General features: G+C 41.7%; 1 protein-coding gene across 2 annotated transcripts; it reads left to right on the top strand.

Moving 5' to 3' along the window:
* Nucleotides 1-11,544: 11,544 nt before the first annotated feature.
* On the top strand, nucleotides 11,545-80,920 carry FAM53A (family with sequence similarity 53 member A). 2 transcript variants are annotated; one of them, XM_014895222.2, is made up of 5 exons: nucleotides 11,545-11,641; nucleotides 32,006-32,250; nucleotides 38,973-39,027; nucleotides 42,770-43,569; nucleotides 79,724-80,920. In XM_014895222.2, the coding sequence occupies exons 2-5, from the start codon at nucleotides 32,173-32,175 to the stop codon at nucleotides 80,045-80,047; spliced, it is 1,257 nt and encodes a 418-aa protein (XP_014750708.2). In that variant the 5' UTR covers nucleotides 11,545-11,641; nucleotides 32,006-32,172; the 3' UTR covers nucleotides 80,048-80,920. The 2 variants fall into 2 exon arrangements, with proteins under 2 accessions (XP_014750708.2, XP_014750707.2); XM_014895221.2 differs by having other exon boundaries at nucleotides 42,767-43,569.
* The last annotated feature ends 51,743 nt before the right edge of the window (nucleotides 80,921-132,663 follow it).

The raw sequence follows: 132,663 nt of genomic DNA, 5'->3' as shown, positions 1-132,663 counted from the left end.
AAATGCAGCAGGTCAGCCATCATCGCTGCAAAGTGTTCTTCAAACCTCCTTTCCCGTCCCAAAATGACATCCTGTAAAAGCTGGTGAAAGCACTGACAGCGGGACTCCCATTGTACCCGGCGAGACTCGGCCCATAAATTAAGCAAACTGAGAACCTAGCCTTGCTCCCTCCAGGTATTCGTTTTCCTCAGTGTGTCGATAACCTGGCAGGAGCGGCTCCTGAACCAAAAGTTATCTGGGCGCTGCCAGGACTTGCCGCAGCTGGAGGGGGCAGGCAGCGCTCTGACTGCAGGAGATAACAGGTGGAATGCAGCAGGCGCTGCTTTTGTCTGCCACAACTTGCACTTCAAGCTCTCGGATGCTGCCGGGCCCTTTGCTGTCCCAGCCTGCAGACTTTCCTGCCAGCCTGGACAAACGCATGCAAAAGAAACCCGAGGCATTTCACAACTTCCAGGTTCTGACAGCACTGAAAAAAATTAGTAACCCCCCCTATAAAACCCCTTCCTCAATGCGTTTGTTGTGCTAAGGAGGCACTTTGCTGCTTCTTGGGTATAGAACATTGGCTGAGAAATTAACTGTAATTGTTGGTTCCCATTCTGTGTGTGCACAACATTTGGCATTGAAAAGTGTCTGCATCTTCTGTAAATCACTCTTCAATTATGTGGAAGTGTTGGGTTTAATTTAAACCATGGCTGCTCCCACCAAGCTTAAAAATAAAATAACATAAAAACAGAACCACCCAAATCAGTCATAGTATCTTGGTCATGTTTATGTTATATATATATATACATACATATATATATATATATATATATACTGTTAAATTTGCTCCTGTATAAATGGAAACCTGAAGCCCACTCTCAGAGCTACCTAGTTTGTAAAGTTTCAAGAGGCTGTTGGATCCATGTGTAGTTGGTTCTTCTGAGAAATTATTTTTCTGTCTCAACCTAAATTCTTCTATTTGCAAGAAGCCAGAAGGTAATGCAACCTTCAGACCGATTCCACAACCACAAAAAGCCAGTACCTTGGTTCATGGCAGTAAGGATGCCCAGGCACAGTATTTTTAGAGGCAGTATTACATAGCTCTTGCTAGGTAAAATGGATTTTTCAGAAGTGAAAGAGCAGTGCATTAAAAATGTGCCCAAATTAAATGCAGTCTTATTGACGTAGTTTTAAACACAAAGCTGGTCAATATAAAGATCACAGGATCTGGCTTACAGTCATCAGAGATGGAAAAATACCTATCAGACAAAGCTCTACAAGGGCAGAATCTGGTTCCTCCTAAAAGAGCACTGGCTCTCATCTTTCATTGTTTTTTCTTCCATTAACTTCATCTTTGATCTCAGTTCCTGTTAGAAATATCTGTAAACAGTGATGAAGTCCTAGGCCATTAACCAGATGTTTAACATAGCAAGAAGATCCCTGCCTCTAACAGACCACCTGATCAAGAAGACAGATACAAGAGCAATTAATAATAATATTAATAATATTCAGGAAAGAAGACACAGCATTTTCATTTCCTGAAAGATCTGTCTGAAGCAAATCAGGCTGCTGGAAATATGGTTCACACTGCAGAATCATCCCTTTCAGAATCATCAGGATCAAGCATCCAAAGCCAACCTAATATTTTAGTTTAACAAACACGAGAGTTCAACTGTATTAATTTGGTACTCAATCGACCACCAAGTTCTTGACCAAAAAGATACTTGAAGAACAGCTATTACAGAAACTGACCTTGTAATGGGGTGATGCAATTATTTTAGTTTAGCCTTGGTCGACACAGGGCTCAAATCCTTGAAGCTTCCAACCCCACACAGGTGACATGCTGGGGGCTCCTGGAGCATGGCTAGTGCTGTGGAAAGATTGTGTTTTCAGGGAGAGCTGTCTGGAAAGCCTTCCCAGAAAAGATCCGGCTTAGCCCAGGCTGATGGCATTCAGGGAAAGCTGCAAAGTGCATTTTTAAATTCATAAAATCTTCCCCTGACCTAACCAATACATAAACCTACACTGGCAGTACTCTTCTCTGAGGAAGGAAGCAAGGAATAAAGCCAACAGTTTTACTTGAAGCTTTTATAACCCAGTAATTTTGTACAGCATGGTAGGCAATACATAAAGGAAAGGTGTGTGGAACCATCAGGTTAGAGAATTAAATTCTATGTATTATATAGCCATGATTTATAAGTTATGGCTAAGGCATTATTTAGTCTCATTCACAATCCTGAGCATTTAAAAATTAAAGCCTATCACTGCAAAGATAAGGCAGAGAAGGAGATCTGCTTTAAATGTACTCCTAATTACTACTAGAGAACTTTTATGAAGAACAGACCACAGCACTTCCTATTGCTTTATATTTTGTCCTGTTTTAGAGCCTCAAGAGTGATGTCATAACAGAGGGAAACTTGTCATAGACACACATTAAACCTTGGACACAAGGAGAAGACCTTTGATAGCAGATATTCAGATACATAGATGTGTAATTCAATACGGGGAGAAAATGCTGAATTAAAGACATTTTTAGAGTTACTTATATGCATGTCTCAGAAATTCTACCTCTGTTCAGAGAGGCACATGCTGAACTGCAATCAAAATACTATGTCCAGCTCTGCAATTTCAATCATTTATCCCATTTATAGGGGTCTTTTTGTCTTGAATTAGGCAAAATGTGAGCCCAACAGGAAATTAAGCAACTAAGCAAAATCAGGAAATCCACTCAAGTGGCTTAGTCAGTGGAATGCCACTGCTATCTTCAAACTAAAACTCCAAAGAGGTTGAACTGCAGTTGGATTTATTTTCAAAGTGGCTAATGTGCTTTTAATTTGTACAAGGTTGGTAACCAGGAAAAAAAATATATTGCTCTCATGAAGCTTGCCTTTAATTTTTTTCACAGAAGGCCTCAGCATACAGACATACATAATGAGTTTAAAAATATAAAAAAATCAGAACAGCTATTTTAATGACAAAGTTTGAGATGCTTATTTTAAATAAGTACCCGCTGTCTTTAGAACATTAAAAAAGAACTGAAACAGAAAAATGCACTCAAAGATAACACTTCTTCCTCAAAACATATATTTGATGGTAGCTCTTGGGGTGGGGAGAGAGGAATTATTTTAGCTGTTAATAGTGCCTCCCTGCATTTGGGATCTACAGATCTGTATGTAGAGTATGCAAAGTGATTTTTCTAGGAGGACAAGCAATATTCTTTGCTTCATAGAAAACACTCCACTGTCCTGAACCCTCAAAATAATTTCTTGCTTGCGGATTACCATTATTATTTATCTACCCAAAGAACCTAGGAACTCTTGTGATAGTCCAAGTCCCTGTTTTGCTGGGCAGTGCACCAACACAGAATAAGTGTATAATCTTTGCCAAGAGGCCCACAGAAGCCAAGAGATGTCTTTTTGTAGTTTAAAAATAAGGCAGAGGTACCATGGCTGATCTTTATTATAATTCTGGTGGTCTTCATTGTGTTGATCTATTGCAGTTTGAAATCAGACATTTTCTTGTGTTTTTAAATAATTATTGCTGCTCACACAGCAATGCACTGCACTTGCCTTTGATTTAAACAAAGCATGAGATGCTTCATTAGCTTCAAGAGGAAACCATGGAGCCTCACCCTGTGGGTCACAGGTTTGGAGCTGGAGGGTTTCACTGCTGCTTTCTGAGCCAGTACCTGGGTCACACTCTTCCTGCTCAGTTCTTTCTTTCTGGGAGTAAGTTTTTGCTGGACTTGTAACAACTCCTGTTTGGTATTCAAATAACAGCTATAATTAAATCTTCTGCCTTTAACCAACAATATTAGAGATGAGGGAGGAAAAAAGAGGAGATTTATACTAGATATAAGGAAGAAATTTTTTATGATGAAGCTGCTGAAGAACTGGCACAGGTTACTCAGAGGGGGATGCCCCATCCCTGGACACATTCAAGGCCAGGTGGGCTGGAGCTCTGAGCAACCTGACCATATTGAAGACATCCCTGATCATTGCAGGGGGGTTGAACTAGAGGGCTTTTAGAGGTCCCTTCCAACCCAAGCCATTCTGTGCTTCTGTGATAACACACAGCCACTGTTGCATGTCATCTGTGCCTGTCTGTGCATATCTGTACATGATGTAACAGATTTAAAACCAGTTGGGCAACTTCAACTGAATTTGGTAGAGTTTTAGAGACCTTTTGGAGATTGCACAAAATTCATGGAAGTACCCAACTGAATAGAAAACACCCCACAAATATTTCTACTGAAGACAAGGCCTCTTAATCAGCTCCTGTAATCTCAGACAACAGAGAACACAAGAAAAAAAAAAATTTGTGAGGCTTTCTCCTACCCCAAGTGCAGAAAAAGTTCAGCCAGGGCTTGCATCTTAGTCAGTCAGCCTTGAAACACATTCAAAAGACACCAAGTTTCATTAAAACAGATTTTAAGATGTACTAGTTCCAATATTATCCCCTCCCTTCTTCAGAAACATCCTAGATGTCTCATAGTTCAAAACACAGAACAGTTCATGTGGGTGCTTGAAGGTGATGAGGAAACCCCTCTTTCTACAGGGCTGATGGATGGCTCTGGCTCCCTTGCACAGGGTTGATTGGGGGTCAGGAAGACATTTCCCTCCCAGTCAGGGAAGAAGGGACATGAAGATTCATTTGTCTTTTTTTATCCCTTTCCTCTACAGCCAGTGGCCTGGCTGACCCCCTGAATCTTTCAGGTCATCATAAAAAAGCCTCAGGCCATGGTGATCACTCTTGTTTTCTGCTTGTGAAACACAGGTTACTCTCCGGAGAATGAAAATGTTTTAGTTTAATTGAAACCTTTGGGCTTAATATATGAGTACCTTTGTTAAATGTAAAGGCCTGAGGTGAGCAGAGGTCACAGTGGTGCAGTTCAGAGTGTCTGGGGGGCTCGAGAGGCAGAACAGCCTCTGCTTTAGTGCACAACAGGCTGTGAAGGGCTTTGAATGAAAAGATGGGGAGTTTGTGGCTGATACAACTAAAATAGAGCACAGAAACAGAGCCACCAGAGTTAGGAGGAGGAGGAGAAGGCTCGTGTGGCTAAAGGACATGGCTGGACAGCCGCTGCAGCAGCAGTGAGGGGGTTGGGATGGGATTGTGCTTATTGAGGGGAAAAACAAGAGAAAAGGAAAGTTCTGTCACAGTGGGCTCGATCTCTCACTTATGTGTCAGGGACAGGATTTCTGACAGGCTGTGATTTCAGCTGGAGCAGAGCAGGCAGGTCTGGGAGCATGAGTAGAAATGTGATGTTTGAACTGCTTTCTGCATGGGAAATTTTCCAGAAATATGAGATGTAAGAGAAAACCCTTCGATACTTGAATGTCCCCTATGATTAGTATGCACAAATTTATGTGAAGAATTCATGGTTAAAATCTTGGGTACACATCTCTCTGCTTGGCTGAAACACAAGGAAAATTCATCCTTATATTCCTGTTTTGATTTGAGGATTAAAATAGTCCCTGCTTTATCTAACCACAGTCAATTTAGGAATGAGATGAAGTGACATACAGATATTATTGGCTTTCAATCACTTTGTTCTCCAGTGAAGTTTCACATTTAAAAGATCTTTGTTTCCTGAGAGATGGATAAAGATATTTAGGCCTGACACTGTGACACTGCCCACTGCACATCGAGCACTTCACAGCCAAGTTTGAGGCAGAATAAAAGAAAATAATACCTATGCAGGTATAAACAATTCTAGCACTAACAAAATATTTATTCAGTGTTTTTCCTCAGGAAAATTAATTTGCTAATTGTTCTATCAGATTCCTGGGTAAGTAAAAGCAGAAAAGTACCAGAGCAGTGCTAACTGTCATCTCCTTGAAACAAAAACCAAAATGAAACAAAACAAACAATAACTAAAATGAAACAAACCAAACAAAAAAATGGCACAACAACAAAACCACACATAAAAACGCCACACAAAAACAAAACAAAAAAACCCCACAAACAAACAAAAAACCCAACAATAACAAAATCCAACCCCAAAATTAAGCAAAACCAACCAAAGCCAGCCCAAACCAAACAAAAAAACCCCAACCTCAACGCATAAAAAATGAGAAGCAGATGAAATGGCTCATACAGAAATTCTCTATTAAAGATAGTGAACCATAACAAGTGTGATGTGTTGTGCAAAGTAAGCTTTAAGTAACGGGGCTTATTAATCAAATTTATTTGTTAGTTATATGACTTCCCTATGCCTTGTATTGGAAATCACTAGAGGAGTTTGCAGGAGCTCTGCAAGCCCTGTCCTGGCAGAAAAACTGCAAACCTGAGAACTCCAGCAGCAGGATGCACATACCTGATGCACCTGTGCTGCCCCTGGCTTTTTCAAGGAGAAACAAACTGGGGAAAATTTTGGGCTGAGAAAAAGCTCAGTCAAGAGATGAACAAGCCTTTTGGAAAAGCAGACAAGTGTTGGAAAGTCTAGGAAGGAAATGCTGCATATAGCAAAAAGAACAAGGCACTTGGAAATGTATGTAGGAAGGACTAGAAACTTGAGTAGGCAGAAGATGCTTTGGCTGAACTCTTAGTGCTTTAGAGTTCTCAGGAGTGGAGCTGTTCCTCAGGGACTGCAGTGAAAAGCTGAACAATGCTGTCTTGGCTCAGCACATGGAGCTTGATTGGCCCTTTTTGAAATCCGGTGGCTAATTCATACCCTGAAAAAGGAAGTATATCCTGGCCAGTTGGCTCAATGTAAGAAGAAACAGGCAAGTGTGTAGCTGGAATAACAGGTAGTGGAGGTGAAAGGCTAGGTGTAGGAAAAGTCAGCTGTGTGCAGGGGGCACGGGATGGAGTCACCCTTCCATGAAATCCAATAAAAACTGATCTGGTCATGATTAACTCAACATTTTTAAAATCTTTTAAATAGTTAACAAGGAACATAATATCTAGCCAGCCCGTAGTGGTATGTGAGAGACCCCTGACTCTAATATCCCTAGATGTCAGCTCTCTGCTTGTTTCAGATTTTGATGCTGAACATTGCTCTGCTTTTCAGTTCCAGCTTATTTATTTAGCATTCTTATTGCTTTATCTCATTTATAGCAAGCTTGTGAATATGAGTAAGGAAAAGTACCTTATACAATAACTTCAACTATTTGAGCAGTCTGAGCAAGGTCTACATTAAACCCACCAACTGATACATATAATCAGTGGCAGAACTTCCTGTTGTGCCCAGGAGCTGTGAAACCACTCAACAGAGAGAATGGAGAAGTGTGAAAAGCAGCTTTGATGGGCTCAGCCATGCTCGAACATCCCCTCAAAACAGGAAGAACATCACAGTGAACTCAATCCCCAAGCAGTGTTTCCTGTACCTGCTCTGTGTCAGACTCCAGAGTCAGTCCAGTGTCTTTCTTCATCCCTTGTGTGGGCACTCCCTGGGCTGGGAGATGGAATCCACATTGCCCTCTTGCTCCTCAGAGGGAGTGCAAAGTGACCCTGAGGGAAACAGATCAGTGAAGGATTTTATTGGATCTGGACTCTATCTGACAGCCTTCATAAATGTGTCTTTTAAAACAGAGCCCCCTTTGCCACTATATATATATTTTATGGGGAAGCAGATGAATGGCCAACAGTGATTGCTACGAGAAGTAGCATGATTTGGGGCAAATTTACCTGAGACTTGTTATCCCAACTGAGACCTGCTATCCCAACCTGCTTGTCTTGCTTCTGTAATTCACTGTTAAAAGAACACTGTATGCAGTAAATACACAAAGTTTGGGGGTACTAATGTTGACCTAAGCAAAACTGCAACCAGTTTGAAATAGTGTTGGAAATGCTCATCTGACCTTTACGAGCAGTTGTGCACGTTACAGAGCATCTGAACTATTTTTGCACTTCATGACCTTACATCAAAGACCTGCTGAGCTCCTTGTCTACAAACAATATGAAAATAATATCACAAAAAAAGAACTGAGTTGCACAGTCTCCTCTGCTTCCCTTCCTGATCTTAGGTGGTAATTTGCTTAGATAGGCAGCAGCTTAGTTGTAACACACATCCTGTAGAGTTCAGGTCTGTCTGCTGTTTTTGCTTGAGAGGCAACACCAGAGTGTCACTCATGTCTATGTGCCATGCTGTAAGGAGGGGAAAACATTCTCTTTCTGGAATACCTGGATCCATGACCTGGATGTGGAGACAGGAGGTTAGAGGAGCTGCTATTTCTTCATGGAACATCGGGGTCAAGATGGACCAAACTCATCCTATAGTGAAGACTTCCATATTCTTAATGCAGCAGTTTAGGTGCATAAAATAATGCTCAGAAGGACATCTTAGAGAAGCCATGCCACCCATTGGTTCCCTAGGTGAAAACTGTCTCCTGAGGTTCATTCTGATTGCACCTATTTCAGCTTGTGCTTTATTTTAAAGACAGCTTTGTGTCTCTTTTTAGTTTGTTTTCTTCCCCTCTCTGTTTTTTTTTCTTTTTTAATTTAGAAACCTGCCTACATTCGTGTCTCACTGTTTTGTTGGAAACAGATGGCCCTTCCTGAAGACACACAGTTGAGTGAACAGACATGGACCACTTTACCATGTGGTAGCATGTTTGTAATTAGATATTTAAAGTGCTAGACAATTACTATCGAACCTTGTCATGAGAGAAATTTAGGTCTGTGTTTACCAAGATCTGAATTATAAACTGGATCCCTGCCAGGGCTTTACTCTTGGGTATAAAACGAAAGACTCTGGTTGAATACTGAGTGACATTGATTAGAGCTACCACCTGCCCTGTCTCAGACATGATCACTCACTCCTCTCTCCCACCCTGTCTTGTAGTTTTTGTTGACCATTGTACGTGGTTTCCCCATCTGATAAGTTTTGGGATCATAGGAGGTACCACCTCTGTAACATCTCTAGTTAAAGGCTCATCTTCCCATGCAGTCTTAAACAACAGAGAGGTAAAAGCAGTTCCATCCCCAAAGAAGCCAGTAGAGAGCCATTGTCACACTGGGAAAAAAACACATAAAGTTGGAGAAGAGAATGGAAAGTGATAGATCAGGGGAGAAATTACAGGGGAGCATTACAGAAGAAGAGAAACAAGTTCAGGGATTTATCTAATGCATAAGATAGTGTAATTCCTGCAAAGTTTTGCCCTAGATGGAAATGTTGAGCCTCTGGAAGCTGAGAGCAGCAGCTCTGGCTGCTGGGGAAGTGCAGCTGTGCCCCTTTCACATGCCTCCCCCAACGCTGCAGCCACGGCTGTGACTGAACAGTTGCAACCAAGAAACTTCAATTTCAGATACACAGAATTCTCTCTGGTTTTACCCTGCTTGAAGCAGAAACAATATAGGAGTCTGGAGGAAAGTATCATGGAAACACAAATGTTTGCAAACTATGGAAATGGTTAAAGTCATAGGTAAAGGAAAAACACTTTTATGTCAAAATCTCGCACCCCAGCCTCTCTGCTCCAGTGGAATACTTATAATGGTTGTGAAAGACAAATTATATCATGATTTCATAAAAAAAAACCAACAAAACCAAAAAATTTGTTAATTCTAAATTTGGATAAGGATTTAGCAACTAAATGCTTCAGGGATAACTTGTTTTCAATGGGGAATTCTGCGAACAAAAACTGATTACAGGATGGAGCCAAATTCCTGCCAAGGATCATGGAAGCAGATGAACTAAAATTTCCCATGCAGCAGAATCCACAATAAGGCCAGAAGCAAAATGAGCACAATCACATAGCATTTCAAGAGCCAGGACTGAGCAATGGGAGAAAGTTGTGTACTTTCTTCTGTGTACCTGTAATCGCTTGCAAGATCTTTCTGAAGAGAGGTATGTGTTGTTGATCTTAGAGAGAACTAGAACATTGATTTAAATATTCATTGTATAATCAGGGGAAGGAATCTTGGAAAACTATGTGAAAAAAGTACCGTGGGGTTGTACAGAGTGCAAAAGATGGGAGGACAGTGATGAAGACCAGCAGTAGAACCTGGTAATGTTGTGTAAAATAAAACTGGGTTTAATTTATTGGTCTCTTAAGGTTCAAATTTGAAAGTAAGCTAGCCAAAGTAAACATTTCCCAGGAATACAATTTTGGTTTGGACTCTGCATTGCGACGTTAACTGAGGTATGTCTTTGCAGCACTGTCCTGTAGTTCAGTAGAATCTCACAGAGAAATAAGGTAAATTCAGCTGAAAAACTCGTGGGTCGAAGGAAAGGTGAGTGAAATATCACTCCATGTGCAAACACAGAAGAACAGGTCGCAGAAGGCTGAAACAACAGATGGTTGTCACAGGGACCAGAAGAGCTTGGTAACAGTTACCGTGAATAAGAAATACCTGCACCGCAGTAATGTTAGGCCTGTGGGCAGCAGTAAATCAGGGTTTGGTTTCTCATGACGTTAAGGATTATGCACCCACATAAAGCAGCCTCTGCCCTGACAAGTGCACGGTGTAATTGTTGTCCAAACACATCCCACTTCCTCGCTCGGGCTGACTCACGGCCGCCTCTGAGAAACTCCCATAGGAAAGGCTCTTGTGGGGCGAGCAGCAGATGCCGGGGCCTCTCTGCGCTGCGTTTCGGGGGCCATGAGGAGTTCCCCGCGGTGTGAGTGGGAGCAGGGAGCGGGCAAGCAGAGGGCAGTGTAAGCACACGGACACAGCGCCAGGAGCGCCGGCTCCAGCGGAGCCAGCAGGGGCAGCGGGAGCGCCTCGGCCCGGGGGGCTCCGGCATCGCCTCAGCCCGGGGGGCTCCGGGAGCGCCTTAGCCCGGGGGGCTCCGGGAGCGCCTCGGCCCGGGGGGCTCCGGGAGCGCCTTAGCCCGGGGGCTCCGGGAACGCCTTAGCCCAGGGGGCTCCAGGAAGGCCTCGGCCCTGGGGGTTCCGGGGTGTCCCGCCGCGCCTCGGCCTGCTTGTGAGCACATCATCATGACTTCATTCTTATTAAAAATAAAATCATTAATTCTAAGTTTGGATAGGATTTAGCGATGAAATGCTTCAGAGGATAACTTGTTTACAATGGGGGATTCTGCGAACAAAAAGCTGATTACAAGGATGGAGCCAAATTTCTGCCAAGGATCGTGGAAGCAGATGAACTACAATTTCCCATGCACCAGAGTCCACAACTGGGCCCGGAGCAAAATGAGCACAGGCAGAAAAGGTGCCAAGAGTCAGGAGAAGGAGGAAGAGAAATCGGAAGAGGAAGAGAAGGAGGAAGAGGAAAAGGAGGAAGAAGAGGAAGAAGACCAGAAGGAAGATGAGGAAAAGGAAAAGGATGAGGAAGATGCGCATTCCCCTTGCGGCTCCATCCGAGCACGGGATGACGTCATCATCCCCGCGCGCGAAGCGCGTCTTCTCCTCCGCGCGCCCCTCACTCCTCCGCACGCGCACTGCCCAGCCAATGACAGCTGCGCGCAGCCGCAAGGCCTCCTGGGGGCTGTAGTCCAGGGCGCGCTCGCCACCCCACCCGGCACCACAGCTGCGCGTCCCTGCCGCGACCGGGACAGCGCCCGCCCCCCACCCCCTTGTGGGCGGGGTCGAACCGCGGCACCGGCCAATAGCAGAGCGGGTCAAGGTTCGGCGGGCGGGCGGCGCGGCCAATGGGAGCGGGCGGGCGGTGGAGGGGGCGTGGCCAGCGGTGTTTTGTTCGGTTGCCATTCAGCAGCCCGGTCCATACGCGCGGGGGAGGCGGCACGGCCGCGCAGGTACCGGCGGCTGCTGTGCGGGGTGGGGGGGCACGGGGTGGGAGGCAACGAGCGCGGCCGGCAGGTAACAACAGTCGGGCGAGTAACAGGTGACAGCCGTGCAGGCAACAGCCGGAGAGGTAATAACAGCCCTGCAGGCAGCAGCCGGACAGGCAGCAGCCCCGCTGTCGGCCCGCAGGCAGTGTGGGGCAGAGGGGAGGCGGCCCGGCCATCCTCGGACCCCTTCGCGGAGCCCAGGAGGCCGTGCACACCGCGCAGCTCCGGGCGGGCGGGGCAGCGAGCGCGGCCCGGGGGACCCTGCGGGGCGGGGGTGTCACCCCGAGGCTGCGCTTCCCCGCAGCGGCACCTTCTGCTGCCGCAGGGCTGCAGGCTGCTCATCCCTCCGGTTAGCTCGACAGATAGGTAAAGCGGTGTGGATATTGTGCGTTTTGTTGTTATTGTCCGTGCTCGGTCCGGGCCGCACTCCCCCCGCACCGCCGGTGCTGCTGCTGTGCGCCGCTGGGAGCTGGAGGTGGCCGCCCCGCCGGGAGGCAGAAAACCCGTAACCCCCAAAAATTGAGTTATTAGCGTTAACAGGCGCTGCTGGGGCCGGATCCGGGCCGGCTGCGCGGCGCTGCCGTGTGTCCCAGGGGCCTGGCCTGGCCCGGCCGTGCGGGGAAGGGAAGGTGCCCGGCCCGGCGGGGCTCGGACATTCCTTTGTGCCGCTGCCCTGGAAACACATGTCTGCAGGCACGTACCCCGGCGATTTTGAGGCGATTCCCCCCTGTCTGGCTCAAGGATAGAGTTACCTCTGTGGAAGTGCTTGTTTTTCCACAATAGCTGCCTTCCATAGTGATTTCTGGCTGGAAACGGTGGTTATTTTCTTCCTTCATCTCCCCTCAGTAATAGGGAAGTTGATTTCTAGTTTATGGCCCCGAAGTGTAAGGACCAGTTGGACTTAGGGGCGAGTGAATGGGCTCTTTGTATTAGCCCTGCTTTTCTCAAGGCAATAACATGGCTTTGTTCTGGTTATTTGGCTTCTTAAATGTCTTCTGGCCTGCTGGAAGGCTGGGTAGAAACGTGTGGTTGAAATTCTGGGTGCTGTATCAGGAGGTCGCTTCAGGTCCTATGAGACAGAGCAGGCACCCGCTGTGGAGGCTTCTCAGGGTTGGTGTTCAGGGATCTGAACTCCTGGGGTTGGGATGGAAAAGTTCAGGCTTTTTTCCCTTTAGGGAAGGACATCCCCATCCCAGCACTGAGAATCTTTGGGGTTGCAGGGTTGAGAGGGGCTGGCCCTGGCTTTCACCATGAGCACCAAGTCCTCTGCCTGGGGCTGAGTTGAGCCAGCTGGTCAAATCCATTTTCTGGTTCACTGTGCCTACATTGAAATTAGCTCCTGAGAGCAGTTCTTAGAGCCTTTACTCTTGCATTGCTTCCCGTTCATTTGCCTGACTGATAGCAAACATTTTTTTCAGAAAAATTTGCCATTTTTGGCAAGGACCAGTAAGTTTGTATCTCTTGTGGCAAGCTGAAACGTTTCTGGGTGTGTTCTAATTGTGAATGGTCTGCTTGCATCTAGTCGGGCTCATGAAATGTGGAGCACAACGTTTGCTGAATAGCAGAAACTTTCCTGATGAAGCATGTTACTTGATCTGGTTTTATTGGAGGTGCAGTGTACTTGTTCAAGCCCAAAGAGCTTGTATCCTTACAGTTACTGAGCTTCAAAAAATGCCTGGAAGAATTGTGCTCAGAGACAGGAGACTAAAATATACATTTTAAGTAGCTCTACATAAGCTGGTGGAACTCTGAACTAAAAAATGGGTTCACTACTCACTCATTCTGAATTTCCTTGAAATACTGTTCATATTAATGTCTGCTGTTTTGAATGAGCTCTGGTTTTTTGCATCGGTAGCAAGATGCTGCTCTTCATCGTATGGAAGTAAATGCTGCCTATTAGACACAAACTCAAAATAGTGATCTGCAAGATCAGCCCCCTAATGAGATGATACCGTTTTGGGATGTTCCTGTGGAAATCTAGCAGTCCTCTAGCGGCCTTTACCTGCCAGTGCGGAACCCAGACTTATTGTCCTTTTAACTGAGGAATTAAAGTTGGTTATGTAGTTGTAAAGGGATATTTTAAATTCAGGCTGTTTAAACTTCCCTACTTTCTTTCAAACAGCTGATTTTCTGCAGGGTACTATGATTCAGAAGAATGAGGAGGCTGAGAGAAGAAATATAAATATTTGCAACCATTGTGTTAAGCTTTGGAAGTTTAGTAGAGATGTAAAACTATATTTATGGAAATATGGTGGGTAGATAAACTGAAAGCCTGACTGTACTGAGAGGACTGCAATTTATTGCATGGATTGCTTTATTTAAAACAAAACCCTGAAGGATTTATTCTTTCCTTTAGGAATTCCTTGAGAGTCTGGTAGCCATTACTGTGGCTCTCTTTTTCAGTTCCTTCTTTTCCCTTCTCTGTGCTTTCTCCCCCTTCCTCTGTTGCCTCCCCCCAATCTACATTCCTTTGTGTTAGCAGTGATGATGGCAGTTCTAGTCACCTCCTGTGGTTTGATAGATTATTCCCTTTAGAATCATGGTGTACTTAAAACTTTCCAAACACAATTCTTGCTTTGCTCCTCCACTTTTTTGATGCTGGCTTTGAGTTTTGTTCTAAAAAATTGTCCTCTGTGGCTCTGCTTTGAGTTGTCTTAAAAACTAGTATGAAGTCTCCTTAAGCCTTGAGTGGAAAATATTAGTATTTATGTTATGATTTGCATTTCTTTTTGTGTATGTTGATGGTCATAATATAAACAGAAATTTTGTATTTTGGCAACAGGGAGCTGCTCTCTCTCCCCTGCAAGCTCACAAGTTCTGTGCTTTCTTTTTAGACAAAACTTGCTTTAAACTGTAATTTTTATTTTTGTGAAATAAACTTCTTGGACTTTTTTGGTTACTGCATTCTTGATATCTGGTAGTCAGATAAGAACGGTCTTGCAGGTATTCTATTTCAAAATGCAAGAGATTCCTGTCCATTGTGGAATTACCTGTAACTTTTACTTTAGATATTGTAAGTAACATAACCTTACTGGTGGGAGGGAGGGTGAAACTGCTCACAAAAAATGGTGGAGGGCTTTATGAGCAGCCCTGAAGGAAGGGTTAATCAGCACAAGGAAGCCCTGTTCAATTCTAGGGAAGAAGTTCATGGCTAGAAAGGCAGACACTTGAAGTCAGTGCAGTGTCTGATACTTTCTTAGGAGGTAAGCTTTAATCTCTGTACACCTGTGAAGGAGCCTTACATGGACAATGTGCTTTTTGGTTATCATAAAGTTGCTGCCCTTAACAAGATCTTAGCACTGAAGTACTGCAATCCAGTGATCAGTCTTAGCAATAAAATGAAGGTTGTTTTTTTTTTTTCTCTTAACACTTAAACACTCTGTTAAGGGAGTTGAGACAGTCATATTTTCAGAAAATGGTTTTCTCTAAGGATTTTCTTCTCACTCAAGAGGAGGCCTGTAAGAAAAAAGAGGGGGTGTGGCATATTTTTAACTCCTTTCAAGGCTGCTCTACATTTTTTTGTTATGATCCAGCTGGATATTTTGGTACTGTTAAATATAGAGAAACCTGAAATCAAGGTAACTGACAACTCTCAACATAATTCTTTCTACATTTGGTGCTGTTTTGGCTTTTTTGGTTGTTTTGGGGAATAATATCATTAGCAAGCTGGCAAGAAGCTGCTCAGCTAACTGCTAATGCTTTGTAGTGGGTGTAAATAACTTCTGAAGGCCATGTTGCTGCTAATTTTTAGGTTGAGGAGAGGAAGTAGGCAGGGTTGTTACTAAATACATTATCTGGGTTATGGCTCTCAGTTTACTGACAGCACTGGGGTTTTTTTAAGCAAGCAGTTGAGTATTATGCTTTAAGGTAATATGAAATGTTTCTATTAGGATATTTACTGAGTTATAAAAACAAAACTAATATTATTTGCTTTCTTCTGTTTGAACTTGAGTGTATTCTGGTAAAATACAGCTGCCATGTTTTGCAGGTTGGGTGTTAACAGTAAGATCAAGGATTGTGATCACCTGATGTTCACATCATTGCTCTAAACCTGATATGACAACATTGTTTTAAGTTCCTGTGAGAATTAAACTGTAGGAAAGCACTGGGGAGAATTGTCAGTGATGTATCAGGCCCAGAGCTTGGGACATGCAGTGCCAGTGATGGCCACTGCTCATCAGTGTCTGTGGGTCTGTCTGTGCAGAGAGAGCCAAGGGTGTGAAATCAAACTGTATTTTGCCTGGAGCCTTCATTAGAAGTGTCATTTGCAAAGCTGACTCTGTGTACCAAAGCCTACCCGTCGTTGTGGGGAGGGCATTTGAGCTGCAAGAAAGATGTTTCTGCATTTGCTGAGCTTCAAAATTGGAACATCAGCTGGTACAGGAAATTGTTGAAGAAATAAGTGCAACACCACTGTCTGTACCTTTGCTTTTGTGCTTTAGCCTGAGATCTATGATGCTGGAAGACAGGATCCGAATTCCATTTTTTTAAAGGAATGCCTTTTTCTCCTTATGACTCCGCTCATTCAGCCAGCCTTGACAACCAGCTTGCTGTTCATTTGTTAATTCACTCCCATTTTCTTGGGTTATGAAAGATCACATTTTTAACTTGCCCAGTTCTACATTAAAGTGAAGGTATTAAAAATGAAGGGAGACGTGTACTGTCCTAATGAGACCTCATGTAACAGGGCTGTGGCTTTTCTTTTACTGTCACCTCCCCTTGAGCCATTAATAGGAATAATAGAAACTTCTGTTGGTGTTATATTAACTTTAGGTCCCTAATTTGCATCTCAAATAACACTGTGAACAGCATTAATGCCTTCGAGGGGTTTAGGAGGTTTTTTAATTTGTAGAGTAAATGTATTTTTTAACCTAATTGGGCAGTTCAGATTATTATTGCAGCACGTTTAATTTTTGCACTGCACAGCTTGTGTTGGTGTCAGTAGCTCTAAATCATTCCTTCAGTGCTGTGCACATGTGTTATGTTTCACCTTCTTAATTGTGGTTTTAGATTTTTGTCTTGGTAAAGTATTCATCCATCTCATACAGTTACTACTAGATGCTGTATGATAATTTTGTTCTTTATTCTATCCTCAAAAGTTTTAGAATGAAAATTCTTTTAAAAGTTTTTTTTTTTCCTTTAACTCTTCCTGCTTTCCAATGAAAAATGCACTTCTCTCTCTTCCTTCAAGGTTTCTGTTGATCTGACCTCCTTTGGTTTTAGAGGGATGAAATTTTATTGTGTTTAAGGAAGGGGGCAATTGATAAAAGCTGTGTGTCATTGGGTTCTGTCAAACCCTGTGGCCTTATCAGTTTCCACTGTCCAAAAGTCGTATGCAGCATGTGGAAGAGGTTAAAGTTTGGAGGTGTGATGTAGGCTATGAAATAGAATTGTGGGAACATAGTTGAGGCAGCATGATGGGTCTGGATCTGGGGTTCTGCTTTCTGCAGCTCAGCATCTCCTAGTCAATATGAAAATGACCACTGAGGTTGCAGGTGGTTTTTGTATCATGTTATGTTTTCATAATGTAGGAAACTTCTGATTTATGGACTGTTTGAGGATGTGATTTATTGTTTTTTTTTAAAGTGCCAGTCTGATTAGATACCTGAGACCTATTTGTATGTTTGTACAGTGTTTTTGATAAACTGACAGCTAAAATTAAAATCCTAGTTTAAAAAAGAATTTCTTTGCCCCATTATGTCATTGTGATAGTAATGGCAAATAATTCATTACTATCTGTTGGCCTGGAGGGTAGTGGTGTGTGAGCATGCCTCAAGACTACTGCTGTGCTTCAGAGCATAATTTGATGTAGTATTTAGTAAATGAGAGGAGAGAGGAATAATGAAAACAGCATTCAAGAACTACTTACTTGAATTGACTAAAGTACAGCATGTATTTCTTGTAGTGGGAAGGGGGAAAGGAACAAGTACCCAGCACTTCATCTTTTCATTTCTTAAAAACGATGAAATGAAACAACAGAGTTGAACCTTGATGAATTTGAGAAGTGTGAGTAGCTTGGAGGCTAAACTGAAGTGCTGCTGCCCGTTAAAAGGTTAAGAGACAGCAGGGATGTTGCTGGTTTGGAGATTGTGCTGGAACGTGAGCCAGCATGTGCCAGTGCCAGCCTGGTACTTGGCCTGTTCCCTTCTCAGGATGCACAGCAGTCCCCTTGAGCTTGGCTGCATATGTGCCTGCTGACTTCATCCTTTTCTTCCATTAGCACTCCATCCTGACCAGACCTTTCTGGTTCAATATTTGGATAAGAAATTGCTGAACTGTGGGAGGGTAGGGTAGACTGCTGCTGCTCTTCTGTTTTCATGCTTCACAAATCAGAAGAATGTCATTTAATAAAGCAGGAAAGTACCTGGATAGCTTGTAGTACCAAACTATTACAGAGGATGAAAAAAGACAGTACTTTGTCTTGTTTTATGCTTTTTACATGGCCTATTTAGGCTTGAGCTCTTAAGAGTTAATTCCTCTGTGCTTTGGTGACTTTGGATTTTGCAGTTTAAATGTGAATTCTGGCTGTAACTAATGCTATTTACTTCAACTCCCCATATGTAATATGCTGCATATCTTAATTTTTGTTTTGGAGTGTTTGGCTGCTGCGTGCAGCATTTGCCATCCTCAGGAACTCCTAACCCAGCCTGAGGCGCTGGGTGTAAAAGGTGCACGCACATGTTTGTGTGACAGTGCCTTGACACCACATCAGTGAAAGCCATTACATCACCCTGCTGGGTTGTTAGAAGGCAAAGCACGCCTGTCTTTCTGAAGTAATAGGCTTCTGGCTTCTCTTGGTCAGGAGAAAGATGCAGCAGGATAGTGCAATATTGCTGAAACTTGCATGCTGCCACAGGAGGGGATTTATTTCTGCATGAACAAAGTATAGGGTGGGTGTCACTTTTTTTGATAATAACCTGGTTGTGCAAATCCTGAAGTATAAATTTGAAAAATCAGAAAAGTAATTTCTAGTTCGTTGAGACTCAAAAAACATTGTAGGAGGAAAAGCAGAAACATTACAGGGGCTTGAAACTGTGTTTATCATTAAAAAAAAAAAAGTAGGGCTGTGAAAGATGTAGGCTGGTTGTGAGTCTCCTGCCCCATACTGGTATTGCACATCTAATAGGATTCATATCAGAAGCCTGAGCAGCTCTTCTTTCTACTTAGTACTGAGGACAGCAAAGCACTGGACTAAAACTTGTTCTGAATATGGAACCATCTTCCTTACTGCAGATCAAGCTTATTGCCTAATTCTCTGGACATAAGGGACAGCTATTCCTTCCCCTGTAGTAAGTAATCTTTAAAAGATAGTCGAGCTGTTCTCTGCAATGTTCCTGTTCCCTTGTGTCTTGCCCTCCACCCTTGTGATACTTTTGTCCTAAATAAAACCGGTGTATTCAGGTCTTCCTGAGAGATCATGTTTTTTTTCAGTTCTGATTGTTCCTGTTGTTCTCTCAACTTAGTTCACATTGGGCTTCAAGTGTGGTGCTCAAAACCCAAGTCTGTACTGCAGCTGAGACTTTCTGTGCTGAGTGGAGTGAAAAAATGGCTTCATGTGCCCTGGAGCTGGTATTCCTGTTTATGCATCCCCATATGTTGGACACACAAGACAAAGCTTAGCACTCATGTCAAGGTCAGCCTGTTGATCCCACCTAGCTCACAGCTTTCTTCTGAAAAACTTGCCTTCCTGCTCATTTAATCTTGCCTGAGTGTGCCTTTCAGAACTCACTTGTATCCTATTACTTGCAGAACAGTTTTCCAAGTTGTCGAAGTTATGCAGGATTTTAAGGCTGTCTTGCAGTACTTCCTGCTGTTCTCCTACATATAAGAAGCCTCCTCTGCCAGCAGCAGATCATGGCAAGCACAGAAATGGAACTGAGCTGGGTTCCTGCTCCGTGTGTTTTCCCACACACCACTGGCAGCTGCTCTCTGGCTGTGCTTGTCCCCCAAGGACTGCCTTTGCTTAGCTCCCAGCAGCACAAGTCTGTAAAATTCAGGTGTGTGAGCTCACAGGTTCCTCCCTGTCCCTAAACCCAGTTACACTCATGTCCCAGTGAACCAGGTGGGTGCTGCACACTTCTAGTGCTCACAAAAGGTTCCCACTCTTCCCAGAGGTTCTGCTTAAATATTGGGAAATTGGAGACTGGGTGCATGAATCTTGGCCTTTTTCTTAACATAGGCATGGAATGAAGACAGGCCTAACTTCAAACTGATGTCCAAACCTATTTTTGTTTGTTTTGTTCTGTGAAAGCCCCAACCATGTTGTTTCTGTCTATTTAAGTACCTCACATAACAGCCTAAATCTAGTACCTTGCAAATAATTCCAGGTGTTACAGAGTGACTGAAGTCATCTGTAGTTAGAGTTCTTTGAAGCTGTCCATTCTTGAGATGAAATTGCTCTTTCATTGCAAGCTGTGTGTCAAAGGATAAGCTCCACTGCTTGGAACAGCTTTTCTCTAGAGTATTTTTCTTGGATTTGTATTTGTAAGTATTTTTTGACATCTCCATAGGTGCAATTTTCTCTGTTTGAAATCTTAGTTCTCATATTATCTCCCCTGTCGAACTCAATGCACATAATAAATCTTGTGCTGCATAGAAACAGATTTCTCTGAGCCCTGTCTCTGTTGGGGTTGTTTGACACAATTCTGTAAGTGCTATTTGTTGTTTTGTCTCTAGTACCTCTTCCTCTAAACTTTCTTTACATCTCTGCCCTTCAGTAATTCCCTTAGACTTACTTTATCATTGCCTTATCTACAGTCCCTGCATGTGTAGCAGTTTATTCTCATCATAGAGATGTATTTGAGTGTAGTTAAAAGTTTTATTGTGCCTCACTGCAAGCTGGAATAATTAATCTTCCAACCTTTCTTTCCACTGGATGCTCTGAGAAGGTAGACAGATATGCTTTAAAACCATGCTGCAGTGTTAAATTGAGCAGAGATTTAGAAAGTTTGATGGTCCTTTGCTAAAGATATTGAATGTTTGTTAGGGAGATTACTGAGATTACCTCAGTGACCACTCTGAACTCACAAGATCTTACTAGAACAGTAAGGCAGCATCACCTGGTGTTGGGAAGTTAAAGGCAATGTGGATGGTGAAATTTGTGCTGAATATAGTTTAGGTTAATAGTTGTTTAAGTATTACAGATCTTAAACAGGATTAGGGGGGTGTTCATGCTTGTGGCAGATTTTTCTGTGTAAATTATAGTACTCCAGTTTTACTAACCGAGTTGACTACAAAATGCCATGTATCCTTGAGATTCAACTTTATAGTGCCATTAAATATAGAGTCTTAAACTTTGGACCTAGTCCGGAGAGACCTTTCCTTTATCATTTTCTCACTGGAGCACAAGCTGGTCAAATAATACTAAACCTGTTTCTGAGTTCTAAACTGGCTGTTGAACTGAGTTAAACTGCAGTGAAGTAAATGCCTGTTGCACCTGCAGAAAAGGCTGCAGCTGTCAGAAGCTTGTTTATCACTTCAGTACTTCTTGGGTCCAGGTGCTCAGCCAGTGACTTCCCCTCACACAGTCGTTTGTTTTAGATCTTCAGCAGAAAAGATGTTACTGCTTTATGCAGATTATAATGTGCTTAACCTTTGCATGTGTGAAGATGCCAGGAACCCAGATGTGATTTCATAGGTTTATTTTGAAGGAAGCTTAGATGGAGTACATGTTTTGTCAGCATTGAAAGATCGTTTGAAAGACTGCATCTCTTATGTTAGCTTTATCACTTAAATCTTTACTGTTTTGTGCTTCATCTCAGTTACCAAAGTTGATCTTGTTGGAATGCTGTCATCTGTAAAGGTAACTGTCCATGTGGGAGGTCACATTTCCCTTCCAAACACTCTTGGTTTTGTCCTCCTTTGCACAATTGCTGTCTGCAAATGTTGTGTGCTGGACTTGCCCAGCAACTTACCTGCTGCCATTCAAAGCTGCTGAATTTCTGTCCCAGTCAGGGAAGGTTAAAAGTGAAGGCCTTCCTCAACGCTCGTTTTTCTACTGGCATTTCTGTGCTCAAATAAAATAGTTATTTTAGTTTATACTGACCGAAGTATGGTCTATAGTATTTGTGTACTAATTGGCACCTTGTGCCTGTTTGCTTCCTGTACCGGCACATGGTTTTACATTAAGGCTTCATAGCCCATCCTCTGTGAGTAAACTTTGTAATTTGGAGTTCTAGTGACTTCTATGAGTCCCCTTTGACAAGTTAATCTTTCAGTAGAATTTTCTTGTAGAAGTAATGAGTCGTTCGTTGAACATCAGGTAACGTTGAGGTAGTACACAGAAAATACTGAGCTTTGCCAGCAAGCAAAGGTGGTGATCTAGTGTTTAAAGGAAAAACAATCATACTGATGTAGCTAAAATAGTTCACTTTTTCCCTTTCACTGATGTGGTGTAACTTTGTCTCATGAATTTCATTAGTTGATGTAATTGTTGCAAATGCCTTTTCTAAATACCTACTGCAATGTGTACCCCTTGGTTTGTCTTGACCTCTAACACAGCATTTCCTGAATCCAGCTGTTCAGTGTGCTGCTCAAGGCTGACTGCATAGAAACAAAGTAGTTATCTGGCTTTTCAAACAGTCTGTGAACTAGTAAGAGCTGCATAGCTCAACTGAACTAATTTTTATTGAAGTACCTTTAATAGGTCTGGCAAGAGGGATGTCCCTGGTGACACTTGAAGTAATGTCTGAATTGAATGCTGAAAGCACACACAGTATTGATGTGTACTGCCTTTGTATTTGTATTTCATTCCATTATTTTAATGGGCTTTAATTTGTGGTCTGCTCATACTTGAGTTATTTGTGGACTGAGAGCTCACATATAGAGCAGATTATATGTAGTGCAGGTCCCTTCAGAGACTTCACCATTCAAAAGCTCATGGTATGTGCAAAACATACATCTATTATTAAGTTGATAGGAACCATAGTTTAGCAAAGTAAAAGCAACAAGAAGAAATTTTTCAAACTACCACTCAGTTTTGCTATTTGTAGTGTGACACCAAGACCTCTTTATTTAAAATAAAGTATTTGAAAGCTGTGTGGTACTTGGGTTTTATTGCCCGGATTCTGGTGGATCTGGTAACTAGATGGGTGTTGTAGAACTTGGGATCTTTGTGTGCCACCTTTCGAGGTGGTATCTCTTGCCACATGAATTAGGGTTTCTTCAGTGATAAATTGCAGATGGTGAGCCATGATAGAGAACAAGTTTGGGCCATGAGATGGAACTTAGTTGTCAGCTACACACCATGTTTCATATCTGTTCAATGCATTTCCATGCTCTTTCCACACAGATAATGTAGCAGCAAGCTTTAACTCCTTAATGCATGCCTGCATAGAATTTTACTGTTGTGTAAACTCTTCCTGTAATTTGCTTTCTTTATATTTTAGGGTTTTATACGAAAATATGTAAACTGTGTACTTGTGAACTGCTGAAATAAGAGTACACACATTCATATGCTCAGTTTAGTTGCACAGTGATCTTCTGGAGTGTTCCAGTTTTAAGACAAAGACACTTTCCTTAAACTGCTAAATTGGGCATAATACTTTGTCATGAGAAGGAAATGTTACTCATAGGATGAAAAATAAGTACAGTGAGGCTTGGAGAAATGTGCTTCATCTTGCTGTAAGCATTGAGATTTATGGATATTTACAGAATACTGCTCAGAACTTGAGTTCTAAATTTAGTACTATCTGCAGTTCACCAGCTGTACTATTTAGTGAAAAATATTTGGACTACCATAGGTTCCTCATTTTTAATTTCCATAGTTGTATGCAAGCTAATGAAGGGAGATGTCCCTGTGTGCAGATTATATAGCTCATTAGATCCCTGAAATGCCATGAAGTAGCATCTTAGCATGAGTGTTTTTCACCTGGCCTGAGGCCTCCAGCAAGAACATTTCACACTTGGGATCATAAAAACAAACCTACTAGTTGGGCTTTTTATTTTAAACAAGCCAACCAGATGTCTGAAACTCCTCAGAATGAACCTGAAGGCAAACAGGAGGAGGTTTATTAGCTGTGTGTGTTTTGGGAGCAGGATGTATGGAAGAGATTTGTATAATCCCTCAGCTCCCAGCCCATAGGCTTTGGTAATAGAACAGTACTTCAGTGCTGGTATTATTCCATTCTATCACAGGGAAGCAGGATGTGTGTGGGGTAATCATTGTCACTGCCATACAAGTTAAAGGTCAGTACTATTTTCTTTTTCAGCTCTGGATATTTTTAAGGTATGCATATGTGCCTGTTTTAGTTCTCAGTTTTAAGGGCAAACACTAAGAGAAAGTAGGTGATAGTATTCATTATTATTTTTTCCCTCTGGCTCTTCTAACAAGTGGAGTGAAGCAAATATCTTGGTAGTAGGGCCAGTTTATTTTTTTTTTTTCATTCTTCAAGCCTTAGAGTAAAAAACCAAACCTCTTGGGTCTGGTACAGTCTGGATCACTTGCTTTAGTGAAAATCTGGTAGATTTCTCCAAACACTAATATTATCAGTATAAGTTACTATTTTGAGTCTGAATTTTGTATCGTACTGGAGGCTAAGTCTACAAAGTAAATACTTCCATTGGTTTTAAATAGCATTTTTATAAAAGCAGTATATGGAGATGAAGTAATTTGTGTAGGACCTGAGCTTTTAGTAATATACACTGTGAAAGTTACAGTAAAAAAGTGGTGATTGCCCACTAGATTCTGAATTGCTTAAATAGGCAATACCTCTTGGTTTGAGTAGTGTAGTCTTGAAATAATGACTGTTAGCTCATTTAGTTCATAATTACAGCAAAAGCCAAGGGCTTAGTGTTCATGTGTTCAAGCCTCAGTAGATCAGACTTCTGTTCCTCAACATTATATTGTAGCCTTGGGCTTTCTGAAGTAGGGCTGAGTAGGAGGAGTCCAAATCTCACATTGCAGGGAGATGACTGGTCATGGGCCAGTGCTGATGGCTCAGTCAAATGGAATTCCAAACAGAGTAGATGTAAATATTTTTCAGCAAAATTAATAAATTCCTTGCCTGTCATTGTGGTGCATTATTTTAGGAAAGAGCATAAGTAACATAAGCATCTTGGAACAGCATCTTTGTACAGCCTCAGACACAAGGCACAGCTCATCTGTTGTCCTGCCTGGCAAAGATACTTTAAAAGATGCAGGATGACTTGTCTGTGATATTGGGCCTTCATCAGGTCTGAAAGAAAGGTTTAAACCTGAGAGACTGACATCCATCTCTGATATGAGTTGGCAATAAAAAAATGCTTTAACCTCTGGCTGAGTTGGGTTCTTAGCCCTAGTTTTCTGTAGTGATATATTCCCTGCTTTAATTAGGTATGACCTGGAAAAAGTCTCTTGAGCTTACTTCACCACTTGTGTTGCTTTGAGAAGTGTACTTCATAAACTTTTAAACAAAGGTTTAATATTGCTTATCTCCACCCTTTTTCCTTTCTGGAAGGAGACTCATCTTGTTTTAAAACCAAACCTAAACAACTGACAGTAACTTGAGAAGTAAAAGGGGGTATATTTATTTATATTTATTACAGACAGCAGTTCATGCAAAATATTTTGGTTCTAATTCAAAATGTATTAAATTATTTTGGGTTTTTGGTTTGTATTTGTTCCTCAGCCAAGCTGGGTGAATTGTACAGCTAAGGGTGGGAAACCATACCATCCAAGGTAATACCAACGTATTGCCTTTAACCTCTTTCTAGCATATTCCTTGTCTTTAAGTCAAGTGGAATCCAAAGGCTGTGTGTGTGTTGGTTGAGGCTTCCCATCCTTCTCTTAGGAGCTCTTGGATCTGAAGTGTGGGAGATGGAGTAGAAGTGAGTGTGCAGGATACAGCTTTATTTCAGTAGTAGTTTATATTTGGTCTCAGCTGCCACGTTGACCAGTTGGTCTTAGTGGTGATGCTTTAGGGTCAAAACAGTGAAATTCTGGGCTCAGTAGTGATTTTCTACATTTGAGGTAAGTGAACCTAATATTTATTCTCATCTATCTCTGGAGGCATTAACAAGGTAATCCTAATTTTTAACCTTAGAGTGGTGATATGTAGTTCTGCCTTGCACAGTAGGTGATGTACGTTCTTCAGCAGATGGTTTTGAGCTCTTGATAGTCCTTGTGCTTCCAGAGCCTATGGAATATCTCAAATTCGTCTCCAGTGGCCATAAGTTGATGTAAAGGATGTCTTCTAGCCTATTTTTCTTGTTCCTTTTTGGAGTTTTGTGCTGGAGTTGTCAACCTGAATCCAAGCTTGAACTTCTCTTAATATTGAAGTTTTCTTCTTATAAAAACTGGTTTGTGCAAACACTGCATGGAGAGAGTGGAGAGATTCTGTAACTCGTGAAATCTATCTTCAGTCCTTTTGGAGAAACTCAAAATTGCAAATATTGAAATGGAGTTCTTTGATTTGTTTGTTCAGAGTTCTAGAATGTGGTGTTAAGGCTTTTTTTTGTCACATCTGAGCGCTTCAGGGAGAACAACTACAATTTAAACAGCATTTTTAGATGGTTGTGGAACAGTTTCTACAGAATACAAACTAGGATTATAAACTCTTTGTTGTCCCTTTTGGTCAGAGACTTATTCTAATGCTCTATTAAAAACTTCTTTGTAAAGAACCTCAGAAAATAAAGGGGTGCTAGTTAATGGCATTGAGAGGACTCCTGAAGTACAATATGTTGGAAATTGAGGTGTCCCCTTTTAGAACAAATCCCCCAAAATATTGATAACCTTATAGCTGTAGGAAACTTTCTAATTAAAACTGATTTTTTTTTTTCAACTTGGTGTGGAATTTTGGAAGGTTTGCAGAGTAGCCACACTGCAGATTAGTGCTGGAAAGGATAGAGTCCAAATAATTCTCTTTTAAGTGCCCGCTATCAACAACTTTTCTGGGCTAAAAGCTATTAATAATAGACTTATGTTGTAAGGAATGCTTAGCCTCTCTGTGAACTTCTTAGCACTGTAGTAAATAATACCTATATTTAGAATTAGAATGTTCTCTTCCCTTTTGGAAGTTGATATTTTGCATTTCAGGAATTTTGTGGCTTTTTCTCAGATGGCATGAAGTATTACCTTAGCAGTTTCTGAAAAGCTGGTGTTCCAGCTTAGTGTTGCTTCAAGCATAAGCGGGATGGGACAGACAAAGACTTGATCAGTTTTGTGTGATGTTTCAATTTTGAAGTGCTTCTTGGATGCTGCAGAAAGTGCCAGGAGGCAAAAATTCACATCACCTTTCATCTGGAGTCTAGTAGTGAAATCATCTAGATCTGCAGTTAGTACTGCTGGAGTGATTAGCTCCTTTGGCTTGCTGAAGCAGAGATAATAATTTAAAGGACCTGCTTATCCGAACTGGAATTTTGACTCCAGCTAATCCTTTTCTTCTGCTGGGAGCAAGTTAAGTGCATGTATGGGATTGTTGGTAATCAAGGTTCCAAGTAGCCCGTGGAGCAAAGAGTAGGGAATAATATGAAGTAACAGAGGAAACAATCCTCTGTGTTCTCACAGGTCATTTTAATGCCATAGGCATAAAAATAATGGAATAGTCATCACCAAGAAACACCTACATTTGTGTTATGGGGAATTCATATAAAAATCTTGTGATCTCCTCTTTATCCAAGATAGAACTTCTAGAAACAGAAAAGAAATTGTTAGAAGTGTTTCAAACAAATGTAAATTTTCCCATTGAGATGAGCTGTTGCTGGAACATTTTGTCCTGCGGGATGCAGAGGAGGAGAAGTGGGTTGGGAAATGAGTCTGGCTGCCTTACTTTCTTAGAGCCAAGGAGAGATTTTTGTGTTGGCTTTGTGTTCTTCATCAGGACTCTTCATCTCTTTGAAAGTAGCTTGTCAAATTGAATGACATCCTTTAATTGACTGGGAGGTTGGATAATCTGTATTTTTAGTAGTCTTCCCCAAAAAAGACACTAGTGATGTCACTGAGAAGATACAGAATTCGTGACATGAGCACTTCTGTTCTAATTCCACTGTTAATTTTGGCAGATATTTTACAAGTCATTACTACTTGTAGCTAATCTTTTAAAGAAATAAGCCCTCTCTCCTTTAGTAGTACTATAGAGATATAATAATGAATCTTTACTTTTCTCAGCCTTCGGAATGAATAGAAAAGAACTCTAAATCAGAGACACTGGTGATACTGATTCCATCACAGCTCATTCTCCAGTTTTGAGGAATGTTAGCTTTGGCTTGCATTTGGAGTTTGATTTTTATATTCCATTTATTCCTTTTGATTAGCTTACCTTTCAACAACAACAAAAAAAAAATAGCTTCTCTTCCTCCCCACCTCTCACCTCTACCCCTCAGCTCAAGGAGATCGTAGGAAGATTAAGTCTCTCCCAGGACAGAGACTGAGTAACATCTTTTGTTGTGTGTGTTTATCTTGGAGGTCTCAGCTTGCTCGCTATCCTGACTAATCAGGCTCCACAAAGGATGGTGTGCTAAGGGAAGGATGGCCATAATCTTGTAGGACTTCATCCAACTTGGAGCTCCAAGGCCTATTGTTATTAGCTCAAGGCTTGGAAGATATTCCTGTTTGAACTGGCAGTGCCTGGCTCTGCTGCTGCCTGTGGAGACTTGGTGACAGCAGAGGTGTGTTACCTGTGGGCTCTGCTTCCAGGCTCTGTGCAGACTGGGGCACGACTGGATTGTGCCAGGATCTCTGCCATGAGGCAGCTGGAAATGTGCAAATTCAGCAGCATCCTCATTGCCCTAACAAGGATGGTCAAATGGTTCATGTTACTGAAAATGAATTTGTATGAAGTGCTGAGCTGTTTGAGAGGGATTCAGCTTAATAAGGAGGGACTGAAAAATAAAGTTGGCTATCTTTAACCAGCTCTAGAAAAACAGCATGGTGAAAAAAGTACATAAAGTAAACACCTTACTCTGTTCTCTCTGTGGATCAATTAAATACATACAATAGCAGAGAGTCTTAAAATAAACTAAACCCTCAAAAATAGGAAAGCTAAGTGAGGCACTTTCCTCTAGGAGGTACTGAGGGGCAAAAAGCTTATAAATGCAGAATAAGAAAGATTTTAAATGAACACAGCTAAGTGAGGTCATTCTGAAGAATCTCTTGTCTCCTGGCAGCCAAATTATTAATTAGCAAAGATGAGGGAAACAATTCCTTGTAGAGTATACATAGCTCAGCCAGAGTGAACTGGGAGTTTGGTCACTGAGTTAAGGTGCTGAGGCTGCGGGGAGGATTTCAGATCCCTTTGAGCTGCTGGTAAGTTTGACCAGTCAAAGGAGTACAAATTGGGAAAGGAAGATGGGAGCAGAACATGTTCAAACCATGCTTCAGGAGGAGATGCCTAATTTCTAATTAAAGAAGAATCTGTATGGCTCAACATAGGAAATGCTGATGTCAACTGGCATTCTTGTGTGAATTTCCTTTTTTTCTGATGCTTTAGTTGGACAGGTACTTGGACAAGCAGTGTCAGCATCCCACAGTGCACCCACACAAGCATTTGTGTCCAGTTCGTGGTGATCCAGCTGGAAAACATTTCCCAGAAACAAAAGGAAGTGTTTTGGTTTTATCCAGCTATAAAAATTCCTTGATCTAGTTCTCTGTGATGAGCAGAAACACTTGTGCTGGCACACGGCTGTGGGCCACAAATAGCCAGAGAAGAGAATGTGTTGGCAGTTGTGATGGCAGCTGAGGTACATCAAACTGCAGCCTAGAATGGCTGTCAGTGGTAGGAGTGTGATGGTGACACTTTGGCCACTTAAACATTCATTGTTTCATCCTTAACAAGGACTGCCCAGTAAGAACGGATTTCTAGTGTAAAACAGTTAATAACACTGTACTGATCAAGCACATTTAAAAAGGTGAGAGGGCAATTCACTTGTGAACTGTACTTCTAATCTGAACTACAACCCCTGCTATCAGAGTTGTGCTTCATATTGAGCAATGGAATTTACTTGTGATGGGGAGCAGGAGAAAGTGGGAGCAGATAGATGAAGGCTTTTCAGCGTCTTTTTGTCCCTGCCCCATAATTAGAAACAAAATCTTAGTCAGTGGAGCATGTCTCCATATGAAAAATTGTGTGAGCTGTTATAATGAAACTTTTTGGGGGGGTTTTCCACATTGCCTGTGTTTCAGAACTGATTGGGTTCCATGCTGTCAGAAAGGGCCTGAATGGTTGCAGTGCCTGAATATTCCTGTCAGGAGCTGGTAGGATTTGTGAATGTGGATAACTATAATTCAGCATGATTCTGAAAGTGCTATGCTTCTGTGATTTCGTTTGCTTTCCCTTTATCTTTTGATTCAGTTGCTTCATTAACTAAAGTCTAATGTCATTCTGTCTAGTCTCTCGTTTTAGCTTGTATTAAGCTGACTTAAAATTTCAGTGGAACATTTGAAGTACTAAGCAATATATTTCTGTAATTAACTGATTACAGAACAGTTTTATCAGGTTTTGATTTTTTTCCTTGTGAGAGATAACCCATGAATTCTTCTATGGCCCTTCTAAACAGAAGTAACTAAACATGTGCTGAACGTTCCAGCTGGTTCTTAGCCTCTTCCTAGTGGAAGTATTCATTCTGAACATGGGTCTGAAAGTCTTTGCACCAGTTATGAAGCATTTCAGGATGTTTTCAATCTGTAAAGAAACAACTTCTGACCTCTAGTCAGCCTTTCTTGTGACTTCTATTCCGGATTTACAGATTTACTTTGAACTTCACCAGACTTAAAAGGGACACAGCAATGTGTGATTGTGCTGCTCTAGATACTGCTGTGTTCACATGCTTGCCCTCAAACTTGTTTTCAGTATTTCATGAACCACACTTTGTTTTAACTGCTCACATTGAACAATATAAGTGCCACCTTTACCATTGACTGTATGAACTTGAGGGTTTTTTAATATTTGATCTGATGTAATTTCAGAAAAGGGTGTAAATATTTGAAGTTGTGTGCCTTCCTGAAAGATAGGACACATGAAGTAAAAGCAGACCAGTTGAATTTCCAGCTCTCTAGATAGCACTGTTTGTGGTAGAAGCACATTTCTAAGCATTCTATCTTACAGGAAAAAAGTAGATATAAGAACAAGGCCAAAAGTTGGGCAGAAGTTGCATTTATGGGACAGCTCTCAGGCTCAGGGAGACTGGTGTAGCAGACTGCTGTGAAGGTGAAATAGTGCATGGCCAGCATATGAAAGTCATATTTGAGGATGTACTTAAAGGCAGCAAGTTTAAAAGATAGTCTAACATCACCATTACTACTATTAATATCTTAGTTTTAAGTGGGTTTATCTTGACTCATAGCCTCAAGTTACTTTTTTTCTTGCTACTACTGGTTATTTAAACAGCTAATTAGTAGTGTAGAAGAGGCAATGGAACATTGTTTATGGAAACATAATTTGAAAATAATTTTCTGCTTTTTTTTAAACTGTAGATGTTAAAACTAGAAAATGCAAGTCAACTTATGGTCTTAGTAGCATCAGTGTTCCTCCCCAGAGCCTCATGTTTAAATTTGGAAATATCTCTATGATGATCTCTTCCCACATTATATTCCATAAGTTGTCCCTGAACGTGCTTGGCCAACTTAAATCCTCAGGAATAGTTAATGCAGGTCACTAGAGAGAAAGAAAATATGTAGAGGATGTTGAGGATAAAAAGAGGTAGCTGATGAACCTAGTGCTTTTGATGTAGATGACTGCTCAAAGAATAAAGATATCAAAGCTGTTGTCTGTGATACTTTTATGTAAATGGGAATCTGTCCTGGTTACCAGATCTGGTGTTGGCTGACAGGTAACAGTTATGTAACCTTTAAAGAAAAAGCTGAAGAAAACACAGGGCAAGACATTAAAAGTAGCTGAGGGTTTGGGAAGTGGGTATAGTGTTTGCTGCCACTGGTTCACTTTTCTTTTATAAGAAGGGATTAGTGATGAAAAAATGTGGTGGAATGCTTTAACATGCCAAATAGTGTTAAACATGCAGAGCAGTATGGTGGGTAAGTGCCTGTGTCATATGCTGTGCTAATATACCTGGCTTAGGCTTCAGTAGTTTAAATGAGGGAAAGTTTTCCCTCTGCCTTGGATTAAACTCCTAGGTAGAAGCAGTTCAGTAGCAGGAAACAGCCATATAGTATTCTGATCCTCACCATTAATGAGTCTCATCTCCTTTCTGAAGTTTTAATCAGTGAAACCTCAAATAGGAGTATTCTTTCATGAGTAGAGATGGGTAATTGAAATGCCAGGCCTTCAGCATTGGTCACCGAGTGATATATTTGCATGAAGGAATAATCCAAATAAGAGTTGTGTTATTACAATACTAATTATGATATATACAATAATTTTTCTGACTTTTTCCTTTTTTTCTAATCCAATTTTACAGGAAACCAGACATGATACACTGACAGCATTTGGAAATAAACTTTGGCAGTAAGATGGAAGCATAAATCTCAAGATTCTAGACCAAAACAGAAATGGCTCATGAGTATTGAAAGAAGAGACTGAAGAGCCTCCAACACGTGTGTGAGCAGTGGAAAAGGAACAACTACCATGGTAACACTAATAACAGAAAAGCTGCAGAACCAGAGCTTGGATGATCTGACCTGTAAAACATACAATATTAATCTGGTAAGGATCCAACAAAACAACATTAAATAAATGTGAAATGCCAAGTAACTCAAGACTGCATAACAAATTCAAGAATGCAGATCAGCCAGAATTTAGCTGTTTAAGTTAGGACTGGTTTGCAAGGTTGTGTGAGAGTTGTAAGGGAAAGAAAAAGTGGATCTCCAGTGTTTAGTCCCTTTTTGAAGTGATGTGTTTTTATTTTAATGTAAAAAATCACTTTTTAACTTGGCTGCTTCATTTTACATAGCAAAAGCCAGTTCTCTTCATGAAATAGTGTTCTAATGTCTGAAAAGGATTATCCAAGGGTCTCAGGATTCCTTTTTTGCTAGAAAATGCATATGTCATTGTATGGGTTGAAGTTTTCTTCACTCCATGTAGATTGAGTGATTGATATCTTTATATTTGACAAGAGTTTTACTAAGAAAAATCCGTGACTACCATGTAGGTAACTATCAGCACTGGGCACAAGGAGAACAGGTCATCAAGTAAATACAGTTAAAGTAAAAGTCGGGTTACTGCCAGACTGTTGATGCTAGTAGAGTGGATCCTTGCTTTTTCAGTGTCTTAAATACCTGGTGCTCTGCAAAATTTTGTAGTTTATGGTATTATTCTTGCTGGTTTCATCTCTGGATACATTGTGTGGTTCAGGCATTAAGGAATCTATTCTCTTCAGATCTCTTGTAAATAAAATATCTACTCCAAAGTGAATGATGCAGAACAGTCCTTTGTCAGTTTTAGGTGCCTACTTGAGAACCCCAAAACCACTTTCTGTATGGAATGCACTAATTTTCATTTACTGACTTTACAGTGGCACCCTTCTGTTAGTCAAACTTTAATATACCAGTGGGACACAAAAAAAACTTCATTTAACTAAACGTCAAAGTGTTGTTCAACTCTTGTTGTTACTTTTAAAAATCAAATATTGGCCCTGAAGTGTCAGTTAATTTAAAATTCTGTGCTGTGACTTTCTTAAACAACTGTACTGCTTCCTTATTTCATAAGTCCCAAGCAGGTGAAGCATACCGTGAATGTGGAGGAGGTTGTGCACAAGCACCTGCAATTTTCATGTATGCTGTTCCTTGTCCAGTAAGGATATCTAACAGTAGACATTAATCAAGCAGTTTTATTTTCAAAACTGTAGCAGGTCCATTTGATTTTACTTTTATTTCACCTTCCCCTTAAATATTGTGCTGTTCTTGAAAGGCAGATTTAAGGTGTTGAAATGATGTTAATTCTCAGGACAAGTGCATACTTAACTTGCATTTATTTTGTCTGGTTTGATGAAGTACTTGGGACATCCAGTTTGTAGGAGAATCTGCTGTATCTGTGAACTGGCAAAGTCATCATTTGAACTAAACTCTGGGCCTAATTTTGAGCCAATGACCAGTAGCAGTGTTGAGTTACAAACATGTAGCAGTATCTTGTAATTTCTAGTCTTTTTATCAATAGTCACTGTAAGTGTTGGACCACAGACCTCTAATAGCAGAGAAGGACATATTACTGCTTTTACACTGTGTGGAGTCTGTACAGGAGTGTGTTGGCTTGCTGTAATGTGTTGTAGGTTGGTTGTTTTTTATTCCTGTCCTTATCTGGACTTACAATAAAGCATGAAAAAGAACAAGTGGAGCGGAAAATGGTGTGTGATGTCTCATCAGTTGTTTCATCCTCACCCTTCTCCTGTTCCTCTCCTCCTTTTATCTGTCAAGTAATTGGTTTTGTAAGTGCTTTAGTTCTTATAGAAAATAGGTTCTGAGGACAGGAACAGGTTCTGTTTGTACACAATGGCACCCTGAAAAAGTGTGGAAATTGCGTAGTGAGGTGTGGAAATAAAGAAGCAAGTGTGAATAAAAGTGTGCAAGTAGGTTGCTCCCTCCTAAAAAGGATTCATGCAAGCAAATTACTTCCTGGCTAAAATATGAACCTAAAATGATAAGTGTGCTTTTTGCACTGGTGAAGACCATTGCTGAATTTCACTAAGAGAAAAAGGCTGCTGGTGATGGTCTGGTATCACTGCTAGCACATTTAAGCTTTTTGGCAGGAAGTTCAGGTTAATGCTGTAGTTTTTTCTAATAGCAGCAGCAGTTTGGAGCAATTCTGAAGTGATCTTGCCTGCACCTTTTGTTACTTGTGCTGGCACAAAGTTCTGTGACACCATGTGTTGAAACCTCATTGGGAGCTGATTAAGGATTAAGACCAACTTTTCTTGCCTGGGTTAATATAGTTAAACCTTATCAGTTTTGTGATACCTTTTGCAGTGCATCTGCACAAGTGTCTTGGCACAAGTAAATAAAATAGCTGGGGGAAAGCTATTCTGTAATACAGCTCATGAATGAGGGTTATAAAAGAAAAAAGAATAGCTCTTTCAAAGCTATTTACTGTGCAGCCGAACTGGGCAGAAAGACAACGTGTATAGGACATAGTACACTTTTTCATTTGTGTAAGCTGTGTGGTGACCAAGTACCTCTCTTTTATGTTGTAAAATACTGGCTGCAGCTTTTTACTGCTCTGTTAAATGACATGCTAATTTTCCAAGCTGGTGTAATTCAGCCAGTGCATGCTCAGTTGTGTTGTACAGCCTTGTCCTGCACCTGCCTTCAGGAAAATGACTGAGTGACCTGCTGTAGAAGCAGGAAGGTTGTGCCAAGCTTTTTTCCTCAATTTGGGTATTGTAGCTCACAAGGTAGTGTCTCTGGTTGCTCAACTCTACCTTGAAAAAGGGATGAGAAGTTCTGTGAGCACATTGTGGCTTTCATGGGTTGACAGCAGCACTAAATCAAATAGTTGGTCTCTATTCCCTTGAGCTCTCAGAACTTTCATAGAGCTCAAAAGTCTTGTATTTTTCAGTGTATTCTGACTAAACTTGTACCTTTTCCTATTCCAGTATAGAATCTCATGTTGGTTTGTGAAGTAACAGCATGTGGGCTGTAAGACTTCTCTAGGTGTGGTATTAAGAAGGAAACAAGAGCACTGCCCGTCAAGGATTTGTGAAAGGAACAAGTTTTACTGTAAAACCCCTTTCAGGCATGTGGGGCTCAATTATTTTTAATTTTTGAGGCTTATTTATATTGAAAGATGTAGAATTAGACTGACTTCCTCAGAGGAAAAGCCACTGGTCAGACTACTTGACTTAATCACTTCTTTGCATCCTGAGAAAAGGTCAAAGTGTTCCTCCTCACTATTTCATATCCAGTCATATTTGGAGGTTATTTGGTAGAGAAAGGGAGGTCTGGCATGGCCAATTCAAACTGAGTCACATCTGTATGGTGGTGGCTAAATTAGTATTTGAATAATAAACAATGGCTTCCCTGTGGTTTGGAAAGGATGCTGATAAATTGGAGGGACTCAAATATACTTGGAAACTGGAAAAAATGCCTTGAAATTAAAGCCATTAATTTTAAAAGTATGAAGATGAAGTTGTCATTCTGAGAATAATGAGGAGGGATAGCACAGGCTGTGAAGTCCTTAATGCAGTACATTAGAGTGTAGAAGAATAGCCAGAATTATTTTTGTTACAGTTGGCTTCTGCTAGCAAAGAACACTTAAAATTAGTGATGTAAATTATAATTCAGCCTCACTTGCATGACTCTTCCACTTACTCAGTTCAGACTAGGTGTCTTTTTGAGTGACTATTTTAACAAAAGAACAGCTGTTAAGATTCAGAAAACCAACTGAAACTTGCAGCACTGTCCTAAATGTTGTACCACATGTTTCCTTTCCTTTTGAACATAGTCTCTCCAGCTGCACAAAAGAGAATCTATTTGTGAACAAGTGTTTCAAAGTAGATCCACTTCTTGGCATGAAGCAAAAAATTCTAACCTCAGGTGAAACTTGTAATTTTCATTGTTTTGTGTCTATATTAAAATATCCCATTATTTCCCTAATAAATTCTCCAGAGGCATGAGATCTTGGTGGATGTTTTAACATCTATTCAAAAAGCAGTAGTTGCAAGATGGATGTTTCCTCTTCAGTAAAGTGACCTTGTTGCATAATTTGGCCTTATTCGAAGGAAGATTTCCTTCACACAGAGGGTAGCAGACTTCCCTGTCAAGGTTCTTAGCAATTGCATGATCTTTTCAAGCATAATCACAAAGTATTAATTGAGGAAGCTTCAGGTAGATTATAGCACAAGGGGAATGAGTGGGGGAGGTGGAGTGTGGCCAGCCCAGGAGAGCTGATAAACTGGTTCAGTGCCCTGTTACAGTAATATCTAGTGGGATTTGTGCCATGTGCTGTATAGATAAAATCCTCCCTCCTATAAAAATTTACAGCCTGATGGGTCTTCTCAAGTTTAGACTTCCAGATGTGGTGAAAATACACCAGCAGACACTGTTTCCAAGTATCTTCATTTCAGTTACAGAAAACCAAGCATATATTGTAAAGGAGATTTGTTACTTACTGTCCTCTTAGTCACTCAACCCTTATTTCAGTGCCTTGAGCTTTTGCTGGAAATAGTGCAGCTTACTTTCTCTTTCAGCATGTGATGTCACATGTCATGCTCTTATGGTTTTTGGTCTGAATCTCCAAAGAATTAGCAAAGAGGTTTTTTTGTGACTTAGCAGGATTCTGTATAAACGATCCCAAGTTGTAGAGGAAATATCTGCTTTGTCATGGCACTGGCTTCTCCAGAAGCTGGTCAGAAATAGCTGTAAGGACAAGGTTACAGTTTGAGTTAGAGAACATTGTAGTTCTCTGGAGGACAAAGTCTGTGTGTATGTGATCCAGCTGTTTCCATGGTCCCCCTGAAAAATGGTTTCAGTGCTCTGCAGTTGTCAAAGATAAAGTAGTTTAGTCTCCCCGTGATGGATAAGGCTTTTTAAGGTGGTAAAAGTACAGGTAATCAAATAACTTGGATATTCATAAAGAGAACCTACTCAAAGATTCATTTGGCTGAAAACTGTAAAAACTAAGTGTCAGCTGCCATGTAGGATTGTCCTTGAGGTTCTTTTCCTTCTAAACAGTGAATGTCTTGGCATGTGTGAATAAAGTCTTTTAAACATCCCTAACTATTAGGCTCATATTGACTTGCTCCCTTTTCATCTAGCTCAGGATAAAACAGCTGTAAGACTTTGACATGGAAAATACATGTTCTGTAGCTACTGTCTGATAGTTGAGTAGGTTGGTATTGCCTTTCATTTGGGGAATGCTGGAAAGGAAGAATTTGTTGGAAGACCTTATCTTTAAGTCTTTAATTTGTCCATTTCCCCTTCAGGGACAGCTGAAATATAACTACTGTTACCTTAATGTGCTCCTGTGCTTCACGTGAAGCTGGAATCTGGTTAAAGTAAACGATGGATACTGGCTTTTTAAATGTGAATTCTATAGAACTGGCAGGTTGCAGACTTCAAATGGTTTGAATTTCACTAATTAACAGCAGATCCAATGGAGATTTAAACTTGAGGTTCTGCTGTTTACTTAAAGTAGCTTCTTTAAAATGAGGTTATAAATGCATCTACAAATGCATTTACAAATTAAAAATGAAATGGTTTGTCTCATATGCAGATGCTGATAAAAAATAAGATTAAAAATCCCCTTGCTGTCCTATCCTTTCATCTGTTCTCTTATTTCCTACCTGTGAAACAATAACACCGAGGGAATATTACCACAGCGCAGTGTTTGTCTCTGTGGGGCTCAAGGATATAACGTTGTCACTAGCACCGTGTGCTGCTGCACAGAAAAAAAAAAAAGAAAAAGCTTTGTAGCCCAAGGATGTTTGTTTAAAAATTGACTTTGTATCTGGAAAGGAAGTGTATGTACAATGCTATCTTCTTTGGCTATACACAAAGAACAATGTTCACATAAAGTGTGTTGCTGTTTTTTAAAGCTATCTTCCTCTCCATCCTGAGGTGGTGGTGGGGGAGTGAATAATGGCCCTTGGGCTGATGGAGCTATGAGCCACTTATTTATAGCTCCTTTATAGGAGGCTGGATTGCAAGCTCTGTGCTTTGTCTGAGAAATCTAGACCATTAAGAATGCCTTCGTAGTAATATTTTTTAGGTAAATTAGTTGTCTTGCTGTGCAGATGCTACTGATGAGGCTTAATTGTGAAGGCCTTTACACACAAACCTTGTTTTAAGCATGGCTATTATGTTGTTTCCCACCAATAAGATGAGATTTAAAAAGTAGTCTGCTGAAGATATTTCAATGATAGGAAAGGTTTTCTTTTTCACTGGGTTTTCTACTTTAAAGAAAAAAATCACTGCATTGATTATAAGAAAAAGTAAAATACTAATAAAGCCTGACTGGAATGGTGTTCATGGTGGTGAACTTCAAGACCTTGTATATTTAATTTAGATAAAGCTATTCTTGTCTCTTAGTTGAAGATGAAGTGTTTTGCCTTCTAGCCTTAAGATTGAAAATGGAAACCCAACTGCCAGATTGTAATTTCCTCTCTATTGAAATGAGAATTGGATCAAAGCTTTTTCATTAAGGATGAATTATCACTTTTAATTTTCCAGTTTATTCACATGGGCTAATGTTGTAACTCTTGAAACAGTTTGATACTTAGCACTGTATCAGAAAACATTACAAATAATTAGGTGTCAGAGGCTTATTTATAAAGATCAGCTGTTCAGGAATTTCTTCAAGTTACATTGGAAAACCCCATCTTTTTAAAGGCATTGTTAAGTGCACATATAGGAAAATTAAAAACTGCATGTGGTTTCCTTGAAGTGAATGCTGACTCTTTCCACAGTTAAAACTTTTTTTTTTCTGATTGATTTCAGTACTCATCTGAGAAGCTGAACAAAAGTGGCAGCTTGTTCCCTTTCGAAATCAATGGTAAGTTCTTCAGAAACCTTAGCTGTGTTTTACTGAGGTAATTGGTATAGCAAGCAGCCTTTCTTTTGTAAATAAGGTGAGGGGGATGGAGCATGCTGCTGTAGAGCCTGCTGGTTTAAGCTGGTCTTTGAACAATACTGGGAATAGCTGGTTGTTAGTTTTGTACTTGTGATCTGCTTTGCATAGTAAAAAGCCCTTGTAATACTTTTTTTTGTTCAATATCTGCCTTGGTGTACAGAAGCACACTAATGCTGTTTTTCATGCTAAACATCAGATTCCTCAGCTAGTAGAAATCTTTGTACACTTTATTAGATTCTTTGCCACATAGACCATCCAGCATGGTGCAAACCATAAGTTGAAGTCCAGTGCCCTCATAGAATCATGGGAAGTGTTATTTGCTTTTATTCCCCCTTAGTCCTATTAGAATAAGTTTTACCTAGCAAAAACAATAGTTCCAGTTATTGATATATAAACTTTGTACTGCCTTATTAAGGGGTAGACCTGAAATTTTGCACGTTATGTTTTCTGTGAGCATGGAGGACTTTTATTTGCTCAGTGGGATTCCTCATAAAATGTGAATCTTGGTTTGTAAGAGATTTCAAAGGCAAATGGTGCTTTGTCTTAAATAGCATTACCAACTAGGCAGGTATCCTGGTGGGGGTCTGTTATAGACCACCCAACCAGGATGAGGAGAGGCAGACAAAATATTCTGTAAGCAGCTGAGAGAAACCTCACAATTGCTAGTCTTTGTCATGAGGGACTTCAACTTACCAGCTGTCTGCTGGAAATACAATACAGCAGAGAGGAAGCAGACCAGGAGGTTCCTGGATTGTGTAGAAGAAAACTCTCTGTAGCTGATGAGTGAGCTGGTTTTCAACAGGGAAGGACTGGTGGAGATGTGGTGGTCAGAGGCTGCCTTGGGTAAAGTGACTGGGGTGTTTGTTCCTTGGAGAAGGAAAGAGGCAGGGATTAGGAGGACTGCCACCTTGAACTTCTGGAGGGCAGGCTTCAGCCTGTGTAGGAGGCTGGATGGCAGAATCCCTTGGGAGGCAGTCCTGAATGACAAAGGAGTCCAGGAAGGCTGGATGTGCTTTATGAAGGAAATGTTCAAGGTGCAGGAGCAGGTTATCCGTGTGCTGGAAGATGAGCCCCTGGGGAAGAAGATTGGTCTGATTGAACAGAGAGCTTTGGCTGGAGCTCAAGGCTAAAAGAAAAAAGCCAGGAGAGTTGACCTTTGGAGGGAGGGGAAGGCGACTCAGGAGGACTAGGAGGATGTTGTCAGGTTATGCAGGGAGAAAATTAGAAGGGCCAGAGTCCAGCAAGAGCCTAATCTTGCTACTGCCATAAAACACAAAAAATGCTTCTATAAATGCTTCAGCAACAAAAGGAGGGCTAAGGAGAATCTCCATCCTTTACTGGATGCAAGGAGGAATACAGGGACAAAGGATGATGAAAAGCTGAGCTGCATAATGCCTTCTTTGCCTCAGTCTTTAACAGTAAGACCAGTTGTTCTCTGGGTACTCAGCCCCCTGAGGTGGAAGACAGGGATGGGGAGCAGACTGAAGCCCCCATAATCCAAGGGGGAATGGTCAGAGATCTGCTACATCACTTAGACCCACAGAGGTCTGTGGGGCTGGATGGGATCCACCCAAGAGGACTGAGGGAGTTCATGGCTGGGCTCACTGAGCCACTCTCCATCACTTACCAGCAGCCCTGGCTCCCTGGCCAGGTCCCAGGGGACTGGAGGTCACCAAATGTGACACCCAGCTACCAGAAGGGCCTGAGGGAGGGTCTGCAAACTACAGACCTGTCAGTCTGGACTTTGTGAAAGGCAGGTCCTGCATGACCAACCTGATCTTCTCTAACAAGGTGACATTCTTGTGCATGAGGGAAAGGCTTCTCTCAAATAATAGGTGATAGGACAAGAGGAAACAACTTCAAATTGCACCGGGGGGCCTAGATTGGATGTTAGGAAACATTTCTTCACTGGAAGGCTTGTCAAGTATTGAAACTGGCTGCTCAGGGCAGTGGTGGAGTCACCATCCTTGCAGGAATTTAAAAGACATGTAAATGTGGCACCTGGGACATGGTTTAGTGGTGGACTTGGTGGAGTTAAGTTAATGGTTGGACTCTGATCTTAGAACTGTTTTCCAGACTAAATAATTAAGTGCTCCTGCCGTGGAAAGAATTAAAACACAGGTTCAACTCTTGAATTTTTTTTTTAACATTAAACTTTTAAATAAGCCTCCTAGCCTGGAAGAAAGCTTCCTAAGGATTTAAAAAAATCAGGTGAGTCCCAGCTAGAAAATTGTCCTACAGTAGATGCTAGGAGTTTCAAACATTAGCTGGATCCCATTGTGTTGGCTCTTTTACTTGCATTGAATTATGGATGGTCCCTGCCTCGAAGAGCTTGCATGCTTAAGGCAAAGCACAGTATGTGGTTGTACCCATCTGAAAGAATGGAGGAGGAAGGACAGAGGAATTCTAATAAAACATGTTTGAATAGGCCAGCTGTCTGCACAGTTAAATGATTTTGAGACAATAGGGTGTTCTTTAAATAAGATCCAAATAAACAGGATAATCCATGACATACTTTGGGCATGGAACATGTACAACTATTTGGGTTTGCAACTTTTAAAGCTACTCAGCAAATCTTTTAGCTGTTGATTCCTCTAAAACTTAGTTTAGAAAGTCAACCATAAGAATATATTAGTATTCAGTGTTTAGGTTCTATCTAGGTTCCTAAAATAGGTGTATGGGAAAAAAATGGGTATTTTAAATGTTCTTTCTTTAAAGCCAGAATAAGTGAAACTTATTTGGCTAATTGGTTTAAATTAGCAAATTTTCTAACCAAGCATGAAGCACTGTTAGCTGGCCAACAGTTTTGCTGCTTTTCAATTTGCAAATCTAAAGTCTGCTGTAGTTCTTCTTACACTTCATTGTATAATGTGGAGGAACAGCTGTAAAATGTGCAGAATGTTCTCAAAGAAACGCTTCACAAAAGAGTGAGAGGCTGCACTGGCAGACTGCTTTTAACCCAGCATTGCCACTTCAGATGAGGAGTTGTGCACTATGTCTGCATTCACAGTAAAACTTGCAGGAGGTTCTTAAGGGATACTTTATTTTATGCATTAAATTAAGATTTGGGTTTTTTCTTGTATTCAGAGTGCAAGGAAGGAAAGCAATAGTCTTCAGTCTGATTTAACTTTTTACTGTTTCTAATTTAGAGTAAAGCTTTTTATACCAGAGAATGTGAACACCCTTTGCAAATTTTCTTTAATAAGATATTCTTAATAGAAAAGCATGCAAAATAACATAAATGAAGAACAGCGGTCTGAAGAGATTATTCTGCTTTTGCACTAAAAAAAAATTCCCTGATGCCTTCTCACATTGTTAATTTTTGTTTGTACCTGAGGTTGTTCACTGTTACATGATTTAATTGTGATATGTGCTGTGCACTCGGAAACTTCCTGCTGCTCGCTGAAAGACACATACTGCAATTCTTCAGTATAAAGGGAAAAGTATTAACGGAGTACCTCTGTATTGAAATGCCTGGACTGGTTCCTGAAATGCTTTGGTCTTGGTGTTTTTTAAGTTTCTACTTTTTTTTGTGTGAAATTTTGAGTAAGAGCTGGCTCATCCTTCTAAAGATGATTTTGATGGCTTTACATTAACCCAGGTTTAAAACAAACTGTTCTCTCGCTTTTCATCTTTAACCCGTATCTTTTTTTGCTTTCAGAAGACAGTCCTTGGAAAGCTTTAAATGGGGGTTACCCAATCCAGCCTGACACAACCAGGAATTCAGCCTACCCTTTCCCGGTGTGCGCGTTCAGCACCAGCGCTGCCAGCAATGGCAGCCTGCCGTGGCAGCACGAATCCTCCAGCACGTCCATGGTGTCGGGATGGATAAGCGAGTTAAACCTCAACGAGAACTCGGGCCAGCCGCTGGCACCGCCCACCAAGCGCCACTGCCGCTCCCTGTCGGAGCCCGACGAGCTGGCTCGCTGCCGCTCGCCCTGGAAGCCCGGCAGCTCCAAGGTTTGGACTCCCGTGTCAAAGAGACGCTGTAACAGCGGCGGCAGCGCGACCTTGCAGCGCTGCAACAGCCATGGAAGTGCCACCTTGCAGAGAAGCACAAGCATCAGCCTGCCACAAAACATCCTGTCCCTAAACAACGTCTTCACCATCACCAGCTTCAACACCTCTCCGGTACCCAGACCTTCCTCTGCCAGCAGCGGGTTTGTGGACAGCAGCGAGGGCAGCACGAGCTCCAGCACCCGCTGGAATTCCGGAGGCCCTTGTGACTTTAACCCAAGGCGCCGCCTCTCCCTGTCCCAGGAGCACATCACCGAGACGGGAAATCTCTTGCCTTCAGCCAACAGCACTCCCACCTCCACACCCGAGCTCAGCCGGCGGCAGGGCCTGCTCAGGTGCCGCTCGCAGCCCTGCGTGCTGAACGAAAAGAAAAGCCGGCTGAAGCGCAGACGGGAGGAGGACGTACGATGGAACAGGCCATCGTTAGACTTTTTTAAAATGACACGGGTGAGATTTTGTTTTCCTCAGTGTGGGAAGGGAGCTCTTGCAGAAGGGCTGTTTCTAGATCAGTGGCACTAACCTGTAGTTGTTGCAGATTTGCTTGTGCCCCGTTTCACCTTTGGCAGGAGGGCAGGTTGCTTGCACTATACCTTAAAGCAACTTAGATCTTGCCTGTGAAACCCAGATCTTGAAGTCCATACTACTTGATAGAGAGTGCTTAAAGCAGAGGCCACAGAAAAATGGCTTGCTTTTTGAAAAGCAAGGAAGCCATGGGGAATAGACACAGTAGCAAAGAATTTATACCACTGTGTTCCCAAATGCAATGATTTGAGTAATCTTAGTGTAAATCTGTTTGATTAAGCTTTCCCTTAGTTTGAGTAATTCCATAAAGCTAAATAAGAGCAAGCAAACTCCTGTATAAATGGATTAACTAAAGCAGCTGCTAACAAGCAGTTGGAAAGAGATAGTATTGTAATATGCAACTACAGATGCTCTAGCCCAATGGTGAGGTGTTTTATTCCAGAATGCTACTTAAAATTCTACTTCTCTCCTCATGAGAGTAGAGTTGCCGATTCAAGAACTAGAAAAGTTCAGTTCATGCCTATACTTTACGTGCAATACAAATGCATATAACACAGCTCATTTTTTTGGAGCTTCTTTGTTCAGAGTTCAGAGCTACAGTTCAAAATGTAAAACTGAATCTAACATTATGGTCAGAGAACACTTTGTGCTTGTGAATATAACTCTACTGCCTTCAGTAGACACCAGACTTGGAAGGCTTGTGTGATAGATGTGTTATGACTAGTGATGAGGAGGCAGTTTGCACAAGTAGCAGTAAAATTGTAAGGAAGGGACATAGTTGTGCACCAGTGTCCCTGTATGTGATGTACTGTACAAAAGAAAAGCTGGATAGGACAGTGTTAGGTAAAACATGCAGTTTGTGGTACCTCAGTACAGGCTTTACATCAAAATACATGGGAAAAATACCAGTAAGATAGATATTGGAATGCTAGCTAATTTATATCCACTTGGCTAAAAGTCTGCATGATTACAACTGTCCTTCCCTTGTACTTTTGTGAAACAACTTTTTTATATCTTAAAGGATTTTCCTCTTGAAAAATGCAACATTTTTGGTGAAGCTGTGGGGGTAGAACAATCTGTTTAGTTACTGACAAGGTTGGTAACCAGTTCTGCTCTAGGTATGGCTAGACAGTGTTCTGAGTTTTGGCTAAGATGTAAGTTTACTAGTTAGCTAATCAGATCTTACCTGTTTCTCTGTGTTAATCACTACTGGGATTAGTTTGCTAATCTAGACCAGAAGTATTATTGGATTTGCCTTTCAACTGCCTGTGTGGTCTAATGCAGGTTTCTTTATGTAAAATTTAAAACCTGCTTTTTTTTTTTTTTTTGCTACACTCAATGCTTGCATTCTTCAAGCTCTGGAGGTGAGGTGCAATATTTCAGGCTACTGAATAGCTTCAGTTGCTCAGATCTTACTTTTAAATAATCCATACAGCAGAGTGTATGGAGGAAACCTGTTATATCCCATGTCTATAGGAAGTTGTTTTGGCTGTTTAGATTTGCTGCAGAATTTTATATGACACTAATATTTAGCCAGTCTTGACTAGTTGTTCCTGTAAGACTCTTTTGGAGGGATGATTTCAAGATGAGTAGTTTATTCTGCAGTGTCAAGGCCTGATGTTTTCTTTTCAGCTATTTCAGTAGAATCTTCCTATTAAGATACTACTGTGTATTTAATCAAAGGCACAAATTATAGCTTGGAAATACTTCTATTTCTAAACATGCTAAACTTTAATGAAAACATCTGTTTAAAAACTCGGCAAGTACTGGAAACATTTGAGGTAAAAACTGAATTAAGTTTCCAAGAAAGATCAAGGTTTTTTCGAATGTCAGCTTGCTTACCCTTTTTTTTTTTTTTTTGGTTAGAAGTCTTCATATCTTTTCTGCATACCCCAAATCCTGGTAGATGTATATGGTTTGAACTTAAGCAAAATTACTGTTGTACAAAATACCATGAGCTAATACTACAGGAGGCTTATTTTGAAGTGTCCTATATCTATGTAGAGCTCAGTGAAGATGAGGGCTACCATTAGGGAAAGTTCAGTAAGACCTTCCTTTCATGTATCTTGATGGCTCCTCATTGTTTCCAAAAATACTTTTTCTGTGATTTCAAATTCACTTCCAAGTCAGTTTATGCAATACCTCTGTTGAAAAGAAGTGCTTTTAAGGATTTTTGTTTTAAGCTTTACTGCAAGTATTTTGATGTTCTCAAATCTTCCTAAAAAGCTCGACTTACCAAGTGGTTGCTCAAAAGCAGGTCAGCAGTTAGATAATAGTGCTTGTGGAGAAATCAACATGGGTCAAATGGAGGCACAACTGCTTGAAGATGAAAATTTTGGGGCTGCAGACATTTCTGCAATGCTCTTGTGTTCTGAGAGGTTGACACAAACACCTGCTAAAGTTGAAGGCTTCTCAGCAAGGAATTCTCTCAAATCCGTATTTATCAGCACTAAATGGTGCATTTACTTTAGCTTGAAGCAAGGGCTGTTAGATCTGAATGAAAATCTTGAATAGCTGTGGTTTGGTGAAACTTTAGAGGCAGATGGGGATGAAAAGTGGTTTTGGTTTGATGTGTTTTATCTTTTTGTTTTTGTTTTGGTGTTGGTTGTTTTTGGCTTTTTTTCATTACTGAACTGGTTTTTTTTTTTTTTTTGCTAGTTGAATTCTGAAAACATACTTGTTGGTTGCTGCTTCAGTCCCTAATAATTTGATAAATATTAGTGCTAGAAAATCAAAAGTCTAATTCTGAAAGAAAGTTTTCCTTTGTCATTGCTTTTTAAGTTCAGAATTCATTGATGAGAAAATTCAGGTTATTAATTTATCCATGCCTGTTCTTAATTTGTCCTTGTTCATGGATAGTGGCTTGCTCCTTCCACTGTTGCATCTTTAATATTCTGATTTTTGCCTTTATTTAGAGAGGTAAAGAAATTGGGCTGCTCTGAATACCATAAACTGTTTATTTCTATGTACTTCGACTTTATTTTATTCTTCCACAGACCTTCACACTTCACTGCACTCCCCCTCTGGTTTAGGTTTTCATGGCCTCTTGGGAAGGAATATGCCATATCTTCAATTCTCATGGAAAATGCTATATTAGTATCCAGTAAAGCGAGTGATTCATGTATATAGAAAGATTCAAGTGTTCAGGCAGATTGCTGTACACCCCTGCTTAGCTCTCACAGTGCTAAATTCTGGAAGGATCTTCTTCTGGACTAGAAGCTGAAAATACAAACTTGTGAAACATCAGACCTTTAGGACATGAAGACAGCTGTAAAAACAAGTGGAAGAGACTAGAAAAAGATAACAGAATACGAGAGCTGTTTTCAGCCCCTGACGGCTCAAAATTACTTTCTCCATTCAGTTTTGTGCACGAGAAGAGCTGTAGGAGTTGCAGCACAGCAGAACACGGTGTCTGTGCCTGCTGAGCATTTGTTCACAGCCACCCCAATGAGAAGCTGGCTGCAGTGGCAGTGTTAGCCCTTCCTCCATGGCAGCACACATCCCATCACCCTGGCGTTTGGAGATGCCTGCGTGTGGCCAAGAGCCTCTCCGGGCTTGTGCTCTCCTGCAGCAAATGCACTCTGTCTCAGAGGCTGCCACAGAATGAGTCAAGGTGGTGTTTAGACTGCTAACTGCAGTATGGGGAGAGAAATGTTTCTTTACTGAAGTGGAAAGTGCTGAGTTTTTTCCAGTGTTCTGCTTCATGAGTTATGTCAGTTGATCCTGAGGTGCGACAAGGGAAGAGCAGCCAAGAGGTTGCACATGTTTTTTGGTGTGTAAGCAAGTTTTACTGTGACAGTGAGATTTCATTCTCTTTTAGATCAAACAACACACTGAAATTTGAAGTCTTTCTGCTGTTCAACATTCTTGTGTTACTCCTCCCCCAGTGTGGTGGCATGAAGTTCCAGAATGTAATAATCCTGGTATCATACTTAAAAATCCCAAACTATTTGTGTTTTCTGTGAAGTGGTGCTTGGTCTGTTTAAATGGTTAATACCCAATACCTGACTTTATCCACATAAGTAATAGTTTCAGCTATTGAATCCTGAGGCATCTCATGCATTAATTAACACTAGACTTGGTAAGACAACACAATGAAGAGTTTTAAGGGTCTCTAGACAGTCAAATAACTCGGGCTCAAGTTGTAATTTCCTAGTACAGAGTGCTACTTTTCTTAGAAATATTTTAAAGTCATCTGGATTTTATACTACTGTATTTTCTTGGTACTGAGAGAGATCCTAAGTGCCACACCAGGTCAGGCCAAAGCTGCAGCTGGCACCCTGCCCAGCCAGAACAGCTGCTCTGAGGGATGCAGGAACAATGAATGTGCAATGTGATACTTCCTCCAGCGTGGCCTGCCTCCTGCCAGTGTGCATCTCAGGGCCTTCAGAGTGTGCATCAGTGGTTCAAACTCTGACAACTACTGGTAGAGTTATTTTCTGTTAATCGGCTTTTTAAACCCCATATCTTGGCTCTCCACAGTGTTACACAACAGGTTAATTTTTGTGAACAGTTCATCCCCTGCAACACCTGAATGCTCAATTTAGTCTTTCTTGAAGTTTCAGCAGGCAAAACCTTTGGATAACTTTGATCCTTAAAGTGAATTGAGCTAAAATTGCTTTATGACTATTGCCTTTATGCTGCAGATAGCAGTGATGTAATGGCTCTATATAGTAACGAGGGCTTCTCACAGGGTGAGTGTGAACAAATGAGTCAAGTATGTCGACTTGGATCAAAACAGCAAAATCACTATCACTTACACATGAGAATAAGCAGCAAGACTAGTTAGTAGTGATTTCCACAGCAGTTTAAAAACATGTACAAAGCAGAGGTGAATGTTGGGGGTGGATCTATGTCCCTGAAGGGTGGGAGGAGGAGGCAGTACTTAAAGGGCAGAGCACATCAGCAGTGTTGCAACTGTACTTGGGTCAGGTGGCTGCTGCTTTTATTACAGAGACTTTCCTGGTAACTCCTGGTCTCTCTTGTGCAATGTCTGCATCCACATACTCGTTTCACTTTGTGTGGGCCAGTTTGTAGAAGCCAGTGTGAATAGATACAAGGGTGAACTGTAATGCTAATTATTTAATTTAAGTATATAGGCCAGGGTAACAATGTATGGTTGCAGTGTGAGAACTACCAGACAGTGGCTGATTTTTGCCCTTTGAAGTTACTGTAATGGTTAGTATGGGGACAGGCTTATGAATTAGCCATACTGTGACCTCACTAAGTTTAAGCAAAGTAAATGTAGAAGCATTCTTCTTGATTCTTTGAATTCTTGTTGTGATTAGTGTAGTGAAGGAGCTGCTCCCTTTTATTAAGCCCTCTCCCAGGTTGCTGTTTTAGCATGTGCAAGATAAAGAAGTGATATCACAAGTCCCTCACTAAGCTCCCAGGGTGCCTGCCCTGTGAGTCAGGGCTGCACTGGCTAAAGTAGGTTAAGTGCTGGCTCATGAAGTTCATTCAGATTGTGTTCTGGAAATAGTAAACATGTTGCTTTAAATAGCTTGAGATGCTTATGTAAAGCTTGTCTCTCGTAGCCTCCTGTCTAAATGGGAACAAACAGGTTATTTGGGGTAGATGTAATTTCTGCTTGTGGAGGCAGCAAAGGCTGTTGTGTGCCCTGCACACAGTGCAGTGTGATTTGGAGAAGGTCTTTAATAGCACTGCGGCACGTAATCACTGAAGCTCTTGTGATTCACTTGCAAGATGTACTACAGCACCTCTCAGTCTGAATGTAGGTCTGGTTTTTCTACCTGTGTAAGACATGGTGCAATTCAGGGGTGCATTGGTGGTGCAACAGTGCTCAGATAAAATAGGTGGTAGATGTCCTTGCACTATATGTGAGTATCTTGTGCTGCAGGGCGCCCTCAATGCCCTTGGGTTTTGGAATATGGTTTGTGGAAAACACAATGCAGATGAGTAATATGTATGGCAGGATTAGACTGGGGCTGATTGGGATCAATAAAAATGGTAACAAATACAGATCTGTAACACTAGTAGTTTCCCTTTGTATAAGATTAAGACCAAAAAGGACAGCTATGAATGAAGCAATTGAGCCAGGCAGAGAATTTTAGTTATTTAAAATTCAATTCAACAGTTGAGTCTTTAACTTAACATTTGAAAAACAGAACTAATCCTGGCCTACCTTTACTTTGAAAAACACTTTGGGGACTTGTTGGGCTTTTATTTTTTTCTTCCTGTGGTGATAATTTCTGTAAGTAACCATAAACCAAGAAAGCAAAAGATAACATGACTTGTATTTTGAATATCAACACTGTATCAAAATTGCCCAGCTAAGTAAAACAGTGGTTTAAATCCATTTTATGTAATAAACCTAATTTATAGGTGGAAATAAATTGTGAGCAATGGACCTCAAGGAAAATTTTTCTAGTCTTTGCCTGTGTAGTGTCCCCTGTGTGCAAGAGGCTAAAGACTTCAATATTTCAGTGTGGTTTTTCTTTAAGAGTGATCTTGCCTTGGAGGACAAATGTCTGACTGAAAATGAGTATAGTAAGATACTTGCAGGTTTTCTAAGCTTCAGCAGAGTTAAGATAAACTCCTGCTATGCCTGCAGGATTTTGGACAATGCAGTGCAAGTTGGCCTCAATCTGCCAGACGTTGGTCAAGCTATATTTGTTCGATGTAAATCAATTAAAAGGCCAAAGAATTGCTAAGATCAGGAAGAAATTCTCTTTGGAGAGGAACAGTTATGTGGAAGATGGGAGCAGTTTCTTGAGATGCTTCTTCCTGTGGTGCTTGCTTCTTGAGCAAACTTCAGTGATGGCTAGTGGCAGTCCCAGCTCCAGTGTCACTGCTGGAAGAGCACAGGTATTCCTGAGCTCTGATAACAGATGTCTAATAAATGTCCAAGTATTTTGGCTTAGACTGTATGTTGAATTTGCCTCTCTGAAGTTAAGCAATATGCATCTGCTGTGTAGTGTGATTAAACCTCCCATATTCTCAAATTTAATAAATAGTGTACAGCAGTTTGAATCAGATTTTGTATAAGTAGCTATTTATGTTTGGCTATCAATCTGTAAAAAACAATTGTGGAAATCATGACTGAGGAAAGACTGGCTGAGGAAACGTGTCCTAAATCATCCTGTCTCATTCTCTGTTGATGTATGATTACTTTCCACAATATATATTTTTCTAGTATTTGGTCCACTGTAGCCTTTTAAATGCCTCCAGGGATGTGGTTTCCTTAGCAGATAAAAGAGTCTTTTGTGGGAAGCAGAGGCAGTTTTGCCTAAGCTATAAAAGTTATTCAGACTCACTTAAAATAGTGTCATGAATTTTTTTGATTTTTTTCCAACTGTCATGACAATGTTTAATGGAAATAGAACTTTATTCTTCCTGGTCCTCTAGCTAATAAAAACATGTGAGATGTCAGTCTCCATTTGAAAGCAACTTCTGCAGGAGCAAGAGGAGGAATAGCAGATATTAAATGTGGTACTTAGAGCCTGGGAGCCTGTATCCAGCTACACTTCTTTGCTTTTGAAAAAATTATGAATGACTTTGCTTTTTTGGCCTGGAAATTTTTTTTGTTCATGAGTTAGAGAATTACAAGTGAGCAGGGTTTTTGCTGTTAGAAATAATAGCCAGGGATGAGAGCTTCTTGCAGAGCTTCAAGGACTTGAGTAACACCAGCTGAGGTGTTCAGCTACATCTCCATTTCCAGTCAAACATTTAGACTATTCCTTTCCCTAATAGTTAGGTCTCTTAGTTTAAGCCTCTTCAAAGTACTTCAGTAAAATAGGTTAATGAAATGAATATTTTGTAGAAAGTGATGAACCTTTCTCAATCATCTTAAGCTTTATTTACCCTACTTTATAAGGTGTTAATACAGATGCTACTTCCTATGTTGAAGTTAGAAATACTCACTGCTGGTTGCAAAACTAAAAAAAAAAATTCTTTAAGATGTATTGCATCAGAATAAAAGCTGGGCTTAAGCTCCAGATATGTAAAAGAAACCTCAAACAACTAAAACAACAACCCCCTCCCCCGACTTTATTTTATGCTCTTATAAATCAGTATAACATTCTCCTAAACTTCTTAATCATATTTAGCCAGCTAGTGCTTGTCTCTTGCTGTGTCCATTGTTTGAGCAGGAACTTGTTTAAATAACAGTGGTATTTTCAGAGGGGTATGAAACTATTTTTAGAGTATGCATTTGTGACATAAGTAGTTGACTTAAGCTTAAAGACAGCTTTTTAACCTTGTCAAAAATCTGTATTTTCCACTGTGTGTTGTTACTATCTGACAATCAGTTTTGAGTTGGATTTTGTCATTTCAGGCATAGTTATATGGCTCTTTCATCCTCCTAATCCCAAATAGATGAACTGCACATCTGTTGTGTGAAAGTAATGTAGGAGGTCTCTAAATTTTTCTATTTCAAGAGTGACTTTGTTAACATCAGTTAAAAGGCTTATCTATAATTACACAGTTCCTATTAACACTGTGGTGTTGCAAAACTGATGTTCATTTTCCATCCCTTCCCAGATGGTTTTTAATGTGAAGCGTGTGAAAATCTTTATTTTTAAAACTGGGTATTATGCTTAATAACTAGCAAAGCAACATAGCAAAATTGAGCTTTGATTTTTTTACATAATTTCAGGCACTGTACCAGGTGAAAATAGCAGTACTCTTGTACAAAGAGCTGAGAATTTTTACTAAAATGTGTGTAGCAGCAGTGCCTAAGGACAGCACTTGTGCCATGACTGACTTTAAAAAGGGCCTTTGGGGAGCAAACTTTAGGAGCTTTCTCTGCTACTGGGGTGGTGCAGAGACTCAAGTGTGGTTTTTAGTTCTTTAATGTATTGTCACGAAATTTTTTGTGGAAGTGAGAACAGTTCCTTAAAATGAAGAATGATATCTAATACACTTTTTTTTTCAGAAGGAGGTAAACACTCTATAAACCTTCCAATATCTGCCTATAGGAAAGGCCAGACTTAATCATAAGTCTTAACTTAAACTTGGTCATTGGTCATAACTTAATTTAACAATTAATCTTGTAGGGCTTAAGATCCCAGATAATGTCAATGGTGTGTAGCTACTGAACTGACTTGTCTGAGCTTTTCATGTAAAACTTGTGGGCTCTATCCAAGTAACATAAAACTCAGCTCCAAGTGGATTTAATTGTCAGACACTGCCCTGTGGAATTCACTTTCCTTTTGAACACTGTGTGAAACTTTATGGCTGCAGTTTTTTTACTCAAGTAGAAACATCTCTGATAGCAATTTGTTTGCTCTATCAATTTCTTGAACTGAACAGTTCAGATACTTCTACAATTGAATGAAACTAGAGAAAAGGGAATGTGTAATTATGAAATGAGATGTTGAAAGTACTGCTTCTCAGCTTCCTCACAATTTTTTGAGTCTGGAATCCAATAAAGTATTTATTTGGAACTTGAATTAATTTCTCCCAGTAAATTCTATAGGTGGAAAAAAGTAACTTAAACTGTATCCTTTTTTTGTTCTGAATTACAGACCCTCCTTCATCACTTGCTACTTTAGTTTCCTTGTGTTTTATTTTATGTAGATAAAGATGTACTAACTGTGAAACACTTCTTTTCACAACTTCTATTGTGTAATTTTCGGTTTGGACTCTTCCAACTACTTGAATTTTGTTTAAGGATGTCCTTAAGCTAATGGCAGTGTGCAAGGCACTGGTATAAAGCATTATCTTCCCTGAAGCTGTGCTTTCCTGTGGTCACTTTGCAGCATGTTAATGTCATACATGCTTTGAAATTATGGAGGATTTGGTTATAGAAATCACTTTAGCATTTGTTTTTCCCTTCCTCACTCCCCTCCCCTTGCCACCCCTGTGGTTTGAGTTTTGTATGAGGAGGACTCAGAGGAAGGGAAGCTGAATTCCTTTTCCTTGTTTTCATCTCTCAAATACAATGGTGATTACAATGTCTGTATGAAACAGGCATTATATTTTGCTAATAATGTTTTGTCTCAAAGTGAGTGACTCATCTTCTGACTGCCAGGCTTCAGAATATGACAGTCCTAAAGAACTTTCCATGTGAGGAAGCAATAACGGATTTGTGGGATGGCTAATGAATAATGGATAATTAGTGTCCTGGTCCTGCTGAGCTTTAGCATCTGACAGGTATTTTTACAGGTATGTGGGATGGTTTAGAGAAATATTCTCTACCCAGTTTATAATTTGATCTAATATGTGAAACATTTAATGCCAACTCTTTATGTTGTGGTACAAAACCAATATGAATTGATCTTACACGGTTACCTTCTGAACTTTTTTTTGCTTAATTCTTGAGTATATTTTAGGGCATCACAGATTAAGCTATAATCTATTAAAAATGAAACTAAGTCTATTAAAATGTAATTATTGTTATAGTGAGGGAGACAACTATTATATTTTGCCTGTATTGGTGTGCATGTAGTGCTAGCCTCATACTGATTTAGATGAGCTATATCAAAGACTATGTATTTTTAGCTTAGTTCAAAGCACTACAAATAATTACTTCAGTAAGCTTCAAGTTTCCAGTTGCCAGTAGCCTGGAGCACTTAATCATCAGAGCTCTCACTGGGAGAGTCCTGCCCATAGCATTTGGTATCTGCTGAGCATGAGTGGTCTCCAAATCCCTGCTATTTCAGTGTATCTGATGTTGTTCATATAGAGCTCTGTGCCTGGTACAAAACTCGTGAAATTCCTTTGGTTATTGATGATTTTTTGTAACTAGACTGTTAGTCTTTGTACCTTGTCCAAGGTACATTTTTGAGAAGGAAGGCCTTTCAAACTAGGTGTTGTAGAACAGGAAAGCTTTTCCTAAGACTTCCAGGGCACATCTGAGGCTTCTTGTATAGTCTCAGACTTACAGGAGCAACTGTTCATATTGATGACAGATCCCTCAGGCAGGGCCACCTGATCTTGTCCCAATACCTTCAGCTTCTACCAGGCTTGAATTCAAACATATTTTAAAATTTTCCAATCCTGTTTTAGTAAATAGGCCCAGTTAACTGAGACTTGATTTACTCTGGTACCAATGTAAGTACCTGAGGGTTAATCTGCAGTTTACCAAGTTGTTGGAGATAATGTCAGACCTGAAATTTGATGCTTTTACTTCTTCCTACCACGGATAAGATTAATATCTAGGTAGCTTAAAAAAGGGGTGGGAAGGGGGTTGGGAATTGCTATCCATCTAGGCTCCATTTCAGATGCATCTGAGTTTGGCTAATCCAGATCTTGTATAATTCCCCCTTTCATTGTGATGGAAAAGGTCTTTTGCTTATAACTGTAATTTCCAATTAATGAAGCCCTTAATTTGTTAGAAAAAACTTTTTAGGTTGAGCAGTGTTAGAGGGAAGCATTTTTTTTTTCCAGTCTTGCTCCTTAAAATGATCTTGCTGTCACAAACAGATTTAAGTTTTCTGGGCTGAAACATAACTGATATCTACATTCCAAAGCGGAGTTATACGGGTCATAAAGTTTGTCAAGAAGTGCCCTTGTGGGTTTTTTCTAACCACAGCAGAGTATTTTCTTGACCTAGTTATTTTTCAAAGACAAATGACTGTTTTTCTTACCTTGAACATTGTTGCCTGGAGGGGTTAGTCTGATGGTTTGACACAGGGTTTGGAGAACCTCTAGTCTCTGCCTCTGATACTGTTGAATTTGGATGCTATTCTGCCCAGCTGTGTTCTTAAAAAAAATGTAAGATTCTTAAACTTGAAAAGCTCCTTCAGTAACAGGCCTTGAAAAAGGAAACCTTTGTATGTAAGGCCTTTTCCTCTAGGATGAATCTTACATGGTACAAACCTAAAGTATGGAACTGTTCTACTGGGAGTTGGTATTTTTTTCAGATGGCATTTAAGCATCATTACAAAATGCATGTCTGTGTTTACTGGGAATTGGCAACTCAGCGTGATGTCTGCTGGCTAATTTCACATGATCTAAAAACTTTTTTCTTCCTAAGTGTTGCCAGCTTCTTTTCCTATTACTGTATCTGTGTGTTCCTGCATGTGCTTATGTTTCATAAGGATATTATAGACTATTACTTGCTGCTGTAAGCTCTTTATTTTGGAGGGAGGACAGCAGAACTGAATGTTGGAAGCAGGAGTGATTCTTTAATACTGTGTGAGAACAGGACATGTGCAGAATTAAGTAGTTTATGCAGCTTGCCACTCCTCAAGTTCTGCCTCATGTACATTGCTGTTCTGCAAGTCCCTTTGCTTTGCTCTGAGTTATTTTTGCAGCTCTGCTCTGCTGCTTTCTGTTTAGGGATTTTTTTCAATTTCTTTGGTCTGGTGTTGAAATCCTGTTTAGATCCTTGTAGAGAATTAACTGTCCAGAAAAACAGCTGTCCTTCCTGGTGCTGAGCATCACTAAGTCCTGCTCCACTTCCATTTTGGCAGTAAGGAATATTCTATGACTTCTAGCAGCAAGATCCAATAGAACTGAGTACTCTGATCCTCTTGTGTGCTGGCATGACCCACGGTTAGTCCTATATAAATACACTGAGCTATTCTTAGGCTGCTGTAAGAAGCTGCTTTATATAAAACATTCCCTGACTAGGTAGGCTTGGGATCTAGTGACCCTGATGTTTGCTGCATGTTGGAGCCAAGGCTGAGAGTATCCAGCATCTGGATACTGAAGCCATATGAACTCACTCAAACATCGCTCTGTCCACTCTTTGCTCCCAGACACACACAGGACATCCTGCTAATGTGATCAAATATTTTTATGGCTTGTACTTTTATTTTTTTAAGTGAATCTGCTTCTGCAATCAATAACTGTGGTTTTGAATCTTTAACATTACCATATTAAATTGAAATCCACTTAGCATAGTTCTGGCTTTTTCTGTCTTAATACATATTCTGAAAAATATGAAGATCTCTAGGGAATCATGAGACAAGTTGCAGTCAGCAGCAAGAGGATAGTGGCAAAAGGGTGCAAACTGCCCAAAAGGTCTGTTCCCAAGCAGAATTTGGAGGTATCTTTCTTTTTTTTTTTTTTTCATTGCCACTGTCAGCAGTTTGATAATCTGGAAGTTAGTGCCTTAAAGCTATGGGTTAAAAAAAGCATGCTAGTATACTTCAGGAGGGGATGCCAGAGTTTGAGGGGGAAGGAAGGAATGTCCTCTGCAACCTTTTTAGTGTATGTTCTAAGTCTATAAATAGCTCTCAGTGCCTGTCTCTTCCAATTATTAATTCCCTGAGCAGCAGTATTTGTAAAACCGATGTTCTTGAGACAGCCTTTGGTTTCAAATGTCTGTTTAGGCATAAATGCTATTTTTTTCTTCAGGTATGAGTCTGATACATGTTGGATCCTCTACTTGAGGAGTTCCTCATGCACCTGTGAAATAACTTCAGTTAAGATTCTTGTTCTCCTGAGTAGTGATGAAACCAACTGCCAGTTAAACAAAGCAAAATCAATATACTATGTTCACTACAAGTAGTAGCAGCAATGTGAGGTGTTTCTGTGTCCTGCAGTAACTTGTGGGAGTAGCAGGAACTGTGACCTAAATAGGAAGGACATTCAAACTAGTGCCACAACATATTGTCTGCAGAGTGTAACAAGTGACAGGTTTGGGACACTTTGAGTTTCTCCTCTGTTTACCTAAAAACAAAACAACCTTTTTTTGCTTTGATATCTTACAGGAGATATTGCAAGCAGTACTGCTTGGTTGATTTAGCTGCTGTCATACTGGGGTGGTTTTTCCTTCTGTTGTGGTGAAGTCTTTTCCTTGCTGTGAAATAAACTTCATCATGTCTTCCATGGGGGATTGTTTGCTCTATAGTCATTCAGACCGAGGGTCAAGTGGAGTTTTGTAACGATAATATGGTTTGTAATGCATATTAGTGGTTTTACCTTTGGGTTACAGCAGAAAAAACTTGGTCCTTGAAGTTCATGTTTGGAAACTGTAAACCAAAGGATTACAGAGAGGAAATGAAGGAGGGGCAGGATGTTGAAATGCATTTTTAGCGAACAGTCGTATTTGTAATAACCTCTAATCTGTAAGAACAAACCTCAGTGGAACTGTTATTGAACTATGAGTGCTGCTGTTAACTCCCTCTGCTTCAAACCTCCTTCCCTTTCTACACATCAATTCCAAAGCAGTCATTTTTAAATTCGTTAATGTGACTCATACCTACTTCAAGCTTTTTTTCTTCTCACCATCTGAAAAGGTTTTGTGTGCACAGAGTAAGGCTACTTTCACCCTTCATTGGCCAGCTTGTGGTCAAAATATTTTTGTGATCTATTTAAATATGTCCTGAGATTTATGATAAGTTTGTTCTTGTGTAACACTCCCCACCCTGCTAGTTTCTCTTCCTTAACCTTCTTCATTAGACTTACATACTGTGGAGGCATCAATTTTCAAGAAGCACTAACCATCAGAAGTATAGCCAAGCTGAAGTCTCATGTTGGAAGAGACTGCACAGGTTCCTGGGCTTCAATATCCTGTAAAAATCAAGTGAATATCATAGAAGCTGCTGTGCTTTCTTTTGTTTTACTTTTAGGATTGGCAAGTTAGCATCATCTAACATGAATTTTAATTGGAATGGGATTTTCTTGTCCATTCCCAACATGGTTTGTTAGAAAATTGCACTGAAGGAGCTTGTGACTGATTTCCTAAATTTACTCATGGCTGATCATATCAGGTGTCCTTATCAAGTGTGTCTGTGCCCTGGCTGGTTCTTCAGCTCTTCCTTCCAGCTGATCCCTCTGCAGTGTGCCTGCGTAGAGAAAGTTCTTGCTGATTGTCTCCTTAGCCATGCTAAGTGAACCAGGCTCTGCTGCAGACTGTGAACATTGCCTACCTCTATTTCTTTCTGTTTGCTTTTATTCTCTCTCCTTTTATGGCTATTTTGCGTTGGTGGCTGCAGTCACTTGTTTTTCTTGTCCTGCTTTGACCCTTCCAACTGATTAATTCCTCGTGATGCAGTTTGATGGTGTGACCTTGTGCTTCTCTATAAATGTGCCCATGATATCATTTCAATCAAGTTCATGAATATTCCAGCCTTCCCTTATGTGGCTGATGTCACTCAGCTTTTACTCATGAAGTATGTGAATATAATGTACACTTTAGGGCATTTTTTCCCATTCTTAAGCAGTCTTCAGATGTATTGCCACCTCCATCTTTGAGCAGTTGTTTTGTGTGTTGATTAGATTTCTGCTCCATATGAGGGTCTCAGTATTGCTGCACTGTGCCTTGGAAAGCTCATAAATGATGATTTAGCTGGTCATGGAGGACAGCATTAGAGTTGGGAGCAGGTTTGCCTGTCACACTTAAGATGAACATAGCAGTACTCTAAAGTGCGTGAAACTAGAAGAGATGCAGTTCTTAGAAAATTTTGTGATCAGAATGAAGGAACCATTTTTTGCTTCTGGACTTGTCTTTCTGTGTACTTTCCTGGAGTAAGAAATTGAGGTTCAATGCTTAGTTTAATTTTTTCTGTAGGCAGTTTGTTGCTGTTAGGGTCTCTAGTACAGACTGTAACTTGACTTTTTATTCCAAGTGCTGTGTCATAGCATGGTTTTGAATAACTCACCCTTTTCCTTTTGGTGCAAGGTGTAACTTCCAAGACTAGTTGTGTCATGCTGCTGTTCTGGGCTCCCTTGGACTGAAGTCACTCAGCTCCCTTGCCTGTCTTATGGAAAAGTCTTTTAACCTGCTTTGATTATGGCAGTAAGGGTAAATAGAATATGATATCAATTGCTCTGCTGAGTAGGGTGTGTGATCTCCTCAGCTCTAAGGGCATGAAGATATGCCAGGGCAGAGGTTTTTCTCTGGAACTATATTCTGGCTTAAGATCTGTTTGGATTGTAGAAAGTGGGAATGTGCAATAAAACCAGACTAGTAATTCAGATACAGTTCAGAGCCTTTTGAAAACTTTCTCAAGTCTCCACCCAAGAAACTTCCTGTAAGATCAGTGCACACAAGAAGATAAGAAACTATTAGGTTTAAACTGGATTAGTGGAGAAGACTCATCTTCAGTGGGGTTTTTGATGTTTAAAAAGACTTTTTAAATTCAGTGTGGTGTATGAACATATTAGGGAAAATAACTTGCCTCAGACTTGTATCTGTAAGACTATTTGAGTGTAATGACTGCTGGGGATTTTTGGTGAAGGAAGAAAATTGGCTTACAACAAATGCAGCTGCAGTCCTGGTGTGAAATGAGCTTTTGTTGCAAGAATTACAAGGGTGAGGACTTGTGTGTAGGGGAGAATTTCCATTTTGAAATGAAAATGGTTTAAGTTTGTAAAAAGCAAGAGGAATCTTGTCTGTTTTAGAATCATTACCCAGGAATACAGTGCCAAGAAGCCTCGAAAGTCTGGGAGCTTTTTTGGTATGGTTGAAGGGAGAGAGCAACAGGAAGGTCTCTCAGTGCTGGTGGGCAGTCCTCTGGTGTGGATTTGGAGTGTTTCTGGAATCTCTGTGGGGACTTCCCAGGATTCAAGTGGTCAGATGTATGAGGTTTTTACTGTGCATTTTGAAGCAAAGGATTAAAGAATTTTTGTTAAATGAAAAAAATTGTGGCAGAAGTTTGTACAGTTACTTTCAGGTGAGTCTAAAGAAAATCAGGACTAAATGAAACTAAATTTCTTTCAAATCTTGCTAGTTTCTTCATATCCAGATGTTTGGAGTTTTCCAACTTTCTATGCAAGCAGAGATGAAAAAATGGCTTATTTAACATGCTTTTCTTTAGGTCTTGGAGTCTTTGGTTTTCTTAGTTTTGGAATAATTCTCTAAATTGATTCCCTTTTATTTATTTAAATTATTCACGTATGTGTAGCAGAAGGAGCTGATTTCACATTTGCTCTTGATATAAAGATTGAAAGCGTCAGTTTGGAGTGAAAAACACTGCTTGTATTTGGGCAATGCAGGATGAAGTTAGGACTTGTGTTTGATACCAGGAGGTGCTGCAGCCTTTTTTTGTAGGCTAGTTGCTGTTGTCATGGTTATAGTATCTCTTCACTGTTCCCAGTGTTGGAGATCCCACCATAGATTTTGAGGTTGCTTCGCCACGTGAACACATCTGCTGTGTTGTGTATCTGACTTTCAGGAAAATACTTTGATCAGACATCACCTGTCTAGTTTAAAAATGCAATTAAATAGTTCAAGTAAATATTTGCGTTAGCTGGGAAATGAGGTGGTACCTTGGAGATTAGGTCTGATGTAATAATGAAGTGATGGAGAGCAAAATGCAGCTCCTGAACAGGAGTTGTTAACTCTGAAGTGCAATAGAAGGTGATCAGGGATCAAATAATCTTTCTAGTGCAAGTCATCAACTGGATAAGTACTAGATAGGTGCCTTTGTGCTGAGTTTAATTTTGCTATGTCAAAAGATGGATCTTGCTGACAGGATGTTTTTGATAAACCTGCAGTGGCTGAAATGCTCTGACTTCAACAAGAAAATGACAGAAATGTAAAGAGCTTGTCTTAGCCCAAGCCTTTTGGAGTCTGAGCTGCAGCACCCTGTGTGAAACAATCCTGGGTAGTTTTCCATTAGTTGTTCTTGTTGCAATACTGGTGTGACACACTTCATCCGCCCAACAGCCTTTTTTAAGAATCTTGAACTTGCTGTAGTTATTTTTTAACTTGGTTCATTCAGTGCTCTGTGAAATGACTGTTCCATCGATCTGGATGTTTGCTTAACAGCAAGCACTTGCATTTTAACTGTCTTCCTATGCTTTTGAGAAAATAGCAAATGCATCCTCAGTTCCTAAATGCAACTGTTTTTGTTTGCTTCCAGTACTGCTGAGCAGCCAATAGTGTGCTGATAACTCAGTTATTAATGTGGCTACCTTGTAAACTTCAACCAAGTGACTAAGTACTCGAGTATTCAAATTAGATATAGAAACTGATCAACTGATATAAACTAAAACAATTTCAACTACTAATTTGTCAAGTGTAACCTTGGCAGTTTTTTGGGGTTTTTTTGACCTAAAAGAATATCCTTTCTTATAGGCATCATAAAGAAGGATGATAGGGGAAGCAAAAATTCAGAGTACTTGGGAAACTGGGGAAGGAGACAGGATCAACTCATAGAGCTTTTTTGCAGATATTTGTACAAACTTGTCTTTCTCTGACCTAGGACCATTGCTTCCAGCTGCACAAAATGCAGTTTACTTGTCTGAACTGTACTTATGTTAAATTGAACTTGCTTTATTAATGCAAGGTATACAGGATGATTTGACAAGGGTTATCTTCAGTCTGTCAAACATGTTTCCCCTCTAGTAGGGAAACACCCTCTGATTTTAATTTCAAGACAGCACTAACATATTTTCACGTGAATTATTTTGCAGTATTACCAAAGGAAGCTTGGACATTTTTTTCCTAATCATACCACTAATTTGACAACTCATTACTTTGAGGGGACAAGTTGTAGGAAGGCCCCACGTATGAGTGAGTTGAGGCTTGCCTATGTGCAGTTACCAAGTGAGAAGGGTGTGAGGTGTGAAGGACAATGTCTGTTGTAGAACAGCTGAATGCAGACACCCTTCTCTTAGTGTAGTGCCTATTCCCAGTTCATTCTTTGTGAATGCAAACCCTCAATTTCAGTTTTCCCCTAAAAAAGTAGGGGCATATCTTAGTAATATCTTGGTATTTTGGGGGTTGCAAAAATGTGCCCTCTTAGTCAGTAGAATGTTTTGAGCATGAAGTATCTCCAGAACAAAAGTGTCTTCATTATGTGTTTCAGTGGGATAAAATATTATGTTTTGGGGGCCTATTGAAAATTTTTAACATTCAGTGTTTGCAATACCCTTGTGTTCCACGTATCATTGCACAGTCTGCCTTGATCAGAAATATCAAAGTGTTGAAATTCTACTTGCAGATTTTTGTGCATGTAACTATTTCGTTTTCAAAAGGACACGATGTTCTGGTGCAATAGGAGAACAACATCCTGTGCCTGTGAGTGGAAGGGGAAGAAGTGGTAGATCTGTGTCTGCATTAGAGCCAAGGCTTGGCTCAGTGTGTCCCTTCTGGGGTCACTGGTGCCTGCTCTAGGTAGTCTCTCCTTGCTCCTTACCCAGGAAGGATGCCTGTAGCAGGAGGCTGCCATGCCACACTTTATAACATTTCTAGGTCCCTGCTAAAGCAGCTGCCTTCCCTCAGCCAAGCCTGAACAGTAAAAAGCCAGAAGGCACATAGTCTATGTGGTCCTTTTTCTCATGCAAGAGGTAGGCTAGTTTGTCACGACTGAAAAATTGTGTATGATTGCTTGGGCCTCTAAGGCTCTTTTAAACTCTGCACTTGTAAAACCTTCAAAGACCAGAGGTTGAGCAATTTAAGTTCTGCAAAGATTCTGTCCTTCTGGGAAAGGGTTTTGCATATTCCCTGTCTTCTTCAGGTGTGGCTTTTGATACTGTATGAGACTTTTTTCCCTTGTCTAGTTATATTTTAACTATCTCAGTTTTCAGTTCTGTTTTACGTTGATCAGCATGTGCTTTGCTTGTCTCCTCGACTAATTCACATTACCAGTAAAGAGCAGGTGAACTTTGTGGTCTTAGCAGTATTGGAACAGGAATACTGTGGTGTAAATAGCTTAGCAGAACTGAAGGTTTTCTGAACTTCAGCTAATGCTGGGTAACTCCATTTCAGTCAGTGTGTTGAAAATTGTCCTTTTTAAAAGATGTACGTTACAAGGATATTTAAGTTGGAACTAGTAGGTTGAAATAAGTGATATGAAGTAGTGTTATGATGTACAAACAGTATGAAAGATCTTAAAACACATATGACAGGTGCTTGTGGCTTAACTGTCATGTCCTATTTTGCAGAGCTTCAAGGTTACTTGTAACTGCTGTAGTGTGTGCTGAGAGTGGCAGAAAAAAGATGTACTTGAAGGTAGCCAAAATAGAGCCTCACTGAGATTCTTCATAAGTGCACAAAACCAAAATTGATTCAGAGACTGAGATTCTTGATGTGCTCCAAACCCCTCAAATATAAACTTAGTGTGGGGGTTTTTTTTCGCTTCTCTCCTTTCAGCATCTAATTAGAGTTTACTTTTGCATAATAGTTTGCCTATCAGGTTTTTTTCTTTTGAGAATGTTACTCATCATACTTGTTTTGAGGATACTTTCCTGAATCAAAATATGGACTTGAAGGTTTTGGGGGTTTCAGAGTGATTATACTGTCCTGAAGTGCTCAATGCACAGGCCATTGTGTTAAGCATTTAATATTTTGGTTGTATAACTCTTGTAATTTGAGCCTGTGTTACTGTAGAACCAAAATTTTTTTTAAAGTTGAATTTCCAAGGCTTGTTAAAATTGCATGTCCCAGAGCAATAAACTTGCTTTTTTCAATTTTGCAAAGCTCACATAGTTGGCACAGTAAGGTGTGTTTTCAGGGCATGCAAGTGTGCAGTTGGGTTGGTAAATGGCCCTTAAGCTTGTTAAATAGAAGTACTTTGTCAGGAGAGTAGGAATGTAATAATGGAATTTAATATGAACAGAAATACTTAACTTTGCAGTGGAGTGGGTTTCACTTCCAGGCTCACTTCAGACTTGCAACTAAAGTGTGTATATATGCTCCATGTTGAAAAATACTATTCTCTGGTACTCATATTCAAAAAGAACTGAATTCTTTCTCCTAGGGAGAGGACACCTCGTTGAGAGTTAAAATAACTCTCTCAAGAAGAAATGAGAATTTTCTGTCCTTTCTGTTACTGAGCCTAAGGTCCTTTAACAGCAGAAAACACAGAACCTGAGTGGTTAGGTAGTAATTAATAATCTTGAATGGCTTCAGTATGCTAGAAAGAACTTAAATCCATTCCCATCTTTTGAGGCACCAATAAACTCTTTGAGATCTGAACTGTCTGGTTGTTTTCATCTCCTTTGGACAGGACCCTAGTTTAAATTCAGTTTCTTTTACCTCTATTCTGTGCTGGTTGAGCTCTGCAGGAGGTGTCCTCTCCCTGCAAGAGTGGGCAGCAGAAAGAATTCAGTTTTAAGGGAAATGGGTTCTCAAGTCAATGGGGTGCCTGCATGTCAAGCATAGTGTTTTTGTTGCATCTTGTAGTGATACAGTCTGATTCAAAAACAGATTAAACTTTAGGGTGTGGTTAGTCTGGTAAATACACTGGTTATTCTCTGATGGGGGTAGGAAGAATCCTTTATAAAGCATACTTGCAATACCTGAAGTGTGTATCCACTTCTTCAATCTTAACAACTAAAGAAAGAGTTGGATTCCCACCTATAGCTTGAGTCAAGTGTAACACAGACTCGTTCAGATGGCTTCCAGACGTTTGTAGTGGACATAAGCCAGCATGTGCTTATGTAAATACAGCAATTGTAGAAAAATGGTGAACTGTTGGATGCTGTCAGGGAATTCTGTGTACATGTCACGATAAAATGTTTCTGCTAGGAGGAACAAGGGTGATACCAGTCCAAATCAGGAGGTGTTAACACTGAATAAGTTAATGTTAGTGACTTTGTAGGCTAATATTGATATATTTATTCTGAGTAGTGTCAGGAGACAAAGATTTATTTGTGGCTACTTACAGAGCACATGCACAATTCATTTCTATATTAAAAGGCCTTCCGGTACTTTTTTCACTGTGCTCTGCTACTGGAGGCCTTGACATGGAAACATGTTGCTGAATAATGATCATCATGAGGCCTGAAGTAATACTGTTCAAAATACTGAGTAGTGGTAACAAACTTACTGAGGTTTAAAAAAATACATTTATTGTATGACTTTTTTTAAAAAAGTAATATTTTTGTCCAAACTACCTCAATACTTTTGGAGCATTTTTTTAAAGTTGGAGGCTCAAGATAGGTGAGATCAGACTTCATTTATGGATAATTAGCTACTTAAGTAGGATAAAATACCGATTTCCTAATGTTTCCTGTTGTTTGCCAATATATAATTTGATCCAGTTAGAACCAGCTGTAGATCAGTTTCACATAGGCTTGCTATGTAAGAATATTGACTGAGAGAGGGTTTCAGTATTGGCATTTTGGATCCCAGTTGCTCAGATCCCTTAGTTACTGAGGTGGAGGGGAAAGATCCCTGAATGGACTGGGATATAAATGGAGTTTGTACAGGTTCTTCTGACTTGCCACAGTTCCTTTCACTGGCACCCGGCCACCCCTCAAATGGGTATGGACTTGAGAGTTAATCAAGAAGTCCTTGCTTTGTGATCACTGATTTTTAAGGACAGATAACTGTTGTCTTCCCAGAGCCATCTGGTGTGTAAGGGAAGGGTGGATGGGCAGATCCTAGCGAGCCTGATCCTGAATCTTCTTGCCATCATCCTCGCCAGCTGCTTTCTGAGACTGTGATTCATCTGTCCCTATAGTCATATCTAATGCAGAATCATACTAAATATGCATCTGTACTAGCTAGTAAGGTGTCAGCTTTGTAAAAGTAATCAGGTAGGTTATACCTTCCAAATTCTTACAAAAGTGTATGTTTATGTGCAACCAAATGAGCATCCTTGACCCCTGAAAGTCAGATACATTCCTATAAGGCTTGCAACAAGCTGCATTTTTTGAGGATTTCCAGATCCTCTGATTATATTCCTGGTTAATCACCAGTATTAGTTTGCTCTCATGTTGTAATATATTTGCAGGTTATGCAACAGCCTTAGGGAATTGAACTACAAGTTGTAATCTTAGTTTTTACTCTTAAACATACTTGGCAATAAATCTTAAATTTATTGCGACAGTTACTGTATGTGCTGGCTTTTGTCCATGTGCTTTGTGTGGCCACTCTAAGTACTGCAGACTGATTCTGTGCTTTGAACAGCTTTTATTGAGCTCTCTCAGTTGAGGCAGACTGTCCTTTGAGAGGTATCCTCTCCAAGCAGCACAGATTTGGAGATTTCTTTCCCTGGAGAGGGACAGACCACTTGTCACATCAGTGGAGAGCTTTGGCAGATGGGACACAGTGGTGGAGATGCCTCTCACCAGGAGCAGACTTCACCATCCTGGCTCTGATCCTGGGAATGGCCTGTCCATGTATTGTGCTGCCAAGGATGTACCTGGCAGTTTGTTGTGCTGTTGGTGCTGTGTCCTGTATCTTCCACTGAAAAAAACAACAAAAAGGAAAAGCAGTCAAGTGGAAGGAAACATCCCAGGGGTGTCTGGGTGGGCAGCACTGTTATATTTCCTTCACACTGCAATGATGGTTGCATAATGCCAGTGCCAAATGAATGTTCTATTAATAATATTGATTGCTTGAAAGTTTCAAAGCCTTCAAGACTTTGTTGGAACCCATTATAATGGCTGTATGTTTCTGCTGTGCATTTGTAGAATTTAATTTCGACCCATGTGCTACATGCTGGGAATTATTTTGGTTTTCTGCTGCACGCAGTCTGCTTCCTAGGAATGCTTGACCTGTGCTGCAAGGCCTAGGAAACCAGCTTGCTGCCCTTTGTAACAAGTAAGAACTCCATGAGCTCATATCTTACATGAGTTTTCTGCCTTGCTCTACAGTAAAATTTCTTAATTTGACACGGTTAACAGTGAAACTTTTGAATATTTGTGCTACTGTTTGGGTAAAAACAAAACTTCTGTGAGCTGGGAGGGTCAGATGAATATATTGCTGCTATCAAAAGCATTTCTGAGAACTTAATCAGCATGAAGTACCCAAAGCCTTGTTTCTCTCAGAGTTCAAGGAACCAGCAAACCCTTCATTCTGTCCCTTGTCATGCTGCAGAGGCCACCAGTGTTGTGTCACATACTAAAAGCAGAACATCAGTGTAAACTCAAAGAAGTAATTTGAGGTTTGGGGGGGCTTTTGAGTGGGTAACAGCTGCAGCTTGAAACTAAACTCATCTCTGAAACAAGGTGCTTCTAGCAGCTGCTTATGATTTGTCTCCCCCTCTAACAGCAGCCTGGCCTGGCAGAATGTACTTGTGACAAAAAAAAAAAAATCTATGTGTTTAATGAGGGTGAAACTTGGCAACTATGTCCCAGAAAAGCACTGCCAGGAGTTGTGAACCATTTTTCAGATGGCTTAATGCAGTTAATGATCAGTTGTTTCTTTCCAGATAGTAACTTCCTTTGTGTGAAACACATTGCCCCTTACATCAAAAAAATCTGCTCGGTTCTGTGAAGACAAGATATAGTGTTACATCAGTCCAAGACTGTCCTTAGTTAGCAGGTTTGATTTCCAGAACATGATTAGGAGGATTGCTGCACAATAAATATTCTGAGTGATCCTAACTTGTGCTTTGGTTTAGACTCTGTGGATTCTTTTAAATGGGCAAGGAAGGGGGAGCTGGATAAAAGTATGCTCTTGCCTAAGCAAGGGAACAAACTAGAAAAACAGATGGTGCTAAAAATAGTTTATTACCAAGGTCTAAATATGGCTCTGTGATTCCCCCCCTTATAAATAATGCAGCTATAAATCCTGCTAGGTATCAATAAGTATTGAATTAACTCCAAACTGCTGAGTGTTACAGAACCTTTTGGCAGCATTCCAAGCCTGGTGTTGCCCTTCATTCACAGGATCAACATTTAATTCCTTAACGGGGGAAACCTGAAGAATTCATCCTCTTTGAATGGAAACATAGACGCAGGGAGCTTGAATGAGTAGCTACAGGCTCAGGCATCCCCTTGCAATGGAAGGGGAGCTGTGCTTGATGAGTTTCTGCTAGGTCGCAGCCAGGATGAATCTCCTCCTTTCTTTTCTGCAACGCATGAACAATCAAAGGCTCCTTTTTTATCTATTGTTGCCATGGAGGGCGTCCATTTAAAGTTCAAATTCCAGCAGGCTTGGGAAGAAGGAAAGGAGATAGGAGTAGGCTGGGCTGGGAGATGATAGGCAAGCATCAAAAGTGAGCTGAAGACAAGCCAGCACTTTGTCCTGTGACAGGACAGACCAGGCTGGGGGTACTTGGTTTTGAATGGATGCCTGGAAGTTTTTTGGAGCAGTGAATGAAACGCTGCTGAGGTAGCAGGCACAGAGAGCATCTGGCGTTTTGCTTTCTTTGCCTCGGCAGAGTGGGTCACAATGTGACATTAGGCCCGAAATGGCATTTAATGAAGTGAGCCCTTGTGCTGGAGGTTCCCTGTGCTCTGACAGTGAGGGAGTATAAGCCCTGAGGAGAGTGAAGAAAAGGAAATCTCATTAAGGATGGAGGTTTGTCCCCTCTTTTGTGAATGGATTCTGTAACAAATGTCTTGCAGATAGCCAGAGCTGCTCATTGCTGTGCTGCTTTGCCATACCTGCAGTCAGCTCTGTGTGTATGCTTGTGCTGTTTTCCTGTAAGCAGTGTGCTGAGAAGAAAAGGAGGCAGCGAAATATCTGCTGCAGAGTTGCTTTTCCTTTCTTGCAAGTTTCTGTATGTACAATAAGTTTCATTGCTGAAAGAGCTAATGAGTACCAGACCAGCTGCATTTGACATTATGAGAAAAGAAAGGGGCCATCTATTGACTCACATGCCAGATTTCAGCCAGCTGTGGATATTTTTTTAATTATTACTTATCCCATCAGAAAATTGGATTATGCTAAAATTATTGATGTTGTTTTGAAAACAATACAATACTGAGTTGAGCTATGGTTCAGTGTTAAATATAGGGTACTTATAGTTAATGTGCCTAAGCTGCATCAGAGGGTTTAAAGAGAGGTGAGAGCACTTTTCTCAGGTTCTACCATCTGGGTTTTGGCAGGTGGCAGGGGATTAAGTTATTTTTTCCCGTGCTCTAAATTGCAAGATATGATGGCTAGCAGAAGTGTCGAGTAGTGTTTCATCACTGATGTGGGAAATTTTCCAGATTTTTTTGGCAAAAAATAAAATGCCAGTGTAATCTTCCAAAATTTATTAAAAAAAAAGAGGTGTACATCTTTGAGTTTGTCAGGGTAATTCAGGGAGGGCATTCTTTAAATATTCAGTATTTTTGTAATAACATGTTAATCAAATTAATAGACTAGTGCATTTTTGTGGTGCCTGAATGTGAGGACTTAACTCTGAAACCAGACTTTGTTCGTACAAAGTCTCTTATCTGTTGTGAAACTTCACTTGCTTTCTGACAGTCACTTTCTGATTTGATGCATCATCATCTAAAAGAGACCTTAAACTAAGTTGATTCATCTGAGGCTTTTCTGTGCAGAGAAAGGTTTATTAAAATCACTTGGAAAAGTCTTAAATTTAACTGTCACTTGGTCTTTTGTTAGTCTTGCATTGCATTGATCAATGCCTGCTGCATGTATGCACTGGTGCATAGCTGTGATAAAAGCAGAACAGATATCTCGAGCCTGTGAAAGTGAACTGATGGGAATTTCTCTACATCACTTAGTGATGTCAATTTTTCCATTAGGATGAGAAATATTGACTTGTTTACATGTTTTTTCAAGTATGTACAAATTGAAGAGATGTTTGTCCCCTTCTTAAGTTGCTATTAGATGCAACTTCTAATGGAAAATAGTTAGCCAGGAGAGGTTTTCTGCATAAGTGATCTGGGAGGTGATAGCTTAGTGTGAAGGTGAGCTGCAGATAATCAAATAGCTCATCTGTTTCTATATTTGAAAGCACTGATTTATTTTTATTCTGATGTCATGTGTTTTGCCATAAAATTTAAGTATTAGCAGAAAACGAATTTTAAATAAATGGGGCTTCTGATGAGTTTCCTGATTTCAGCTTTCATTATATTAGTAACCATGTGACTAAAACTCAAAAGGAAGTTTGCAAGCTGGGGTAGAATAAACAGATCCTCGTCTTTAGAACAAAGCACATGTAGTAATTGAATGGACAATTTTTTTGACTGTTGCAGCTTTTTCATGCGAACTGGATTTACTACACAATGGAAGAAAACTGAGGCCATACAGTGAGAGGTCGAGCTTGGTTTTAGGGTTACCTACCTCAGTGTTTTAGGAATATGAGTGTTGGCTCTGCCTTACACAAGTTATACTTTGCTTCTCCTCTGACTTGGTTTGATGTGTTTTAAAACATCTATTGCACTGAAGGGTAAAGGATCACATATATGGTTTCCTGACTTTTTAAAAAAACATACTGAGCATCAGCTGCTGACATGTTGTCAGCTTTGGTATTTGAACCAATAAACGAACCTGTCTGAATTTAATTTATCAAATAGAAGTTTGGGTACAAGTTGACTTAGTATTAAAAATATATAGCAGTCTTATAACCACATTATTTCTAAAATGTTCAAATAATCCAAAATCAGATACGGAGCTAGAAAAATGCAGTCCTTCCACCATTCACTTTCAATCTCTGGTACTAATTCTCTTCTTAAACAAATGCATTGTGTTCAATTTAACTTGTCCCTGGAAATAATTAGTGGTGCAAGTCCACCTACAGTTTGAATTAATGCTCCTGGAAGAATTTACTGTTAAATTGTGGGTTTTGCATTGAGCTGAGCCAAAGCAGTACTTGTGCTTTGGCTGTGTGTGACTCTGCCCATGTGTCCCTCTGTGCACTTTGCATAGCAAGATCTTAGGGCTTTGTTTTTGATGGGTATTTCTGTAGTGGAGAATTGGTTTGAAGAAGGGGGAACTGTTCCCAAGCTGATGGGGAAGTTTTTCCTTTTTTTCCCCATCCCCCTTCTCTGGCAGAAGTGAACTTTATGGCCCAATTATAGAATCCCTTAAAATGCTAGTTATGATGGAGTTCCAGCATAACCCAATAATATAGGTGAGTCTGACATCTGTCAGTAACTAATGAGGGCAGCACTGGAATTGGGATTTGGAGTTTACTTCTCTAATTTCTCCCAAGTTTGACCCATCATATCAACTTAATATTGGACCTGAGGATAAACATAAAATGAAAAGAGAACATGCAGGAATTTTAAGAGAAGTTGGTACATGGATGTACACTGCAGCAATCGGTGCATATGTGAGTCAGTTGTTAAAGTAATTGTTTGCAGCTCATAGCAAAGTCATGAAGGAATAAGACCTTGGCTAAACTTCTCAGGAATAGAACTTCTCTATAAAAATAGATGACACATAAATGGCAGGAAATGAAGCCAATATGGTCATGTTTTGAAGCCACAAGGGTCAAATCCTGTCCTGTGTTACTCCAGTGCATAATCAGTCAACTTAAACAGTGTTACTTGAGAGCAGAGTATGGCATGGCAAGGCAAAACTTTGAAATGTCACTTTTTATTTGGAGTTTTGTGGAAGCACAGGTACAGCTTTTTCTCTTCTTGTTTAAATGTATCTAGTTAGAAACTGAGAAACTTATTAAAACTGAGGTTGGCGGTAACCTTTTTGTTTATGTTATTTCAGAGCTGATTGTAGTCTGTTAATTCCTCTGTCAGAGGAATAATGCATCAGAAGGCTTTGGCTACCCAGGGTGGTCTTTGTTTTTGGATCCTGAATGCTGAACACTGAGTGATGGTACTGCAAGCAATCATAGTCTTGTTAAGCAGTTTTCTTGTGCTGCTCCTTTTGTGCCTGTGTTTCTGTTCAGGGATGTGTGTGTAGCTCATGTTAATGATGTGTGCGTGCCTTCTTATTTCCCAGTCTAAAATGTGGAAAAATAGACGCTTCTTTTATCTGTATTAACTAGATTTGATTTAAACTAAGTCTTGATAAAATTATTTTGTCATGTTACTAAGTAATACAGTTTAAGTTGTTTCTTGTTTCTGCAGCCTGTTTTCTTTCTGAAAGGAAAGGTAATAGTTCTTGAATAGGAAAATAGGGAACGACCCTGGCAAAGCATGAATCAGTTCTGCTGGGAGAGAGCTTGTGCTTACATTGTTTCCCTCTGTGTCCTTCTACTACAAAACCAGATGTGTTTATCATCCCTGTATGCACACAAGTGGTGCAGCTGTTTGTTCATCACACCACTGCTCATTAGTGCTGTTGGCTGATTGGATTTGCCAGACCAAAGCCTCTTGAGCTTACGCAGCTCAAGCACAGTAGAGGCCCAATTCTGTATTGTCCAGCTCTTCAGCCTATCTGTAAGGTGAATAAATTCACTAGCCATAAGAGATGTACTTAGGGTCAAGCAATGAGTAGAAAAATAATCTGGATGAAGGTGTGCAAAGACAGTTTTTTACCTTAAGGCAGAAGAATTTCTGTGGTACTGCAGTTGTTGCTGAAGCCAGGCAAGAGCAAGAACTCATCATCCAGGCCCTTTCCCTGCTCTTTCAGCGTCCCTTGGAATAATTCTTTTCTGTGGCACTTCTTTGCCTTTGTAGAAACCTGTTTTAATGCATGGGTGCATTTCAGATGAACACTGCTACTGTGTCTAGGAATTGTCCTATTTGCCTTAAACCTCCTTCTCCCTGGCTCAAGCCTTGCACTGTATTATGCAGCTGAACAAAACAATGTCACTGTTCCACTTGGGCACTGTATTGATTATTAGTCACTTCAGAAGAGTTAAATCCTCTGTGTGAGCCCCCTCTGTTGTAGCTAATGGCATAATTCAGAGCATCTGTAGGTGCCTGCTGGACTGGTCCTAAGGATAGCTGAAACTTTCTCTGCTTAATTACATGCAGGTGAAATAGGTAGGCCTGATGTTTGTAGAGTGTAATTCCACATTCTTACAATAAAAGCTTCCATGATTTATACTTACTCAGACAGTGAAGGTAAAAGGTTACAGTTCACAAATCCACTGAATTAGAAAATCTAAGGAGCTAACATTGTGATTAAAATTCCATAGTGTAAACTTTTAAAAATGTGGTTTAATGTTGATCTGGGCTTTATAAAGAGGAAAATTGCTATATATATTCACCTTCTCTATGTTAGCACTAGTGTTGAATCATATTCTTGACTGTATTGCATTAAGTACTGCATTAACTTGCTTAGCTTTCAGTTTGTCTTTAAAAGCAAACAAAAGTTAACCCCTGAGATGGTCTTTACCTGTAGAAGCTGCTAAACTCCAGCACTGAGTTTCCTGCACTAAATTGCCCCATCAGACCAAAATGTAATTGTTAAAGGAATAACTACAAAATTACAGTAGTAGTTTAGGTGCTGAAATCCAGTTTAAACACTTTTAGGCTGACAAACTTTTCTTTAATCTGCTTAAATTCCTTAGTTTGTTACTTAATGTTGGAACTTCACTGAGTGCATGTACTCTGTAAGCAGAAGAGGGGTGAGCTGATGGTTCTGAGAGGGGCTGGGGATGTTCTCAGTTGTTCAGATCATCTTTGCAAAGCACTAGAAGGAAAAAGTTCTTTGTTTGAGAGGATATTTAGTTTAAGTATGCAATTGGCTATCTTATGTGCAGTGCCCATGATGGATGATTAAGTCTGAGTTTGGAGCAAGGGGGAGTAGGTTTTTGGGTATTGGTATTTTTAAGCCCTGATGTGTTTGGGATCTGCCATGCCACCAGCTTGGCTGTTTGGATTGTGGTGTGATAGAAGTGATGTTAATTGGGTCCTACAAGTTCCCTGGGTCAATAGGCTGCTTTACAGCTCTGAAATCTGCAGTGCCTGAGTTCTGAAATCCCCTCACCAGTGCTGGGGACCCCATGTGGGTGCAGTGATGTTCAGTCAGGGAACTGGACTCAGATTTCCCCTCATGTCCCCCAGTCTTTGTGCATTTTATTATTTTCACTTGGAGACTTTAACTGTTCCAGTGGTTTCTCTCAGTTACTTCACATAATGAGCAGCCTTGTATTCCAGCTTATATGAGCATAATGAAATAAATTCGACATTTCACCTGAATATTTCTTTAAGTCATATTACTTTTTTCAACGAATAGCACTAAATAGAAAGCCGAATTAAATCACAAGTTCTTTCAGCTTATAAACAAAACTTATAAGGATACTGTGGCACAATTTAGAATATAAGCACAAATATCTAGGCCAATAAATAGATCAACTTTCATGGTAGACTACACCAGAAAACTGCACTCTTAAATCTAGAACAGTCTGGCTAGTGGGAGATGAAAGCCTGTTACATCATGATGCTGTTTAGCATCTGATGTGAAATGAGTTGATGGCAGTTTCCTTCCCTTCCTGGGCACCTACATCTAAAAAATTGAAATAATCTTTGAAGATACAGCAGAGACAAAGCACTGAACAATTGTCATTTCAAGTTGTAGCCATATTGCTGTGTATTGCTGTCAGCTTGTATTGATTCTTACCTGGGTCTTTGGCATTGAAAATAGAGTTTTACCTTATTTGACTACAAGAATTGCAGCAGTAATTCTTTATCTGCTGGAAGGAATGGTTATTATAGTTCAGTGTCTAATTATGTGGCAGAATGTCAGAGGCTGTCAGAGAATGTACATTCATATCCAGTATTCCAGTTCTTCTCTGATTCCAAGCTATAGATGAGGACATAAACATTGCCTTTTTAATATATAAAAGTACATGTTAAATTTCCAGGAAAACGAGGGATAAGTGAAGAGCTAAAAAAAAGACAACAGCATCTTTGATTTGAACAGAGATTTGATTTTGCCCATGAAGGTGTCAGGAATTTTCTTGAGATTTGATGGTTTCCACATAATACATAAATAGAAATGTTTTTGTTCACTACTTGTTTAACCTGGTGCAAGAAAAAGAATCCCTTCTCTTTTGATTTACTTCAAATGCATAACTTGATCTGCAGTGATTTTGGATGTGGAGTATTTTCCTAGACACTTGAATTATAAAATCTAATGTATTTCTACACCTTTTTTCTTGTTTAAACAGGGAGAGATTCTTTCCCACTTAACTTTGACTTTTAACTTCTAATGCATTAGCAAGAATCAAGCACATAACATCATGGAGAATACTATAGTGTTTTCTTCCTGTCAGCACCACTTTGTACCAGTGAAGTAGCATTTCTACTCAGCTGCAAGTTTTTTGAAAGCAAAGGTTATCTGCAAACACTGGAGTGTTCACAAAATTCAATTCAGGACAGAAAAGTCAGAGTCAAATGTCAAGAGATTTAATCTACAGAAAGATTAATAGTTTGTTGCATAAGCACAGTGTTCTTACTATTTTTCACTTCATGCATAGTAGAAGATGCAGGGATTAGGACTGTGATGGGATATTTTTTAATCTATACAACCAGACATTTCTAATAGTTTACAGTAGACACTGTACACATCTCTAACTTGAATTGTCACAGGTAAGTAATTAGATGCATGAAGTGAGAATTCAGTTTGCAGGGAGGGGCACCCTTCACATCTGTGTGGTTGGATGTGATGTCAGCCAGGTGAAGGTTTGTTCTCAGTGTGATTGAGAGCTGCTCAGCACCAGGCTTTTGTGTCAGTTCTTATAAAGAACTTCCTTAAACCTTCCCCTTAATCTCTTCAAGCAATGGATTTGTACCATGGTTGGGTTTTGTTGTTGCTGAGACTCAACTCTGACTTCTTTGGGGACAGGTTGGTGTCTGAGACACAAATGCATTGTGCTTTTTGTGGTGCTTCTGATCTGAAGTTTAACTATGAGTTACCATTAGTAAAGGCATTTTTTTGAGCGAGTCTCACTAATCTACAGGAAACATAATTCAAGGAAGTGAAGACAAGACCTACGAAGCTCTCAAAGACAAGTGCAGCCCATCAAAGTTGCCCCATCTCCATCAGCTGGCTAGATACAGGGAAGGAACAAAAAAGCCACATTGTTGCTCCATGTTTGGGTTCTGCTACTTCAGTGTTTTGATTTTGGATTAGATGCTGATAATTCCAGGAAATTCCACAATGTTCTCTTCATGAGGATCACTGCACCATCCCCGTATTTCATATTACTGGTAGAGAGGCCTTAACAATCAAGCAATCCTGTGTGCCAGTCTTTAAGCAGCATCTCTTGTGCTGGCATAGGCTAAAGTCTCAGGGTGGGACAGGAAGCAAGCCAAGTAACCAGTCTAATTAGTCTGATGAATTCCTTTTCTTCCTAAACCTGTGACTTCAGGGAGCAGCCCATGCCGTGGTGGTAACTGGTGCTGAGAAAGCCATGGATAGGCAGAGGTCTGATGGTGGTTTCAGGCTTCCTCTGCTCCTCAGGGTGTGCCAGCTGCTGCAGCTGCACCTCTTCAGAGCAGCTGGATCTTCAGCCCTGCTCAAAGCAGGGATGGACTTGGAGGATGATGGGGGCTTGGGGGAGAAGCATGAGAACTGCTGCTCCCATTATACACTAGGTTTTCATGCACATAAATGTCTTATTTTTTCCCTTGACTACTGTAGCAAATGCTCTAGTTTTGTTAGTAAAACAAAAACAACCTTCTTATTGCTTCTTATATTTGGAAAGTGATGTATTACGGGCTTCTGAGCTGAAGGTTTAATAAAGAGTACAGACATTAGCTTCCTTTCAAGCTGCTCTGGGCCTTTCTTGTTTGCTTTGTGTGGCAAGGGTCTAGAGAGATTTCTTTTATTTCCTTCCCCACCATTGTTTTTGGTACAAAGTTGGGGTTTTTTTCTTAATATTCAGACATTTTATCGCCTCACTTCTTTTAAAACTCTGAGGTTCTTTATTTTTTTCCTTTTTTTCCATCACACAAAAGAATACTTCTAGCTGATTGAGTTCTATCCATTGCCAACTGTGGACTCTTTTGTCTTGCTAGTCCAGCATCCTTTATAAAATGAGGACCATTGAGCAAGTACTCGCAGGCTCCCCACTGAGCACAATTGTTCTTGAAAGGTGTGGTACTGTACCAGTGTAACATGGAAAGCTGCAGTTCAGAGGGCCTGAATGCATTGCAATTTCTACCTTTTGCTTTGTGAAAGGAGCTGGATTGTGCTGCGAGATAATAAATCCACCTATTTTTAGTTTGGTGAGGTTGTGACAAGTGGGTGAACAAAGAATCAGTTGAATGCACTTGCTGTTGTGTTGAAACCGGCTAAAAGTTCCCATTCAAGTGGTTTCAGCACAGTACAGCTAACAGGCAATTTTCCATTTATGTACACAAACCTTCTAGAAAGACAGCTGTGTGGTTGGATTAATTTCTAGCAGTAAAATGAATAAAAGATATTTTGAAGGGGGACTCAGGAATTCCTTTCTAAAACACTGAAAGCAGAACTTTCAAAGCTTCTCTTTATTCGGTTCCTTTCCCTCCCAGTACCTACTATAAGTTTAAAGAACTGAAAATATTGTCCCCTATATGGAGATAGAACACATCTTGCTGTGTTTTTCAAAGCAATGAGATAGACTTAGCATTAAAATATACTTTAAAGTTTTTTACTTTAAAAATATACTGGTTTGCTTTTAAGTAAATATGAGAGAAGTTTGTACCTGTTAGTCATAGAAACTCAAATATTCTCAAATGTTTTTACTTGAATAAACTCTAAGGGAGCTATACCAAAGCATTTTGAAAACAGGAATGTATATTGTACCAAAGCTGTCTTCACAGGGGAGTGAAATTTGAAAATAGAAGTCTTTTTGATCATGCACGGTTAGTGTTAGTCACATGCAAAACTGGATATGAGCTTTAACCACGGCTGACAAAGATTTTGCATTTCTCCTGACAGAACTATGACCAGGAGTAATTTTTTTGCTGAGAGCTCATCTTTGGATGGAGGCCTTGGAAGTTACGTAAATGAGCTCCTAGATGATGTCTTGTTTGTCTGTTCAAACAAACTAGATTATCCCTTATAGATCTTTCTGGCCAGAAATGTATGACTTGTTAACTAATCATCTAATGTGTGTTGTGAGATATGAAAGCTGTTTGAGCAGAGGAGGAGCCAAACAAGCCTCTGATCAGTAGAGAAATGTGTTGCATTGGTGTGTTAAATGTGGTGCAGGCTCAGGGAATGCTGCTGCAGTGCCTTCCCTATGGAGGGGTACCAGTGATGGGGCCACCAGTGCTGCTGATCGCCCTGATCGCTGCCTGAGCCCCAAACCTGGAGTGCTCTGCTCCTTCCCTTTACCTGAGCTTTCCCTGGAGATGTGATGTGTGTCCAAGGACCTGTATGCCCTTGCAGCATGGCAGTGAGGTTGTCTGCAAGGTGTTCTATATGTAACATCAACCTAAGGGATCAGGTTAATCCCCTCCCCTAGTGAGCTTTCCTCTTTTAACCAGCTGTATACAGACAAGGCTAATTCAAATTTCTTCTGAATTTGTGAAGTTTTGTTTAAAAAATACCCAAAGATACTGGTAAGCCCCCTTCTGTGGATGCTGATGTGCATTGGTCAAGTAGGAGCTGTTACACTCTTTAAGAGCATCTGGAATACAGCATACTAGGAATGTTGCAATGTCCCCATTTCAAATAAACAAATATGAAATACTTAAGAAATGACAAATTGGGGGAGGAAGCTGGAAATGGGTGTGAAAGTCGGTCTTGTTCCCTGTGGATCTCCTTGTAATCCAATGATTGCCGTGTGTGAGACTGGAGTCACTTAACCAGTGAGAGACTGAAAATGAGTGTGCCATTATTCTGTCTTGCACCACCTCTCAGAGGGGTGCTGAGTATTTCACCTTCCTCTCATTGGGTGCTTGCACGAGGCACAATTTCGAAGTTTCTCGCTTGTTAAAATTTAAGTTCTGCTCTTTGTGTATTTGTTTTTTCTTAAATGCTCTCTGGATTCTAGCCAAGGATCCCTTACACTTCATGAGGAGCTTAGGCATTTTTCCTTTATCTCTGGTGCAGAGGTAGCACACTTACTGAGTATTTCTTTTCTTTTGCTATTGTACAAATAAAGATGAATGCCCCTCTAGTTTTAATATCCTTTCAATTTAAGCAGAGTTGCTCCTGAGCTCTTGTTCAGACAGTACCCAGCTGAAAGACAAGCTAAGCTGACTCTGTAGCAAGATGCTCCCAGTAGAGGCTTGGGTTTCTTCTGTTTGAGATTACCCAAATGTGCCAGTTGTCCTGGCAGTCTCACTGAGGTGACGCCTGAGGGCTCATTGTCTGCAGGGGAAATTAATTGTTGACCAGGCTGCAATGCAGCTGTCTGACCTAAATGCTGGTGTCACCAAATGCTCTGCTCTGGATTTGCCAGAAACCCAATACAGCAAACTGGGTGGGTGTCTCTTTCTCTCCTCATGTAGTTGACTAAGGATAGGATTTTGTATCTTCTTGCATAAAGAAGGGGACTGTTTGTCTCACAAATAGACATCTAGGCAAAATATCATGCAAAGCCTGACTGTGCAGTAAGTAAATACCATTCTTCCTCTTTCTTCATGCCTCTCATTTCCAGGATTACTTTAAACACGTGGCACTCTTGAGTTCATACACTCAAACTATTCAAGAATTTCAAGAATTTATTCTGTTTCTCCTGTCCAGTCATGGTTAATATAGTCATGGTTTCTCTCTTTTTTTTTTTTATTGCAGACTTTAAAAAATTCCAAAAGTCTTTGCTCGCTTGACTATGAAGATGATGATGATGACACACAAATGAAGACAATTGTGTCATCCCCATGTGACTCAAATGATCTTATGAACATCATCACCCCTGGCTCCAGCCCGATGAAAGAGCAGCTGGATGAAGGGAGGCACCACGGGTCATGCCAACGTAGCTTCAAAACAAGGGATTATAAGAAAGCAGACGCAGTGTGTGAAAGCGACGAGGACACGAGTGATTGTGAGAGCACTGAAGAAGGAATCTTCCCTCTAGACTGTGGGGACCTGGACCTAGAGCAGATTGAAAACAACTGAGACTCCAAGTTGTGTGCTAGAATCAGAATTGTTCTAAATTAAAGTGATAGAGGATTACCTTTGCCATGCATAATCCATGTCCCTGAATCTCTGTATTGCCTATCTTTGGGCCTGTGTTAGAAGAAATGTTTCAGGTGGGGGAAAAACGTGAACCATTGTTACCTGTTTAGTCTATTGGTCAATATGTGGATGACAACAACAACAACAAAAAAGTAGAAGGTTAAATGTTATTTTGAACATTAAGGAATAATTTTGATTAAAAATTTCCTAACAAATATTTTGCATTTTTATGGCTTTTACAGTTCTGGAGAAAAAGCATCTCTATTTTGAAATGAATTTTCAGAAGGGCATTCTATAAAACTAAATCTGTCTACAGTGATTCTGGTGCGGGTCTATGTTGCTTTTGTTAAAGAGCTTAATGTGAAAAGTGAATTGCATAATGAAATTGGTAATAAACCTTCAGATAGAACTCTTAAATATCTGGTTGACAACTGGTCCAAAATACTTAACTGCCATCTTTGACAGTGTCTGGTTTAAAAACAACTTCATAACATGTACAAATGTTCTTTTCATACATTCAGGACTTTTTGATCAAAATATGGTAGTGACCTTAAAGGTTAACATTTTTCATTATTTTACTACTTGAATTGTTTTCTAGCCTGAAGCAATGCTAATTTAGGTGGGCTAAAACTGCAAGTAGCTGCCCACCTACTTGGTCATTATGTTTTCTGTGTTTCAAAAGAATGTACAACAAGAGCACTTGAACTTTTAGACAGGGACTTTGTAATGATCAATTCCCCAGGAGGTGATCCCTTCAGCAATACTAGAAGGAAAATAGTCCTTGAATTAAATAAAATGACATTTTGCTTTGCACTTGTGTCTGTTGATGGATTTTACTGGTGAAAAATGTGGTAGATTCTGTAGTGTGGTACTTAGGTGTGGAATTTGGTGGAGAGGAAGGGCAGATTTATGGTCATCTGAAACAAAAGTGACATCAGGCTTGTCTGGAGAGCTGCAGAATAACTCATGCTGGATCCCAGAAGTGTCTCAATGATTACATTCACTGGAATCATCTCAAATGTCATACTGCACTCATTACAGACTATTGCAACACATACTTAAATTTTTTAGTTCAGCTACAATAAGGGACTTCCTCAACAAGGGGGAAATTGATCCCAAAATGGTGTTAAATGGGATAGGAAAAGGAAACTTAGGTAATGTCATTTGAGTCCATCATATTAGTGTGCTTATATGAGCCAACTCCTACTGGAACTTGTGACATAAAACCAAAATACAGCCCCCAGTCAGCTAATGAGATATGATTAAAGTATGAAAAAAATAACCTTGAGGGGTGTGCCAAAGGCTGTGGCAAGGTGTGGTACAGGATCCAGCTATGTGGTTAGGGTCAGCCTTTGATCATAAAGGGATTGGCCCTTAATTACTGAACAAGTGCACATAACTCAGAAACTAAACAAAATTTTAAATGAATATTCAGTAAGATGCTCTAAACTTTTTTCTCACTTTTACGGCTCCCACTGTGAGTGGCAATGATCTGTGCCATTGATACTGGCACGTGTGTGTAGTAAGGTGCAAGAACACTGCAGAGACTTGCCAGGTTCTTGCTGTGTTACTGCATATTGTGTGGGAGCAGTGAAGCTGCTCACTGTGGATAAAAATCATTCTCCTTTTTCTAGATGAATAAACAAAGGAGTTGATGTTGGGGCAAAGACTTGAGTTCCTTCAGAAGCTGCTGTTGGGAATGTCTCACCCTGCAGCTGCTTGCTGTGGGGCAGCACAGAGCAGACACCAGACACAGGTGCTGGCACATGCAGCCATTTGGAATAATCTTATATGATGAAGGTTCACTATTGCTGATGCTTCCTCCAGAAACAGTGAGTGAGGTACAGCCAGTTCTCCTCATGGGTGGCTGGGGAAAGTGCTGCAGTGTGCTGATGGAACAACCCAGTTCATTCCTGGACTGCAGTTGCTGGCTGCAGAACTGCTTTTCCTCTCTGTGTATTCTTAACTGAGCAGTAGAGGTAAGTAAAAGTGAATCGGCTTTAATGCTGGATTGTAGCAAAGGCCAATGGTACAATTGGGATCGCTTAAAAGCTAATTTACCTATTTGAAAGCACTAGTTAAAAGTGTAATGGCATGGAATGAGAAAGCTAATGTGGCAATCCATTTAGCTCTTCCTCCCTCAAAGAAGACAAGCTTCTGGAAGAAGTAAAAGAAAAAAATGCCTCAGAGGACACAGATAGGAGGAGGTTAAGATGCACATTGTCAATGAAAAAATAACAAGAACTGAAGTTATCAGTAAGATGGTGATAAAGCAAAGGCAAGGGTAGACAACCAGATAATATTTATTCTGGCTTTGAAATACAGCCTGCCTGTGGTGTTGATGAATTGCTTTTGTAGGTGTGCTATTTCCAGTCAACACAAAGCTGCATTCCTACCCCAATCCTTAGAGTAGGAAGGGGTTTCCCAAGGGAAGTTACAGATACATTTGCTCATGGTAACGCAGGACTTAGCCTCCTGCTAAGCCAGCTGTTAAAACTCTAAATAGCCCTTTCATGGAAACAAACCGAGAGGAGTGGGTTTGGATACTGAAGAATGAATTGCATGACAGTAGGAAGTAGTAATTATCTAGTTTAGGCTCGTGTTAGTCGGTGACAGGAAAATAAGCAGTTGAACAGCTGTGCAGTGACACTGGTGAATGAAGAAATCTGCTTGAAGGAATCTGTGCACTTTGTCTGCAGATTCCAGTGTGTAATTCCCCATGAGAACCAACAGCAAAAGGAATTGTTGGTTGAAACTTTGTTCAGATGGGGCAGGCTTAGGCTTTGCATCCACCCCATGAGATCTGAAGTCCCCTCAAACAAAATCACAGATGATGAACATTCCACCTTTGCACTTGCTTATGGCATGGTGGTGTGGCTGTTGGGGTTTGCAAGAAGGGAAAGTGGTTTCAGAGACCGAATTGTGCTTGGAAGCAGTGGAGTGGGCTGTGAGCAGCTCTGCTCTGGGAGTGGTTTCCTTCCACCTTGCACCCAGTGTCAGAACGGAAGGCCGTGTTGCGTGGGGCTGAGGGAGTTGCTCTAGGTCACTTATCTTTCATTTTTATTGCAACCTGGATAACAAAGTAGTATGCACGTTAAATCTACAGTCAACAGGAAGCTCGACAGATGTGAAAGATAAGATAGCATTAAAATTCAAAATAATCTTGGCAACTTGTAGAAATGGTTGCAGCAGGGAGGAGATGGTGGGGAAAGACAAGATCCTTTTCAGCAAGGCACTAAATTTAGGTAGGGTAAAACAACTGCACAAATTCAGAGTTGTGACAGCTTGTAAGCACTGTTTCAGATAAAGCTGGTCTTGCTGGTGGTAGAAAAGCTTCAGGCTGAGGTTCAGAAATGGTAGTGCATTTGGTGAGATTCAAGATCATCCTGTACTTTAGAGGTGCAACTTGAGACACTGCACATGGGGCAGGAAAGTGCAGTGGAGAGTGGTGTGACTGATACCTTGAAAATGTGGGAAAAGGCACTTGTGAGGATGCAGTGGAAGGACTGAGCTTGAAATCATATGGTTGATGTGGCTTAAATTGTAACTAGGATGAGTGGGAGTTTCTTCTAAGGCCAAATATTAAAAAAAAAGGGTATGGAGTCACTGAACTGATGTGCAGGGGGCCAGTAGTAGCAGTTCTACAAATGGAGATCTGTTAAGAGCAAGCATCTGTCAGCAGCAGTAGCTGTGTTGCAGCTTGCTTTGGGGCAGGGGACATGCCTGGCTGACTTTCTACAGTGTTTTTCCTCTGGATCCTATCCCATTTTCCTCTGGATCTGTACAGCTTGCATCTCCAAGCAAGCCTTGATGTTCCAAGGTAAGTAAATGCTGGAGGAAAAGAATCTGAAAATAAGGTGGCAAGGAGAGCACTCGTGCAGAAAGGAAGGAGCTCCCATGCATGGTTCAGCTGGGATCTGTGGATCCTGCTCAGAGCTGACACTGTTAGAATATAGACCTCTATGGTGTAATGTTGGGCTAAATCATCTCTGAGAAAAACATAAATATGTATTTTTGTGTATGCAAGTCCATTCTGAGGGGTGATGCCTAGTAAATTTACCTTTGCTTTCAAATCACAGGTGAAGTTGCTGCTTTACCTGTTGGTGTAAAGATGGCCTCTGCAGTTCGTCTGAAAACCCCCAGATTTGTTGGAAAGCCCTCAGTGGAGGTCGGCAGATGCCAGAATAATTTTTCTCAATCTGTTCACTGTGTTTATTTTGCAAATGACACATTGTTTGTTTTTAAAAGTACCCGAGCCTAGATCTGTGTGCTTGCACAGTGGGCTCTCACAGCAAGGCTCATCCTTTCATTAGGAATCATCCAGTGCTGCTCAGCAGATCACCTGGAATGTTTCATTCTTGTCATTAGAAGAGGTGACACAGCTGTGCTGGTGGCATGTGTTACACATGCTCACCTTACCTGGACCTGGTCCAGGAGCTTCAGGCTGACACTTCCACCACATCTCTGCACCTTTTTACCACCATTATAAAGGGATGAGCATCAAATAGTTGGGATCTGGGGCCCTGCTTGCTGTAGCTGCTCGTCCTTGGACCCCTTGGTGGAGCTTGTTAGTTGTTTAAAGGACACCAATTGCAGTTTCAGTGGAGCGTTGCTGCCATATGCTGAGCAATCCATTCGGGTGTGTTTTCAAAGTGGGTTTGGACATCAGTTGTTTTGGAGTTTGTGTGCAGTTAACATAATCCAACTTACTGCTCCCACCACCATCTGGTCATCACAATAGTCACTGGCATGCTGAAATGCTGGGTATTTACTAGGAGAAAATGAGGCTGCTTTCACTATCTGCAGCTTCTTGGACCCATCAGCAGCACTGCCTTCATGGATTTTTGCTGTTGTAAAACGCCTTTGAGATCTACACTGTGAGTGCATTGAGCCAGGAAAGTATGGCATGAGCTCCACGGAAACAAGTTAAAACTTCCTTAGAGCAGCATTTCATTTCTTAAACTCTGTAAAACCCAAGCCATAAGTTTAAATGTTTCATGATGCCTCAGTTTGGATGAAGAGCTGTGGTCTCCTCATTCAGGTAAGCTTGTGTGATGTGAGGGATGATGTGAATTGGAAGTGAGGGCTATCCTGTAGAGTGCTCAAAACTCGGCTCCCACTTCCCCAAATAGACTTGGCTGAACTCCTCCCTGAGTGGAGTGAGGATGTCCTCTCACAGCACTCAGGTACAGGCTGGGATGATGTTCAGCTGCTCCAGCTCCATTTTTTTTCTTTTTTTTTTTTTTCTCTTCCTTGCTTCATCTCACAGCTACTCTGCATCAGGTGAGGGTTTGGGATACTGAACAGGTTTCTGGAAGTGTCAGAGCTCATGATGGCATGGCTACAGCAAGGGAAAGGTCAGTGCTGTAGCCCTTGTTTGTGATTTTGCTGCATGGCTCTACTTCATTCTCCCAAAGCTCTTTCCATGCACTGAGATGTGTTGCCATGGAAAATGGAGCATGTTGTTACATGAGTGGTCAATCTTGCATAATGCAGAAAGGTGTACGAGAGCAAACTGTGAGTCTGCAGGCAGCCTCGACTCTGCTGTTTGCTAATTCTGAGGGACTTTTTCATGTTCATCTACCCTAGCACAGTCTTGAAAACATTATGTCATATAAATCCTCCACTGAAACAAGATAGGAAAATATGCTAATTGTCCAGATTTGATCATCAGCATTGTCATGACCTTTGTAAGTCCTATGAGGAGCAGCTGAGGGGGCTGGAGAGAAAAAGCCTGGAGAGAAAGAGGCTGAAGAGAGACCTTGTCTCTCTACAACTCCCTGTAGGAGGTTGGAGCCAGGTGGGGACCACCCTCTCCTCCCAGACAACCAGTGAGAGGATGAGAGGACAGAGCCTCAAGCTGCTCCAGGGGAGGTTCAGTTTGGACATCAGGAAAAATTTATTCATAAAAAGAGTCGTTAAGCTTTGGAACAGACTGCCCAGGGAGGTGGTGGAGTCACTGTCCCTGGGGGTGTCCAAGACATGATTGAATGTGGCAGTCAGGGCTGTGGTCCAGCTCACAAAGGGGTGGTTGGTCAGAAGGTTGGACTCAATGATCTTGGAGTTTCTTTCCAACCCAAATGGCTCTGTGTCATTCTGTGTGGCCCACATCAGAGCCAGTCTCTATGCAAGCATACAGCCTAAGACTACTGCATTTATTGTGTGATAGAATGGATCCACCAGAGAGGAAATAAGATACATGTTTTGCAGATGTCTTCATAGTTTTTTACTTGCCAAGAAAGCAATGTCCAAGCCTAGGGAACATAGGATTTACTCTGGAATTTAGTCTATTACAAGATGATCTAGTTGTGGTTTTCCCCTCTGACTCATAAGCATCCCTAATGTCTACCCATCCCCATCATTCTGTTCTGTCCTCTGTACTGCTCAGTTACATCCATTATCCTCTCTCAGTTTGGAAAATTATGTCCAGAGCTGGTTTGCTGGATGGATTTGGGTGGTGTGTGGGCTACCTGGGCAGTGAGAGAGAGCTGGGACAGCAGGTGTGTGCCCATCCCATGTGAAATATTTCGAGAGCTGAGATGCTGAAATTTCCAGTCTCAAATAAGAGTTTACAAAGTGCTGTGTTTCTCCACCTTAAAGGAAAGGTCAAAATTGGATGAAAATTTATAAGAATCACAAATGCTGATTTGTGATATGAGTGTTGTGATGATCACAGGAATGTGAATACCTATAGATGCTAAGGCTCCTTATCTAGATGGTTGGTGGTTTGGTTGGTTTTGGTGTTGAACCTATTTAGCTTTTTTTCAAAAAAAAGGAAGGAATTAATAAAAAAAATACCTGTCATGGGAGAACTTCAGCCTGAACACCTTTAAGTCATTGGAAACAGTTCTAAAATCAAGATTTTGTAGTAAAAATGTTGATCTGGGAGCTCCTCTCCATCATTTAGGGCAGGGTGAGTGTCTCTGACTTGCCTGTCTGATGTGGATGTTCTGCTTTCAAATGTCATTATATTGTCTAGGCAGATGAGAAAATGGTGACAGAAACAAAGAGGGAAAACAGAATTCAAAAGAAATAGCAAAATTTGAATAGGAAAAAAAGTCCAATATAGGCAATCTTAATTTAAACCAAAAGGGTTGTGGCACAATGTTTGAACTGTAGCAATGCAAGTTGTTCTACCCAGCATATTTTTGGTGTGAAACAAACATTAATTCTAAAGGAAGGAATTTCTTTAAGTCAGCCTTACTCAGGACTAGTGGGAATGGCTGGGATAGTCTTTCGGCACCAATCTCTTTGAGTTCTTGCCAAGAGAAGTTTCCTAAAACTGTTGCCCTTCAGGAAAAGTGTGTGAATTTATCCCATAGGCAGGAAAGCACTGGGTCTGTTCATCTTATTTATGCATACACAAAGCTTGGACCTTGAACTCCTGAAGACACAAGTATTGTGAACAGCAAGAGCTGTTCAGAATGGTAGCAGTGACTCTCAGACAGGAAAAGAGCAACTTTAAAATGTATGTTGGGGTTTTGTTAAAATTTGTGTAGTGCTGCCATTTCACAGATCCCAGTGTTCAGAGTCACACCTGTCCCTAAATCCACTTGCAAATGGCAGCATCCAACCTCATTTCCATGCTCCCAACTTCCCGCACAGTGGGGGCTCTGTCCCAGTGGATCTGTTTCCATTTTTCTCAGTACCCTCACGGGATATTTGTATACCCGAACAAACTGAATTGCCGGCGAGGGGCTGAGCCGGGAGCACCTCGAGTTCCCAGCACAGGAGATGCCCTGTTGGGGAAAAAGCTTGAATATGCAGAGGGAGCGAGCCAGACACGGGGACAAAAGGGTGATATAATCCATTTCGGCAATGGCCAGCTGTTGAGCTGCGGGGCTGCCCCGCTCCTTCCCGTGGATAGTTATGCAAATGGAGGGGGCACAGGAAGGCAGCTGGACCACGGCTGGGAGCTGGGCTTTGTACCATGAGCCTGCTCCTGTCATGCGTGCCCGCGGTGCTTCGGGATGAGCTTTGCCATTTCCCTGCTGAGAGTTTACCTTCGGCCCCATGGCATGCCCCAAAACTCGTGTTCTTTAGGGGAGGAATGCTGGATTCCCAAGGTGAACTGGCTGAGTGACTCCCTGCCTGCTCCTCCTTCTCACCCTCATCTCTTCCATGCAATGAGAAAAGTTCTGTGTGATGCTCCAGCAAGCATCCAGGCTCTGCCACAGTGAATGGGCTCATCCCGTGCTGTTACCCCTGTTTTAATCCCTCTGACCATGAGCTGGGGCTCCTGGTGTGGTGTGCCCACCTCTCCTCCTTGCCCTGGTGTCAGATCTGTTCTGCAGTGGGGTGGAAAGCTCCAGGTTTGGGGCACAGCCGGGTGGGTCGTGCCAGCTGAGCTCAGCTCCCATGGGATATGTGGGGGTTCCAGCATGGAGCAGCTGCATCCCCCTGCCAGGATATGGGATGGGGTCTCAGGCTTGGAAATCAGTGTTGGGGAGCAAGGGCTGGGTGACCCCAGCCAGGGCGTGGGGCAGCCCTGGCACAGGGCTGGATGGGGCAGGACACCAGCCTGCATGACTGTCCTGGCTCCACGGTGTCCGTGGTGGGGAGCATGGGCTGGCACCCTACAGAATCACTGGGACAGGGACTGGTGGCCTTGGGCTGGGCTGAAACAGGGTTGGGATGTCTCACAGACCTTTTACAAAGAACTGGGCCCCTTCCCTCCTCCTTACCTTGTGGCTCTCTGTCAGTGATTGTGTTTCTTGTCCCTTGGCAAACACACATCAGAGCCTGGGAGCTCTCCCCACTGAAGCCATAAAACAAAATCTCTCCAGAGCTGCCCACTGTGAGTGGATGAGCTGCACCAGCACCTCTCCCTTTGTCATTGCATGTGAGTGGTTGCACAGCTCACACTCCTGTAGAATTGTTCCTGGAAAGCCCTCCATGTGTCCACACTGACATCAAAACCCCCATCACAGCTCAGTGGATGACAAGGGCAGGGATGCTCTGCCCACAGTGCAGCCAGGGCACTGGGCACATGGATGCAGAATTCAGCACCCTCCTTTTAGGCAGAGGTGGGAGAAAGGCTGGGAAAACAGAATTGGCAATTCATCTGGCTGAAAGCCAAGCACCGTTTCAGGTGTTGAAATCCACTCCTGCAAACTTTGAACTGCAATTTGGCATGTAAATTATTGGGCTCTTGAACAATAAATTTCATTGCTTGGAGAGGGGGAATCAGGAGGGACAGACAAGCAGTGGGGGCTCGTGGGGGGCTGGGGCAAAGCTGCTCATCGTGGTGAGATGTCTGTGGGGAAAGAAGGTTGTCTTGGATGGGCAGGTCAGTATACGGGTTTCCAAAGCCAAAGGAAAAGAGTGAATCATAGACAGAAAGAATGGAAGAGTTCCACCTCTAAAGACATTGAGCCAGGTTTGAGCACTGCAACCCACAGAGAAATTTACTGGACTTGGCAGCAGTATTGGCTGTGTGTATCAACTCTTTCAGATGTGCAGTGAACCTTGTTCTCTCACAGTCTTCCTGTCCTAAATATTAACTTGATGCATCTTTCAGATCCTCGCTATGCCATGCTAGGGAGAAACCCAATGAGGTGGTGGCAAAGAATGAAGAAAAATTTCACCATTATCTGTAAAGAGTAGGTGCTTTCCCCAGAAACACCCTTTTTGACTTGTCAAAGTCTTGTTTGAAACCTGACTCATTCTCCATCTCTCACTCTCTCACCAGAAAGTTGATGTTTCTACCAATGACAATCCTTGCAAATAGCTTTTACAGTCTAATTTTAATGCATTTTGTAAGTAGTCCATCTGAAAATGTAACAGATTACTATGAAGATAATCCCAACTACTGGTAAAATAATGTGTCTTTACTGCCTGGTAGATTGTTGAAAGTTTTTAGTAAAATGTCTTTCAGAATCACAATTAGTTCCCTTTTTTAGTCTCCCCTTTGTGAGTGAAATGGAAGGTTTGATTAGTGGAGAAATCTGTAATTTCCTTAATGAGGTTAAGTGATTAGATGAAGGAAATTCATGACCACATTATGTCCTGCTCCATGTAGCAGTTTGTGCTTTCCAGCCTCCTGGCCATCATTTTCTTGAAGCAGGGATAGAAATATCCTTATTTTACTGACCACAGGACTGTCAGGATGATTCTTGGCTGTAAAAACCAAGGGAAGACCTCCTCCAAGAGGTTGTGCTTTCCTGGTTGCACCTGCTTAGACACCGCAATGCCAATGCACACAATTTTCATCATTTTCTTGTACACTCTGGGGACTGTGCTTGATCTAATTAGAACTGCTGACAGAGCCTGCAGCAGAGCTGGGGATGGACTCAAGGGTGCTTTGGTGTCCCCTGTGCTTCCCCTTTGCTGAGTGGCGTTGGAGAGCTGGTCCTCAGGACTCTCAACATCTGAATTTTCTCTCCCCTGGTTTTCCCAGCAGGACCCATGAGCTACAGCACCCTTGGCATCCTGGTCGCGGCTACTTCCTCTGACTGTAACACAAGGCTTCCCTAGTGGATTTTCTGCACCGTTTTGTAGCCTGACTGTTGTTTTTTTTTTCAAATTTTGCCGCTCTGAGTGGAGGCTGACAAGGTCTGTGTCCTTTCTGCCCGCCCAGCCCCAGCGGATTTCGGTTGGAGCAGTTTAACGAACGCCGGCCGTGGCCTCATTGTGCTGCTTTGTTTTTGTGGGTGCCTGCACCTTTCAAACCAGCCCCAATTAGAAGAGAAGGGGGGAAAAGAAAGGAAGTAAATAGAGGCAAAACGATTCAGCTTTCAGCAAATGTGCAGCCTGTTTGTCAGACAGATGGAGCCACGTAGTGGATGGCTTTGCTGCAGCCTGGCCCCGAGCAGGTGGGTATTTTGGAAAGGAGGAGCGGTTTGTCCCGCTAATTCGGGGCCGTGCAGCTCACACAGGACATATGTTGATTACAACTTGCCTCAGCTCCTGCTGTTGCAGGCATCAGAACGTGTCCACCCCTCCCCACCGGGCTTTAAAGAGGAATTGCTGGAATAAAAACAAAGAGAAAAAGTTACAGACACTTGTTGCATTGGAGTGGGAAGGACAAATGAGGGTTCAGAGCCACCCAGGCACGATTTCACTGAAGTACTAATTGCCAAGTGCCTTTCATTAAGAGACCATCGTGGTTGTCCCAGCAGCATTTTGAACATACATGCAGATGGGCAGATGGCCCTTTGCTGTAGCACAGGCAGACGCATCTAGTGTTACAGATGGATTATTATGTTGATTCATCACTAAAAGAAAAACTTATCTCACAACAGGGTACTGGTTGGAGCACAGCTTCTTCTTGAGCTTATGTTTCTCCTCAGTATTGCCAGATTTTACTGCCTGAAATACAGTTTTCAGTCAGCAAGGCTAGTGTTTTCCCTTCTGTGCAGCATAAAAGAAAAATAAAAAAGTTTAAGGGCCTGTCTAAGAGTAAAATGGTCCTTTGGAAAACCTAGAAGGTGTTGTATAATTTTAACTGCTGCCGGGCAGGGAGGGCACCTTTCCTAAGTGGTACCAACTCTTCATCTTTCTAACTTGTGCTGAACTGTGGTCGTTTCTTGGTCATTGTCATCAGGAACAGAAACATCATGTTGTCCTTACAGGAGAGGAATCAGTTTAAAGCTGAAGTTAACTTGCCCAGAAGATGATGGTTTAGCCTCAAGCACCATCACAGCTATTGGGTTGGTAGTTACAGGTCCAAATGCGTGATCAGCCACTAAGGTGGGATGAAAATGGAACTTCCACAATGAATGCTGAGAAGATGCAAAGGCTGCATGGTGTCTTCCCTAGTTATTTTGAAGGATAATACCTTGTGCAGTGTGGGGGCAGAGGAAGTGTGAGGCCTGCTTGCCCCAGGTCCAAGGGGAACAAGACAATGAAAGAGGTGGATGGGTGAGTTATGTCAGACCATAGCTCTCTTTGGGAAATCAGTCTTCTTGCTGCTCCCATGGTGATCCTCCTGGGCTGCATGTTTTGTCACAGTCTTCTCTAAGGTAGTTCTTTTCCCGTGGACATCCTCCATGGGACACTAGAGTCAGGCACAGCCTCTCATGTCTCCTGTCATCAGCTACATTGCAGTTGTGACAAGAACATCATTCTTGTTTCACCCTGTTGAAATTAAAAAAAAACCAAAAATCTCAATTTCTGCTTGACCTTGATATCTGGATGCTGAATTTTGTATCCATTAGAGAAACTCATTTCCTGCTCCTTATCTACCCAGCTTTTGTAACTTGGTGCTGGCGCCCTGAGCAGAACTCTACCAGAAGTTTGGCCAGCAAGAGAAAAGCAAACAAAAGATGAACTCAGAGATATGAAATCTGGAGCTGCACCTGCTGCAAACAAGATTATTCTGAAGCTGGCTGTCATTGCACACTTCAATAATGAAGCAGCAGCAGAAGGTCCCACTAATACAAGCAGAAATTGCCCCACAACTGAGATATGCATCCCTATGGTTGTGTCACTCTGTGATAGCTGTCTGTCCTGAGATCACAACTTTTCCCTTTGTGAGCTGTGGTTTAACACACCCACCACCCTAGGGAGGTCTGGGGAATTGAAGATCCTCTGATCACACAGGCATTTCTCCAAATAAAGGGGAAATTTGTGTGCCAAACCCTGAAAATTAGCCTCCAGAGAACTAAAATTTGCCAGTTGTTCCTTGGGCAGATGTGCCTCCCACCCAGGCTTGATGCAGGATTTCAGATTTCCAGATGTGTCTAGACAGTTATTAGATACACAAGTGTCTGGTTCACAGGCTGCCTCAATATCTGCCCGAGGTTTGGGTCCAATCAGTCCCCCTGAGTGCCTGCACATGGGCCTTGGTGCTGCTCTGTGGGGCTGGGAGCTGCTGGGGACTCCAACATGTGATGAAAGCCTGCAGATAAGGGATATCTCAAATAAATAAGCAGGACACTTACCTGTGGTTGCAGAGCAGACAATCATGGAAGGCAGCAGAATTTAGAATAGGCACACATGTAAAATACCAGGAAAAATGGTTATGTAACACGAAGAAATATTGCACAATGCAGGGAAAGGGATATAGTCCTTAAAACTGACCTTTTGGTTTTAGTTTCTGAATGACATCAGCCGAGATTACGCAATGGTCAGCCTGTCTGTAAAACAGGGCAGTTGATATTTACCTGCATCCCCACGGCACGAGCCCACAATTAATGTTTGCAAGGCAGTTGGAGGACTTTGGATGAGTGACTTTGCAGGGACAAAGCCAGGCTTTGGAGCCTCCTCCTGAGGAGCAGCAGCCAGTGCCTTCACGTGTCTGTGCACAGCCACACGTGCCCACCAACAGCTTTCCCAAAGGAACGTTGTGCTTTCAAACGTGCACAACACAGAGTCCATTGTTAATTAGTTCACCTCACCCTACCACGCCGTGTGCCTGGGGACTCGGTGGCCACCCTACAGATGTGTTTGTCATATTCAAAGAAGGAAATGGTTTTTGTACTGGGCATACAAATCCAGCCTTGACACCTGCTGTGGGTCTTCCTGGCCTTGGTTCCATCCTATCAGAGCATGAAAATGTATCTGCTTAAATGTGTCCCCTGTACCTGACAACATTAACTTCAGTGGTCCCTCCCTCCTACTGCTGTCTGCTGCTCCCAGTGTGACATTATTTCCCAAGCTCCATGGGAGGCTGAAAAATGAAGTCACTGTCAGCACAGGAAGCTGTTTAAGGCAAGATTTGGTAGAAGGTCTTTGCCTTCAGCAGCTCCCACTCTCACTTTTATGACCTGGTTTTTCAAAGAGCCTCTCGGATCTAGGGAAAAATCCAGGCCGTTTGTTTGCCATGCCTACCTGGGATTTGAAATACACTGAAAATCTGGCCCAAATATTTCTTCTATAACTAAAAAGAGGAAAAATTCTATTTCTTAGAGTTATAATTGTCAAGGAAATGCTGGTGTCTTTGTTATCTGAGGCAGAGCCCTTGAGACTTCTCACGTCTATATTTTGCTGGGAGGCACTATCCTCCCATATGGCTCAGGAAAACAAGGCAGTCAAAGCAAAGACTGAGGGAATCATAGGATAGCAGTGATAACATCTTCTGTGGAGTTTATAGTGACCTCATTGCTTTGCACTGTGATTTGTTCTGAAAAAGATGGAGTGAATAAACCAGGGGGAAACATGCAGCCCATCAGTTTGAGGAAAAAGGCAAGGAAAAAACCTCTTGCTAGGAGCTTGTTTCTGTAGGAAGGAGAACCCCCAGCTCTCTGCAAAGGATGGGCTTGAGCTGGCAACAAGCTGGGACGTCCCTTTGAAGGTGGAAGACAGCGTGAGCCTTGGGGTTCTGCTGCCTTTGAAGCCATCTTTGTGCCAGCAAGAACTGGAGCTTCTCTGCAAAAAAAAAAGGCAGGCTGGTGTTTCACAGAGAGAGCTGATAAGAGCAAGTGGTTTGCAGCTAAACCAGGAGATAAACAGGTGTCTTAAAATGCCTTCTATGTATCCAGGCCAAGATGAGAAAAGGGGAGCTCTTTTCTCTGCTGTCTGTAAAATCAGGAAACAACATCTGCAAAGTAGAAATTGTGTTAATGTTTGGTAGGGTCCCATCCACTCTGGCTGAGGTCTCTTTTTTCCTGGGTGATTCACATAATCTACAGCCTCCATCCTCTCCTGCTTGCAGAATTCCAGTTTCCAAGCTGTTAGCCCCACTGCATAAAGGAGGACGCTGGCTCAGTTTGTTAAGACCATGCTGAACATTTATAGTATAGAATGAAAAAGTAAAGGTGAAATGTGCAGCCCAGGGCTCCCAGTTCTTTCTTGTGTGCTCCTGGGAATGGAATTTTTGTCCATTGGACTTGAGCTGCTCTAAAAAGCACAGAACAAAAGCTGATCTTAAAAGTGATCCGCAAAGGAATAAATGGCAGGCTCACTCTTTGTTATTCATGTATGGTGCTCAAAGAGCACTTGAAATGGTTGGGATTTTCTACTGAACATTTTCTTTTTTTTTAATTCTGCTTGGGTTTTGTGAGGTTTGGGTATTTGTTTTAGCAGTGGTTCAAGCATATGTCCCTCCTGAAAAACATTATGGCTGGCTGGGAAACCCATACATTAATAACATGAGGAGACACATAAGAGTGAAATGGGCAGAAATGGGAAAAGCTGGGTGGTTGGAGGGGTGATATTCTCCAAGAGGCAGCCTGGCTTTTGTCTCTTGCTTAATTTTATTCCTGCCTGCCCTGTGCTCTATGCCACACGATTTACTCACTGAATCATGCTCAGCAGCTGTATTCACAAGCTGGCATAAATTTATTTTCGTCTGCTGGCCAATTACACCAACTGCCTCAACTGTTGTTTATTTTCTTCTGTTGCATCCTCTTGAGTTACTGTTAACAGTGTCCCTTTTGAGTAGAGATGGGCTTTTTGGCACGGGGGCCTGTCGGCCTGCCAAACTAATGGACCATATCTGTTATTTAACTAGTTGTAAAGGCTCCAGTTTCAGGACAGCTTGCAGTTGCTGTGGCCACCTGTAGCACATTGGCAGGGCTGGAGGCCACTGCCCATGTGGGACGAATCACCCCAGCCCAAGAGTGTCCCTTGGCACTGACCTGCCCTCAGGGGGACACTTCTGGGGTTTGCCTTGGGGAACAGCTGCCCTGCTGTGGCTGTCACCTCCCTGGGGCTGGTGGCACCAGTTGGGCTGTGCCAGGGGAGCCTGGCTGCCCGTGGGGTCCCCAGCTCACAGCTGCTCTGGAGGCTGCTCCTCCAGCCAGAGAGGGATTGACCATGGAGAGGCTGTGGGAGGGGAGAGCCCAGCAAGGCAACAGCCCCTGAGTGCCCAGAACTGGGGAAAAGGTCCAACTAAAGGAGAATTTAGCCTGAAAAGCAGATTAGAGTAAGGACAACTTTCATGCAGTGCAGCTGTAACTCTGTCCCGTTTTGAGAGGTATCTCTGTATACCAGTGAGACAAGCAAGGATGAGCTCCTGCCTTTGCAGGATGCTTTGGGCACATAGCACTTACACCCTTAAGGATCTCCTCTGATTCTTTCTCTTAGCTTTGTAGGATCTGCACTTGTGCTCATAAGCTAGGGCTCACAACCACATTTGCCTGTTTCAAGGGAAAAGTGGCTCTTGTGTTAGCAAATTTTGGCTCCTGTTTAAAAAAAATCATCTCAAACCAGAGCCCTACAGGCATTACTGCAGGAACAAGGGCTCTGCAAGTGCCACAGCAAATGTTGCCTCCTTGCCAATGCAATCTGGACAGGGCAATGCCTTTCCATAACTATTTGGCCACATGCCTGAGGTCTGTAGGCTAAAAGTGTTCACAGATGAGCATGACAAGCAAACTCAGCAGCTTTGAGGGGTGAGATCTTCATTCCCTTTGAGTCACTTTCATGAGGAGCCCTGTGTGATCCCGTGGCAGAAGGGTCTCATTTCTAGATGTGCTCTTGGCTCCTTGACAGCCATGACTCTGCCGGACACAGGGCTTGCCTGCATCCTTTCAAGATCCACACTTTCAGTGGGTGTTTGCCTTTGCTTGGAGGCCTGTGGCAAAAAGCTGTGCCCTGAAAGCCTCCCCTGGGACGTTTGGCTTTCTGCTCCCCAGAGAGTGGCAGGACACTCCAGCTCTGCTGGACAAGCCTCATGCTGCCAAGTTCAGAGTCATTTCCTTCTCCCAAGTGCTCGAGGCTGTCTGGAGCAGAGGTTACACCAGAGGATCATCTGTAGCCCTCAGCAAACTTTCCAATAAACAGGAAAGACTTGAAGGGAGGCCGACAAATCAGTCCTGCTCTGACCTTTTGTTCTTCTCCTCCCCTTTTGTCTTAAAACTAACAAGGGGTCTCTTGATTTGTTGCTCCGAGAGCTGCCAGATGGAAGTGGAGCCACCCCTCCTTTGGAGCGAGGCCTGGGGCAAGCAGGGAGGCTTGAGGGGCTCAGATCACTGCATAGCTGTGCCTGGACCCCATTCCCAGCTGGGGACAAGTTGGCCTCTTTCTTCAAGCAGCAACAGACAGAATGAGAGGACACAGTCTTGTGCTGCATCAAGGGAAATATAGGTTGGATACTGGGAAAAAGTTTTTTATGGAAAGAATGATAAAGTATTGGAATTGTCTGCCTGGGGAGGTGGTAGAGTCACCATTCCTGGATGTGTTTAAAAAAAGACTGGATGTGGCACTCGCTGCTGTGGTTTAGTTAGGTGTCAGGGCATGGGTTGGACTCAATGATCTTGAAGGTCTCTTCCAACCCAGTGATTCTGTGATTCTGTGATTCCATGGCATGCCACCTGCCAGCCCCCACCCTGTCTGCAATGAGGTTTTGGGGTACAAGGGTGCAGGGCATTATCTCAGCCCACTGTCACTTTTTGTTTTGTTTCCTTCTGCAGTATTGCTGATGTGAAGAGGATGGAAGCCTTTTGTTTATGAAATGTTCTCTCCAGCCTTTCACTGCAGTGTCCCAGAGTACCAGAAGGTGGTCAGGAAATCTTCAATGTGCTAATGAGGCTTGTCCTGCTCTGAGGGGACAAAGAGCCATGGCAGGAAGCAGCTCTCTCAAAGTAGAGCTCTTAAAAACTGAGTAAAAAGGGCTGGTTCTCTTCTGTGTGATCTATTCCAGCCCTTGCAGATTTAACTGGCCTCTGAAAATACAAATGGATGAGAAAATTCTGTGATACAGAATACAGAATACAGGAGGCATGGTATAGTGATAAGGATACACAACTTAAGCTGTGTATCCTTAAGTTGTGAACAAGAAGTGGGAGTGAGGATTCTGCTGCATGCCTGAATTACCAGGTCTTATTTCTCTCCACCTGGCCCCCCTCTATCTCCACAACTCTTTCCTGTGAGGGTACGTGCCCTGACCCCCTGTGTTTGAGATATCTTCCAAGCACCACGGGGCTTTGAGTCTGTCTTTTCCAGGTAGAAGAAGAGCTCTTTTTTCATGCCCTAGGTAAGCTCCTGACAGCAAGCAGTGTCACACAGTGCAGCTTCCAGCAGCTGTTCTCAGGTTCTGTAATGCTTCATCTGACTTTCTGTAATGCACCTTTCAGCACTTGGCTCTGCACCCACAGAGACTCCTGACTCCTCTTTGTCAGCTGGAGTCCCATTGAAACCGATGGGGGTTTCCTTCCAAGACTCCTTCTTTTCCTCCTGCCCCAGACTCCAAAAGAGTGTGTGAGGACTTGGCTCCATTACACATCTGCAAGGCACTTGGCTGCAGAGAGCCAAGGTTGTTGTACTTGTGTGGCTCAGTGGGGGTGAGGTGGTTAATGACTAACTTGTAAAACTGCTCGGTGCATGGGTGAACTGAGTAGGTGTTTTCAGAAACAGCTGAGCCAGTTTCCCCTGTCAGGATGGGCTTGGGTGCTGGCCAGCTTTCCTGTCACACTCTCTGCTTGCAAAACCGTGGGGTTGAGTTTTGGTTTCTGAAGCCTGTCAGGCACAACTAAAATGCAAAAGTGACATTGCTTGGTTTTGCAGGACTCTGTAACAGCATTCTTTAAGACACAGAACAACATTCTGTAAGAAGTAGAAGTCAAAATACTACTGCCAAAAATACTACTGCATCCATGAATTACACACTGGTTATACTAGGAGTAGAAGTCCAAATCCATCTGGATGATGTTTATCATACCAAGAGCTCAAAGGTCTGTACATAGTGTCTGCAAAACTGGGTTTGAGAATAGGTGGGAACTCTTTGATATCCTAGCTCTTAATAACCTACGTTGTAAATCTTCCAGTATATTTAAACACTTTGTATGAAAATCTTACTAGAAAGGGTTGTCCATCAGACACAAATTTGTTCAGCTGTCAGTAAAGCACTTGGCAGTTCAGGTGTCTGCCTCTTATGGCAATATGTGGCCCAGAGATGGAGAAAGTTCATCGTGATCCAGGAGGCAGACAGCTTTTCCTTCACTGGGCTCATTGCCTGGGAACAGCTGCAGGCAAGACAAATTTTGTGCACCAGCCCTAATTTGGCCCATGGAATGTAATGTCCTGTCCACTGCTCTTGGTGCCCAGACTTTGTCCTCCAGGCTGTTGAACCTGCCACAGGCCCTGACACTTTTTCTGCAGACAGCAGAGGTTTCTAGAGCAATTAGTTGTCTTACAAAACTGGAAATAGGAATTTCCACCCACCAATACAATTTATAAGTAAACAGTAGTGGCCTTAAACTGGAATCTCTGCTGTTCCTGATGCTACTTGAAGACTACATGGTTGTTAGAGTCCCATCATGGAACCTGTGGGTGTGAAAGATGAATCTTATGTCGAGCCATTTCTCTTTTATTCTTATCATACTTGAGCACCTGTGAGTCAGAGGTCTGTCTCTTGCTTTCTTCCCTTCCCACTCTCCCTCTGCAGGCTGAAATGGGGGGTTTCTGGTCACATATGTGAAATTTAGTCATGCAAATGAAATATTTAAGTGGTGTCAGGCTGCTAATTGTCCTGTCTCTTGCTCACGTTATGGGTGGTACCTGGGTGGACAGGTATGGATGGTGCAGTTAAGCTTTTTGCAAGGACCCTATGCCAGGGTCAGGGGAAAGCCAACCCATAGATGGAGCAGCCAGCTTCTGGTGCCTCTGCATGTGGGGACACACCCCACCATCAGCTCTTTGCAAGCTGCAGAGTTCATGCAGTCACTTGGCACACAAATGCCACTCCAGGCCTCTGATCAGCATTTCCCTCCACAAAATTTGAGGATGTGCAATAGACTTTTAATTTTGTTCTCTGCCCTCTTGTGATAAAACTTATCACTCTCTTTTTCAAAGCCTGCCTCTGGCCTGGAATTTTCAGACAATCATTCACAATTATGTCAGTTGTTTTTCTGTGTATGACTAGGATGATTCTCCCACATAAATTAATCTGTGTTTATTGATACTGACTGTCAATTACTCACATTCAGGCTTAGATCAGAAAATCTTGGATAACTTTTAATACTTGATCATTGGTCATTTCACCCATCACCTATTCTCTTTCCAGATGACTATGATTGCACTAAACACCTGAAATTCCAGCACAAGTTATAAGGTATTGGGGGGGCTTCCCAGAAACTCTTCTTCTGTTACATATGTCAGAATGTACAAATACATGCAAAAATATGGACCCATATGTATATGTGTACATTCATACCATCCTTTATTCTTCTTTTAACTTCCTGTGTTTTAATCTGGTATGAGTTTATGATAGTCCATGACAATAAATTATTTGGAGACTTTATCATTTATCAGTGTTTTTCAAAACCTAGATGCAGTGAATCAACCCATCTGCTCTGTCCCTCATGGCTGGCAATCCTTCCAAAATATTTGATAGAATTTTGAGGTACAACTTTGCAAAGACTATGTTTGCTTCCATTGATTGATTGATCCATTGAACAATCTAACAGAATCACAGACACACTGGTTGGGTGGGACCTCTGGTGATCTCTAACCTCTATTCAAAGCAGGCCATAAGGGGTGAGGCCAGCACAGCCTTTGTGTCACCTACTCTAGAAAACCTCCAAAAGTGGAGTTTATCCCCCATCTCCAGGTCCCAAAGCTGCCAGTCTGAGCCTTCTGAGCTGGGAACCTCCTCTGCTCCCCTTTAGTACTGCCTCTTGCTCTACCCTCTACTGCTGGCAAGAAGAGTTTGTTTCCATTACTTATGTCTCTTCTTTCAGTGGTTTCAATTTGGGGATTCTCCATCCTTGAAGATACTTAAAAGTGGAGCAGACAGCTCTGAAGGTGACCCTATTTCAAGCAAGGGTTGGCATAGGGGTGCCTTCCATCCTTAATTACTCCATGATTTTGCAATTAGGCTGAACTCTAATAGGTTTCTCCACAACAGACATCAGCCCAAGGTGACATACTAGGAGGTGTCATCTACTAAAGCACAGTTTTGGCATCCCAGGTACTGTTGGAAATTTTCCAGGCCAGTAGACTTGAGAATCCTTGGCATGTTGGAGCAATGTGAACAAGCAGTTCGAACATGTGTTCTGTTTGTGGGATGTGCTTGTCTTGAGCAAGAGGCTGTAAATTGATATTTTGCCACTCTCTTATCTTGGATTGTCAGTCCATTTCTGGATCTGGTACTTTTTATAATAACATGGTGCCTAGAAGTCAAAGCTCATGTCAGCCCTTACCAGCAGGGCATTCTCCTGAAGATAAAGAGCTGGGGAGCAGCATGGTAGGAGCACAGAATCCTATCAGAGCCAGCAGCAAAACACTTAAATGCTGCAATAATTCAGCATCTGCTTGGAGCAAGAACTATCCATATGAAAGACACTGATCTGTCACAGACTTTCAGGCTGGAAGGGACTGTGATATTCTTTCAGTTTGACTTCCCCCCTGGTTCAACCATACAACATCATTCTGTATCAAGCTCAGAGTTCCCAAATGAGCTCGTATAAAAACTCTTAAATGAAGGACTGAAGAACCCCCTTTTTAGGAGATCATGGTAAGGTTATCCTCACAGCTGGGAAAAACACTCTCTATTTCAGTACTTTAATTGAGCTTCTACCGTCTGGGATTTGTGTTGACAGTTTGTTTTGGTTTGCTAGTTTTTGTTTTGCTTTTTTCTGGATTAAGCATTCTTCTACTGCCAGGGTAAGTTTGGTTTCCAAGAAATATTTTGACCAACTTCCTTACCTTTTTAATACCCTCCATAGAACCCAGAGGAACTATTTCTGGCTGGACTGTAGACATTGCAGATAACCTTGACCTTTGCTTGCTTCTGCTAACAGCAATCCTCTGTAAAACAGAGATAATACCACTTCCCTCCCTCTCACAGGTGTTGGCTGTTCAAAAAAAGAGACCATTAACATTTCTCAAATGCTACAGTGGGAAGCCAATATTAAAGCAGTCAAAGATCAGAAGCTGGATATTGCATTCCCAAGCATGGTTTAGTGCAGCAATCTTATCTACTGGAAACTGAATTCTCTGATACCACTAGAAGAGATGAGCTGTATTTTCATATATGGATATTGTTGCTCTGAATGAAAAGGCATCATCTGAAAATGGTTGTGCACATCAATAACTGCATTGCACTTGAAAAATAGAAGGTATTTGGTGAGAGTAGGGGTTAATTGTTTCACTTATAAGGGACCTTGGGATAAGGCATTTCAGACCTTTTTAAGAGTACTTCTCATAGGAAAAGGCTCTTAAAAATGTAAAAACAGAAGCTGGTTTATTTGAGTCAGTTCATCTGTTTACTCTAGATGGGGCTTTTATTTGTAATGGAGCCAGTAGTCTCAGCTATCAGCCACACCATTTACAGTCAAAGGCTAGACCAAAATAGCTCCTAGGTCCTTCTGATTTTCTATTTTTGTCAATGATCTACTTAAATGCTGACTATATCCCACTTAGGACTCTCGGATCAATCTAATTGGCTAAAGCATCACTGAGCTGCAGGGTGGTGGGGGAGTGGATCACCTCTCTATATTTAAAATGAATGTGTATGAGGTGTCCTTGTGGTGAGGGGCTGTGGGCAGGCCTGGCACTGCAGGGTCATGGCTGGGCACTGGGGATGATGCTCCACTTGAGAACAAGGCTGGTGTCCCCCACACTGCTGCTCTGTGCTCTGTGCTATGCAGGGACAAGTCAAAAAAGTGGATGCTGTCCCTCTGCTGCCTCCCATGCTGGAGTCACCTTGTCCTGAGAAGTCACCAGGGATGGATTGTGCTTTCCTGGTGGTAGGAAATGACTCAGTGGTGTGGGAGTGCTCTCAGCTGTGTGTCAGGGAGCAGTCTCTGCTCTCAGCTCAGCTATGGCCCTCGCCTGAAGGCCTGAGGAGGTGCTCCCTGTTGCTCCACCATTTTTGGTTATTCATAAGTGATGTAGGTGGCTTTATTTATCTGATGCTCCAAACACAGTGCAGAGCTGGTATTTGGGCTTGAGCAGCAGCCCAGAAATCCATCCACATTTCCATACACAGGAACTGAAAGGCTAAATGCCCTTGCCTTCCTGCTACCCTGTTGACAAGTTATCATCAGGAGAGCTGTCTCCAAGCCTGTATTGCAGAAATCATTTATCCTCTGTGACAAAAACAGATATTGAATCAGAAATATGAGCCTTCTTCCAGATTATTCCGGGATGAAGGCTTTGGTCATGTGTCTTGTGTAGCTCCTGTAGATCATTTGTAGGATTAGTTTCAGCTAAGCAGAAATGCAGAAGAGGTTGGGTCCAGCTATCAGAGTGATTCTCTGCCTGTGTAGTGCCAAGGAGTCTCACTTCTGATTTTCAAAACAGGAGGAGATTTTCTTAAATCCTCCCAGAGCCCACCATTATTGTTTATGAGACTATGTAGACTCTAAAAGAAAGGTATGGAAAAGCAAATATCCTCTTTATTCTTAAATGTAACCAGCTAAAACAGATAAATCCTCATGTCATCTTTGGGGAAGGGATTGGGCCAGGTGTGTGTTTGGGAGCTGTTGGGCACACCAGGGGGATTGTGCTCAGTGGCACTGAGTGCTCACAGCCTTGGTTTTGTTTGGAGAGCACGTGCAGACTGTGCAGGGTTACTTAATAAAAACCAAATCCCAGCATGGCAGGACCAGACACAAGAAAGTCCTGGTAGTTTGGTCACAGGCCATATATCAGGTCATAACTGACCATGGCAAAACAAACAAGTTCTTTAATGTTGTTCTGTATTACTTTAATTAATTAAACCCCGGGAAACCCAACTCATAGCCTAAGTCTCTCCTGGGTTAGTAATTACAAAAACTGCTTTGACAGGATCATAAGTAGCCATAATTTTTTGTTGTCCTTTCCTTCTTTCCTTCTTTACTTATATCTTCTATCCTTCTTTCCTTTCCTTATATTGTTTTACCAGTAAGAAAGGTTTTGTAAATTATTATTTCCTTTCAGAAATTTTTGAAGAAAAAAATAAAAGGCTCTGGCATTTACCCACTCGTCTATCTTGGATTTCATTCAGAAGTGCTGTGTTCGGGATAACATTTTATCTTTGCCAAACGGGAGCATTTTGGATACCATTGTGTAATATAGGTGTGTTTTGTGTCTTCCATCTGTGGAGGACATGCTCTGTGTTTTTGTTAATGCTGTTCTTCCTGTTTTGGGCTTTTCTGGTATCTCATTAACAATATACCACATAATATTTTAACTGGCAGTGTTAGTTATAGACAGTAAGTAAACAGATTTTTTCTCAAAAGCTCTGCCTCTGATACATGACAAAAGAGATGTATTAAATGGGTAATAATCCCCAGCCCATGCAGTGTGCAAACTCAACCCTTATTTTTATTTTGCATCAGTAACTTTTCTGGTATTATCCTACACGTCATTCCAGTGGCATTAGTGCAGGATGGAAAAAGAATGGAAGTTTTGGTTTTATTTGATTATATGATAAGAGGAAAACTCGTGTGGCATCGCTGGTTTGAATTTAATAGCACAGGCTCAGCTGACGTTCATTGCTCTTCACTGACCTGTCCTGCAGCTCAGGACACAGGAGGTCTTACCAGATATTTCCTGTGTCTCTCTCAGAAAAAGGAAAAGCATTTGCCAAGGAGATCTGCTCTCAGAAAAAAAAAAACAAAAAAAAACCAAAAACCAAACATTTGTGAAGTTATCCTCTCTTTGGGAACAGCTTTGGTTTAAGTGTAAGCCTTACTTTTAGTGGAGAAGGTACCCCATGGTTGCCCAAGCTACCTGAGAGCTAGACAGCCTGCAGGTCCTTAACAATTCTTGCAGACTGTGAATGCACCTCATCAGCAAATTTATTACATTTTTCTGTCCTTTCCCATGAAGTGGTGGTTGGGTGTCCCTGGCACACTGTCTGCTCCAGAGGTCATGGGGTGTTCTGGAGGGGTGGGTGGTCACCAGGTGAAGAGATTGAAAATAAATAAATGCCTGGGGGCTTGTATCAAATTCAGGTCCCCTTGTGTGTGACAGGGAAGAGCACGGCAGGCAGAATGGACGGGAACAGATTTTGTTTAAATTTAGCTGCAGTGTTGTGGTTGGAAAAGGCTGATGAGAACTTGGCACTTAACTCCTCACCTCATACTGCTCCCCCCAGCAGGGTTGTCAGCCTCCCAACACAGCATTGCTGGTGCCGAGCCTGGGCAAACACCCTTTAAATAACCTCTTCCCTCCTGCAGACTGTTTTGCTGAGCTGTTCTGTTTCTTAGCATCCACAATAGTGGCCAACATTTTAGCACGTGGAGGGGTGTAAGTCCCACACCAGAAGCAGGTGGATCATGAACTGCTGTGAACTTTCCTGTCAGGAAACCACCATCTGCAATTTTGGGTATGTTCCATGACCCCCCTCCCACCCTGTGGTCCGGGTAGGAGATATACCAGGTCAGACAGGCTGATCTCCCATCTCTTGACACAGATTGCACCATGAGCCCACTCTGGAATGCCCAGGAGCTGATCCCACCTTCCTGCTCTCTCCCAGCCCTCTCACTGCACAGGGCAGGTGGGATCTGGGCTTTTTGACAGCTGTTTATATCCTCAGCTCCACTTCCATGCCAAGCCCCTCTGTTTGTCTTCTGGGATATGATGCCTCCAAGTACCCCCAGTGCACCCTTAGGTCAGGAAAAGCTGGCACAAGATTTTGGCATCTGATGGTTCCAGGTCCCCCGTGACTACCCCCTCTGTGCAGGTCTGTGAACTTTCTTAACTCAGAGCAAGTAAGGCAGGCCACTGGAAACTGTGCTGCCATCAGCACATTCCCTGTCTTCAGGGAAATTGTGGATTCCCCCAAACTGGTATTTTGCCAGAAAGTTACAGGAGAAACATTACTTTCCCCAATACTAGGAGAATGCTATGCTCATCTGCATCCCAGGTAGCAGGGCAACAAGGAAAGAAGAAAACATTATTCCCTGTCCATCCTTCCCATCCCAAAGGAAACAATGCTCTGAATTTTTCTATGCTGGCACATCATTACACCAGTACTGTAATTTTTTCCTAGCTATATCCTGAGCCTCTGACTTTCCACAACAAAAATGCCAGTGCTGTTCCTGTCACCATCTGCAAACCTGCTAAACATGGCTCTTGTCCCCACTCATGTGATGGGTACAGGGCTGTCTGTTTTGTGTAGTCCTACAGAAAACACATCAGCTCTAGTGGAAACAAGCAATGGATTTCACTGGAGAAGAGTGTTGCAGACTGTCATCTCACCATGGCTGTTTTCCATGCTACTATATTTGTTTAATTTTTGGTGACAGGATTAATGACCCTTCAAATGAGTATTTAAATCTTCCTTTCTTTTTCAGTTAAACTGGAAAAATAAAGGTCTTTTCAAAAAGTTGTGTGTCCCTGTTTTGTGAAGTAACAATCTGTTTTTTATCCCATCCTTCCAGGTTACATCCACTATGCCCAATGCTTGTTTTCTGTCCCAGGGGTTCAATTGCAGAGTGTTAAGTACCCTGAAGAAAGAATCCTCACTTGTATTGAGCTGCTCAGCTCAGGTCAGCAGGGATTGCAATAGGGATGGACCTTGAAATGGACCTTGGATGTGTTGCACGTATCTTTAGACCTTCTTCCAGGAAAGGAAGGAGAACACTTGGTCTCTCCTTTCTGTGCCAAGATGAAATCAAAATGGTGCACTGACAAATGAATGATTGCTTCTGGTCTGAAGTTTTTGGAAGCCTAATGCTGAAAATATGAAGGTCTAGGACAGTGTTTTTGTTCCCACTGTAATGGCCAGGAATTGTGTCCTCAGTGAGGCTGCAGGACTGAACACCAGTGCATTGTAGGAGCTGGGGGTGTTATTACACTCCCATTTTTTAATTTTCCCTCTCTTCCCCTGCACAAGAGACGACCCCAGCTGCCTGCCTGGGGAGAAGACCTCTGTCAAAGCACGCTCACTGACAAATGAAAACCCCCTGCTCTGAGATTGAGGAACTTTCTGGTCGTGGGAACCTTTAGACAAGGATATCTGAGCCTCCCCCTCCTGCCCTGGCAGTGACCCCGGCTCCAATCCCAGTCCTGCAGCACGACCACAACTGGGGCAGCTCGTGACTGCTCTTGGCCACGGACCCCAGGGCCCCCAGAGGTGAAATGTGAGGAGAGAACTCTAGACATGACCTCACCTGATGGACATAAGGTGGGAAAAGCTGATGGAGCATCCTCCTACCGTGACCTTTGAGGAGCAGCATCACAGAGAAATGCCATGGCGTGGTGGGGAATGGCACAGAGAGCTGCTGGCCATCAGGAAGGAGCCTAAGGAAAGGCGACCACCTTTCCAAAACAGAGCATGCTGCAGCTGCCTGTGGCATTGCCTTGCAAAAGTGATGGGTTATGTCTGTGGGGAGAAAAAACTATTGAAAATAATAGCATAATTGGCTGTCTGGCAGGCTAAAACTTCAGCAGAAGCTGTGATTATACTTGTCACTATCTGTTAACCTTCAAAACAGGTGTTGTGTGTTTGGGGTGCCAAAACGGTGCTCAGGCTGCAATCTGCGTGTGTGACAGGAGCGTGGGCTGGAGGAAGGGCTGGGGGCCCTGCCAAATGGGCACAGGGGCAGAAAGGGGCTGGTCCTGGGCAGGCAGAGCGTGTGACACGAATGGATTTGGCTGGCTTTGAAAGGGGAGCAGAGCTGGGGCCCAGCAGGACGGGTCCACAGCTGATGGCAGACGGTGCTTCAGTGGGACCCCAGCAAAGGGGTTCTCTTTTGTAGGCTGATTTAACAGCTCAGGGCTTTGGGCTAAGTTTGTTAAAGTTCTGAGAATACTGAAATCTGTAATAGTCAGCTGGAGAAACCTTGAATCCTGCCACGATTTTGAATTTTTACTTGGTTTTAGGAATAAGGACTATAATGCTTTCTTGCACTCAGTCCAACTCAGTGTCTTGCTTTAATATGCTTGTTCTTGTGAGCTATAAAAACCTGTTAACATTTTATGTTTAATTTAATTTTTTCATAAAAAAATTAAAATTCAGTGTTTCAGTGAAATGAAAGATAAAAGCAAAAGAATTGTTTTCTTTTTTCTTCCATGGAGTATTTTCATTATGATCCTCATTATACAACCAAGTGTGTTGGGGTCTTGCAAGGCTGCATTGCTAAGTAAGTGAACAAGCATTGTAATGCTTGGTGTGTGTGGAAGGTGAGGGAAGAACAGTAAAATGGGAAGATTAGGTAGGGCTCTATAGAATACCTAAAGAATCTGAAGAACAAGACTTAGAAGAAAAATGTTAGGGATGAAGATCAGGAGATTGTAAGGTGCTAATCACTGGCATTTGGCATGGCTTGCAAAGCAAAAAGACTGTCAGCACACAATCTCCTCATCTTGTCTAACTTAATGTAATTAACTTTAAAATTCAAACTCAATCAGGGATGAAAATGTGCTGATACCACCTGTATGAGCAAGATAACTTTGTGTCTGAGCTCCTCCACGAGAGTCCTTTTAAAGCAATCCATGTCACGCTATCTGAGTGCTTTTAAAATTACACCTGTATCATATCCTTGTCCCAAATAAGACCAACTCAGAAACATTCTCAGGTCAATGTGCGTGACAGTCACCAAGCAGAAATAGCTGATTGTTGACATAATAACAAGTTTACTCGAATTGTTGATGAAACTCCAGAGCTGGTATTTTTTTATTCCTGCTACTGTTTATTAAACAGATGTGGGTTTGGGTGTGAAGTCAGCAGGTGTGGAAAACCTGTTTCTACCATCAGAGTTGGTGCTGCAGGGCATTGTCTCAGCTTGGGGTCTTTTTTTATACCGTATTTTGGAATATTGCAAATCATAATGCGATAACTGAGTACCCACAAACAGTCTCCTGGCAGCATATCTTGACGATCAGAGATGTGATGCTAATGTGCCTCCTTCCCCCAGGCGTTCTCATGCATGCACCTCCCACCCTGTTCCTGGCAGTGGGGAGCTCACACCAAGGTTATGGCTCAGGGTGACCTCAGCAAATCCTGCTGTTATTTCCAAGCTCTCTGCTGCAGGACAGGGCTGGCTGTGCTTTGTCTGTCTGAGGAGAACACTCTTGGCACAAGGGATTTGCAACCCCTGCAAGCCTGGCTCCAATGCTGTTATATCCCAGCTGGATGTGGAATGGCACACATGGCATTTGGGAGAAAGCTGGGCTTTTCCTTCCTTCAGTGGGCACATCCAGAAGTAAGGAGGAATAAATTCTCAAAAGAACCAAGAGCAGATTGACATCAATGCAAAGCTTTGGTTTTACTAATTCTTGAATGGCGCTTACAAAAATCTAGGTGTACCCATGAGACATCAAGATTTGAGAGGACACATCTGTGAAACAGAGGAGTTTATAAAAGCTGAGGAAGTATGGGGTCTTTAAAAAAACATTTCCTTTAAAGCAGTGAGCAATGCCTTCTCTATGGCCCTTGGGAGAAATGTTATTAAAGAGAAACATAGATTGAAGTATTGCCTTGGAAAAGAGGGCTCTGTTTTCCTGCTGCAGAACATTGGATCAATTTCTCTGAAAAAAATTAGATGTTAAAGGGACTTGTGTGGAATTTAACCTGCTGATAAGAATGAGTTGATTCCATTTCCACTGACCACAATGAAAGTTTGGGCACTTTGCTGTGCTCCCGTGTCCTAATCTTGGATCTCAATCCCACCCCTCAAGTCACAGACAGTTTTAAAGCAGGTGTGATGGCTCAGAGATTGAAAGTGAGTTTCAAGTCCATATGGTAAAAGGGCTGTTGGGAAATGCAGAAATCACAGCACGAGCCACAGAAATTCCCTGAACTCGGTAACCTGCCATTGCACACTCCATCTGGGAGTGGGGATCATTTCAGAAAGTTCAGGACAAAAAAGGAATTTATCTCTTCACCTCGAGGAATTGATATGTCTTATTTCAGCAAAGAAATGACAGATTTAAAAGAAAAAAAAAAAGAGGAAGCATTTCAGTTATTTTTGGAGACCATGCTTCATGCCTGTTTCTGACTTGGGTGGAAATTAGATGGAGTTGACTATTTCTCTTCCACTTCTTTCACAAATTCTTTATTTCTTTATATCAGAGGTTAATTACTGAAGCCTATGTAACAATAGAGAGAAGAGTACTTTTTATCAGCTGTGGATGTCTACAGGTGTTTTGGATTGCACTGCCTTAAAGCCTTAAACCATTCTTAAAATAGAATACTGACAAAAAACTTACTTCATCACCACAACTAAATGAAAAGGTTACAGATTGCAGCTGGTAATTTTAAATTAAAAATTAGGTCAAATTGTACAAGCACTAATTAGGACCTCCTTCATCCTTCTAAGAGTGATAAGAAATATTTTTCGAAGAAAGTAAGTCTGTATTTTATGTCACATTTTTCTAAACCCCAGATATTTCTTGGTGAATATGTGGAATATTTCCCATCTTTTCTGGACATGAGAACAAGTGAAATCAACAGGTCTTATCTGTCTCTGTCTTTGGCAGTGATTATAACAGCAACCTTTAGAAGCTCTGTTTTCCATAAATTGCAAAATATTTAGAGTACCTCCTTGAAATCTTTAGTAGTTAAGTCTTGTAAATTTTTCTGTTATTGCAACCCTTAGTGAGTGCCAGGATGACAGATTTATACTTATTTGATCATTTCCTTCACCCTGTCCAAACATTGCAATAGTATTTGCTTTCTCTCATGTTTCTGCCTCTGCTGGGCCTGAGTTACTAAAAGCAGCATCCAGAGGAACTTCCTAACCTGCACTTTTAGTAGTCCTGGTGCCATGTATCTGGTTGTTAAAAAAGTTACTTCAGTAGTGACTGTTCTCCTTCCATTTCAATTATGGCCTGAGTAGAAAATATTCATTCTTTCCTTTTGATATGAGCATGTCCTGATTTACTCCTGGGAAGGGAAGGGACACATTTGTTAACACTTTTGATTTTCTGCATTATTACTGACTATTCTGGTGCTCTCACTATTCATGGGCTTTTAGTATTAGTAAGGTTACTCTTGGTCCCAATGGACTCAAACATCTGCTCCTTACTGTGGATTTTTTTTGGCCATATATATTTCCTTCCATCCCTTTGCTTCTTTATTAATTTTTTATAGCTCCAGGATGTATTTTCAGTGTTTACAACATCTGTCTTCTAAACATCCATCCATTATTATTGCTTATTTTACATACTTTTCTATTCTAGATTTTTGGAACCATGCTTGCTTCCTTACTTACAGCTTTAGTCTGATTTTTTTGTTGTTATTTGGTTCTTTTTACATCTAGCTAAATAATTTAAAACTATTAATTGCATGCATCACATTTAGTCTTCAGTCCTTCCTTACAACTGCCTTATACTTGTTTCATCTTTGTGAACCTGGTTGTGTTGAAACACCATGTGTTTCTAACTGACTCAGACAGGGATCCAACATAATCATTTCCACCTTAGTTACCGTTAGCTTTTATTTCTTGGTTGGAAAATTGTCATCCATGATTTGTAGAAATTCCAGAGGAGTTACTACTGCCAGCAGGAGATTTTGATATATATCATCCTGAGTCAATTTTCCCATGACAGTCCTGCACCCAAGGTAGATAAATGGCTTTGGAGCTGCCCCACCTAATTTTGAGGGTGGTTTAGCATTGAGGCAGGCAGCTATTATAACCTCATTTTGTACTTTACCCATCTGGACGTGATCAACAAGCAGTCAAAATCATTTGCTCCTGAGCTATCACTGCTACAGATGAAATTAATGCCAGCCTTGGTCTCTTTTGCACACCTGATGTTCCTCTGCAAGGTTACAGTCACTGCCTCCACCTCACTCAAAAAAGTAAATAATTTCCCTGGGTTTCGTTAGCAAGAATTAAAAATAGAAGTTTGACAAAGAATTTTGAGAAATATTTCACAAGCGTTGATGAACATTTTAAATTGTTCTTCCAAGGTTACACTTTTGCACATAAAACCTGTGTTTCCCCGCCCTCTCACTAACTTTAGTCATCACACCTATAAAATGCTTTATCTTTCAATAAAAATTTTGTTTGAAAAGTTGTGAATGAGGGAGATGTAAGTCAATTGTTTTCACAAGGCTTCTTTTCAAACTCTTAAAAACGTGGTAAACGTGCTCTTAAAACGTGGTAAGGATGGCAGCAGTGATAAGAACTTCAGAGGCTGATTTATACATGGTGTGATGATCGTGCTCATCAGCAAAGGCAAGAAGAAAAATCACAAAAAACCTGAAGAAATTAAAGTGATCCAGAACAGGATCCTTTTGCCTTCTGCTTTTGCTTATTTGTAAGCCCAGGCTCTCACCACCTTTCTGGGTTCAGCAGACCACGCATGGAAGAGCTCACAGCATGTAGTGCCCATTTTGAGCATTTGAAACTGCAGGTCCAGAAAGGGATAACAGGACAGGGGTGACATCCTCGGGAGCAGGAGACCACATGGAGACACTGCTGTCCTCAAGGTGGTAACTCTCAAGCCCCATGCCCAGGGGCTAAATGTTACTGAAAGACAAATATTGACCTCTGACAGAGTTTGGAGAAATTCCTGTTGGTATTTCCAAGAGTTTATGAATTAACCAGAAATGGAGATAAGTCCTAGGCTACCTATTTCATCAGCTAGGAAACTGTTGACTGAAGCCTAGTGTGAGCCAAGTACCTACATACACTGTGTTTCAAAGAATAAATCATGTCTTCAGATGTGGAGCTTGCTAGTTAGTTTAATTACTGTATTTTTTTTTTCTTTCACTAGCTAAATGGATCTGATGACAATTCTATTTTTTTTAATAGATGAAAGAGAAGAAGGCTTCAAAACAGATAATGAATTTCTTCTAACTCGTCTGGAGACTGAAGAGCCATAATTCTGATTGATCAGATATGGTCTGCTTCAGAGAAGCACCAGATGTGGTCCAGATTTTAAATAGATGCTGCTACTGTCAAAATGCATTCGCTCCCTCCTGGTGTAACAAAGTGAAGTCCATCTGTCTGAAGTCGTGCACTTTTTTAGTGGTAATAACAGTTAACATCAACAATAAGCTTTGTCTCATTAGTATCACATAATCCCTACTACCAAGTCCCCAGTTTCTGGTCCCCATATTATCTACCATGGAAAAAATAAAGACCACAGCAGGAGCTAAGAAGGTCAGTGCATTCTCAGGGTAATCAGCTGTAGTAAATTCAATTCTGACAAGACAAGGCTTGCAAATGTCTGGGGAATTAAGGGATCATCTATAATTTCATATGTTGAGTGGGAAAGTGTCCTTCCAAACATTTATTAATTACAGATGAGGGTGTGTATGGTGATCATCCTTGGAGAAATTTCTGCTGAAGCAAAGCAAGAAAAATAGATTTAACTGTTTGCTGCTATTTCTAAAGAAAAGCTACTGATCTCACTTGGCCTTGCAATGGTTTCAGTCAGTATTCTTTCCCTCCCAGTCTTTATTGCTCTGTCTTAGCAGCAGATGCCTGTCACCCCTTATGAAACCTTTTGCATAAGGGGTTCCCACTGTAATCAGTGGGGAACTTGCCTTGGCTTTGGTCTGGCTCAGTGCCCTCACTCCAAGGTTTGCACTGCTCAAGAAGTAACAAGTAAAGAACAACAGACAAAAGAGCTTCACGTTTAGAACTGAACTTTTCATTTGAAGATCTTGGAGCACTTTGGAAAAATTAATTACTCCCCTTTGAGGTCTGTGTTGTTCTTTCTGTTTTACAGATGAGGAAATTAAAGCACAGGGAGGTCAGAAGCTAACATTTTCCAACTTGGGCAACTGAAGGTAAGCACTTACATCCACACTTTCCTTCCTTGAGAGGAAGTCCTCAACACTTTCACACTCTTTTTGCATCTGTTTCTTGAAAGTGTAGGCTGTATCTAAGCCAAGAGCTCTCCAAAAGTCACCAGAATTGCTGAAAAGGCCATTGAATTGCATTAAAAATAAGAGATGTAAAATGTAGCTCATTTTCCTTAGTGCAACCAAGACTGAGGAGGACCAATGAAAACAAAATGCACTGGGGACTAAATATCCAGGGAGGAAAAGAACTATTTAAGTAAAAGAATAAACTTGCCATGAGAGCAGATTGATCTCAGTTAAACACAAATAAGCATGGATTGAAAATTAGGAGATTTGAAATAATCAGGAGTGAGGTCTGGGGATAAATGGGGAGCTTGAGGTGAATAATGTCACTCGAGATGAAGTTGGGCCAGAATCTAAGAGAGATGAAGGGATGCTGCACCAGCATGTCCAAGGGACTGGACTGGATGGTCCAGCACATGGTTCCATGTTATGTTTACAGTATTGCAAACCAGGATCTTAACCCACATAAACTGCAGGACAAACCAGTCTTCCTCCTTGCAGGGGCCCCTGGGTGCTTCTTCTTTGGGATTTAGGTCGTTTGGGTAGGAAAATGCTATTGGTGCCACAGGAAAAAAATGAATACCTGGTGACATCAAATACCGCTCTCCCTTTAGACCTGCAGTGCCTCGTATGCCAGATTGCAGCTATTGTATGAAGAATTCTCAGTTCCTTTTTGTGCCTGGCGGCTGATTGAAAGTTCATATTATTTATGGCAGAAAACAGCAGTGTACTTTTGAGCCTGAGGAAGCTGGGAAAGTGCAGTGGGTGTCAATCAATTAAGCTATTCAACTTATTTATGAAACAGGACAAAACAATGTCTAGGATATGAATTCCCATCTCAATGGGATCCCCCCTGATATAAAATGTCAGAGCTGAAAAAGGGTCAGCTCATGACCCTTGAATATTCTTTTAAACTATTTGCAAATCAATACCTCTTCTCTGGGTTTGTGCAGGGACCATCGTTCCCTTTTATTATAAGTCACGGGGCATAGACTGCTTATCAGGGAGGATGGAGACAGATCACTGCACTAAAGCAGCAGCTGGCTCTGGAGACTGGGCCTGACTCTCATTTCTGGGGGGGCTCACTTCACTCTACTCTGGTAGAGCAAAGGATTTTAAAGTGAGCCTAATTACTGACTCTCAGGCTCCTTAATATCTGCTGGAAGAGCAAAGAAGTCCTTTGCCATGCATGTAGTTGGGCTTGTCTCCCTCTTACTAGTGCCTTTATCAGCCAGGAACATCATCTACCATTTTCTCTTCCAAGTTTTTTGTGTCAGGAGGATGCTGTGTCCCTGGGTTTTGGGGTTGCAGTCCTAAACTGTCACCCTCTCTTTTAGCAATAACCTGCTGTACAGGTAGGGCTTGAATGGACAGATGGCCTGATCCTCAGCTGAGCATCTGGCCTATTAAGCTCTCTAAAAAGGCTTCATCTTTACAAATCCCAGTCTTAATCTCATTGCCCACTGTGTGACCCATGGGGGTTTCAGATCAGTGCCAAAGAGGGGAAGAGGAGGAGAAGGAGGGCAGCTGGGGATGTGTGGGGCCAGGGAAGGGAGGTGCCTGCAGGGCACTCTGAGCTCAGTGCTGGGGTGTGACCATTTCTCACCATGAGGAGCTGGAGAAGGTCAACAGCCCTGGCTACCTCGGGCTCTCCTGCAAGGAGGATGTGCACAAAATGAATCTTTGAAACAGTGGTCCAGGCCTTTGGATAGGTTTGTCTAAGGGACCTCCCATTGAATCTTCTCATAGCATCTCCTTTATCCATGCAAAAACATGGCATGATCCCAAAGCCTCTCAGCAGCACTTGGGCCAGCAAGACAGGTGAACTGAGGATAAAACAACTGAGGGAATGCCCAGTTGCCTGCTGAGGTTTATCAATGAGAGCTTTTTGCCAAAGGGAGATGAAGAAGACAGCAGTTTGCAAGGAAGGGAGTTGTTCATGCCAATGATCCCATCTCCTAACAGCATGCCATTCCCCTTGGGAAATCAGTGTATGCAGCTTTTGCCTAGAAGGCCAGAAGTGTGGTATACCCTGTGAAAAAGGGGCTCTTCCTTTCACTTTGCCTGTTAAAGAACAAACCTCGAGGCAAAAACTTGATGTGAAAAAGGGGAAAATTTCCAACTTGAACTTGCACAGTACTGGGTGACCTGAAAATGGTCAGCTATGGACTGGTTTCGAGGTAGATCAGGTCCAAATAGAAAATAATTTAGAGCAGACTTGGATCATATTCTTTTGAATGTGAATTAAAATTAAAGATTAGAATTAAAGACATTAAATTGACCATCTGAGTTCCCTGAGATTTCCCCTCAAAAAATTCAGAATGAATTCCTTAAAAAATTAATAGCCTCAGGTGCATTAAGTGCTTTATGGTAACTGAGTGTAGAAATGATCCCCTTCTGTTTTTCAAATCTAAAAGATTTTAATGTATTTTTGAAAGATCAAGGTAATAATCTTTTTTTTATTCAACCCATTTTAATACCTGAAAAAGTGAGTAATTCTGATATTTTGAATTTGTGCTGCTGGAAAAAATATATCAGTGAAAGTATCCCCTATGTCTGTAAAAGAAAACTTGGACACTTCATCTGCAGCCTTGTTTGCACATAGTAATTCTGGTGCAGGCTGTAGTGATGGATAGTAGGAAATGTGAAACAAGAGCCCCCAGAGAATCTGAATTTCTCTTTGTTTGGATTTTTTTAAACAGGATTTTCCTTTAATTAGTGAATCTTGGAGAAATCACTATTCACTTGGGTCTTAGATGTGCAGTGAAATCCTACATCAACCCAAAAGGGCCAAAAGGAAAATGAACCTCTAGGCATGAGGAGGAATGTAATGCAAGTTTTTTTCCATGTATTGCAGACAGCCACTCTTCAAATTTAAGTCAATAATTTCAAATCTTTGTTTCAGGCTTTCATCTAGACACATTATTTTTGGACATTCTTAACTGCATATAGAGTTCTCTGAAATATGAGTCAAAAGGACAACTCACAGATACAGCTTAACTCTGATATGCCTAGGAAGGTGATACAAGCATATTTCCCCCAAATAATCAATCAAAATTGTTTATGATCAAAATAAGAAACAAGCAGTTCATTAGCTATCAATTCACAATTAAAATAAAGAAAGCAAGTCCAAGAATAAGAAGGAAATACCTAAATTCTCTTTATAGGCATGTAAGCAGTATCTTTAACTGGATATCTTTCACTGGAAAACTTTCTGGATAATTCTGCTATTGAAAAGTGAAAGAAAATTGAGTGAAAACGTCTCAAAAACTGGAATATGAATACAGAAAAGGAAATTTCCAGTCAGCCCAAGGTTTGTTATTAATAGACGCTTGCCACACAATACTTCTTAGAAATAGATTAGGAGTTGAAAGTTCACCGTGATGTAGCTATAAAAAAAAAAAAAAAAAAAAAAAAAGAAAGAAAAAGCTGATGAATCGCAGTTGTTTCAATCTAAATAAAGAGTAACTAACCAAGGAACCATCTGTCGGTGTATGATTACCAACTTTCTTTTTGTCTTTCAAAGCAGCCTGAGAAATCAAGGGCACTGGGAGTAGAGGGGAGAGCACACACACACTGCAGGCTTGCCAGCAGCCAGCCCACAGGGTCTGGTCTGATCCTTGCCTTTTTCTCTTGGTGCACTGATTTCACACTGCTGGTTTTCATCTGGCATGCCTCTATATTTCAAATACATGCTACACACTGACAGGGCTATTCTGCAGTAAATGTGGGTAATTTTGGTATAGTTGAGAGCTGAAAAGTAAAAGAGAGGGAAACCTCAAAGTCCCCTCTCTCAGTTTGTGAAACCAACAGAATAATGTTAATTCATTTTTTCCCCTGTTATTGAACAGCAAAAAGCCTTGGATACCCTGAGAAAGCATATCCTTAATGGTTTTCTTAAGCCTGAATGCCCTACTAGCAGTAAGAAAGACAAAGCAATAAGATCTAAGGCCTTTTAGTCTCTAAAAACTGTGTAGGTTTTCATGCTGGAAAAATGAGGGATTTATTCCTTTTTTTCAGTCACATGAATTCAGGGTCAATGTACAATTTCTCTTTTTGTTTCTATTCCAATGACCACCTATTTTGGGGTGCTTTATTCCCCCAAACCTCATCTGACTCTGCTCAAACTCGCTGCATCTGGCTCTTTGTTGTTTTGCAATGTCTGCAGCCACAGAAAAAACCCAGCACCCACAAACCACCCTTCCTTTGTGAAGGAAGAGCCATGGACACCAAGAGATTTGCCAATGAAAGCCTGATCCATCCTGCCCCAAATTAAAATTTTTTATGTGATATTTGTACAAATCCCCTGCCCATGGCTCCCTGCCTTGCCCTCCCTCAACTCCTCCAGCCGTTCTCACGCCCCAAGTACCCTTGCCTCGGGCTCAGCTTCTCTCCCTGCTGCATTTCCCCTTGTCCCCAGCCCTTAATCCATGCTTCCCACCTCTGACCCAGTGGCCTGGAGCAGGTGGAAAGGCAGGTGATAATATAAATATTTATGTCAGAAAGTCTGCGCTTGGAAATGTTTCCTGGTCGAGTTGTCACACCCAGAAAAAATTATAAAAAAATAAATAAAAATCCAATCCCAAAATATATGTACAAACCCACAAAGAGGCGTATTTCCTTTGCATGGCCACCAAAACAAAGAATGCCTCTGAATAATCAATAGTAAACTTCAGGAGCATGAAATTCAACAAACCTGAAGTTGCCAGGATCAGCTACTCAGTGAATTTCTACAATAGGAAGCCAGACACCAACAACTATCCTACAACTACATGAGCAAAACAACTATTTACACGTCCATCTTGTCAGTTCAATATGTTGGTTTCTGACTTTTGTTAGGTGTAAATGGGAACAGTCCTGCCAAAATTTCTATTTCTTTTACATTTTACATTTTACTGATTTACGTGTTAGTGTTGCACCAGCCAGTCCAGTATCTAGGTGCCAGTGAATATCCTATGGCCACAGATTTAAGCAAGAAAAGCAATTTGCAAGCAGCTCTAATAAGCATGCCTGGAAGTTCTTTCAGACTCATTAAGCAGTCAGCAAATAAGACACATTTGTCTGCCATTAAAGAGTAAATTGGAAATACTGAAAGGAAACCTATGCATGGCTGTGATTTGCTAGAGAGTGTACTAGCAGGAGCAGCCACATCATGTTTAGCAGTTGGGTATGAGTTAAAGCAGGAGTTGGAGTGAGAGGAACTATTTTAAATTGTCTCTATTAATAATCTGAAAGCACATTTAAAACCATCAGCAGTCACAGCCATCTTTGACTCTTCCAAGAGGAAGTTGCCATTTGTTGCAGAGCCGCTGTTGCTTTTATTTGACACTCAATATGTGTTTTCCCCACAGTATTAAATATCTTGGGCTCTATCCAGGACACATTTGGAAAGGAACTGATCCCTGTAGTTCCTATGCAACGATGAGATTTACTACTTAGGTGGATGTGTATCTTCGGTGAGTCAAATAAACATAAGGAGCATTAATTAGGGCTGCTTGCTGAATTTAGATTGCATTCACACAATCTGATAGGGTAGCTGGTGGGGCCAGGCTGGTTCAGCCCAGGTCTCACTGGGTGAGATAGGCAGCAACCAGGGCCTGGATCAGCTGTGGGCTGAAAAATAACCAGCCCTGTTGATCTCCCCTCAGGCTCCAGGCTGACTTTGGGAAACTCCTTGGAGTTTATCTGAATTTAAGGAATTAAGGCATAAAACCGCAACCTTTTCTGGATAAAGAGAGGCTTGAGATCGTTTAGGGACATGTCAGCAGGAGAGTGGTGCTGTGATATTAAAACTGATGCTTCAACACACCACGGTACTTAGACATATATGTGATAAGTGAGTGTTATAAAATCTCATCTTTAAAATACTTTAGAATCAGGTTTTCATCTAGGAAGGCTGGAAGAGGGGTCCATGAGTGTTCTCAGTTCTGCATTAACTGTGACAGAGACAGGGCTCTCTGGAGCTATTTGCCTCTGCAATAGAACACTCTGCTTCAGAAATCACAACAGCTTCTGAGTCCTGAGTCCTTGCAATCTCAGAGAGGAAAAGTTTTGAGGAGGCACTTCCCAAAGAACACGTGTATCAATGCATGCCAGCATGCATCAATGCAATTACAATCATTTTGCAAATTATTTGACACCTTGTATGGCAGAGGGACGATACCTGGAGAGACCAAGTCAAATCTTAGCAGAATCACTGTCGTTTTCACCAAACCCAAACTGGACAGAGAAAGTCTTTGGTGTCCTACCTAGAGGGCTGCAATCAGCCTTTTTTTTTTTTTTTTTTTTCTGGTGTCCTGCTTGTACTGGGGCTGTGGTCAGTTCTTTATCTGCTTCTTTTTAATTTTTTAAAATTATTCCCTTTTACCAGTGTTTCCAAGAGCCACCCCTGCTGAGGTTGCATGAAAGGGGCCTAAGGCATTTCAGCTGCTGCTGGGTACAACAGAACACTGCAAGGACTTTAGTGTGGGAGCTGCTGAGCATTGAGGAGGGAACAGGTAAGGCTAAAACCTCCTCATGTCTTCAGCAAGCCAAATATGGGTGAGACTCTCTTGCTCCAACATCCCCCTTCTGCAGCACACACTGGCTGAACACATACAAAGCTCCTGGTACTGTTCGAGTTTTCCCTACCATGGGCCTTTCTATGTCAGATGATTTTGCCAGAGGAGATATCTATTTTGAAGTTTTAAACATGATTTTTTACAGCCTCACTTCTGCCAGTGTTGTGTTAACTCCCTGCAGAATTTACAGAGGTGGCTTTGGGTAGTGTTGGTTCCTGTGTGAGTGGGGAGGAGTGGAGCAAGGCAGACCTGCATCCTTCTAACTTTGCTGCCGAGGATCTGCACAGGAAAATGCTCATCTCTGCTGCAGAAGAAAACCAAGTATCTAGATGACATTAAGGTATCCATCAGATATGAAAACTGGAGGGCAAATGTGTTTTTCCCTCACTGATTGGGGGCAGAGACTTTTCTGTAATGTCCTGATCACGTCTCTTTTGATGCCCCCTTGTCCTTTGCTGGTGGGATTGAGGCCCATCCTTGGCTGCCACAACACATCAGCAACAAGGGATACAGAGGATCTCCTTTGGCATATCCCTGATATACAGAATCACAGAAACACCACCGTGCTCACCACTAAACCATGTTCCCAGCTGCCACACCCACACACACCTGAACACTTCCAGGGATGGTGAATCCACCACTGCCCTAGGCAGCTATTCCAATGCCTGACCACCCTTGCAGTGAAGAATTTTTTCCTAATATTTAATCTAAGCATCCCCTGGTATAACCTGAGGACATTTGCTTTCGTCCTGTCACTTGTTACGTGGGAGAAGACCCTGAGCCCCACCTCACCACAACCTCCTTGCAGGGAGTTGTAGGGAGTAATAAGCTCCTGAGCCTCATTTTCTCCAGGCTAAGCACCTCCAGTTCCCTCAGCCTCTTCTTGTGAAATATGTGCTCCAGACCATTCCCCAGCTCCATTTTCCTTCTCTGGACTTACTCCAGCACCTCAGTATCTTTTTGCTGTTAGGGGCTCAAAGCTGAATCCAGGATTCAAGGTGTGACCTCACCAGTACTGAGTGCAGGGGACAATCATTGCCTTCATCCTCTATATGGGGCCATCCCCTTCCTGTGGATGCTGGAAAGATTTGGAACAACTTAAGTGCTGTGTGCTGGATAAAACCTTGCTGTTTGAGTGAGACCCCACATCTTGACAAGGTTTTCTCAGCAGGGCCAGGAGTGAGGAGCTGAGCATCTGAGCCAGGGGATGTTGCTCACTGTAGAAGATCCACCTCTACCCACTGTGGATAGCTAGAGGGTAGGGTAAGGATGGAAGAGTCCCAGAAGAATAATTTTAAAAAGGAGAATGAGGTCACATTACTGAGGATGAGATCAAGGAATAAAATAAGCATGTAGGGCACAAAGGTTTCCGTGCTAAATGAATTACAACCAGTGTGGAGTGTTAGGATACAAGGAGAAAGGTGCTATAAATACAGTAAAGTAAGAGAAAGACAGCAGCAGGCATAAACCCATTACCTAATGAGGAACAGGAGTGGTACAGATGACCTAGAGAAAGCAAACATATTTAATGCCTTTTGCTTCACTTTTCTCCAACAAAAAAACCCCAAAAGCTTCACAGTGATATAAAGCTGGCAAGACACGAAACAAAAGAGAAAAAGAACAGACAAGGGATGTTGTGATTAAACTGAATATATTCACCAGAGAGTACAAAAGAAAGAGGCCAGATGAAGGAGGGGATTCTGCTCTGAACAAACCCAAACTGCAGAGCTGTATCCAGCTCTGGGATCCCAAGCATAAGAAGGACATGGACCTGCTGAGGTGAGTCCAGAAGAGGACACGAGAATGCCCAGAGGGCTGTAGCACCTCTCCAGTGAAAATAGGCTGAAGGAGCTGGAGTTGTTCAGAGAAGGGAGAAGAGAAGAGAAGAGAAGAGAAGAGAAGAGAAGAGAAGAGAAGAGAAGAGAAGAGAAGAGAAGAGAAGAGAAGAGAAGAGAAGAGAAGAGAAGAGAAGAGAAGAGAAGAGAAGAGAAGAGAAGAGAAGAGAAGAGAGAGAAGAGAAGAGAAGAGAAGAGAAGAGAAGAGAAGAGAAGAGAAGAGAAGAGAAGAGAAGAGAAGAGAAGAGAAGAGAAGAGAAGAGAAGAGAAGAGAAGAGAAGAGAAGAGAAGAGAAGAGAAGAGAAGAGAAGAGAAGAGAAGAGAAGAGAAGAGAGAAGAGAAGGCTTCAGGGAAAACTTAGGGCAGCCTGTCAGTACCTAAAGGGTACCTAAAGGGCTACAAGAGAACTGAAGAGGGAGTGTACAAGAGTGTGTGTTGATAGGACGATTTCTTTAAATTGAAAGATGGTGGATACAGATTTAGTTTAGCTGTTAGGAAGAAATTCTTTATTGTGAGTGTGGTGAGGCAGAGGCACAGGCTGCCCAGAGATGTTTTGGCTGCTCCATTCTTGGAGATGTTCAGGGCCAGGTTGGGAAGCGCTTTGAACAATCTGGTGCAATGAAAGGTGCTTCTGCCCATGGCAGGAAGGTTGGAACTGAATAATATTTAATGTCCCTTCCATCCCCAAAAAAGTGGAATAATTTGCATTTGTATTACAGGGGAGAACAATGAGATTTTGTCTGCTCTGATCATAAACTGTTTGTGCTTGCAAACAGGACCACCATGGGATATTTAAATGTCCCCAAGTGCAATTAATAGGGTGGGAGTCCCCACACACAAGGTGCTGGATGCACTCATGAAGGATGTTATTGTGGAATGCCTCCAGTCTGCCACTGTCAGCTGTACGGGGAAGGAGAGGAGTATGAGCCAATTACATTTACCTTGCTTTTATGCATGGTAGGTGTTTTAGAACACCAAAAAAGTAAAAGAAGGCTGGAAGTCATGGATGACTTGGTGGGAGGGATTTTGATGGTTAGTTTGGGTGAGATAAAAGCAGGGAGAGGGAGGCTTGTCAAGGCTTTTGAAGACAAAGGAAAGGGAGATGTTTTTCAGGATTCCCACTTGCTAGTACTTCCATCAGTACCTACTAATCCTACCACCAGCCTTCAATTTGCAGGTTAAAAAAAGTTGAAAACATTCTCAGGTTTTCCTTCCAAGGGCAGAGTGTTGTTCAGGGATTATACAATGGGAGATGCACACCACAGAATGACAAGAATCTGCCCATTCAATCCTGTGTGGCATTAACGTGTACGTGACACCTCGTGCACGTTACAGCAAATATGAGTTTCATGTGTCGCAAAAGCTTTGGTGTATGATCAGAACCTGATGTATTCAGCTTATGGGCTGGCATTACTCTTCTATTTATGTGGTCTAAGAAAAGGAAAAGAGAGAGGCAAGCCTTCAGGGGCAGTGACCCTTTCTTTATTCCAACCTGAACAGAAGGAGGATTTTTACTTCCAAGAACTCATTTTTTCTTTCTTCTTGCCACACAATGAGGACTCTGAAAGAATAGGTCCTTCAAACTAACAAGGTTGATCATCAAGGAAACTTCTGTGCTTTCTGTGGAAAAGATTTAGTGCTTTACTGAACCAACCTTTGGAAGCAGAAGTTATGAAAGCTCAGTTTAAATTTTAAAACTGGCTATGCACAGATATTTTTTGCTCTTCCCCTAAACAACACAGCATGGACCTCTGTATGCTTCCATCTCCTGAAGAGCCAAATAATGCCCAATATTTCCCATATGATTGCAGCAGATGCCTTCTGCAGTCAATAGTGGGCCCAGGGTTAATGTTTAGCATTGAGGAGGGGTAGAAATACAATGGCAGTAAATTATGGTCATTATGATGGTAGGTTAAAAGCAGTGTTGCTGCAGAGAGGTCCTGCTGGGAATGCTCTGCTGGGGGGGTGTTAAGTAGAACAGCCTGCCAGAAAGGACAGCATGAAGAAATATAAATAACTGCACACAGGAGGATGGGATGTGCTCCAGAGGAAAGAGCAGTGTGAGGATAGAGCTGAGTTCAAATGATGTTAATGTGAAGGTTTTATGCCCACTTGTATTTTACACGTGTAACATGGTGGTGAGAGCAAGGAAAAAAGCTGTTTGGAGATCTCCTGGTCTATACCTTCCCATCTCTGTGTGAGGTCTGCTGGTCCCTGCTTTCCCATCTCTGGGTAAGGTGCCTCTGCTGTGGCACTAATGTACTTTGTCCTGTCATGAAAATATAGAGAATAGATCTAAAATCCAGGTTAAAATACCTATGTGACATTGTCTTCTAGTCATCAAACTCAGCTCTTCCTAAGTTTCTTTATGGATTAGCTGCCTTCATGATACCCTTGACAGAAAAGGTGAATCCAGAATGCCAGAGTCATCTGCTTGGACACCAGTGGAAAAGCTACCAGGAGCCAAAAGAAATTAATTTAGGAAGAGTATAGTTGAGAACAGCTTTAAATACATTTTCTTTCTTTCTGTTCCCAGCCTAATTTCTTGCTGTCCAGGAGTACCACTGCTGTGTGAATCACATAGCTGGGCTCTTGGTGCTGACCAGCAACCTGGTCATTTTGCTCAGCTACAGGAGTGCAAATCAGTGGCCTCTTGTCTGGAGCAACAATGCTGTCAAATGATGAAATAGTGAGTGCAAAATGTTTGATGTACTTGCAGTTGCAGATCCAGGAGATACATCATTGATGCCCATGAAGAGTCAACAGCATAAAATTGATGTGAAAAAAACCCAAGTTCTGTCAGCCTTGCTGGTTGTATTTATTTGCTAGTTTTAATGTTTAAAGTGTGGTCTGTGCTAAGATCTTGTGATCCCACTGGAAGAAGCAAGGTGAGGTGGGTTGACATCAGGCTGTTGCAGTGTTCACCCTCCCTGCAGCACACAATACTGCCAAGTGCAGTGCTGAGCTGCACCCACACAAGGCAGCACAGTGGCACACCAGGGACGTGCCCAGGACACCAGGCAGTGTCTGGTGTGAGCCACACTTTGTAGTGACCCCCTGCCCCAGGGTGGGTGTACCCCAGCTATTCTCTTCCTTTTCTCCTGGGCCATATTTCACAGGTTCATCTTCCCCCTTGCATGCAGTGTCTCTGTCCCATGGAGAGAAAGGATGGAGCTGACCTCAGACAGGAGCCATCTCCCCACTGATGACCTGTGACCACTGACCCCAGCTGAGTTTCCCATACTCCTGGGGCTTCTGAAGAGCCCAGCTCCTCCCACAGCTGCTCACATAGCAACGGAGCAGCCAGAGGGTCCGCAGGGGCCGTCAGTCTGTGTGCAGATAGACACTAATGACTCTGGATGGGTGCTGAGCAGCACGTTTTGGGGGGGCTGCAGTGACACACACACCTCCTCTGAAGGGTCAGTGGTACACAGGGCTTGACCCCACATTCCTGGTGCATCCCTGACCCCCACTGCAGTCAATCAGACCTATTCTGTGGCACCATTAACTTGGAAGATTTATGTGCTTCGGGCAGTGGGAGGAGAGCTTGATTTCATTTCCAGCACAGTTTTTTGCTTTCCTACCCACATTCACGTTAATGATAACAGACGTGGATTCAGCTTGAGTAGCCAGGGAAACAGCTCAAGCCTGACTCTGCTCCCAAGCAGATGTGTGTGAACCACTGGCTTATTCTTTAACAAAGTTGTTGACAACTAATGGTCTAATGAGGGAGGGAGGCAATTGATTTTGGATAACGTTTTAAAACTGCAGACTCAGCTCAGCAATTTATAACCCCGGTGGTGGTTTATTGCTTTGGCAGAGTTAAGTGGATTGAGTGGCCATAAACTTCCACCAGTTCCTTCTTACCATGATCCATGTTTAATGCTGTTATTGATCGTGATCTATCATTTTTTGAAAACAAAAGTTCTCTTAAAAAAAGAAAAAAAGAAGAAAAAAAAAGCCCCTGCAGCACTGGATGTGATAAAGAAAGGTGTTCCATGGCATGAACGTGCAGTTTAGCTTCAGGGAATTCTGGTTCTCTTCACACCTGGCCTATTTTTGGGTAATGCTGAGTTGTTACTCAGCTTATTGAGCTCAGCATGTTATGCAGTTTATTGAGCTTCATTCCTCCTGCAGAAGAAACAGGAGGTGTTGAGCACTGGATGAGCATGAGCCTGCACTTTTAATCCAGGAATTATTTGGAGAGAGTTGAATCTGCCTGAAAGACATGAAACAAGGGTGTGAGCGTGAGAACAGACTGTCATGTGAGAGGTGTAGCAAGAGTCATTCAAGGGCAACCTGTAGTTCAAATCCTTCTTTTCTGAACTTGGACTGATTGAAAGGCAGCCCTTCTTTCAGTTGACTTCCAGTTAAGTTCTTTATTCTAGAAAAGGTGGGATCTTTAGCACCACTAAGAGGAACAAAAGGACAAAACCTCTCTGGCAAAAGACGAGTCACCCTACTTGCTGCCTGAGCTCTTCCCTTCTGCGAAATAAGAACGATAAAACCCAGCTGCTTCAACATGTTGTGAAGATTAATGGATTAAACAGGTCTGATCCTGCATGCATTGAAGGTTGCCTTTTGCCAAGTGTATTGGACATGGCAACTCTACTTGCTGGTGGTAAAGATCCAGTCATTCATTCTTAATTATTATTCTGAATAGTGAGGTTCTTGTAAGTATCTCCCAGGATTCCCCCCATAGTCCCTAGGACCGGGCACATAAAAAGAACCAGGACAAATGTAGCCTTTCTGCCATGTGAAAATTGTTGGTACTTCAAACCTTTTGCTGTGTGAATCGCTTTCACCACTCTACACCAGCTGTAAGGTCTTTGGCAAAGGACATTGCTGTGTCCACACTTTCAGAATATCTCCTGGGGAGGCTGATTCCTCAGTGCCTCCCAAAACAACAAATTAGTCTGCCCAGAACAACCCAGCAGGATGCAGGCAGGGAGGAAGGGCAGGTGGACCAGCACAAGGGTATCAAGGTCATGGGTCACACACAGAGTGTGACACTTCACACCCTGAGACCAAAAGAAACAACACAAGGAGAAGCAGGGTGGGCTGTGAATGAACTGAATCAGTAAAAGTGACCTTCAGCTGTGGTGGTTGAAGAAATGTTGTGAAATCTGTGCCTCTGTGCAATAACTTTCCTGTCTAACCCTGCCCCAGCAATGACTCCAGAAATTTGGCTTCCTGGGAGCTGGAGCTCGTGTTGCAGTCAGCTCTGGTGCCTGCTGCAGAGCCCAGGATGGGAGTTCACACCTCCCAGAGCACGGGATTATCCAGAACACACCAAGCAGTCACTGCAACACTAAATCGATTCTGCTGGAAAATGGCAGCAGGGCTATTTTTGGGGTGAATCACACAACTTTCCAAGTTTTGATGTATTTTAATTTTAAAGTGCTTGGCATCACTAAGGCAGGATGTTTTGGATTAACAATTATGCAACTTAAGTGCTGAAGGAAAGGGCCTGCTAAAGTAAGCAAGAACTTAGCTTTGAAGTTTATTGGAAAAAGAGCCAAGTCTATAGGATCTAAGGAAATAGTTCTGCAAAACTGGTTTACTGTGAGAAGAAACAATAAAATCAATGAGGCTTTTCAGAGATCTTGGCAAATCTTGTATTATCTTCTTTTAAAATGCACTTTTCTGGGGAAAAGAGAGAATAAATACACATGAATGGGTCCTTTTCTATTTTGGATATGAAGTGTAATCCTAGTCATCCTGATGTTCAGAAAGATGTAGGAGAACTGGAACAAAGAAAAGCAAAAAAGGACAGAGAAGAATGAACAACTTTCATGTGTAGGCTGTGAGCTTTCAGCTTGGAAATGAGGTGGCTGAAGGCAATGAAGACACATAAAATCCTCAGCAATGTGGAGAAGGTGAATACAACCCAAAAAGTCAAGGGCACCCAGTCAAATTATCAGGTTTAAAAATAAGTTCTACCAAAGCTCTAATTTTTCACCCAGTGGAATTGTGAAAATCATTGCTAGGAATGATGTGGAAGCCAAAATTATAAATGAGTTCAAAAAGGCATTTTCAAGGAGGAAAAGTCCAAGAACAGTTATTAAATACAATGTTCTTCCAGCTTGGTAAATCCCTGGATGATTGCACTTTTGGGGGGTACATCATGGAAATACTTGACCTACATATATCATGTTTGCTTTCTCTCAGGCACTGATAGGACCAGGTGGGGCATTGCTCTCACCTGAGGTGATTTCTTGTGGTGTTATTCTGCAGTTTTGCCCAGAAATATCTATGTAGAATGAGAAATGCATGATTGTATATATTTTAATCTGAAGTTAATGCCCTGATTTTCACTACCTTAGATCAGCTTCTGCTTTACACAGACATTCAGGGCCCATTTCACAACTTCAGCAGAAGCAGGGCTCCCATATCTCATTAGCAGTGCCCTTCTCTGCCTCCCCAGAAGACATGCAGAATTAAGATCCCTTTTTTGTACACCCTCTAGAAATATGAGCAATTTCTTCTTTGAAAGAACCAGGTGTGATTGTCAGTGCCTCTCTGAGCTATGACCTACAGTTATCCAGGGGATTTTCAGATGTGCTGCTCCATTCTGCTACTCTCTCCTTGGGTTTTTAGGTCAGGGAGCTCAACTCTGAACACATGCCTACCTCTTTCCTTGAAGATCTGAAACCTTTAATGAGTAGGCCAGATCTTCATCTTGCACAACTGGCAGAGTTCCACTGCCTGCAGGAAAGCTACAGTGCTTTATAAAGTATTTCCAAGTACCTTTGCATCCACCTCAACCATTTCCTGGAGTTACTATTTGCAAATGTAGCCAACATCTGTTGAAAAAGTGGTATTAAACAGCTTCAGATTAGCATACTTACCAGTGAAAACCTCATTTTGCATGGGGGAAACAGGTATCCTTCAAAATTATTTTCTTCTCCTGCCAGGTATCTTAAACCTGGAGTAAGAGATGGTTTTTTCTTCAGCTATTTCAGACGTTTGCTCTCTGACCTTTTGAAGTTATCCTTCTTCTTTATCTTTCTCAATGTTATATTTTCTTGGAGCTGGTTCTGATATCTAAGGCACTTGCAAAGCTTTTTCTTTCTCCTTACCTTTTTGACAAAGTCTAGGTAGACTGTTGAAACTGAGCCTCTTTGAAGCTAAGGATTTAGCAAGGTTCAAGTAGGAATTGGACATTTTATATTGATAGCAAGTGCAGAGTGAACTATAACTCCAAAGCTAACAAAACTAGAGGCTTGGAAATATTATCAGACCTCATTCTTCAGGGTTTAAGTGTTTCAGTATAAAGATTTAGGATGAAATTGTCCTGGCAGGCAGATTATCCCACAGCTGCATGAATTTTCTCTGAAACATCTGATGCTGGCTTACATGTTAAAAAATGTCTTGAATGGATGTGCATTAGGTCTGATCCAGGGTGTCCCTGTTGACTACTGCTCGATCCACTATTTTAAGCCTTTCTGTAGCAGTTTGTGGAAAACCACAGTGGGACTTTCTTATAATCTGAGACAGACCTCTCTTTTAAAGAATCTGCTTCAAGATTTTGTACTTGGGATTTCATCTTTTCTTTTTTCTTTCTTTTTTTTTTTTTTCTCCCCCATCTTTTAAGGTTACTACAACTCTGCTGGAACAGACACCAGGAAATTTATTATGGTGTGATCTAAGTAAAGAACTCTTTCCTACCTGGAACTATATATGTAATAGAGTTTGCTCATCTTTTGTAAAAGCCAGTACAGAGTGGCCTGGGGTGGTTAAAACTGGGACCTAAACACTAGACACTGTTGGTCTGAAATGTAAAGAATACCTGACAATATGAAGAGAAGATCAAACAATATTTTTTCAAGTTAGAAAACCTCCTTTGTATCCAGTTCCGTTTTTAAGATGCTCACCCTTATTTTCTCACATTTCAAATGAAATGAAGATTAATAAAAAGGTATTGTAGACTCTCTGTGACTGCAAATTTGGCAGAACAGCTCAGACAGGCAGCATTGGGAATGGTCTAGGCAAATGGATTACCTGATTTCTACTCATAGGAGTCAGTCCTTGGAAAAACTGGTGCCATTACTTCCAAGGAAAAACGATGACAAATAGAGGCACACTCCTTAAATGTACACATTAATATGTATTATGAAATGTTTAATGAATAAAGAAGCATGGCAAGGGCAAAGGATGTGAATGAATTGCTATTTTCATTAATTGGCTCTGTAATCCTCAGGGAAATCAGTCCAAATCTCTATGCCACACCTCCCTGCTCATCATGTGAGTCACTCCATTGAAGTTTCAGTCTTCTAGGCTCTGGATGGAGACACTTGTTGTGTAGAGGACTTACTACCAGGACACCCAGCACATGGCAAAATGGATTTCTGGGACTTTTATCTTCGTAATAAATTCTCTGCTTCTTTGCTAAAGGACTGAAATTGTCAAGAGCAGTTCAGACCCTCTCCCAGTATAGGAAGAATTTACTGGGCAGGGAAAGAAGGTGAGGAAGATAGGGACAAACACACATCTAAGAGTTCATAAAGTGAGCCATCTTTAAAGGATTTCTCTTCAAAATCCTGAATTTGGAGATATCTCTCTTGATGCTCTTCTGCTTCCACACATGTCTTCCTTTGCCAGGAATTACCATTTTCTAATGAAAAGGATTCCACTAAGATATTTCTACAGAGGAGCATCCCTTCCCCTACTTTCTTTAAAAACTTGGGGTGAATATTTTTTAAGCCTAGGTAAGAATTCATATTTATATGTCCATCATCACCAAGTCATTTACACTTCAGGCTATGTAAAGGCCTCATTCATCTTTGACTTGAAAAATTTTGCTGATTTCACTAACTGGATTTAGCCCAAAGAAATATTTTAAGGCATGGCTTGAAGTTATCCAGTGTTGTGCCTATTTTCTACCAGATCATACATTACTCCTCACTAGTCTTTACCTTTATAACAATTACATATTTTTGCTGGTGGGACTTTGCACTGACTTCTTTCCAGGCCTCTCTCCTCAGCATTAAGAGCATTCTTCTGCAGACTGTTGAAAAGTGCCATGATCAGGGCTGAGGTAAAGCAAAGCCACTCCAGGCTGGTGCCCAAGGCCACTGCTCTGGCACTTACCTGGCTGCATCATCTTTCAGCTCCCATTTAGTAGGAAAAAAAATGCCCTGCTCCTAAAGAAGGGCTTAACATTCACTCCTAATTAATTTACTGTTGTTAATTCTTGTCCTGTTCTTCCATCGTTGGGGGTAGGCTTGGTTCCAGACTGGGTTTAGCATCTCCTCTGGGACACTGCAGGGTGCAAGGGCCAAAGCTGTCCCTGCCTCCCCTCCCCTGTGCCACTCCTCCTTTCAGGGATAACCCCCTCTTTCCTGAGCTGTAGTTCACAGTCTCCACCCATTTGCTTTTATCTGAAACGTGGACCCTTCTGAAGCTTCTCAGGACAATTTCCATGGGAAATGCTTGTCTCACAATGGAGTTGTTTCCCATACTTTTGGGAGCAGAGGGGCAATTTTTTTCTCATAAACTGGACTGTGCACCATTGTGCATACTGTAAACCTCTGTCAGAGGCCTGAAGAAGGACTGGTTGCTTCCAACTAACAATACCACTGGGCTAATTGGTAGAAATAATTATCCCAAAGGCTGGAAAAACTCAATTAGAAGAAAAACACATTAAAATATTGTTCCCAGATACTCTATCTTCATTATAAGAGACCACCCATGTGAGTCCTGTCCTCCCACTGTTATACAGAGGTGTTATTTTTAAAAAGTAGGGGACTTCAGAGGGTAGGGAAGAAGGCAAGGGGAGTCTCTGGGAGAGACACAAATCACACTGTCACTCTTCACTGAAGTGACAGTGTTAGAGGAGTAACAAGCCATTAGTGAAAGCCAAGTGCCGAGACTTCATGTTGTTTTTTTTTAAATAATGTGTGGTCCAAAGCCATTGTATTAAATGTAAATGGAGAGGGAAATTATATTCCATATCCTGCACACTGTATTGTAGTCACACAGACAGCTGGTTGCAGCACACACAGCCTGAGCCACCTCTCGGGCTCTACGTGCCATCCTCACTGAGGTCAGTATTATTTCTTGTCCTGACAAGGATTCTCTGCTCAAAAGACTTTAATTTTTTTTGTCTGCTTCAAGCAACAGCGGGGGGTATGAGCAGGGCATTTTTCTCAAGTGATGAAGTCTGTTCCCACGGCTGTGGGAAGGAAGATGGAGGGAGAGGGAGCAGGAGGCAGGAGCAGGCAGAGTGGGATATTCAGAGATATGAACTTTGGCAGGAACATTTGGATGAAGACACTGAAAGTGGGTTTAAGCCAGATACGCTGTTTGAGACCCACAAAGCAGCTTCCTCTGCAACAGGTCTGCAGCCAGCAGAGTTTGCTCTGGCCTGTGTCTCAGATGCAGCTGAGGAATTATTTATCCAATATTTCTAAACTTGCATGCCCTTATGGAAGCAAGGAGATATGATGAAAACCTGTGTCACCCTCCTTTTTTGGGGTCAGCAGCATCTGTGGCTGTGTTTGCCCTGCAGATATCACTCACAGGGAGGTTGGAGCCCTGATGTGCAGGGGACACAAGAGGCAGGGCAGGCAGCAG

The sequence above is a fragment of the Sturnus vulgaris genome, chromosome 4 (assembly GCF_052056855.1).
Source record: "Sturnus vulgaris isolate bStuVul1 chromosome 4, bStuVul1.hap1, whole genome shotgun sequence".
Lineage (NCBI taxonomy): Eukaryota > Metazoa > Chordata > Aves > Passeriformes > Sturnidae > Sturnus > Sturnus vulgaris.
This window is presented reverse-complemented; position numbering and strand designations above follow the sequence as displayed.

Excerpts from the sequence above, each read along its gene's own strand:
- FAM53A (XM_014895221.2), top strand. The coding sequence starts at position 32,173 with ATGGTAACACTAATAACAGAAAAGCTGCAGAACCAGAGCTTGGATGAT. Across the intron at positions 39,028-42,766 it reads GTTCCCTTTCGAAATCAATG|AAGACAGTCCTTGGAAAGCT; the intron begins GTAAGTTCTTCA and ends TTTTGCTTTCAG. Across the intron at positions 43,570-79,723 it reads ACTTTTTTAAAATGACACGG|ACTTTAAAAAATTCCAAAAG; the intron begins GTGAGATTTTGT and ends TTTTTATTGCAG.